General features: G+C 37.2%; 4 protein-coding genes and 1 long non-coding RNA gene across 8 annotated transcripts in view; 4 read left to right on the top strand and 1 right to left on the bottom strand.

Moving 5' to 3' along the window:
• Window positions 1–16882: 16882 nt before the first annotated feature.
• tsr1 (TSR1 ribosome maturation factor) lies at window positions 16883–45838 on the bottom strand. Of its 2 annotated transcripts, NM_001037370.3 has the most exon segments (15): window positions 16883–17177; window positions 18211–18285; window positions 18389–18529; window positions 18626–18742; window positions 19852–19984; window positions 20134–20244; window positions 20365–20524; window positions 23377–23600; window positions 27885–28078; window positions 37825–37975; window positions 39976–40409; window positions 40524–40658; window positions 42453–42681; window positions 42763–42866; window positions 45690–45838. In NM_001037370.3, coding segments are annotated over 15 exon segments (2508 nt in total). In that variant the 5' UTR covers window positions 45811–45838; the 3' UTR covers window positions 16883–16998.
• On the top strand, window positions 25570–37857 carry LOC147840652 (uncharacterized). Its single transcript, XR_015509522.1, has 3 exons — window positions 25570–28585; window positions 30044–30426; window positions 36678–37857. It is a non-coding gene; the product is annotated as an uncharacterized LOC147840652 (long non-coding RNA).
• A 6859-nt stretch (window positions 45839–52697) lies between the features above and the next one.
• Window positions 52698–93626, top strand: taok1a (TAO kinase 1a). The gene is made up of 20 exons (XM_087284226.1): window positions 52698–53141; window positions 72641–72879; window positions 73009–73080; window positions 74738–74839; window positions 75025–75070; window positions 77104–77200; window positions 78752–78865; window positions 79431–79522; window positions 79607–79700; window positions 79780–79861; window positions 82015–82182; window positions 82360–82575; window positions 84193–84324; window positions 84468–84704; window positions 84788–84916; window positions 85004–85207; window positions 85294–85533; window positions 88481–88693; window positions 88781–88963; window positions 91393–93626. The coding sequence occupies exons 2-20, from the start codon at window positions 72748–72750 to the stop codon at window positions 91909–91911; spliced, it is 3072 nt and encodes a 1023-aa protein (XP_087140352.1). The 5' UTR covers window positions 52698–53141; window positions 72641–72747; the 3' UTR covers window positions 91912–93626.
• Window positions 93627–104134: 10508 nt separating this feature from the next.
• tp53i13 (tumor protein p53 inducible protein 13) lies at window positions 104135–112192 on the top strand. Of its 2 annotated transcripts, XR_015509514.1 has the most exons (10): window positions 104135–104630; window positions 104962–105033; window positions 105126–105161; window positions 105304–105362; window positions 106984–107062; window positions 107456–107584; window positions 109455–109601; window positions 110446–110649; window positions 110753–111359; window positions 111438–112192. XR_015509514.1 is itself a non-coding variant. In XM_087284229.1 (9 exons), exons 1-9 carry the CDS (start codon window positions 104544–104546, stop codon window positions 111551–111553), a joined length of 1389 nt encoding a protein of 462 aa, XP_087140355.1. In that variant the 5' UTR covers window positions 104135–104543; the 3' UTR covers window positions 111554–112192. The 2 variants fall into 2 exon arrangements, 1 of the variants encoding a protein (XP_087140355.1); XM_087284229.1 differs by lacking the exon at window positions 109455–109601.
• Window positions 112193–115310: 3118 nt separating this feature from the next.
• mmp20b (matrix metallopeptidase 20b (enamelysin)) overlaps window positions 115311–120396 on the top strand; it is a 16389-nt gene continuing 11303 nt past the window's right edge. For both annotated transcript variants that reach the window (XR_015509512.1, XM_087284227.1), the window contains exons 1-3: window positions 115311–117299; window positions 119338–119576; window positions 119653–119801. Coding sequence is in view for 1 of the 2 variants with exons in the window: in XM_087284227.1 (XP_087140353.1) it covers window positions 117168–117299; window positions 119338–119576; window positions 119653–119801 (520 nt within the window). In the remaining variant the exon portion in view is untranslated. The remainder of the gene's footprint in view (window positions 117300–119337; window positions 119577–119652; window positions 119802–120396) is intronic.

Here is a 120396-nt window from a genome sequence, read left to right as displayed (position 1 = left end):
TTTTGTCAATTGGGGAAGTTTGTTTGTTGCTAGGTCTGGGCCATATGGAAAACAAATTATTACGTCGATATAGATAATTATTACGATGAATGTCAAATCTTGATATCTCTCAATTCTAAAGGCTTTTCAGCATGCCAGTCTCTTTGTGCAGCTGATATGGCACATTTTGTCAAATGTTTTAGCTGTCTGACAATATAAATAAAAAAATAATAAACAAGAGAACAATCTTGATTGATTCTATATTATTGTTCAACATCAGAACAAAGTAAAACAGGTTTGGAACAAGAAAAGGTGAGTTAATTGTGACAGAAATTTCCGTTTTGGTTGAATGTCCTTTTAATGGTGAGTATGGGGAATTTAGGGTGAAATATCCTTTAATATATTTTATTTAAAGATGATAACGAATACTTGATGATCAATTGTCATAAACCCTTTAATTGATAGACCTTATCAATGACTAATTAAGCATGGGCATTTAAAGGTTTGGTTATGCTTTGCGCTGTGAGACGCGTTCATGCATTACATAATCAAGTGTGTGCAGTTTACTTTATCTTGTGGAGTCACCCTCTTGACATTGCGGGATGCATAAAAAAACAGTTATGCACAGATCTCGGTTATTTCTGCAAGTGTTTTAAACAATTTTATCTGACAGACTGGCACAAATAGTCCTATGCAGACTCCCGTTTTAAAAATCGCACATGCGGGGAGCATCTCCATTCACACAATGAGTTTCTGAGTTCTCTCATCCTACAGGCTGAGTTGGTTCATCTGAGGTAATCTAAGAATACTTTCAGTGCTGCGAACAGTTTGTAAAGATTATCTTGCTCATTCAAACCACTTGATTAAATCAATAAACTGAAACTGTATAAACAGTTTAATGGATTGTTTTGATGCTGAAGCATGTATCTCTATCTCTACTAGCCGGGCTTCCAGCTAACTCTATCAAACCTCTTCAGATGCTTCAGAATGCAGCAGCACGAGTGGTCTTTTACGAACCTAAAAGAGCACATGTCACTCCGCTACTCGTTCGTTTGCACTGGCTGCCAGTTGCTGCTCTCATCAAATTCAAAGCTTTGATGTTTGCTTACAAAGCGATTTCTGGCTGCGCCCCTTCTTATCTGCTCTCACTTCTGCAGATATATGTGCCCTCCAGAAACTTGCGTTCTGTGAATTAACGTCGCCTCGTGGTTCCATCCCAAAGAGGGAAGAAAACGCTTTCCCGAACGCTCGCGCTCAATCTGCCCAGTTGGTGGAATGAACTCCCTAACTGCATCTGAACGACAGTCACTCGCTGTCTTCAAAAAGCAACTAAAAACTCAACTATTTAGTCTCCACTTTCCTTACTAACATGCAACTACCTCTCTGACTCCACAACTAACTACAAAAAAATAAAAAATTTACTAATGCTTTCCTTCTTAGACTTTACATACCTGAAACTTGCCTACAGCACTTATTCATTGTTGCTCTAATAGTTGTGTAAATTGCTTCTTTGTCCTCATTTGTAAGTGGCTTCGGATAAAAGCGTCTGCTAAATTACTAAATGTAAATGTATATTATAGCGGACTTGTTTTGAAGCGCTTCACCTTAGATGTTATTGCTCGGTTTGGAACATGTTGAGCTGTGCAACGATGGATTTGTCTTTCAGTGTTTGGACTTTTAGCAGTGAAAATTAAACCACACTGAACTGAACCAAACTAAACTGAACTTCAACTCTGAAAATTGGACTGACACAGTTTTAATTTACTAAAACTTCTATGTTGAATGTAAAAGCGCTACATAAAATAAACATGAATTCAATATAAACAATTAAAATACTACATTGCATTTATACTGCATTTATGAATACATAAATAATATATAATACTGATAACCAGTTATGTATTGGACAGGCACGCACTGTGGTCGTGTTAATTAGTAAGCCATGTTTTGAAAAAAAAAATTGGTTTGGTATAGTTATTTGGTTTCGTATCTTAATTTTAGTGTATTTTGTTGGACATTTATTTAAGGAATTAACAAGAAGGAATACCATTTGAGTTGAAATGAAGTGCGATCAAGATGAAACCTGCTACCAGGCTTCCACAGACAAAAAAGGCCAAAACACAAACTGTTTTGCTAAATAATTTTTATTTATATTTAGTTTCGAATATTGCTTTATTTTTTTCTGTATTACCAACAATACAACAATGGTCTATTTCAAACTATTTTAGCTGTTAATTAGGAAATCAATCATTGTGGCAGTATGATTCAATTTTACTTCATTTGACCACAATGAGCCAGGACAGGCTTCCAAACTTGCTATTCTCAGTACTAAAAGCCAGCATTTTAGACATTGTGAACTTTGTCCAAAAAAATTCTTGAAAAAGAGACATGAGGGACAATTTTAAAGGTGAAACATATGGATTCTTTTACAAGAACTTTATGAAAAGTTTAAATATAAAAAGAAAAAATTATGATTTCATTTTTCATATTTGTAAAAACCAGTCCCTTAAATAAAAAAATAATCTATAGTAGGCTATATGACATGGCACTCATTCCATGCTGTTTTGATTATGCAGTGAAAGGCCCTTCGCTTTGATGGGGTTCTATGCTGTTTGCACTACGCCATTGATGATAACTCGCTTTCCTGAGTAATTCCCTCCTTTATCAGGCGTCACCAATTTCTCTGGGGATTGTTTTACTCAGCCGACGCCCTTTCTGACGCAACTCTCGGTGCTGGGAAACACCCACACACACACACACTCTCATTCACACACTACAGCCAATTTAGTTGATCCAAATATCTCTTTGGACTGGGGGAAACTGGAGCACCCAAAAGAAACCCACGCAATCACGTGGAGAACATGCAAACTCCATACAAAAAGACCTCCTGGTCCAGCCAAGACTCAACGTGCCATCCATTAAATATATATCAATAAAAATGAAATCAAACAAGCCATAATATAGAAATACTGAAATTTTAAAACATAAATCCATATACTATAATGTAAATAAATCAATCAATTAAAAAACTGAAAATAAAAGTTGTAATAACTATAATAATGTTTGTTGCAATCGTGAAAAAATAAGAGCAAATTTATTACACTTTGTAAAACAATATATTGTGAGCAATGTAATGCAATATCAAAGCTGAAATAATGTGATACGTATAAATTAATTAAGTAATACTATTTGAAACAATCGAAACGTTGATAAAGTAAATATAATCCAAAAAAACATTTTACGAGTATTTTCTTGCAATTCTTCTATGTTAAACTTCGTGTTACCACTAGTATACAATATTAGAGGTAATTAATTTTGTTCGTCTGTACATCTGTATTAACTTCTCTCTGCTTGAGACTCCGTGGCACTTGTCCCTTGCCCTGTTTCATAACACACTTCATATTGAGTGAAAATAATGCACCATGGGAACAGCTATTTAGCGGTTGAGCTGTTTGTTGCCTTGCACCCTTGGCCAGACACCCAACCAGAGCGCGCTCTCTCTATGGCAGCGTGATGAGCACTGTTTCTGTCTTTGTGGGTACAACCACTCAATTCACCACATGCAAGATCACCGGGCCCCCATGCCAGACACACCCCTGAGAACCAACATCTCACCAGAAATTGAGCGGTAGGCCCAACATTTACGCACACCCTGTCCTAATTCACTCTAATGAGATGCTGCGAGACAGTTTTAGTGGATAGGCACGCAGAGACAGGTCATTTGCATCCTCTGCCTTTTGTGTGAGTCCAGGCCGACACGCGGATGCAGCCTCCACTGGCAGTGTTGCCGTTTTTGGGAGATGAAAGCTAAATGAGAAGCTGTCGTGATTGATTGAGAATAATGCGAGATGTGGGTTTGAACTGGGCATGTTGTGATTCAAACGCTTGCGTTGGAGGGAAAGGCATGCACAAACCAACCGCTCCTTTTAGAGTCTGTGAGAGTCCATGGTGTGACTTCCTCAAAATACCTTCTGCGAGCGTGTCTCTATTGTTGCCAGATGTCATTTCAACTTCCCAGCAGACACTTGTGTGAAGCACTGAAGGAGTGATATTGTGTCTACACCAAGTGTGGTCATTGTTGTTACATTGGGACTTGTTTGTAAGAGCTCTGCAGGTAAAGCTCACTCCACCAATCCCACAAGACAAGAAGTGGGATAATAACTTTTGTTAGAGACTGGAAATTACATTTTTGGCCGATATGATAACCAATAATTGCTTATATTTGGAAACAATTACCGATATGAAGACTATTACATAAGATAAATACAAATCTTGATATCGTTTTTTTTCTCCTGATTACAAAAAGTGCAGAACAACAGGAAACGTCCAAATCTTTTGTTTTCCTAAAATGATTTTCAAACTGCAATTCTAATGCTGTGCACACATCAGACATGTCAGGCGCAGATAAATCGCGATATTCACACGTAAATAGACGCGTGATCATTTTAAGTTTAATCGCGTCAAATCCGCCTCATTTGTGTGTCAAATTCACTTCATAACAGACATGGATTCGCATCATGGGCAGGGCTTCTGTCTGCCCAGTGACTCTAGCTTCGTTGCCAAATGGCTAACATGGATTTTATTGAGACAATAGCTGTGTTTGTGCATTTTAAGAAAACTGAAAAACAGTGTCGATTTATTTAGAGCCATGCCTAAGTCCACTAGATCCATTCTGAGGTGCACCCAGCTCTGTGAGCTCATAAACTCCTCCAAAAACTATACCTGGATGATGGAAGCTTTCGGCGGTGCTTCCGACTAAGCTGAGCCCAGTTTGACTGTTGTCTGGTGTCGGCAGGAGGATTTCCCCCCGGGACACCAACAACAGGCGCTACATCATAATCACTCCCCTACAAGAGAAAGCTCTTGATTGGTTAATCTGTCCTTTGGCCCTTGGGACCTCGGTTTAATGTCTCATCCAAAAGACAGTACTCACTGAGCAGTATAGAGTCCCCATCAATATACTGGGGAGTTATGACCCACACAGACCACAGGTTGGCCACTTTCACTAATGCTGTGTTCACACCAGATGCAGAACGCGTGGATAAATCGCGCTATTCGTTTATTGAGAAAATAACAGTGTTTATGTGCTTTATGAAGGCTGAAAAACAGCGTTGATTTGTTTGGAGCAGTGTCTGAGTCCATTAGATCCTTTCAGAGGTGCAGCCAGCTCTGTGAGCTCATTAACTCCTCCAGAAACTTAACCTGGATGATGGAGGCTTTCAACTGTGCCAAGCCCAGTTTGATAAACTGTTGTCTGGTGTCTGCAGGAGGATTTTCCCTTAGGACACCAACAACAGGCGCTACATCATAATCACACCCAAACAAGAGCAAGCTCCTGATTGGTAAACGCAGCGTGAATGTCCACTGAATTTCAGATTTTTGAACTTGAGCGATTTGTGCTTTAAGGGCGCAAAACATTCAATTTACGCCGCAGGATGTCTATTCACATCTTTGTATTGACTTAACATGTAAATTACTCATGCTTTACACTTCTTCCATGTCTGGTGTGAACGCAGCATTACACCACTTCCGGCAGCAACCTAGCTTTTCCATGTGGTCTCCTATCCAGGTACATACCGGGCGCAGCTCTGCTTGGCTTCCGTGGGCGACCATGTGAGAGTTGCAGAGAGCCAGCTGCCAGCTATTGAACAATGGTCAATTTTTCTCAAGTCAATAATAATAAACATAAGCATTCATGGGCCAATACCAATGGTTTCTGATATTTGACTATTGGAAATAAACCTTCAAATCCTGCCTGAAGCAAAGCCAGTACAACTTGAGGGGTTAAAGTCACTGTTGGTGCCGTGACCTAGAAATGCTTGAGATTTAGGTGGGTGAGCATAACAGGGGCCAGTTTTTGGCCAACATAAATCTTATTCAAAATAGTCAACAAGCACTGTTTTCTTTTTGGTTTGTATAGCTGAAAATGTAATTCCTCTAATTGAATATAATATGGAGTATTGATACCTGCTGATATAGACAGTTCCTATCATACAGGTACGGACTGTATCTGCTAATTATTCATTGTCTGTAGTCTTTGCAAGGTATTCTTAACTTCATTCGTTCCTTCCTGAGGCTTAGTCCCTGATTGTGAGGTTGCCACAGCGGAATGAACCAACAATTACTCTGGTATATTTCTTTTATGCAGCAGATGCCTTTCCAGCCACAACTCGGTGTTAGGTAAGCTCTCTCATTCGCATACACTAATGCCAATTTTTTGTTCATCCAGTTCACATATACCGCTTGTCTTTAGACTGTGGGGGAAGCTAAAGCACCCGGAGGTAACCCACACAAACATAAGGAGAACATGCAAACCCCACACACAAATGCCAACTGGCTGTAAGGCGACAGTGCTAACCACTGAGCCACCAAATTCACAACTTTTCAGTCCCAATGCAGTTGCAGCTATCAGTGACTGTTCATGTTGCATCATATGCAGTATGTAATGGGCTCTGTCTGTTGATGTGTGTCGCGCCACTCATGGTCTGGTGTAGACACAGTGAAACCAACTCGGTGGTCTGTGAGTCAGCAATAGCCTAGTCACAGTGCCACCCTATCCTGAGGCTTACAAGCAACATGTTGGCACCAGTGGTCACTGGTTGTCTCAGTGTTCGAGCAAATGACCCATCTGTAGAGCACATGGCTGTCCGCTCAGTGGTCTCTGCTCTTTAAACTTTCCTAATTAGCCCCTCAGAACTACACATACACACAAGGGGAAGAGCAGCCTTTTGTTTTCTGTGGCCTACGCTCGCCCTACGCCGAACCTCCTCCTTTTCTCTCCTCTCTTCCAGCTAAATCTCTTTTCCGGCTTGATTCTCGCTGAAAACCATATGGCGTGTGACATCATGGGGGCAGGAAGCCGAACTGAAGGGAAGGATAGAGCCGAGGAGAGCGATCAGAGTGGTGATGTCAGCAGACAGGCATGCAGGGAGGCCCGGTGAGGGTCGGGGGGGTTTGGGGGGGGGGGTGCAGGTTGGAAGTGCCTTTAGTTTTTTCTTTTTGTAATTTTCACTCCCACCTGGATAATCAGGGAAGAATTGTCACTGGGTGGAAAGGGGGGGTCTTGTGGACTTTCTGTGAACTGTTTTTCTTTAGGGACTCGTCCCCATGCTGTAATCGAGAACGTCTGCCCTCATTTACCAGGCACATTTTCACATTGTCCAATCTAATATCCACAAAATGCTCTCTGAGGTAAAATCAGTCTTGCACAAGCACTAGGGCACCTATCATGTCTAATCAAAAAGGCATTATGTATAAATCCATTCTCACGGGGGCGAATCTGCCTCCAGATATTTTTTTTGTTTTGTTTTGTTTCCATGCAACTTCCTGAAGTTGGTCCTGAACAGAGCTATAGGATTCAAATTAACACGTAAAGAGCTAATCAAATGTATGGGCACACCTGTAGATTCATTATTATGATCACAGGTTCTGCATCTTATAGCGGATTTATGAAGTAATCATTATTAAACAAAGCAAAACTTAAAAACTTACATTATAGCTTCTTTGAAGTAATTACTCTTCCTAAAATATAAGTTCAGCAACATATTGTTTGTATAAAGACCCCTTCATACAATGAAAAACAAGTTATTTTAAGAGACCCTAATATTGATTTTTGAAAATTAGCTTCCATGCAGTGTGTAACAGCATTAAGTGAATGAAAACATCCAGCTGAGGTTTAAATCTGAAAGTGCACCATGTTGAAAATTATTGATTCTTTAATGAAATAGTTGACTCAGAGTTGAATAAATGAATCGAGTTAAGTTTGGATCTTTTGTTAGAACGTATCGACGTCGAAACGGTACCACCAAATATGTAGTTCCAGATCTGGTCAATTGTGAGCGCGCCTTACCTTCAGGCACTAGCAGAGCGTGAGGGATCAAGAGACTGATCATGACGCGAAGAACGGAACTTTGTCAGTAACTGTTACAGTTCAAATAGGCCAGTTTCTTTTTCCTCCGGATCATTACATGTAAGTGTGGTTAAAATTGTTGCCTCGTTTTTGTGTAGTTTGCAAAATATGTATTTAATTGTGTGTTATAAGTTGTAGTCACCCAGAACAGCTTATTATCACTTATCTATTATAGATCAGTGCTTGTACTGTATCTCTCAGGTTAAATCTTTATGGGGCTGTTCACATATTGTGTCCTAAACATGACGCGTGCTTCTGCATTTACTGATTTAAATCAGTAAGCTATGTGTAAGCTGTTCCTACACACATGTGGTGCGGTCAATTTTCAAAATAGCTTTTGAAACTGTGTGAATTACTTGGGGTTAGGGTTAAGAATAGAGTAAAATGCTGGTGTTTAACTGCATTGCTTTATTGCATTCCTGCATTGGGCTCTCACATACTTTCTGTTACTTCATAATCGTGGTGGGCATATCCTCTGTCTCACGGTGAACACAGTCGACCAATCACAACAGACTGGGTCATCAGACCAATCACAGCAGATTAGCCTCACACAAAGGAGGGATTTGGGAACAAATGAATCGCTGGGATAATTAGATAAAAATAAATGTATATTATAAGACAGTAAAAGTGTTTGTTGACCTTACATGCATGTCAGCCTGTTGTTGGAGACCACACAAACCAAAATATGACCTTTTGTAATGCATAATAGGGACACATATAATCTTTAAATAGACACATATTACAAATAATACATATATAAAGAGAATACTTACAGTATTTAAATAAATAAAGTCTTTATTATTACTATTATGAATCTGAATCTTCTAACTCTAACAAGCTTTTATCTTATTACACTAAAAACTATTTCATATGTATTATATTTATTTCACTATCTGTTGATTCATTCTTTGATTGTTTTTCATTTTATTGTTTCAAGATTCTTTATTGCTTTATTGTTATAAGATCTTTTATCTAACACCAATTTAATTCAGTGATATTTATTACTACTATATTTATATTTCATTTTATTATCGTATTTAATACTCTAATACCATTTATATTAATTTAATAACCTTTACTATTTTGATTTTCCATGGTCCCGGGACTCCAGTTTGCTAGACTCCCTGAACTCCAAACATTCCGCTCATTCTCTCAACCAGCTTCATGAGGTGCATCCTGGGATGCATTTTAAACAGTAGTTTCCATGTACGCTGAGCACTTGTTGGCTGCTTTTCCTACACAATCCAATCCAACCCATATATTTAACAACATAATAATTACAATTTCAGTTTAGCATAGAAATTAAGAGCGTAGGCATAATTTACAATTTATTTATGAAAATATTAAGCGTGAAAAGCTTCCCGAAACATAAATCCGGTCAGGTGTGTCCGAACGTTTGACAAGAACTGTATTTAATTTCATTCAGTACACGGCAGCTTTGATTTGTGTGGTACAGTAATGCAGCGAGACCTTGGGCAGCGGTTCAGGCCTGGTATCTGGGATATGCATTAAGCGTGAGTGTAATGCACTGTGGCCAACTCTTTTTCACCGACTTGCCTTAATGAGACAAAAGTGCACATTCTACAGCTGTTTGCATTGAACCATGAGATTTTCCATGTTTATATGCAATGATAGACAGAATCTTGGATCTCTGTGTTTCCTCCTCAATGGACCCCAGGTCCATTTCCGCAAGCCTATTCCCTCGCACTCCCTCAAGCCTCACCTAAACGCATCCAACTGCTCCATCTCTCTCTCTCTCTCTCACCGAAGAGTCACGATCTGCGCACCAGGCTTTTTGTCTGTCAGACTCCCTCCTCTGCTCGCTCGCTGGGTGAACTCCACAGCTTTGTTGGGAGGTCCTGGTCTCCATACCACCCCGCTTCCAGCCAGCTCTCTATCAGCACAAACACACACACACACACACACACACTACCCCTCTCTGATTAATGGCAGAGCTGGGGCGAGTGCCAGGCCAGATCCTCACAGAAAGAGAGAGAGGACAGGAGAGAGGCAGGGCTGCCGCAGCTGTGGTTTTGGAGCCCGTCTCTCAGCCCCTGCTCTGCCCCCTCTCTCCATCTCCTCACTGGCTCCTTCGGGGACACACGCCTTGGCCGGGCCCCAGGAACCAGGGAGTCAGGACCAGGGGAAGGGGAGAGGAAGGGGGGAACAAGACAGCGAGAGAAGACAGAAGGAGATAAAGGGAGAGCGAGTGTACAGAAAATGACAGGATGTTTGATTTTACAGAGGAATTTTGAGAGGTTACGGTCGAGACGACTGGATGTGGCAAGAGAAGGGCGCCTACTGAGAAATGACGAAAAGAGGGAATCTTAAAAACTACACTCCAACAATGACTTCCGCTGCTTGTTCAAATGACTTATTTTTAAATGACTTATTCAATTCTTATGTTTGTTTGGGGACAACCTAATTGTTTTATGTTCAATCCACTTAAATTTGTAAAAATGCTTAAGTTAACAATCAGTTTGTGTTGGCATGACAATATTACAATATTTACTAGAACTTCTATGTTAAGCTGCTTTGACACAATCTACATTGTAAGAGCGCTAAAGACATAAACATGTATCGAATTGAATTGAATAACATGAAGGAATTGTGTGGAACGCAGTGTTTTTTATAGTGTAGCATTTTCTCGCATTTACGCTGTGATTCTCTGGCCTTAGATTTCTGTTCAATTGAAAGTTTTATTGTTTTACCTTCTCCTGACACAGATAAGTAGGTTTACAGTAGTAAAAGTTTTTCAAAATTGTCCTAAGACAAGAAGGGTTGTTAAATATTTTTAGCACAACTTTTAATGAAAGGTTTTGATCAACTTTAATTATAACTACTGTATTATTGGTAAAACATTCACACACTTGTTCCAAAGTACACACTTGTTCTTTGAAAACTAAATTCATTCATTCATTTTTTTTCGGCTTAGTCCCTGATTATCAGGGCTCGCCACAGTCGAATTAACCACCAACTATTCAAGCATGTTTTACACAGCGGATAACCTTCCGGCTGCAACCCAGTACTAGGTAAAACCCATCCACATGCACACTCATACACTACGGCCAATTTAGTTATTCAATTCACCTACAGCACATCTTTAAATTGTGGGGAAACCAGAGCACCCAGAGGAAACCCACATGAACACAGGGAGAACATGCATGGACTCAAACTAGTGACATTCTTACTGTGAGGAGACAGGGCTAACCACTGAGCCACCGTGCCATCTCTAAAAGTAAATAAAAGTTGCAAATATATTCTGTTTTACTAAACCTCACTGCTAACAGACAAATATGTAAAAATGTGAAAAAACTCACAATACTACAGTGGAGAAAACAGGTGTAAAGAAAGCATCTCATCGTATCAATATTAAGATGCAAGCTCTGCAATTCAATTTAAATGAAACAGTGACATATTAATACAGATTTTCTGTTTTTTTTTTTTTTTTTTTTTTTGCTTCAAATAATTTAAACATGCTGTCATAATTCATGTAAAGTTTGGACCAGTTTTCTGTCCATACAAAATGCTGCTCAGCAGAACTTATTCCAGCCTCTTGATTCTTTCCTCTGATGAAGGTTTGGTCTTTACAAACTCAAGAGCGAAGAGAAAGTTATGAAAACAGAAATATCTTGCCTTTTCAGTGTTGAACAATGAAAGGGTCAGTCTCTGCACAGTTTTGACTTTTAAGAGATGAAAACTCTGTAAAGAGACAGATCTCTACACTTTTCAACACTAAATAGGAAAGACATTTCTGTTTTCATAACTCTTGAACCTGAATGAAGAAATCATAGATTTGGACCGACCAGCTTCTTTGGCGATGTTTGAACAGGTTTTCATCCCTTTGGCCTTCATCTGGACAACTTGCTGTCAGAGGGTTTCAGTCAGTTCACCTTCCTACAAAACCATTGAAAGTTAAGCCATCACCAATTCTGTCGGATGGTGCTATGAAATGGGCCAGGATAAAACAAGATGAGATTGATAAAACAAATGATCGCTCCATATTTTTAAATTCTGTACAGATGTGTCACATTTAGATTTTCCAGTTTCCAGTTTAATGCATTCACACAGATATAAATGGAAAAGTGCAGTGTGACCATAGCTTTAGTCTGTCAGATTATTAGTGTTTGTCAGATTTTACTATCTGGTGTCACATTAACACAAATAACTGGAAGATATATGAAAGCATTCTCTAATATTGATTTAATCAGTGTTTTTATCAAAGTTTTTATATGGCGTTTCATGACACCTCACTCCTGAAATATGCTTTAAAAATGACGTTTTTCTACTTTTAGGACAGCAGTATCTATATTTCTGTAGAGTTTAGTTCCAACTTACCTCAGCCCGCTGGTTAGAAGTTTCTCGTATGGCTAATAAGACCATGATTAGCTGGTTCAGTTGTTTGATTAGAGTAAGAGCTAAACTATGAGGACAGTGGCAATTCAAAAGCAGAACTGAACAACCCTGTGTTAGAATCAATTCAAATAGGTGTAAAGCCTGGCTCACATGGTGCGATTTTTAATAATATTTTATGATTGCAGCTTGTCAGACTCTGAGCATGATCCCCATGTCATGCTGCAAGATCTGTGTTGTCATTAGGTCAGACTGAACCGCTAACTAGACATGCAACTAATCTAGTCTATGACATCATCAATTAATGATACGTTCAGTAACCCGCATTCTGAAATGATACCTCACAGCAAAAAAATCTGTAGCGTTAATTTTACGTATGACCTTGTAAATAAAACCAGGGGAAAAACAGTTTCTACATTTGCCCATGGTGGTCTGAAGTTGTCAGGCTGATTGTGTCATCAGGTTCAGAGCTCTTATTGTTCTTGCTCTTAAGCTCGTTGTAAGAAGTCACACTGCAGGAAAGTGTGTGAAATCTTCAGACACCGTCTCAATTTCAAAATCAAACAAAAAGTGCTCAGGGGTAGCTTAAATAATGTCAGTGCTCTTTGGGTTAGGGATTCATCAGAATAAACAGCAAAAATCAGTCTTTACTGATGAAGGCTATTGTTTGCCGTAATGCTGAGGCACAGGTTTAAGGAATAGCCATGTCAATAAAAGCTTTTTAATGTTTTTTTCCAAATTTTTGTAGTGCCTTGGACTGATTTTTATTGTCTCAATTTCATTGGAGGTAAAATCTGATTGCATCAGGCATTAATGAGCTGTTGGTGAACATCTTAACCAATGATCAAAGCTCAGATTTTAGCCTAGGATTAAAGGAATCTTTTAGGATTTCCAAAATTTTTCTCAGATGGCCAAACTGTGGCTGAAATCACAGGTCAGACCCCTGTCCTGCAGGCCCTCAACCCCACACAGTTCAGCTACAATTGTAATTAAACACACCTGATCAAACTAGTTAAGTTCTTCAGGCCTGTTCGAAAACTAAAGATCCAGTAAGTGTGTATGTGTATGAGTTAGGCTGGAACTAAACGTTTAACAGACGTGGCTATTTACAAAATATTTCTAAACATATGCACCAAAAGGCTATGAAATGCATATAAGGCATATAAAATGTTTGTTTCTGCCTTCACGACACCTGCATATTTACAGGTCGGAAAGCAAGCACTTCAAATACTAAGTGCATTCTGGACGCAGCTATATTGTGTGTTTGCACAGAAATTGCATGTAAATATGATTGGATTGACTTCAACTTTAGTTGATTGATTGTGATTTCTTTATTTTTTTTATTGCTGTTATCTGAAGCTGTTGCTTTAGTAGTTTTGAAGGGCTCTGAGTGTGCTTTGTAAGTGCCGTATCGTCGTCCCAGGCTGGCGGCCGTGTGTGTGTGTGTGTATGTGTCTCTCTCTTGCGGTGTTTTATGGGCTGTGTGCTGCGGTGTATTGACCTCGCTCTCACCCCGGTGCCACCCAGCCAGTGCAGGCACCATTGGCCCCTGCCAAAATCCCACAGCGCCACATCTGCTATCCATAAACGCCAGCCACTCTTGCTCTCCATCTCCTTCTCACACCCCTCCATCCCCCTCTCAAACATATTTGCTTATTCTTGTTTTCCCAACTGAGCGGCACTTAAATTATACTCCTGCACAATCTCTGTTTTACATTCAATTTAAACACTCAGTGGTTCTGCCCTTATCTCTTCCTCCCTGCAATCCATCTCACTCTTATGTTTTTCTATTCTCTCTCCTCTTCCAATGGAAAAAAAAAAATAAAATCTTTCGCCCATTATGTCTTCAGTGGGATCCAGCTGTGTGTGGTGGCAGTGAACTGGGAACCACAGGACATTCCTGGTCCAAGCGGCCTCAAGCCACCAGCGTTAACTCCTTCTGACTGTGGTCGAAACCAATCACATGCTCATCTGAGCGCTGTCCAATATACCTCCATGTAGTTTGTCCCTAACTGTCACAAACATTTCGCTTTCCATCAGCAGAGACGCAATTCAACATTTCCACGTTAATCTCGAGCGGATGTTTCTGGTAAGCGGAGGAGTTCGAGTAGCAGGAAAAGTTGACAGTTGCATTCCATGCATGATTTTAAGGCAAAATTCAAGGGTCACTGCACATGAATACTACCACTAATAACTGCTTAGGTCTTGTTTTCTTAAAAAAATAATAAAATATTTTATATAATAAAGTTTATGGCATTTGACTATTACCAATTCATATGTTAATCAATTCATGATTTCAAAAATAAGATAAAACATATTAAGTGGAAAACAAAGTCCTTAAAAAACTAAAAAGATTAACTTTGTGCTTATAAAATCATTAGGGTTAAAACCTTACGAGTTTTAATCAATGTTATGCCAATGCTTTTACACCAGAAGTAATTAGCAAGGATTTTTGGTAGATTGAAATGCAGGAATTGCCATAAGAGCAATTTTTCATCTCGAGATTTAAAATATTACAAAATTGCTCTTATAACAGTAGAAGTTTCATAATTATGTGATTAAATCTTTTAACTGAAGGTAATTGTAACCCATTTTTCTATGATATCAGCACAAAAATTGCTTAGAGAATATAACGAAGCCCCTGAAAAAACTTATAAGAACTAATATGTGCTATTTTAAAACTGTAAGCCAAGGTGGAAGGAAATATTGCCAGTTTTTGGAAGACATAAATGCAGAAATAGCAATTACAATGCAACACAATCCATACTACAGCCTTAAAAATGAGGCACTTGCATTAAGTAGGGCCAAATTTTGGTAGATTTAAAGACAGAAACTGCCATGACGATGGAACTAAATCCTTAAAAATGATGAGAACAATTAATATACATGCTTTTATAAAATTATAAGCTTCACATTTCTGTGTATAAATCAATATTACGATGAGGCACTTACAGTGGAAGCAAATGGGGCCGTTTTTTACATTTTTAAGGTCGTTTTAGGGTTTACATTACATTGCTATGGCATAGGAGGTATAAAAGAGCATATAACTTTACACTGAAAACATTTGTACCAGATTCACACTTAAATCACCCTAATGCACATTGTGTAAGCTTTGTGACTAAACTATTAAATATTTTAACAATTACCGATTGGCCGCATTTGCTTACGTTAACCCAGATTTTTTTGTTCCCCTAAACAGCAAGCGACGAGTCAAAATTAGTTTCTGTGGTAATCAACCTTATTCCACAAATGCTGTCAATGGAGCTTAACTCGTATTGAACCCTTGATATTCCTTTAAGGACAATCTCCAGCGTGGGAGGATTAGATTTCCTCTCTCGATCATGAACATTTGGCCAGGCACACCACACCCCATTCAGCTTTAAACAAGATGTGTTTAACACATCCCCGCTCAATGCCCCCGGTGCACCACGGCTTAAAAAATGAAGCAGAAAATAAATGGAGTGCCTCGACTTAACCGTCCAGAGCTTCGAGTGCACCCCTAGGCAATAAAGAAGTATTACCCTAGCGCGATTGTTTTATCATTATTTGACTTTTTCCACCGTAATCAAATTCACTGCGCGGGATAAAAATGTACGTATTGAACTTTTGATACCCCGATTCTTGGATGCAGTCGTGTTTTCTGAGCCCAAAGCTTCACCTTCTCTTTTCCCAGACATATTGGCATGCGTCTGTGGTGCAGTCCCAACAGAACCTGGGGATGAATCATGTAGCTGCAAGCATGCAAGAGCTCTGTTTTATGATAAATATTACAATTCATAAATCATTGTTTCTCAGAAGAGCGCGGGGAGGGAGCAGAGAGAGAGAAAGGGAACTGGAAAACATTTGGGGATCCGGCAAGAAAACAACGGAGGGTCACGCTCTCTGTGTGAGAGAGAGTGTAGATGGTGGTGAAAAGGGGGCTTCAGGTCAGGGATCCACCGGGGAGAGGGAGTGGTGGAAGAGTCTGCAGGAATGAAGGAGAATAACACACACACACACACACACACACACACACACACATCTGCGCCATCATCTGCATACGGCAGAATGGCAGCATAAATCATGGTCGCAGTGCATTCACACTAATGGCTGCTCACTGCTCTTCTTCACGATGGCAGCCAGAGGACAGTCAGGCCTGCAGTTGTTGTTGAGGACATACTTGAGGGCGATAATATTCCAGCGTGAGGTTTGGTTTGAGCTAAATGATAAGAAATAAAAGATTGCAATGACAGTATTTACAATGAGAGTTTAGATGCGGCTTTTCTCATAAAAACACGAGACGTGCTCACTTTGGGTTTAGGCTGGAATTTAGTTCAGTTCACACTACTTTTTTTGCTACTCTGAATCAGTCCAAAAGATGCATTTAGTGGCTGGCAAGCATTTTGTGTGTCTGAGAAATTATTTTATGGGTTAATTTGTCAATCCGAGGCTGTAAATAACAATCAGCAGCATTATGTTTGCAGTGACATCGGTTGAAAACATCCCAAACTTGTTTGATGGTCTCAGAACGGCGTTTCAGTTAACATTTGATGTGATGCTCTATCCAGTTTTACTTCAATACATGTTTGCCATCTAGTGGTCATTGAGGGATTAAATTAAATAAAACTTTGCCACTCAATGAGACAAATTTAAACAAGCAGAGGAATTAAACGTAGACATTTAATGGTATAGAGATTGAGAATGTGTGTATATCCTGTGACACAAGCAGTTGGTGTCATGTTGTGTTTCTATTGCATTCAGTTCATGACTTCCTGCCTTTACTCCATGTCTATGTCAGCCAGCGCTGGCGGCTCCTCTCTCTTGACCCAGGGCAGAGGGACAGGAACGTAGGGGTCGTACGTCCAGTGAGGATAAACCCTCTTATAGAGGTTCATCAGCACAGTGTCCTGAGAGCGCAGCTGGCTGTCGAACACACACTTCATGTGGCCATGAGTGCCTGCAAAGAGCATGGATAAAAGCGAGTCAACAAACGCAAGTCAGAGTATACTCAACTTCAAGAAATTTTCCCTGTTCTATCCTGAAAATAAACTACACCAGCTAGTGCTTGTGTTGCAACTGCTTTTATTCATTCAATCAATATTATTTACAAACAGGACTGATTATCATGTACATAGTGCAGAATTGCTTATGAATAGGTATGACATAAAATAGTTGACCGTATTATTAATATTGGGTTGAATTGAAATATAAAAATTATTTAAATTATAAGTTATTGCTAGTGTTTTTACTGCTAATTTATTTGCTATGTTGCTACCAATAATATTACTACAAATAATAGTTTATTTTATTTACAAATAAAAACTAAATACTTTATATACTTTTATTATCACTTTTATAATTCTAATTAATTAATATTAACATTCATTAACTATATTTACTTTAATTTTATGTATTTAATTGTTTAATTGGTAACACTTTACAATAAGGTTCATTAGTTAATGCATTTACTAACATGAACTAATCATGAACAACACATGTACAGCATTTATTAATCATAATTAAACATTTACTAATGCATTATTAACATTCAAGTCCATGCTTGTTAACATTAGTTAATGCACCATGAGTTAACATGAACTAACAATGAACTACTGTATTTTCATTAACTAATGTTAACTAACATGAACAAATACAGTAGTAAATGTACTGTTCATTGTTTGTTCATCTTAGTAAATGCATTAATTAACATTAACTAATGAACCTTATTGTAAAGTGTGTCCGTTTAATTCATATGTACATATTCATAATTATAATACAATCCAAATTACAAACATTAAAACATTTAATATTCATTTATAATAATTTTCATTTTATAATACTACTTTCACTAAATTATGTTTATAATTATTACAATGAATACCATTTCATACTCCAGTTTTTTATTAATTATACCAATTTAATCATCATCATCATCAGGCAAAAAGTATTTTCACTAAAAGATCAAATTATTAAAAATATGTTTTTATTACCCAAAGCTTCCTTGATGTGTCCTCGTCGGCCCCACTTTGTACGTAGTTCTACTGGCTTAAACCACAGAATATCATCTGCAAAAGAGATTGGACTCAATCAATGTGAAATTTCCTCATTCACTCAACACTTATTTTTCCATCTGAATGTGAACAATCTGTCTAGTGCCTTCTTTCTCACCTCTGTTGAAGAACATGTAGCGAACCACAGCTGAGCGCCGATTGATTTTGAAAGGGTGTCCACTCAACACAATCCTCTTCAACACCACACGCCGAGGATCACAGCTCAGAAGACTACCGGTGGCCACCAGATCCTGCATACCTGTGGCACAGGTAAAAATAATAATTAAATAACTTTAAAAATATATACTTTTTTTTATAATATATGTATCAGAATGTTTTGTCTGATTCTCTTCACCATTGTCTCTTTGTTTGAAGACCAAGACTCCGGCGGTGGGGAAGGTAATAGGGGCATAGAAAGACATGATTGTAGGGGCATCAGGGCGAAGAAACCGCTCCAGCTTGTGTTTATCACCTGAGAACACACATTTAATATCAATGATAGGTTGATTAAATTACATAAAAATATTAATTAAAAGACTTAAAAAACTTAAAAGTTAAAAAATATATATTAATTATTTTATTTTATGCAACAGTTCTGTCTGGTTCTTGAATCTGATTGGCTGGTAGCCATGCGATACTCTGCTAGTAACAGCACTCGTCCAGCCTCTTCACTCTTCACCCTTGTGTAATACTACACCCACATACAGCAACAAGTAAAGGACACTACAGTTTGATAAATATTACTGCTGTTGGACAACATAATGTACTTTTGAGGCTTTTTTGTTGAGAATGTAGTTGTTCAGATTCTAACTATGCAGTTTCAAGGTTTTGAGACTCTCAGTGTTTGATTTTCTTTTTTATATACACGATTATGCCATCGAACTGTTGTAGAAACGCAATATCACACTCGTAGAAGTGCGATGTGGGTGTATATCGTCAATAATGGGACACTAAGGCACTGCAATCCAACGCCAATCAGTGCCGATATAAAGCCACATTGCACTGCTCATCGTGTGATATTGCTCATATATAAAATGTTTTGATTGTGCCATTATTTACCACCCTGTGTTATAAAGGGAACTGTCCTTTTAATAATCTAATGATTTTTGGCATAAAAGAAATAATTTGAATTGATAATTTTGACCCATACAATGTTTTTCTGGCTATTGCCAAAAATGTACCCATGCAACTTAAAGGGATAATTGACGCAGAAATGAAAATTCTGTTATCATTCACTCACCCTATCCTTGTTTCAAACATTTATGAGTTTCTTTCTTCTGTTCTATGCAAAAGAGGGTATTTTGAAAAATCTGTTGTAAACCTGTAACTTTCCATAGGAGGAAAGTCAATGGTTACAGGTTTTAGCTTTCTTCAAAATATCATCTTTTGTGTTCAACAAAAGACTCAAAGCTTTGGAATCACTTAAGAATGAAAAAAAAATCCTTTTTTGGGTGAACTAACCCTGTAAATGTTTTGGTCCAGAGATAAATACCAGTACCAGTGTTGTAAATGTGGGCAGGTAATAATGCACTTTATAAAGGACGTCTCAATAACATGTTTGCCTTCATAGTCTCTTATTACCAGTAGTGTGCTGAGAGAAGATGGCTGAAGCTCTGAAGCGTCTGAATCCACACTGAAACACCAGCTCTTCTTTAGACTTGATGGGTTCGGTGTTACTGGGATGCTGCCGCACCAACACATTCATAACTGACATCTGAAAAGAGACAATTATTCCTCATTATATTATTTCTAAATGAATGCATTTAAACAGAGCAGCACTAATATATAAATACTCAAACATCACTTCAATACGTGTCCTTTTTAGACATTAAGGTGATTGAGAATCCTCCAAGTGGCAATTACCTTCTGTTCATGTGGCAGCAGGGACACCAGAATTAATGGTTTACCAGTCTGAAAACTCTCCATAACTGAGGGGGGAACGTCAACTATATGAAGTGTCACATACCAGCCCACCTGAGAAAATAATTTTAAAAAATCAATTACTTGAGAAACAGTAAAACACCAAAGACTCAGGGCTATTAACCAAGACAATTTTAAGAACTATTTTTCACTCCCTCTCCCTCTAATACAAACCATTGCTCCGTCTTCCTCATTAGCAGCATCTGCTAGTATTCGGCGCCGCATGCGTTCAAAGTTTTGGAACTGGAAAATGCGCGAGTAGTTTGAAGGCAGATTCTCTAGCGGGTCCCATGGAGATGAGCGAAAACTCTTCAGACCTCTGTACCTCTGAAACCTGAATACGCATAACAGACCAGTCAGCTGAGAAGGAACTACTGTGAAAAGATCTACTTTATTCATTAAAGAAAGAAAAAAAATAATTTTTATTTAACAAGATTGCATTCAATTAATCAGAAGTGAGAGTCCAGGCATTTATAAAAGTTAGGAAAACATTTCAAATATTTGCAAGTTTTGGATTTATTTTACTTAAAAAAAAAATTTAAAAAAACACTGAAAAATGTTTCTCGAGAAAAACTAAGGTGGACAACATAAACTTTGGTGAATGCTGTGAAATGTTTCAAAATGTAATATTATAGTGCTAAAGATGTTTTACATTGTCATAATATTTTACATAATTGGCATTTTACAGTGTTTTTAATTAAATAAATGCAACTTTGGTGAGCAAAACAAAGATAACGTAAAGTTTTGTTTTTTTTTTAATTTGTTTAAGTTTAAATTTTTTGGTGTTTCTTGATAAAAAGTTAATACATCAGTCAATATAAAATTGTTCCATTTCAGCATTAGTGTTATTATATTATTAATTACCTCCAGAACTTTTAATAGTAATTGTGCTCTGCGTCCTACGCCTTTAAACACCACAGCACGATCACTGCATGTTTGCATTTTTCTTTTGAGATGCAAGTCATTTTTTAATAAAAAATAAAAAAAAATAAATAAATAAAAATCGCATACCTTCTCCTAACGCATGTCTCAAAATCAATTCCGTTTTTACTGTTGATATTTAGAGCCAGTTAATCAGGAAGGGATGATTTTGACCTCTTTGACTTGTTGAATGGAGACGCTGCTTCATTCGCACGTTTTTTATGTGATAATCCAGTTTTGCGCATAAAGTTAATTCACATTTTAGGATGAAAACATAGATAATGTGGTAACACTTTACAATAAGGTTCATTAGATAATGCATTTACTAACATGAACTAATCATGAACAACACATGTACAGCATTTATTAATCATAATTGAACATTTACTAATGCATTATTAACATCCAAGTCCATGCTTGTTAACATTAGTTAATCCACCAAGAGTTAACATGAGCTAACAATGAACAACTGTATTTTTATTAACTAACGTTAACTAAGATGAACAAATACAGTAGTAAATGTATGGTTTATTGTTTGTTCATGTTAGTAAATGCATTAATTAACATTAACTAATAAACCTTATTGTAAAGTGTGACCGATAATGTTAACATCTACTGATCTCTAATGGCCATTACAAAATTTTATTAAAAGGAAAGCCCCTGTTTACTCAAAGTATTAAGATCACAAGTAGACCAAGGAGATGGCTTATGTTTTAATCCCTCCCCTTTGTCCACTCCTATAAATACGTGGTGTAAGAATTGACACTTTATTCTAGAATTGTGAAATAAACTGCATAAATCAGCAGCTTTCATTTTTGGTGTGAAGGCCAAAAAACTGCATAAAACTGTTGGTTTGTATAAGAATCACAACTGGTATGAGGCTTTAAACCAAACTTAATTCAGAGAGTAAAGTTTAAATCCAATTCAGCTAGCAGACTGTATTCAAAAATATCATGTTTTGCTTAAGAATTAGGCCAGTAGGCAGAGAGGAGATTGCTTATACTGTAAGTGCAATAAAGTATGTATATTGAAGTGGTAAAAAGCAAACAAACTCAAAACTGTTCTGAACTTAAACTTATTTTTAGCATTGTTCACTAGTCATCAGATCACCAAAAATGCATCTTCAGGGGGTCTGCGGGGTCTTAAAAAGTATTAAAAGTTGATAAATTAATTATAAGAAAATTAAGGCCCTAAAAGGTATTACACAGTCTCAACCACATTTTTTATGAAGTCTTAAATTTTGTTCAAACATTGTCCAAAATGTTTGACTCCAAAAAAAGCATAAATATATTTATTTTCCTCCTATTATTAACAACAGCGTGCTCAATACACGCGACTGGTTAAGGCCGGAGCACATCCGGCCAAGCTCCTCCATCCAGGTGATGTCACATAATTTGCGGCAAACGCAATGTAACGCTTTCCACATGTATTGAAACCATAGAACGAAACAGACGGCTAAATGGGAAAATGCAATATTGCGTTCTCCTGATTGGAGAAAGACGAGTTTAAACAGTGGATGAAGCCTGTCACTGAAACTAAACGTGTATTTATTTTCTAAAGCTGGTCCCACTTTATATTAAGTGTCCTTAACTACTATGTACTTACATCAAAAAATAAATACAATGTACTTACTGTGTTTATAATGTATTTGAGAACACTTGGGGTGCATTTGAGTTGGGATAGAGGTTGGGTTATGGACAGGTTTGGTAGCATGGGTAGGTTTAGGGGTAGGTTAAGGTGTAAGGGATGGTCAACAGTTTATTCACAAATGTAATTACAAAAAAATTACAAAAATACATACATGTATTTAATCAAGCATAAGTACACAGTAAATACGTGTATTTACACAATAAGTACATTGTAACAAACTATTAATTCATGTGTAAGTACATATTAGTTAAGGCTACTTAATATAAAGTGGGACCCTAAAGCTTTGTTTCTTCTAAGCTTATCTGAGTTCTGTTGCATGGTTGTACTCCATTGATTTAACTACAACGGTTTATTAAGTTACAGGTTTGTTACTGATTAGAACTTGAAGCGGCGATAAGGTCTTAAATATTCTGAGAAGGTCTTTAAAAAGTCTTTAAAAGGTATTGAAATTACCTTTAGGATTCCTGCATCTACACTGGTGTTATTGTGAGGGCCAAAGAGATGTTTTGAGATATTTTTTGTGATTTATGAACCAAACAAAACGACTCAGAATGTAACTTAAAATTTGAAAAATCCTTGAAAATTTAACATTGCTGGTCCCGTTCCGTATCTTACCGTGTCCTGGATGGGACATCCAGGGGAGTGTCAACTTCATCAGGGAACATCTCATTGGCACGTGCCTCTCTGTATCTCCTCAACCCTTCTCCCTCCTCGCTTTCGTTCATGCCTTCGTCATACTTCTGATCGGCTCCAGTGCGTCCGGTGGAACTGATCTCCTCCTCCTCTTCTTCTTCTTCATCGTCATCATCTCCTTCAGAAGCACATTCAGAGCCGGCATCCTTAGAGGAAGAGAAGCATGTAAAAAATTCTCTCTAGACATACATCCACATAAGGTCTAGCAAACCCAAACAAAGCCCTCCACTTCTTTGAAGTCCACTAAACAGACAGCAAGAGTGGCTGAAATGGGGAAAAAGACAAGACATAGCGCTGGGGTGCCGTAACCCCCCTGTGGGGTCAACCTGCAGAACAATGGCAGGTGCAGTAATAAAAATAATCTCCGTAATCATCTGTAGTACCACTTCCCCATTGTTAACATGTTGCATTGAAAAGTCTCCTTTGGTGCGCCCCAAGACATCAAACGCATGCTAATTATGATTAAAGAAAATAAATGGACCAGAGCTTCCATACATGTCAAGCTTCCCCTTGTTCTTTCAAGCCCAGCTGGTATAAATAAATGACCGCCCCCTCCGCTAGTCTCGACAGGAAGTTGTGTCCAAAGAGCAGGAAGACTGAAGGCTTCTCTCGGGACTCCCTCTCCAAACACTATTGTTGCGTTGGGATGCCTGGCACTAAGGCCAAGCAGCAGACATTGAGAAAACAAACAGTGCCTCTCCACCATGCAGCGCGCAGTCACGTATGCACTGGTCCTCCCACACCGTGCCCACCCTCCATCTCATCCCTCCGACTTTATTTAGACCTTCAATCACTCGGGCAGCTGGATAGACTTGGGCTTTACTCGCTTCTGCCAAGATCACTCCTGATTGAATGGGTCTGCTGCCACCTCTCGGGTTGCCATAGCAAGGGATAAACAAAAGCTCTGTTTGCTTATCAGGATGTAAAGTGTAACTGTATACAGAATCAAAACAAACATACACAATCATGCATGTGATCAGATAAGAACAAAAAAAACACACCCCCCTCATTAAAAGTGGCTATATAGATTATTAATAATTTATCATTGTTAATTTTTGCTGTTTATTTTTCAAATATATTTCTGCTGTACGGAGACCCAGAAGAGACGTGATGAAGGGAAAAACTGGATGAGAGAAAAAAAAAAGAGTGATAGGAAAAATAAATATTTTTACGTTTTTGCGTCCCCTCGAAAAGATGCTGTTCCATAAACAATTCCTGTTCATACACTTCCGTTTCGCTGGGATTATCTCATAATTTAACATTCTATCCTGTTCTCATCCTATCATTAAGTATTTCCCCATGTTTTTAATCTTGAAACCATGTTGAAATTAATATAAAAATGTCTTCATTCTGCATCACGGGGTGCAGTGGGTAGCACGATCACCTCACAGGAGGAAGCAAGCAAGTGCTCCGGTGTACCCCACAGTCCGAGGACATGTGGTATAGGTGAATTGATTAAGCTAAATTGGCCCTAGAATATGTGTGTGAATGTGAGTGTATGTGTGTTTCCCAGTGTTGGATTGCGGCTGGAAGGGTATCCACTGGGTAAAACATGTGCTGAATAAGTTGGCGGTTCATTCTGCTGTGGCAACCCCTGACTAATAAATGGACTAAGCCGAAAAGAAAATTAATGGACGAATGTCTTAATTCACTTTCTATTCATCAAAGCTATTTGTCGATCATCGCCTTTTATATACATGTATTCGCTGATTCAGAGGTTGCATAAGCACTAACAGAGGCGCTCCGTGTGATAAACTGATCCCAAATCAGCTTCTGTACATGCCCTTTAAAGTGACATCTCTGTTATCAAACAAGTGAAGAGCAGCAAATGCATCTCTCGTTTTGTTCTTGATAACAGAGGTGTCTCTTAATGAAAGCACAGATCTAAAACCATTCGATTCGAATTAGTTGCAGGGTTCATAAACATTTTAACTACTTAAATTCCATGACTTTTACATGATTTTTAAGACTTTTAAGTTCCTGACCTAATGTTTCATACAATGTCTACATATGCGTGGTAAAAAACAATACATGTTAAAATTTATTACAGCATATGGTAAAACAGCCAACACTCTATTTAGTTACAATTTATAATTATTCATTAATTTTCTTTTCGGCTTAGTCCCTTTATTAATGTGGGGCCACTACAGCAGAATAAACCGCCAATTTATAAAGCATATGTTTTATGCAGCGGATGCCCTTCCAGCTGCAACCCATCACTGGGAAACACCCATACACACTCAATCACACACATACACTACAGACAACTTTAGCTTATCCAATTTCCCTACAGCGTGTCTTTGGACTGTGAGGGAAAACGAAGCACCTTAAGGAAACCCACACGAACACGGGAAGAACATGCAAACTCCACACAAAATGCCAACCGACCTAGCTAAAACTCGAACCAGCGTCCTTCTTGCTTTGCAGCGATACCCACTGCGCCACCATGATGCCCAATTTATATCTATGTAAAATGAATTTCAATAATGCCTACACTGCACTAATGTGAAAGCATGTAATTGGTCAAGGACAGAAAAGCAGTCAAGACAACTAATCGATATTCAAGTACAGATATCCGTTTTCCATAACTTTTCCAAAACTTTGTGAGTTTTTCTGATTTTCCAAAACTTTACCAGGCCTGGAAAATGCCATGTCAAAATTCCAAGATATTCCCAGGTTTTCCATGACCGTATGAACCCTGTAGTTGTGTTTAAAATAAAACATGCAGGACAGACAAGTTTACATATTATACACAATCGAATCCCAAAGAGTTCTGCACTTTAGCGCCTCTTTAAATGGTGTGTACAAAATCAGTTTATCATATGGAGCGCATCCATCAGTCAGCGCTTGTACATGCATTCGCTGATTCAGAGGTTGCATATGAAGGGCGATGATCGACGAACAGCAAGATAACGCAAAACATCTTTGCGAGGGAACGAAAACATTTTTTAAATATATTGTCCTATAACTCCCAGCCAGTTTTTTTTTCTTCCACACATTTTTTTCCCCACCATCACATCCCTTCCAGGTCTCCGTAGTGCTGTACAGCAAAATGTAAAAAAAAATGTATTAAAAATAACACAATGTAAATTTTATTCATATCGAAATAAAATTGCAAGAAATATTTAGTGTCTAAATTTCTTTTAAACATTAAGGCCACCATTTTTAGGTAAAGATGCTAAAAACCCGAACTAAATATGCTTTTTTATTGCGTTTTAGTGTGTTTTTATTAAAGGTCACGTGAAATTTAAATAAAGTTAATTTAAATGTTAGTATCAGTATTGTTAGTTTTATTTAGTGCTTCAAAACAGTGACAAAATTTGCGTTTAGAAGATATAAAACTGATATAAACATGTAAAGCTTGTAGTTTGTCACTTCTGCCCAAACGAAAAAACAGTTTTATTCACGTCACCTCATACTTCAGTTTCCCATCAAATCTTGACCAATCAAATGCTCTCTAGTGTTTCTAGTATCTAGTATCCGCCCCCTTAAAGACTCTTCTCATTTGATTTTCATTTGATGTGCTTGACCTCAAACATTCTCACTTGCAGCGCAATGATAAAACAAAACCCAATTGGCTTTTTTTTTTTTAAAGGAGAGGAGCTACACTACGTCCCGCTCTTCGTGTTTTGAGATTGTCAAACATGGAATAAAAAAAGCATATTCCAAAGCACTTAATTGTTAAAGCACTTTTAATATTAAAGACTACAATAAACCCTAGATTGCAACCTATAATAATTAACTGCTAAATATTTTTACATAGAATAATCAACTACTCAATTACAAATGTTTTGGGAAAACATAAATCATATGTAAAGCAATTTTCACACTACCATCTAAATCAAAAGAAACAGATTCTACTCTTGTTTGTTGTTGAAATATAATTCATTAAATTTCCTTTTCCGAACAAACACATCACTAACAGAATAAGTAAATTAATAAATACTAATTGACCTTATTCTGAAATGTGTAAGTGCGCTCATTTCGATTTAGTTTCCTTTAGGAGAAATGACTAGGAACAATAAACAGCAGAAAACAGTCAAACTACTTGCCCTATAAACAAGTGTCCATGACTATACAGACAAAGCAGAATAATATAATAAGATGATATCAGTTTGCAACATCACGCAGGGTAACAAGTTGTTTTCAACATTAAAAATGAATGGAAGTGAATGAGACCTGAAGTCTTGGGCCAAAGAAATTCAAATGGCTGTGCCCGCTCGTACGCAATAAATAAGGTCAATGGACTAATATTGTGCAATTATTGCTCTTCTCCACAGAAAACCAACAAGACGATGTTTACAATATGCTTTATGTAAAATGTCTTTCTGTTGAGGGAAAAGGGAAGGAAATGCTTTATCAAGAACCCATGACTACCTGTGTCAAAATAATAGAATAATAGAAATAATAATAAAGTAATAAAATCTCACCTGAGATTCATTATCTCCATCCATTTCATCGTCCATCATCTCATCATCATCATCATCATCACAGCTGTCATCATCATCATCCCCATCATCACCACCATCCCCTTCCTCCTCAGCATTTTCATCAATAATCCATGTGGCCTGATAGTCGGATGTCCCCTTCGGTACCTTCATCACTCTCCTCTTCTTACTGGCCTCTGAATAGAAATTAAAAAGCACATTAATTACAGCTTGTACATTATCAGGCCCTGTTTCCACCTAGTATTACCATCCATTTTCTGCAAATGCATCCAAGTGTAAACAGGGTTTGAGTGTTATTCACTATTAATTACTCATTTTTCTAGCTCCATTTAGGTCACTGGCAGAGTTTCTTGCGCAGCTTCTTGAAATAAAATACTTAAGCAAACCTCAAGATTAGTATTGCTGTAAGAAGATCTCTCTCTGTTTTGAGCTTTCTTGAGATAAAAATCAAATACTGTGAAGGATAAAGTGTTCATATACGTTTACTGGAGTGATTAATAGGTTATATTAAGAACATTTGTCAATGTATGAATCAAACAAGCTTGATGATATCAAGTGTATGCATGTATGTGGGCAGACAGAAATCAGAACGATGAAGCCACTCTTTGACTAACATTAACTTCTCACTAATGCCAGCGGTTGATTACAGTATCTCAGATCCCATATATTCACATCTGTTGGCAGTAGGGTTGGGCATCTAAGCTATAATGCCGATCCGATACGCATCTCGATACAAAGAATACGATCCGATATATTAGCGATACATTTATGACATATTGCGATGCAACACAATACGATTCACACCCATATCACGATACGATGCGATATTTCAGCACTAACTAATTAGATCAAGTTTATGAGATGATGTGAAAGAGGATGCTGTGCCATTGAATGAGTTTGATTATTTATTAACCAAGCAAAACCAAGACTTTTTTTACAAACTGGCTTTTCTCTCAGAGCCAGAGTGTCAGTTTACAGTAGAGGGCCATTTTAGAACATATAGCACATATTATTTAAGTATTTTCAAGATAAACAGAATGTATAAGTGCAATATATATTAAAAAAAATATGTATATATTTGCACTCTTTCAACATAAATAAATTTAGCATTGCACAACAAGAATTGTGATTAAACTTTTCAACTATGAAAACAAGTTTTACAAAGATATATTTTGCCACTGATTATTCAAAACTTACGGTCGTGAACTAGCAGTTATGCTGCGTTGAAACATCACTGTCACTGTAAACAACAGGCTAATAAAAATATAACAAACCAGCAATCTTCTTGCTGTGAGGTGGTCAAACTACCCACTGTGCCACCGTGACACCCAATTATTTTTATCATTATTATTATTAATATTATTATTATTATTATAATTAAATAAAAATTAACAGGAGGAGGTGTTTAAAACCTTCGTTCTCCGTGACACTAGGCTGAATATCTTTGCAGATGAACAATGCAATAGCATTCGTTATTGGCGTAGAGCGAGCAGAACTGTTGCGCATGGAAAAAAAAACTTGCAATGCTTTTCTCACCACTTTTGGAACTGGTTGAAGCAGTGCGAAAGCCGGGGATGCAGAAACACTGGAAGATGCTTCCACAACAACACCGTGGCGCCGCTTCAAGTGAGATATCAGATTAGTCGTACTGCCCGCGTATTTTACAGATGCGCGGCACATTTTGCAAATTGCATCTGTCCTGTCATGTCGTCCATCCTTAAATCCATAATGTTGCTTGCCATACTTTAGATTTAAAACTCAGTGGGGAATAAAATGTTTGTTTTGCTTCTCGCGCTTTCTGAGGGCGCACCACTAGCTTCACCCGCACACCTGATACACTGAGTTGTAGTGAAAGTGTACACATCCGCAAATCCGTTGCTAAGGCTTACTTTATGTAGGTCGATTAAATTATGCGCCAAAAACAGGTTGACAACACTTGTTAATAAATAAAAAATACATTCTATATTAAAAATATAAGCTGTATCTCGGAAAAATCGATGCATCTCGCAAAAACCGATGCATCTCGATTTGCTTCCAAAATTTCATTCATCCTCTGCTGCTCTACCGATGCACTCGCATCGTGCACGCACATGACCGCGTATCGATACATATCGGTTAATCTTCCCATCCCTAGTTGGCAGCCCCCACAGAGCACTGCGTGTTTGATTAAAGGTATTGTTCACCCAAAAATGAAAATCCTCCAATCATTTACTCACTCTTCACTTGTTCAAGATATATTTGAGCTTTTTTCTTTTGTTGAACACAGAAGAAAAAATTGTGAAAAACGCTGCTTCCTGGCACCTATTGACTTCCATAATTATCTTCTTTAGTGTTCAACAGAAGCAAGAAACTGATGAAAAGTTTAAAACCAAATAAGGCAGAGTTTATAATAGGGTAATTTTTATTTTTGGGGAAATATCACTTTAACTTGACGGTCAGTGTAAAGCATTGTTGTAATTGCACTTTTATGCTTTTGTTTTTTAAAATGCTTTTATATGTTTTCACTTGATTTTAGTTCACTTTAGTTAGGCTGGCTTGTGTAGCAAGCCAGACTACTGTTATCCTATTAAACTTATTATTAGGCTGGCTTGTCAAAGCCAGACTACTGAAATGCTATTTAAACTTATTATTATTTTTTTTTTTTTTTTTATTAATCTTCTGAGACTAAATTTCTAACTCTATCTCCTCCTAGAGCTTTCAAGCTATTACCACCAAACTCGCTCCAGACCTCCAAACTATTCTGACTCGTGTTGCTATATCTCCTCAGACTGATCCGACTTTCGGTTTTCCGAAAAACGTCCCGGGACTGTCGAAAAAATCCCATAGGCTTAACATTGGATCAAACTTTGTGAGCTCATAACTCTGCGTCAGACTGTCGCACAGACTTCTAACTGGGCTCATTTAACTCAGACTATCAAACTGCCAATGACTGATCACCTTTAAACTTTCTAGCCACGCCCTAGCAACCACTTTTTGACCCTAGTAACTGTCCCATAGACTTCTATTCAAAAGACTCTCATTGACTTAACATGGGATCAAACTTTGTGAGCTCATAACTCTGCATCAGACTGTCATACAGACTAATGGCTGAGCTCATTTAACTCAGACTACCAAACTGCCAATAACTGATGAGCTTTTAACTTTCTAGCCACACCCCTAACTACCACATACTGCACCCTAGCAACTGTCCCGTAGATTTCCATTACAAAAGACTCTCATTGAGTTAACATGGGATCAAACTTTGTGAGCTCATAACTCAGCATCAGACTGTCATAGAGACTAATGGCTGAGCTCATTTAACTCAGTCTAGCCAGCAGCCAATCACTGATGGCCTTTTAACTTTCTAGCCACACCCCTAACTACCACATACTGCACCCTAGCAACTGTCCTATAGACTGTAATTAGCTGTGCTATTAAATGCTTATAATTCTAACATGCTAATGACATGCCAATCATGCTAGCAACATGCTACTCATATGCTAATCATGCTAATGACATGCTAACTCATACTGGAAACATGCTAATGACATGCTAATTTGTACTAGAATCATGCTAGTAACATGCTAATTCATACTAGACTCATGTTAATAACTGGCCTACATGCATATCTTTGCTTAGCAGTGTCCTATTGACTCAGACAACCAATGAGCATCTCAATATGATAATGAAGCTCACAAGCCACGCCCCCAAATTGATTCCATAGACTTCCATTAAAATAGGCCAAGATGCATATTTTTGCATAGCAGTGTCATACAGACATGGGGGTTGGTTCATTTTACTTAGACAGCCAACCACATTCAAGTGCACTCTGTAACCTCGCCCATAGCAACAAAACAGAGTACCCTAGCAACCATTCATCAACAGCTATATCTCAGCATCAGAACATCGTAGAGACTTGGAGATTGGCTCGTTTGACTCATGCTAGCAAACGGAACTTCCTAAATGCTACACATGCTAGCAGTGATTAGCTACATGCTAATATTGACTAGCCAAGTACTGTAACTTGCTAGAAATGCTTACTAAGTATAAATGTTTTATCAAGCATGTATGTAAGGCTTGCCTAGTAACCAACCAGGGTACCCTAGCAACTGCCTAGCAACCACCCAAATTACCCTAGCAACCGCCTAGCAACCACCTAGCAACGGCCTAGTAATGCCTTAGTAAGGGCCTAGCGACCACTCAGGACACCCTAGCAACCGCCTAGCAACGCCTTAGCAACCACTCAGAATACCCTAGCAACCACCTAGCAACACCTTGGCAACCACCTAGCAACCACTTGGGACATCTTAGCAACCGCCTAGCAACACCTTAGCAACCACCTAGCAACCACTCAGAACACCCTAGCAACTACCTAGCAATGCCTTAGCAACCACCTAGCAACCGCTCAGGACACCCTAGCAACCACCTAGCAACACCTTAGCAACCACCTAGCAACCACTCAGGACACCCCAGCAACCGCCTAGCAACGCCTTAGCAACCACCTAGCAACCACTTAGGACACCTTAGCAACCACCTAGCAACACCTTAGCAACCACTTGGGCCACCATAGCAACCGTCTAGCAACACCTTAGCAATAACTCAGAACCCCCTAGCAACCACCTAGCAACACCTTAGCAACAACCTAGCAACCACTTAGAACACCCTAGCAACCGCCTAGCAACACCTTAGCAACCACCTAGCAACCACTCAGGACACCATAGTAACCACCTAGCAACACCTTAGCAACCACCTAACAACCTCTCAGAACACCCTAGCAGCCGCCTAGCAACACCTTAGCAACCACCTAGCATCCATTCAGAACACCCTAGCAACCACCTAGCAACCACCTAGCAACCACACAGAACACCCTAGCAACCGCCTAGCAAGACCTTAGCAACCACCTAGCAACCAATCAGAGCACCCTAGCAACTGCCTAGCAACAACCTAGCAACCACTCAGAACACCCTAGCAACCGCCTAGCAATGCCTTAGCAACCACCTAGCAACCACTCAGAACACAATAGCAACCACCTAGCAACACCCTAGCAACCGCCTAGCAACATCTTAGCAACCACCTAGTAACCACTCAGGACACCCTAGCAACTGCCTAGCAATGACTTAGCAACCACTCAGAATACCCTAGCAACTACTTAAGCATGCTATGTGACATGCTAATTCATACTAGAATCATGCTAGTAACATGCTAATTCATACTACAATCATGCTAATAACATGCTAATTCATACTAGAATCATGCTAATAACATGCTAATTCATACTACAATTATGCTAGTAACATGCTAATGCATGCTAGAATCATGCTAATAACATGCTTATTCACGCTAGAATCATGCTAGTATCATGCTAATTCATACAATAATCATGCTAATAACATGCTAATTCATGCTAGAATCATGCGAGTAACATGCTAATTCATGCTAGAATCATTCTAGTAACATGCTAATTCATACTAGAATCATGCTAATTCATGCTAGAATCATGCTAATAACCTGCTATATCTTACTAGAATCATGCTAGTAACAGGCTAATTCATACTAGAATCATGCTAGTAAAATGCTAATGCATGCTAGAATCATGCTAGTAACATGCTAATTCATGCTAGAATCATACTAGTAACATGCTAATTTATGCTAGAATAATGCTAGTAACATGCTAATTCATACTAGAATCATGCTAGTAGCATGCTAAATCATACTAGAATCATGCTAGTGACATGCTAATTTATTCTGGAATCATGCTAGTAACATGCTAATTCATGCTAAAAGCATGCTAATAACATGCTAATTTATATTAGAATCATGCTAATAAAATGCAAATTTGTACTACACTCATGCTAATAACATGCTAATCGATGCTAGAATCATGCTAATTCATACTAGAATCATGCTAGTGACATGCTAATTTATTCTAGAATTATGCTAGTAACATGCTAATTCATGCTAGAAGCATGCTAATAACATGCTAATTTATACTAGAATCATGCTAATAAAATGCTAATTTATACTACACTCATGCTAATAACATGCTAATCCATGCTAGAATCATGCTAATGCATGCTAGAATCATGCTAATAACATGCTACTTATACTTTTTCAAACTTTGAAAAAACTTTTTCAAACATGCTAATTTATACTAGAATCATGCTAATAAAATGCTAATTTGTACTACACTCATGCTAATAACATGCTAATCCATGCTAGAAACATGCTAATGCATGCTAGAATCATGCTAATAACATGCTACTTATACTTTTTCAAACTGTTTTTAAACTAAACAAACTATTACCAACAGGCTTTGTCAAGCCAGCCTCAAAGTTTGTCTCGACGAACTTTACTGTCTAGTTATATTTATTATTCTTCTTCTGAGACTAAAAATTAAACTCTATCTCGTCCTAGGCCTTTCAAGCTATGACCATCAAACTCGGGTCAGACCTCCGAACTATTCTGACTCGAGTTGCTATATCCTTTCCGACTGATCCGACTTTCGGTTTCCCGAAAAACGTCCCGGGACCGTCGGAAAAATCCCATAGACGTAACATTGGATCAAACTTTGTGACCTAATAACTCCGCATCAGAATGTCACACAGACTTCTAACTGGGCTCATTTAACTCAGACTATCAAACTGCCAATGACTGATCACCTTTAAACTTTCTGGCCACGCCCTAGCAACCACTTTTGGACCCTAGAAACCGTCCCATAGACTTCCATTGCAAAAGACTCTCATTGACTTTACATGGGATCAAACTTTGTGAGCTCATAACTCTGCATCAGACTGTCCTACAGACTAATGATTGAGCTCATTTAACTCAGTCTAGCCAGCAGCCAATCACCGATGGCCTTTTAACTTTTTAGCCACACCCTAACAACCAGATACTGCACCCTAGCAACTGTCCCATAGACTGCCATTAAAGAGGTTCAGACTGATATTGTCATGCTGCAGTGTGATAGAGACATGGGGGTTGTTTTTAACTGTTCATACTGGCAAGAAGCTTTGATACATCATCAGTCTAAGCTGTCAATCAACTCCATAGCAACAAAACAGACTAACCTAGCAACGATATAACAGCAGCTATATCTCAGCATCAGAACATCGTAGAGAGGCAGGGGTTGGCTTGTTTGACTCATGCTCGCACTCTATCTATCTATCTATCTATCTATCTATCTATCTATCTATCTATCTATCTATCTTTATCTATCTACCTCTACCTATCTATCTATCTATCTATCTATCTATCTATCTATCTATCTATCTATCTATCTATCTGTCTGTCTGTCTGTCTGTCTGTCTGTCTGTCTGTCTGTCTCTATCTATCTATCTATCTATCTATCTATCTATCTATCTATCTATCTACCCTATCTACCCTATCTATCTACCTCTATCTATCTATCTATCTATCTATCTATCTATCTATCTATCTATCTATCTATCTATCTATCCATCATGCTAACAACATGCTAATTCATGCTAGAATCATGCTAACAACATGCTAATTCATGCTAGAATCATGCTAGTCACATGCTAATTCATGCTAGAATCATGCTAGTCACATGCTAATTCATGCTAGAATCATGCTAACAACATGCTAATTCATGCTAGAATCATGCTAATTTATGCTAAAATCATGCTAGTAATATGCTAATCCATGCTAGAATCATGCTAACAACATGCTAATTCATGCTAGATTCATGCAAGTAACATGCTAATTCATGCTAGAATCATGCTAGTATCATGCTAATTCATGCTAGCATCGTGCTAACAACATGCTAATTCATGCTAGAATCATGCTAGTAACATGCTAATTCATGCTAGAATCATGCTAACAACATGCTAATTCATGCTAGAATCATGCTAGTAACATGCTAATTCATGCTAGAATCATGCTAACAACATGCTAATTCATGCTAGAATCATGCTAACAACATGCTAATTCATGCTAGAATCATGCTAACAACATGCTAATTCATGCTAGAATCATGCTAGTGAAATGCTAATTCATGCTAGAATCATGCTAACAACATGCTAATTCATGCTAGAATCATGCTAGTAACGTGCTAATTCATGCTGGAATCATGCTAGTACCATGCTAATTCATGTTAGAATCATGCTAACAACATGCTAATTCATGCTAGAATCATGCTAGTAACATGCTAATTCATGCTAGAAGCATGCTAACAACATGCTAATTTATGCTAGAATCATGCTAGTAGCATGCTAATTCATGCTAGAATCTTGCTAGTAACATGCTAAATCATGCTAGAATCATGCTAACAACATGCTAATTCATGCTAGAATCATGCTAACAACATGCTAATTCATGCTAGAATTGTGCTAATTCATGCTAAAATCATGCTAGTAACATGCTAATTCATGCTAGAATCATGCTAGTAACATGCTAATTCATGCTAGAATCGTGCTAACAACATGCTAATTCATGTTAAAATCATGCTAACAACATGCTAATTAATGCTTAAATCATGCTAGTAACATGCTAATTCATGCTAAAATCATGCTAACAACATGCTAATTCATGCTAAAATCATGCTAGTAACATGCTAATTCATGCTAGAATCATGCTAACAACATGCTATTTCACGTTAAAATCATGGTAATAACATGCTAATCTATCTATCTATCTATCTATCTATCTATCTATCTATCTATCTATCTATCTATCTATCTTTTCATACTTTTTAAAACTGTTTAAACTAAATAAACTATTACCGTCAGGCTTTCACAAGCCAGCCTCAAAGTTTGTTCTCAAACTTTAAGAATCTAGTTACACTTTGTTTACATTTTTAAGTGAATATTATATTCTTTATCGCTTTATTTATTTACATCCAATTTCTGAGTTACAACTTTAAATATTTTTCTTTTTTATACTTGGGTTACTGTTTAAACAAATTTTTAAACTTACATTTGAACTTTTTTTTAGATTTTTGTTTTTCATTTTAATATTTCTATTTGAGTTAGGGCTGTGCAATTAATCGAAAACCCGGTTTCGATTTTGACTTCTAACGATTATGAAAAACCATTAATATAGATTATTAAACGATTATTCCATCATATACTGCCCCTTTTTCAGTGTTGCTCTGCAAAGCTCAGTTTAAGACAAAGTATGTACTGTAATGTAACGTTTGCAGCATGGGATGCGCATCATTCATTGATGTACGTTCGAATTTCATATTTTTTAAAAAGCATGAAAAAAGCACATGTTGGTGTGTGTTCGCACCATGCTTAGCCTCAGACAGGCTCGGAGACGAGCAGAGCAAACACATCTAACGCCATCTAAATGCGAGCGCTTTAATGGTCAAATAAATGCACATGTGTCAGAGCGTGATGTTTAGTGATTATTCATATTCACCCTGATTTGTGTAATAAACAAAAAAGTTGAGAATTAAAAGACATGTGAAAGAGAAAACATATCAGACGCACTATTCTTAAAGTGACAGCGCACAATCTTCCTGCTGCTGCCTGTTTTTATTATTAATCAACCAACAAAAGGAGAAATTCCCTCATTGCTCTTGACTGAAGGACTTTTGTAGCCAGTTTTTTTTACAGTGAAGATGCTTAAAGCACACTTTAAACATAACAGATTTAATAACTCATTTCTAATAACTGATTTCTTTTATCTTTGCTAGGATGACAGTACATCATATTTTACTAGATATTTTTCAAGATACTAGTATTCAGCTTAAAGTGACATTCAAAGGCTTAATTAGTGTAATTAGGCAAGTCATTATATAACAGTAGTTTCTTCTGCAGACAATCAAAAATATATATTGCTTAAGGAGGCTAATAATATTAAAATTGGTTTTAAAATATTCTAACCTGCTTTCATTCTAGCCAAAATAAAACAAATAAGCCTTTCTCCAAAATTAATTAACAGAAGCATGTTTAAAATATTATGTCCCGTTAATACGCACCTTCAGCCTCCTCCAGCTCTGCTTCTGTGGGCCACGTCTGCTCTCCCTCCATGGGGTCGACTTCTGCCTCTGCCTGTAGGCTCTCTCTCTGAGCAGGGTCTGCTTTCATCAACACCCGAACATCCCCATTCACCTCTCCATCTCCACCGTCCTTCAGGAAAAACTTAATCTTAATAAATAGACTAATTAATGCTATAAAAAATTACTGCTAAAACAATCAATTGTGACACAGGAACAATTCCACTAACCTCAAATAATCTGCTCAAATAGAAAGCAAAAATCCCACATGAAAGGATATAATCACAGCCAACTAATACAAATTACTTTTAATTCAGTTAAACTGAGTTTTTGTAACAGTTGTTATTATTAAGTGGTTCTCAACCAGGGGACTGGAGTCCACTAGGGGGCCTCAGCAAACTTCTGGCCTTACGATGCCTTAAGGCAGGGGTGTCCAAACTCAGTCCTTGAGGGCTGGTTTCCTGGAGAGTTTACCTCCAACCCTAATTAAACACACCTGAAGCAGCTAATCAAGCTCTTACTACAGATACTAGAAACATTCTGGCAGGTGCGTTGAAGCAAGTTGGATGTAACTCAGCAGGACACCAGCCCTCCAGGTCCGAGTTTTGATACCCCTGACTTAAGGTATAAATAAATCACCCTAAAAACACAAAAGCAGATATTCTGAAGAATATTGGAAATGGATAATCACTGCATTGTGTAATATTTGTATTCTTGCAGGACATTAATGGTTACCAAAGTTTCCAACATTCTTCAAAATATCTTTTTTTGTTAGAAACTCAACAGGTTTAGAACAAGTTGAGGAAGAGTAACTAGTGAATACATTTTCATTTCTGGTCTCTTTTAAATTAAGCTAAAATGTACATTTTACTTTTAAATGATAAAAAGTATGATTTTCCAACAGAAAGTTTTTGTAGTGACAGTAAATAAAATTTTTATCTTGATCATTAAACTTTTAAAATCAGCAATAACCAAGCACTTGAATTAAGACAGTATAGGGTTTCAAATATTGATATGAATAATAATACACTTTAAAAGACATCACATCTTTACAGAAGCACCCACTTGTATGGCAAAAAAACAAGGCTTTTCTCAACTGACCATCCTTTATTTATCTATCCATTTATTTATTTTTACCAGAATTCCAGAGTTTACTACTATAGTAAGATGTAGGCAAATAATCAGTGTGACATTTAATGCTTCAAATATACTTTCATATCTTGAATATAGGGCTGGGCAATAATTCGACATCGATAATTATCACGATATAAAAATTTTCGATAAAACGATAATGACAGTTCGATAACTGCTCGATAATATTTACGCACTATGCGTAACGTTGCGCAAGCATTTTGCAGCCTGCCCTTCCGACTGCTGCACGCCAAGTTCCGACAAGTTCACAGCCATACAGTGTTAGTTGCACTTAAATGAGTAAGAAAGAAATAAGGTAAAAAAGGTCAGAATCACAGACACTGTTGACAAGAAACGTCACTAGACTTCATAAGCTACTTACTTTTTTTGCTATCTGAAACAAAACAGAGCAACGTTCACCGCAAACTGAGCAAACGAATTGTGTCATCAAAAGCAGGTAACACCACAACCTGTTTCACCATGTAAAGCAAGAACACCCTTATGAAGATGCTAAGAAATTACAGACCTAAACAAGGGTTAGTAAACCAGCGCTGCTACCCAGCAGAGTCTCATGTCATCCTTTTCGAAAGCCTTGCCTTACGAGAAAAAAACACCCGAAAAGACATGACAGAGGACACAATCTCAAACACATCTCAATGAACTCTTGATGCTTGCTGTAAACTACAGGCTGCATCATTTATTTGTTACGACAATAATAGGATATTTTGATGTCAAGCTTATGTTTTTTTTAAATATTAAAATATTTGTTTTGAAATCTGTAATACTACTATTGTCCCTCATCGACAGTAAAAGAACCAGCCTTTAAATATTTAAAGGACATAATCACAGAGGAGATATCAGATGCTCAAGACATAATCTTTCAATAATCAAATGCAAACATGCACAATCCTTCACTGGCGAAAAAACACATGAAGGTAAACCTCCACAAAATCTGTATAATAAACAAAATGCAGTCTTCAAAGGTTAAAGTAGTCCGCTCACCATCATCTCCACATCTCGTCCTGGTTTTGCTGGTCGAGATGTTGACAGAACTATTGGCAGAGGGTCTGCTGGAGCATCGATCTGGCTGAGCTGAAAGTCTCCATGACCTGTGATGTGCACCAGCCGGTTGACTTGCAGAGGACAGCCTCGAATATATCCTGACACACAGAGAGTCCCCAACCCTGTCCCGCTCTGGCTGTTATTGGGCACATATGTGGCTCTCTGCGCCAGCAGGTGTGAGCGGCGAGAGCGGAACCCCAGACGCCTCTGTTTTTGCGCTGACAAGTGCCGTAGAAGCAAAACGGCATCCTGATCACCATCCACAGGGAAGAGACGTGCTTCTGGGAAACGAGACTCTACCAAACGAGAGAGAGCTCGTCGGGACTCAGTGCGCTTCTTCACTGCTAGATCAGCCACTCCCTGACATACCAGTGCTGCAGGGTGAAGAGGAAGATGAATTGATTATGATTGGTCAGTCGTGTCTTTCTAAATGTACATTTGTAGATAATGACTGTTCAAGGATATAACAAACTGTTTCTAAATCTCACCATGACTTGGTAATCCCTGGGCAAAGAGACAGGACAGGCAGTATTCTCCATAGCTATCCCAACCTTCATTTGAATCCAGCACAAACACCAAACTGTCTGCAATCTTTGCCACATCCAGGAGCGAATGCAAGTCATCTAAAATGAAAAGAAATAAAAATCATACTTTCATTGTCTTTTTTGCAATACTATAAGCCACTCTTAAAATATCCATCGACTAAGGCTCATGTTAAATATGCATAGCATTTGATTGCAAAATTAAATTTATGGAATTGTATACTACTTTGCCCTAAATGTTTTTAAAAAATACACGGTATTGTACAGGAATATTCATTCATCTTTTTTCTGACAGCAGCATTAAAAAATTAGATGTTCTCTGACTCTTGATAATTCTAATTATAGTCTTGTAAAACAAGATACATGTAGTCTTTTGAAGGATTTGGATTTCTGCTTTCCAGTCCATCTCATCATGGACCAACGTTTATCCTTTTCATCATCCTGTTTCTCAGTATTTAACTGTAAATTGATTTTAATTAATTAATAAGTTAACACATTGCTTAATATAAGAATGTTCAGTGCATTTCTTTATACCTTTATATCTCTTTATACCTATTTTCAGGAGCCAGCAAACTAGGTCAGAGGTCATGGAGACCTTGAGTGGAACTGAGGGCTGAGGACTGGAATCAACTGTTTCTATTGTTATTTCTGTGAGTTAATACTGTCTAAAATGTCTAAAGTGATTTTGCTATTTTTACGGTTAAATCTTTTAAAGTGATTCTACTTTTTATTCAAGATAGACTTTGTGTAGTAAGAATATAACTGCCTGAATGTAGATTGTACCAGTTTTTAACCAGTTTCGATAAAGACGGCTGAGAGTACACTCAGCCTTGGATAAGAAACAGATTATACTTTAAGTGTGTGTGTTCTATTTGATTGTTGATCCATTTTACAGGTCTGGAGCCTGCTCTAATCAGTCTAAGGGATGTCTAATGCTTATGCTTAAGATAATGTTCAGAATTGTATGCACAAACCCCACGTGGAAATGTTCCTAGTCTATCTGTTTTAACCAAACAGGTTAGAACACCTGTATGTGTGACGCAGTTAATGACAATATGTGAGAGTATAATTGTTATTGATTGGTGATTGTAAGCCGAGCAGCCTAGGAACTCATTGCGAGTGTTGAACCTGGCTTCTGCGAATGAAACTGCAAACTATCTTCAGTAAACTTGATTTATTTATTTAAATCTCTGACTCCGGCTCTTCTTCATCTACCAGACTGGTCATACTTTGGGTTAAACTGTAAACCAATCCCTACAGTTTGATGTCAAATGTACTTTAAACAAACCTGTCATCGTCATAACCCTTCGTCAATTCAATTATCTTCTACAAATGCTTTATTAAGTGTTGTTTTTTTATTTTGATTACAGGAAAGAGCTATGCTCATATATATTAACATTCTCAATACATTCTAACTGCAGGAGTTACTGGCAACCAGCAACCAGTTTCTGAATCCTAAGCATAGCTCGTTTGCGTGTTTCACAGTTATTGATAGAATTTTGCATTTCCACATTTTCTGTTATATGGCTGGGGCCACTATTGCATATCTTCTAAAATAGCCAAGAACTACCTCGTCAAAAAGAAGCAGAAATGAGCATTGAAACACCAAAATCATAATATGAAACATGACAATTTGAATATTTTTTTAAAAAAAGATCCCACTTTATAATAAGGTTTCATAGGTTAATGTTATAAAGTCTAATTTGTATATGGTTCATGGTTTTATCAAATATGATTACATTCATACATTTGTGAGCTCCGTTTGAATACTATCATTCACAATTTGGAGCAACGGAAGAAGTGCTTTCTTCAGAATGTCTACAAAAATACTGAACGGCACTACTGTTTTATTCAGCTTTGTTATCATAGTATTACCCGTGTCTGGCCTGTAGAAAGTGAATCTCTGCTTAAAGCGAGGAAGAACAAGACCAAAGCTGTCCTTGGCCCCAGTGACTCCTTGATCTTCACGCACCACTCCACCAACTCCTTCCCCTCTCAATATCTTTGTGACAGCTCCAGCATCCACTCTTGAATGAAGTGCTATGACTGCCACCAGATGAGGAGGTCCATCTCGGCTGCCCAGTTTACGCTTCTCCGTCAGCACCTGTCAACAACAACGCATAGACGGTTAGTCAGATCACATCCAGTCGGTTAGCCATGTAGAATATGAATAGCTTTACTCTACCAAGTCTTTTTTGTTGCGACGCAGCTGGTTAGCCGTGTTCCTGCGGTCCTTTTTCCTCATCTCTCTCCGCTGTTTCTTGGTGAGGGCCACAATAGCAACTCTACCTAATTAGATAAACAAAATAGTCAATTGTCATGTGTGCATTAGTTGTATATAAATACATCTTTAAGCCTAGTTTACACTACATGACATTAAACATCAGCAGATCGCTGTGCCGTTTACCCTACATGACTTGATTTTGTGTACTTTAATTGCTGTGGTGTTCACACTACAGGACATAACGTAAATAATCCACAAGAGGATTGTCACACTACATGATCTGACAACAACTAGTTCACCAACAGCTCAGTCAAGCAACCAAACCACAGCCAATCAAACTTTGAGGGAGGAGTCGTCAGAAAAAGCTGAACACTATTGGCTGGTTGTGTGCTGATTACATCACTGACAGCATTTCAAGTATAAGGGAGCATTTAAAAACATTGTCAGTCAGCTAATGCATCAGCGGATCAATCTTTCATCTGCAAGGTTCAAGTGAAGAGATGTGGCTTTAACACTAGAACTACCAAGGCAGTCAAAGAGTTTTAATTTTTTGTAACTGAATAACTCTTTGAAATAAAACTAACATATCTATAACACCCTGACGTTTCCTAAATATCGGTGTAATTCTAACATTATTTTTTATTATTATTACAAACAGTACAGAACTGAGCATTTCTACTTTGGTCAAAATGACTTGCATGCATGTCTGCTACTTTTAGCTGTGACTTTAAACGTTCATGCAATTTTTGTCTAGCAACTTCCTGCTAACATAAACATAACTTTCTGATAGCAAAAACATAATATTACTTCAGATAGAAATTTCAAAACAACTTATTCTATGCCACAAAATAGCTCCTGTTAGAATGTGAAAATGAAAGCGAGGCCCAGATCTTTGAGTGTTCTAGTATCTCAACTACATATATAGGCTGCATTACCAAAAAAGATCATATTTTTAGGGTAATGGTGTCATAAAATATGATGACAGACATTCAAAGCTTAATTTTAAAATCTCAATAGAAGCTTTAAATATAAATATGACATCTTATATGAGAATGACCTGTATGGTAATTTTAAGTTCAACGAACAAAATTCTATTTGTTAACGAAGAAGGAAGCGAGTGCATCGAGCCCATTCTGGCCAATCACAGACGTTTCTGTTGAGCTCCTGTGCACACGCACATGGGGTCGATTCGGCAACTGCTCTGAAATATTCAGCATGCTAGATATTGGAATTCCGTCTGTGAGGCATCGGCGGCGCTTTAGCAAACCTCTTTGATGTGTTGTTCAGTAGTTCAAACAAAGACTGCCGAACACAGAGCACAAGTTTATAATTTATAGTTATGTATCTTGAGTAGAACTCTGTTTATCATGTATTCATTACAGATTACATTTCTTTCAAATGTAGTAAAATATGTTGTCACTTAACTATTTTTTACTTTTGCATGAAATATCAATTCCATGTTTACAGAAATGTTTGTATTCATTTTAGACAACACAATACTAGTATTTAAACAACGATGTTGGTAAAGTCAGAAATTTAGGGTAGGAATTTGACAATCAGATTAGAGTGGTAGTTAAATCTAGCTTTTTTCAATTAAGATAACTAACAAAAATGAAGCAATATATACCAGAACAACAATTTGAGACAGAAATTCATGCCTTTGTGACCACTCTGTTAGATTACTGTAATGCACTGTATGTGTGGAGTAGTGGGTCAGCTATTGCCTGTTTGCAAATGCTGCAGCACGCCTGCTAACTGGTACACGCAAACATGACCACATTTCCCCCATGTTAGCTTCACTTCATTAGTTGCCAGTTCATATTAGAATACAGTTTAAGATTCTTTATTTTGATTGTAAATCTCTAAATAGACTTGCCCCACCTTATATCACCGAGCTGATACACCCCTATAAGTCCACTAATTCTCGCAGGTCAGCTGATCAGTTTCGCCTGATTGTGCCAAAAACAAAGTGTAAGCTTAGAGGGGATAGTGCTTTTACTGTGGTAGTTCCTAGACTTTGGAATGATTTGCCACCGCCCATTAGACAGGCCACTTCCATGTTCTCATTTCAATCAGCTTTAAAATCAGGTTATTTTAATTTATATAGGTTTTATATTATATAGGTAGTTTCGCTATATTTTATCTTGTACATGTATTTTTTATATACGTTTATGTTATATTTATAGATAGATAGATAGATAGATAGATAGATAGATAGATAGATAGATAGATAGATAGATAGATAGATAGATGTGTTGTATACCTTCTGTGCTGCACTTTGGCTCACTTCTATGTTTTTAAAGTGCTCTCTTAAGAAAGTTAGCCCTGACATGACTATTAAGGTAAAATTGGTTTTAAATTTGAACCTTCAGAGTTACTACTTGATAATAGAATTTTAGAGAAACATTGTTATCAAATTGCTTATTATCTTATAACTATTAACAGACTATCAAAGTACAACATTGTTTACAACATTGTTTGTGTCGAAGTCACACTTGTACGCGATTTCAAACTGAGTATTCAAAGCAAGTTAACTTGGTTAACAATATAGGGACCGTGCCACAAGCTGTCATTGTTCACAAATGAATCAATGTGCCATATAAAGCCAACTTAACCTTAATTGTTGGTGAAAATTAAGATTAGAAAAAATACATAATTACTACAAATAAAAACTACACAATTTCAAAAGTATGTCCAAACGGAAAGTGGTTACACACTTTTATAAACTCAATTCGTTTCTGACTCAAATACACAATTATATTAACAGTCTTTCATAAGTCTTATTTCACTGCACGGGTCTTTAAACACGTGTTCAGTCAGAGAGTCGCTGCACACATGGCGGTGCGCGCGCGTGTAACATTACTTATGAATAATCCCATTAAACATACCCTTGTTCTCCCGGCCGATCTCGCCTTTAGTTCGATGTTTTCCATGCTTGTGCTGCTTGTTTTTCTGTTTATAAACTCCCGGTCTGTGTGTCTGCTGCTGTTGCTCTCCTCCTGCAGCCATTTTCTGTCATGCCGCACATGTAAACTTTAATGACGTCATATTCGCGCGCGTGAGTTTCCTTCTGCAGACTCTTCTCTGATGAATAAATGGCGCCGCCTACGGTTGTTCAGCTGCATTGACCTCCCATAATTACAGACATAATACTGTCCCCTGGTCAGTTTATATTCATTAATTCATTTTTTGGCTTACTCCCTTCATTAATCTGGGGTCGCCACAGCGGAATGAACCGGCAACTTATCCAGCACATGTTTTACACAGCGGATGTCCTTCCAGCTGCACCCCACTGGGAAACACTCACACACCCTCATGCACATGCATACACTACTGATAATTTTAGCTTACACAATTTACCTGTACCACATGATGTCTTTGGATTTGTGGGGGAAACTGGAGCACCCAGAGGAAACCCATGCGAACGTGGGGATAATATGCAAACTCCACACAGAAATGCCAACTGACCCAGCCAAGGTTCAAACTAGCGAACTTCTTGCTGTGAGACAACAGCACTACCTAATGTGCCACCACGTCGCCAGAGTTTATTTCATTTTACTATTTTAGTAATAAATATAATACACTTTTAGTTAACAACTGAACTAAAAATTAACTATCCAACCATAAATAGTACAGTGTAGCTAATTTATGTATACTTTGGTTGATCATTATAAAGATGACACTCAGCAGAACTTACAGAAGTGAAAGCATTTCAAAAGTCTTTTTTACTGTTGAGCACAAAGGAAAATTGTTTGTTTGCTGGTAACTATACTACTGACCTCCATATTTTTTACCCCTATTTACTCGAGGGTCAGTACCCCAGAGCATTAGCATTTGCTTCGACCAGATGCCTTAGTGAATTTTGGAGCATGACTGGACCAAGTTTGGCTTCCAACAAGGGCCAATCATGGACCATATCTGGGCCAAGACTCAAGTTAATAAACCAGAACTAGGTCTGAACTGGGCCAGATATGTTGGTGTCTCACAACTGCAAGAAAACTGATAAACCCATGTAGCATTGCAGTTTAGGTGCGCTATGGGTGTGCTTTTTCTTGAAGCATCCTTGGTCAATTTTTAAACTTTACTCAAAAATAATGGGCTCTATGAAAGCTAGAGTTTTAAAGCCAATGATAAACTTACAATGAAAGCTTAATGTGACTATTTTCAATTTTACAGCATCAATGTTGCAATGTAATTACAATACATTCTGTTAAATAGACTTAAGCATTCATTTAGTTGTTTAAGTGTAAAAAGAGATGAAAGACCGTTGTACGGTCATAGTTTAAAGACATGGTGGGGGAAATGAATATTAATGCAGCGCTTCTTGTCCGATCTGTGACCCACTTCATATTGTATATCGAACAGGCAGTAAAGATCACTGATTTTTAAAGAAATAACATGACAATTTTATTGGAAAGACATTTCTCCGGAAGCTCTTGGGCTGCCTGGCTGATAATTTAAAGTCTGCATGTATTTTAAATGTGGGTCAAGATAGGGCAAATGTATCTGTCCCACATATCAGTTTTTAACATCTGGGCCAAGTACTACCTTTGACATCTTGTGTGCCGCCTTAAAGACGGTGCCACCTCTGCCAAAACCAGGCCATATTTGGCCCACATGCTATATGCCAGGGCTGGCAGCTAGCTCTCTGCAACTCTCACATGGTCGCCCACTGAAGCTAAGCAGGGCTGCGCCCGGTCAGTACCTGGATGGGAGACCACATGGGAAAGCTAGGTTGCTGCCGGAAGTGGTGTTAGTGAGGCCAGCAGGAGGCGCCCAACCTGCGGTCTGTGTGGGTCCTAATGCCCCAGTATAGTGACGGGGACGCTATACTGCTCAGTGAGCGCTGTCTTTCGGATGAGACGTTAAACCGAGGTCCCGACTCTCTCTGGTTGTTAAAAATCCCAGGATGTATTTCGAAAAGAGTAGGGGTTTAACCCCGGCATCCAGGCCAAATCTGCCCACTGGCCTTTGTCCATCATGGCCTCCTAACCATCCCCATAGCCAATTGGCTTCATCGCTGTCTCCTCTCCACCAATCAGCTGATGTGTGGTGTGCGGTCTGGTGCAAAATGGCTGCCGTCGCGTCATCCAGGTGGATGCTGCACACTTGTGGTGGATGAGGAGATTTCCCCCATTGTGTGTAAAGCGCTTTGAGTGCCCAGAAAAGCGCTATATAAATGTAAGGAATTATTATTATTATTATTATTAATGCCTGCCGTGCCTGCTTTATGTCAAATCTGGACCAGAATTCTTTGTTACCAGGGAAAAATTATGACATATATGTAATTTGGCTGTACTATCCTTTTAAATTGGTTAAATTGTAACGTTTTAAGCTGCCAAGTTACATTTTAATGTTCAATTATTTTTCATTAATAATACATTTTAAATACTTTCAAGAGGATGTATAGATTTTCTTTTTGAATAAAATGCACAAAACTTTGTAAATTTATTTTACTGCAGAGCTAGATTTTACATGGGATTGTTCTCTCTTTTCCCCAGAGGTAAATAAACCATATTCACTTCACATTTAAGCTGAACACAGAGCTTTAATTTATGATTTTTGCCCATATCTTTCCATAAAGGGCGACGCCGCAGCACAGTGGGTAGCAAATTCGCCTCACAGCAAGAAGGTCACTGGTTCGTGGCTCGGCTGGGTCAATTGGCATTTCTGTGTGGAGTTTGCATGTTCTCTCCGCGTTCACATGGGTTTCCTCTGGGTACTCCGGTTTCACCCATAATTCCAAAGACATGTGGTAGGTGAATTGGGTAAGCTAAATTGTCCATAGTGTATATGTGTGACTGAGTGTGAATAGATGTTTCCCAGTGATGGGTTGCAGCTGGAAGGGCATCTGCTGCATAAAACATGTGCTGGATAAGTTGGTGGTTTATTCCGCTATGGCGACCCCATTGCTAAAAGGACTAAGCCGAAAAAGAAAATGAATGAATGAATCTTCCCATAAATTTAATTTCATCATGCTGATTTATGATTGCAAGTTTATTATATGAAACACATGTCTTGCATTCAAAAAAAGCTTTGAACTTTTAAACTTTTTAAAATTCCCCAAATTGTAGAAAACAAGGGGCAACACAGTGGCTCAGTGGTTAGCACTATCGCCTCACAGCATGAAGGTCACTGGTTTGAGCCCCGACTGTGTCAGTTAGCATTTCTGTGGAGTTTGCATGTTCTCCGTATTCGCGTGGGTTTTCTCCGGGTGCTCTGGTTTCCCCACAGTCCAAAGACATGCAGCATAGGTGAATTAAATAAACTAAATTGGCTGTAATGTATATGTGTTAGCGCGAGACTGTATGGGTGATTCCCAGTGCTGGGTTGTGGCTGAAAGGGCATTCACTGTGTAAAACATATGCTGGATAAGTTGGCGGTTGATTCCGCTGTGGCGACCCCTGCTGTATAAAGGGACTAAGCCGAAAAGAAAACGAATGAATTAATGAATAAATAAATGAATGTAGAAAACAAACAAATCTGTCCTCCGTTCATTGTCATGGTCTGTTTGAAAATTAAATTATACATAGAGGAAATCATAAATTATTCCCAGCAGAGCTTCTTTGGGCTCTCTAAACATTCAAAACAACCAAGGGCTCATACAAACCATATTTAGCAGGATGTCAAAACAGGTCATTCAGGCCTTAGAGAATTCTTGGTTGTTTTACGCTCATATTAATAACACACCAGTGTCTCTATAATGACATGGACAGGATGAAGCATGGCTCTTTAAATCCCATTCATAAAACAACCTCAAATCCTCTGTTCGCCTGGATACAGTGACAGCATCCTGCACTCTGATTGGCTGGGAGAGACTGCTGCTTCAGAACCAACCCAGAGCTCCAGTTCTCTGCTCTGTTTACCAATTGGCCGCTTGCAGGCTTGTTGACATCACGGTAATAATTTTGCCCAGGGATCAGCTTTAACCTCTTAGTGATCCATAAATGTGATGATTACCAATATTGTACAATACCAAGAAAACCCACAGCTCTGTGCATTTTTAGGCTTCAATGTGGTGAAATGTGGTGCCTTTATAGAGGGTGAGACTGAGATTATGCTTATAGCATAGACGAGCTGTAATCCTTTTCATTTGATTGTTATGAGTTCTGCTCTACTTGTCCTAGTTATCTTTAAGTGCATCTGAATGTGGAAGGTTTGGTTTTCAAACTTCAGACTTGAGATGCATGGGGGAAAATTATTATAATCATTTACATTTCTCTGAGAAAGCATCATCATCATCATTGTGCAATGGAAATATTCCTTTAGAGGTTATCAGTTTAGTATATAGGAGTATCATAATCAGCATTTTAAAAATATCCTTAAAATATTTCTGAAATACTTTTGCCTTACTGATAACCTGATAAAATTCCAGCAAACATAAACATAATCATAATGCTGAAATTGCACTGTGGCACATAGTTTTCCAGGAATCACGTTCCATTACATTTCCCTCAGATTTCATCTGTGTTTACCTCTCCATGCTGCAATTAACATTATAATGAATCAGTGTGTGATGACTTGATACTTCTCTAAGAAACTAAGAATCTAAGTCTATGACAGAACTCATGGTTTTTCATAATTTCGGCAGCCCCAGAAACAGAGTTTTGAATATTAATTAAAGACAAATCTATATCTAAGCTGTAGCTGTTTATTAAAGAGGTTTAATGCTCCATCTCTTGGGGACGGTGGGAGTTTCCCACATCGGGAGGGCGGAACAGGCGTTCCAGGAACCAGAACGAGAGGAGGAGGGGAGCACTTGTCGATTCTTTATAGTGAGTCGACTCACTTTGTGAACCGGTTCAAAAAATCTGAATCACAGAATCATAGGAGTCGCCACACCAGAAGCACTTGCACAGCACAAAATATTTTCTTGAAAAAAAAAAAAACACACACTTCTTTATCAGATTATGCTAACTACACAAGTTTTGTTTAATTATCTTTTTTAGAATTATTTTTCAGGGGGGTTTTAGAACAGGGTCGTAGACTGACAGGAATGGTGGAGAGCAGAGAGATGGGAAGGATCAGCAAAGAACCTTGAGCTGGGAATCAAACTCGGGTCACTAGCACCTTGGGGCTACATGTCAGCGCACTTAACCACTAGGCTATTGTCGCCAACTGTTTTGCTCAATTATCTGAGGCATCCAGTGATGTTTTGTTGGTTACTTTCTTAAAATTTTAAAATTAAAGTACAAAATATTAATTAATTTCCCAATACTGGGTTATGGCTGGAAGCATCTGTGGCATAAAACATATGCTGGAATGGTCGGTGGTTCATTACGCTGTGGCGACCCCTGAATAAATACGTGACACGTGACTAAGCCAAAAGAAAATGAATGAATGAATGAATGAAAAATTAATTCACTCACCCTGAAGTGTTTTTTAACCTGTCAAACTCTGGAAGTTTATTACTATAAGTAATAAACCTGATCAAACTATATTGAGTCCTTCAGGCTTGTTTATACAGGGTTGAAACTAAACTCTACGTGGCTTTTATGATTGTTTTCTTCATTTATTCTTCTGTCAAATACAACAGAACCTATTTTAAATAATGTATAAATCAGTAGCCATTCTCCCATAGCAAAATTTCTCTGGCCCAGCTCTGGCCCAAACAATTAGGTCTGGCTTCCAGACAAAGGCCAAACATGGACCATATCTGGATCAAGTCTGAGCCAAGTTAATAACTCATAACCGGACCTGAACTGGGCCAGATAGGTTGGTGTGTCATGATTCCTATGAAATTATAAACCCATGAAGCATTGCACTCGGCAGGCACACTATAGGCGTGCATTTTCTCAAAGCGACCTGATTGGTAGATTTTTTTTTTTTTTACTCAAAAATAATATTAATGTATTTAAAATGTGGGTCTAGACAAGCCAAACCTACATGGCCCACATATCATTTTTTAACATCTGGGCCAAATACTATATTTTGAATCTGGCCCACATCCTTAAAGACAGTGCCACCTCTGTCAAACCCAGGCCATGTTTGGCCCACATGCTGTATGCCAGCTTTATGCCAAATCTGGGCATGAATTATTTGCTACTTGGGTTGACATTCATTCATTCATTTTCTTGTCGGCTTAGTCCCTTTATTAATCTGGGGTCGCCACAGTGGAATGAACCGCCAACTTATCCAGCAAGTTTTTACGAAGCGGATGCCCTTCCAGCCGCAACCCATCTCTGGGAAACATCCACACATACACACACTCATACACTACGAACAATTTAGCCTAGCATGTCTTTGGACTGTAGGGGGAATCCGGAGTACATGGAGGAAACCCACGCGAACGCAGGGAGAACATGCAAACTCCACACAGAAACGCCAACTGAGCCCAGGATCGAACCAGCGACCCAGCGACCTTCTTGCTGTGAGGCGAACGTGCTACCTACTAGACCATATTTAACAAGACCATACATTGTAGTATACAACACAACATAGGAAAAATTACAGACTGTCTTAGTTTTCTTATTTTCCCACTTTCCCTTTAATATAAAATTAATAAAATGTATGATATATATATATATATATTCTTTTTTGTTTGTGTTTGGGGGGGTGTTTTTAATTACGTGTTGCAAACTATAATTTTGGGTCCCTTTAAAAATTATGATAAAGTAGGTATAAAAATAAAAAGTGCATATACTGTATAAGAACTTCTAATATTATTGCATTGATCTAGTATGAAATTAGCCTACTTTTTAAATACATAAATTGTAATACGTTTGTCAATTTAAAAATACACACTGCAGGTGATTGCTGAAGTGAACGCATTTCAAAGACTTAAAATGAAAGTTTAAAAATGTTAGTGAAGTTTGAGTAAACTTGACAGGACAAACCTTGAAGGGATTCTCAAGCGAATCAACTCGAGGGAGTCGTTGAAAATGATTCAGTTCAATGCAACGATTCGAACTTCAGTAGAGGAGGGCAGAGAGAGAAAAATCACAGCCACCACCACAACATGATCATCACCCCACAGCCCGAACGGGTGCAAAAACAGCAGTCTTAAGCGTTTCGGAGCGATTCTGAGTTGTGGTCTGGCCTTCGGTGCGTAAAAGGGCCGTGTTTCTCTCTGTTTTTAAGCCGTCAGGGAGTGGATCGTTCTCGGACGCCATCTTTAGCAGCAGCAGTAGCCCGGGAGAGTGGAGCGCTGCTGGGCCACCGATATCCAGCACCGGGCTGCAGGAGTTTCTCCAGCGGACACTCATGCTTGACAGCGATCGATAAGTTTTTTGTGTGACTCGTTTTAGGTCGGTAGGCGTGTTTCTATCCTCCGGGTTTGTTGTTATTGTGGTCGGAGGAGTTTTCTCGGGGCTGGCTGCTCATCCTGGCCTGTTGGGAGGGTAAGTGAGCTGTTAGCTGCTCTGCTAACTTGAGTTCTTGTCAAAATAAACACTTCCTGATTTTTAACACAACATTAGACGTCCGTTAAATGTTTGCCTGTTTGTTGAAACCCATATCAGGGATTTACAGAAAAAAATGAACAAAGTTTGTTTGTTTCCACCAAAGTCATTGAAGTTTGGCTGCAGGTAATGAAGCTGTTAATAGATCATCACGTAGAAAGGCACATGTTTGTGTTGGGCTTTTTGCTCTGTGGTGTGAGGTATTCGTATAAAATGAATGTCACCCACACACATAACTTGTCTAAGCTGTCAATTATGATTACATACATTAACGTGTGGATTTACTGTGGTCTGAAATACTTAAAAACTTGCTGTTCCTGTAAAGTGAGCGTGCTCTGTAGACAATGTGTCTGTGCAAACAGCAGTTTAATGAGATGTATTTGTGTAGTTGAGATGTATAGACTGAATGATAATGATGGATGGACCTGCTGTTTACATTTATGTTTCCATGATGGCTATCTGTCAATGTGATGCTGGCGTTGTTGTTATAGATGAGATGATTAATAAATATCCTATCATTGCTTATTGCATCTTGTATGGCATTTCCTGCCTCTATATTGATGCTCTGGCACAGTGGAAATGATTGCTGTGATTGTAATGAAATGAAGCTCTGCTGCATTTGTTTATGGCTTTGCATTGCTCATAAACATGCAAACTGGTGGTATGTGAACAAGAGGCTGAACAGTGGCTCTGTTGTTGGGACATACTGCCTGCTTTCTCCACCGTGATTGTCTTTCTGTGACCTCATTGCTGCCTCTTAAATCAGGGCCTCTGTGCTCTCCGTGCAGCATCCGTTACACTGAGCCCTCGGGGTCTCCACTCCCACATCCATCTGATATCAGACCTCTGATTATCATTGATGTCATCAAGTGACTAACACAAGTTTACTCGATCCGGTTTTATGCTTTCCACGTATCTGTCTGTCCTGCAATCCTGTGACAGGCTCAAGTAATGTAAAGAAATCTAAATCTATAGCTGTCCAGCTTTGATTTAAGCCCTCTAGTAATTCAATATGATCATTAAAGAGCTTTACAGTAGTTATTTTGCACTTTGTGTTATTATTATTATTATTATTATTATTATTATTATTATTCATTCATTCATTCATTTCATTTCTTTCGGCTTAGTCCATCTATTCATCAGGGGTGAATCATGCTGCATTGTATGTGTGTGAAACCAGCAACATTCTTGCTGTGAGGTGACCGTGCTAACCACTGAGCCACAGTGTCGCACCCATTATTATTAGGGGCCAAGCACCGTAGGTGCGTAGGCACCTATTGCTTTCGTTAGTGTTCTTATTAGGGGCCAAGCACCGTAGGTGCGTAGGCACCTATTGCTTTCGTTAGTGTTCTTATTATTATTATTATTATTATTATTATTCTTCTTCTTCTTCTTCTTCTTCTTCTTCCGTTTCTTCCGCCGGATTTGAATGGCAGCCCATATAGGCGTATGCGGGAAAGTTGTATAATTTGGCACAATGATAGAGGCCAGTATTAACATTAATCAGGCCAATTATGAAGTCTCAAAATCAAACTCTCTAGCGCCACCACTTGTCCAAACTTTTACGTATGTTTATCATCATAACTTTTGAACCAAATGGGCTACAATCAAAATTCTTTTTTCCTCTGATTCCTTGGCTCAGTCCGATTCAAACCCACCCTATGACGTCATTTTCCGTCATGACTTTTTTCGCGCTATTTTAAATTTTTCGAAAAACCTATTTGATCGAACTCGTCCTAGGCCGTGTCTCCGATTTTCACCAAAATTGAATCAAATGATCTACAGCCCACGCCAACCAAAAGTTATGGAATTCAAGTTGATTTGACCAACCGTTTTCGTTTAACTTACGAACTAATTTAACAAAGAACTTGCGATAATGGACTTGAGGCGATATCTCTGTAATGCATTCACCGATTCACACCAAACTTGGTGTGTGTTATGACAACTAGGGTCTAAGGTTAATTGCGGAGTTTCGGCGCACTGCCCCCTAGTGGTCCGGAGATACTAAAAACTTGCTTTTTGGCTTATAACGTCTGAACCTTTCGTCCGAAACTCATGAAACTGGTCTCATTACATCTGGCAGAGCATGCCGAGTCGAATGATGTCTGATTTTCACAGGTCAGCCATTTTGGGCGTCGCCCATTTCGATTTTTGCCCAAAAATGCTATATTTTACCAACACATTCACATATCATTACAAAACATGGTATGCATCTTCAACCCCATGCCCTGAAAGTACTCAAAAACGTCTGGAGCAGCGCCACCTTATGGCCAATAGTGCTTGGCCCCTTAATTGCTGCTTGCAGCTATATTTATTATTATTATTATTATTATTCTTCCGTTTCTTCCGCCGGATTTGAATGGCAGCCCATATAGGCGTATGCGGGAAAGTTGTATAATTTGGCACAATGATAGAGGCCAGTATTAACATTAATCAGGCCAATTATGAAGTCTCAAAATCAAACTCTCTAGCGCCACCACTTGTCCAAACTTTCACGTATGTTTATCATCATAACTTTTGAACCGAATGGGCTACAATCAAAATTCTTTTTTCCTCTGATTCCTTGGCTCAGTCCGATTCAAACCCACCCTATGACGTCATTTTCCGTCATGAATTTTTTCGCGCTATTTTAAATTTTTCGAAAAACCTATTTGATCGAACTCGTCCTAGGCCGTGTCTCAGATTTTCACCAAAATTGAATCACATGATCTACAGACCATGCCAACCAAAAGTTATGGAATTCAAGTTGATTAGACCAACCGTTTTCGTTTAACTTGCAAACTAATTTAACGTAGAACTTGCGAAAATGGACTTGAGGCGATATCTCTGTAACGCATTCACCGATTCACACCAAACTTGGTGTGTTTTATGACAACTAGGGTCTGAGGTTAATTGCGGAGTTTCGGCGCACTGCCCCCTAGTGGTCCGGAGATACAAAAAACTTGCTTTTTGGCTTATAACGTCTCAACCATTCGTCCGAAACTCATGAAACTGGTCTCATTACATCCGGCAGAGCATGCCGAGTCGAATAATGTCTGATTTTCACAGGTCAGCCATTTTGGGCGTCGCCCATTTCGATTTTTGGCCAAAAATGCTATATTTTACCAACACATTCACATATCATTACAAAACATGGTATGCATCTTCAACCCCATGCCCTGAAAGTACTCAAAAACGTCTGGAGCAGCGCCACCTTATGGCCAATAGTGCTTGGCCCCTTAATTGCTGCTTACAGCTATATTTAGGGGCCAAGCACCGTAGGTGCGTAGGCACCTATTGCTTTCGTTAGTGTTCTTATTAGGGGCCAAGCACCGTAGGTGCGTAGGCACCTATTGCTTTCGTTAGTGTTCTTATTATTAGGGGTCAAGCACCGTAGGTGCGTAGGCACCTATTGCTTTCGTTAGTGTTCTTATTATTATTATTATTATTATTATTATTATTATTATTATTATTCTTCTTCTTCTTCTTCTTCCGTTTCTTCCGCCGGATTTGAATGGCAGCCGATATAGGCGTATGCGGGAAAGTTGTATAATTTGGCACAATGATAGAGGCCAGTATTAACATTAATCAGGCCAATTATGAAGTCTCAAAATCAAACTCTCTAGCGCCACCACTTGTCCAAACTTTCACGTATGTTTATCATCATAACTTTTGAACCGAATGGGCTACAATCAAAATTCTTTTTTCCTCTGATTCCTTGGCTCAGTCCGATTCAAACCCACCCTATGACGTCATTTTCCGTCATGACTTTTTTCGCGCTATTTTAAATTTTTCGAAAAACCTATTTGATCGAACTCGTCCTAGGCCGTGTCTCCGATTTTCACCAAAATTGAATCACATGATCTACAGACCACGCCAACCAAAAGTTATGGAATTCATGTTGATTTGACCAACCGTTTTCGCTTAACTTACGAACTAATTTAACGTAGAACTTGCGATAATGGACTTGAGGCGATATCTCTGTAATGCATTCACCGATTCACACCAAACTTGGTGTGTGTTATGACAACTAGGGTCTAAGGTTAATTGCGGAGTTTCGGTGCACTGCCCCCTAGTGGTCCGGAGATACTAAAAACTTGCTTTTTGGCTTATAACGTCTCAACCTTTCGTCCGAAACTCATGAAACTGGTCTCATTACATTCGGCAGAGCATGCCGAGTCGAATGATGTCTGATTTTCACAGGTCAGCCATTTTGGGCGTCGCCCATTTCGATTTTTGGCCAAAAATGCTATATTTTACCAACACATTCACATATCATTACAAAACATGGTATGCATCTTCAACCCCATGCCCTGAAAGTACTCAAAAACGTCTGGAGCAGCGCCACCTTATGGCCAATAGTGCTTGGCCCCTTAATTGCTGCTTGCAGCTATATTTAGGGGCCAAGCACCGTAGGTGCGTAGGCACCTATTGCTTTCGTTAGTGTTCTTATTATTATTATTAGGGGCCAAGCACCGTAGGTGCGTAGGCACCTATTGCTTTCGTTAGTGTTCTTATTATTATTATTATTATTATTATTATTATTATTATTCTTCTTCTTCTTCTTCTTCTTCCGTTTCTTCCGCCGGATTTGAATGGCAGCCGATATAGGCGTATGCGGGAAAGTTGTATAATTTGGCACAATGATAGAGGCCAGTATTAACATTAATCAGGCCAATTATGAAGTCTCAAAATCAAACTCTCTAGCGCCACCACTTGTCCAAACTTTCACGTATGTTTATCATCATAACTTTTGAACCGAATGGGCTACAATCAAAATTCTTTTTTCCTCTGATTCCTTGGCTCAGTCCGATTCAAACCCACCCTATGACGTCATTTTCCGTCATGACTTTTTTCGCGCTATTTTAAATTTTTCGAAAAACCTATTTGATCGAACTCGTCCTAGGCCGTGTCTCCGATTTTCACCAAAATTGAATCACATGATCTACAGACCACGCCAACCAAAAGTTATGGAATTCATGTTGATTTGACCAACCGTTTTCGCTTAACTTACGAACTAATTTAACGTAGAACTTGCGATAATGGACTTGAGGCGATATCTCTGTAATGCATTCACCGATTCACACCAAACTTGGTGTGTGTTATGACAACTAGGGTCTAAGGTTAATTGCGGAGTTTCGGTGCACTGCCCCCTAGTGGTCCGGAGATACTAAAAACTTGCTTTTTGGCTTATAACGTCTCAACCTTTCGTCCGAAACTCATGAAACTGGTCTCATTACATTCGGCAGAGCATGCCGAGTCGAATGATGTCTGATTTTCACAGGTCAGCCATTTTGGGCGTCGCCCATTTCGATTTTTGGCCAAAAATGCTATATTTTACCAACACATTCACATATCATTACAAAACATGGTATGCATCTTCAACCCCATGCCCTGAAAGTACTCAAAAACGTCTGGAGCAGCGCCACCTTATGGCCAATAGTGCTTGGCCCCTTAATTGCTGCTTGCAGCTATATTTATTATTATTATTATTATTATTATTATTATTATTCTTCTTCTTCCGTTTCTTCCGCCGGATTTGAATGGCAGCCCATATAGGCGTATGCGGGAAAGTTGTATAATTTGGCACAATGATAGAGGCCAGTATTAACATTAATCAGGCCAATTATGAAGTCTCAAAATCAAACTCTCTAGCGCCACCACTTGTCCAAACTTTCACGTATGTTTATCATCATAACTTTTGAACCGAATGGGCTACAATCAAAATTCTTTTTTCCTCTGATTCCTTGGCTCAGTCCGATTCAAACCCACCCTATGACGTCATTTTCCGTCATGAATTTTTTCGCGCTATTTTAAATTTTTCGAAAAACCTATTTGATCGAACTCGTCCTAGGCCGTGTCTCCGATTTTCACCAAAATTGAGTCACATGATCTACAGACCATGCCAACCAAAAGTTATGGAATTCAAGTTGATTAGACCAACCGTTTTCGTTTAACTTGCGAACTAATTTAACGAAGAACTTGCGAAAATGGACTTGAGGCGATATCTCTGTAACGCATTCACCGATTCACACCAAACTTGGTGTGTGTTATGACAACTAGGGTCTAAGGTTAATTGCGGAGTTTCGGCGCACTGCCCCCTAGTGGTCCGGAGATACTAAAAACTTGCTTTTTGGCTTATAACGTCTCAACCTTTCGTCCGAAACTCATGAAACTGGTCTCATTACATCCGGCAGAGCATGCCGAGTCGAATGATGTCTGATTTTCACAGGTCAGCCATTTTGGGCGTCGCCCATTTCGATTTTTGGCCAAAAATGCTATATTTTACCAACACATTCACATATCATTACAAAACATGGTATGCATGTTCAACCCCATGCCCTGAAAGTACTCAAAAACGCCTGGAGCAGCGCCACCTTATGGCCAATAGTGCTTGGCCCCTTAATTGCTGCTTGCAGCTATATTTATTATTATTATTATTATCATATGATGCTACTATTATTATTTATTTGTTATTATTTTATATTTGTAAATTTTTTTGCTGCCCCAGTAGTTCAAATTTGTATTTGCACTGCATTTAAAAATAAAAGTAAAATTATGCATTTCTCTAAATATATTTATTTAATTATGATGAAATATAATACAAAATTTAGTATAATATTGCATTAATTGCATTTAGTTAGTTGCATCGTATTTTTATTACTATATATATATATATATATATATATATAATAGATAATTCTAATAGCTATTCAATATGTGCAGCATTAAAAAAATAATAAACAGGATGAAATACAACCTGAAATCTCATAGTTTTAAGACATTTTTGATCAAGTGATTTATACCAGATATCGTATTGGACATACAAGAATAACCCATGTTTTTTGTTTAAAGGTGAAAGGTGAATAAAATGAAAGATGCATTTTACTGAACTGCTTTTAATGATTTCAGAAGACTCTCTTAAGGACATTTTAGCACTAAGAAAAATTTGTAGAATATTTATCACCTATTAGCGCTATAATCTTATTTAATTTATGTATTTGTTTGTTGATTTTTTTTTTAATTGTATTTTTATTATTGAAATGTTTTTGTCATATAAATAACCTTGGTTGTTGACATGGCTTTACATAAAAAATACATTACATTAATTTCAATATGTGCATTTATGTAATGATTTATTTATTATCATTATTATTGTCGTTATAAATACTATTATTGCTGGCCCAGTGACCCTTATATTACACAATATATATGTATTTAAAAATGTGTAATGTATTTAGATTTGTAATATTTTATTGTATTTGTCAAAATAAATGTGTATATTCCATTAAGAATTTGTATTTTCATTTTATGGCCTAGTAGATCAGCTTTGCACTGGAGATATTTTCATTAGAACTGTCAGGAATGTTGTTTCAATACAATAATGATAAGCATTAATTAGAATGAATAGCTCAAACTGGTAGTCCTAATATATTCTTATGTAGAGGTGAAACGGAGGCTCAGTGGTTAGCACTGTTGCCTCACAGCAAGAAGGTCACTGGTCACAAAATCCATTCCAAAAACTAGAATTTATTGTGTAAAAGAGACTATCCATAATCTAATGTAGAAATGTGATATTGCTTATTATTTAAAACAATAATATAAACAACTAGAAGCTAAATGACTGCTTCTAATGCCCGTGGTACCTGTGGTGATCTTCACAGGTGTAGCCAGAAAGCAGGGCCTAATCACTCACAAGGTCATTGTGAGTGTTTATAAATACACAGCGGTGCAGCATCTTTAAAGCTCTGCTGGGTCAGAGCTCTGCTGCCGTTTCTGGCAAATCAGGGGAAATCCCTGCCTGGACAGAGGAATTTCCTAGACATTCCTCTTAATCTGAATGTAAAGGATGTTGTGACATTTGATTAAGCAGAGCAATAAGTTGTTTAATATCTTGGTGAAAACTTCCAACTGGATGTTATTTGTGCGTAGTGATGTTCGGTGTTATCAAAAAAATCTATTTTTGATAAAATACATTCATATTTTTTAGAGCTTATTTCCTTGTACTTGCATCACTGCGGCAGTTCTGTTTTTCAGCTTTTCGCACATTCCTGAAAAACAACTCAGCATTTCTCAATTTTTGAGGTTTTGCTTTGACTGTAGCAACGTTTTTTTTTGTTTAAACATGTCAGTTCGCTGGATACTAAGATAACGTCCAATGGAAAGGAGTGTAGAATGTTGATGCTGAGTTAAAAAGCTGATTAGCACAGAACTGATTGACGGGAGATTTGACGTGCTATTATCACTAGTGCTGAATGAAGAGGAAATGGAGAAACAGCGAGTGAAAGAAAGCGACATCATGTTGGCAGTTCCTGCCCTCCTGTTGTGTCCGTCCTGTCCTGCCACATTCCTCCTGAGTGTGTGTGTCTGCGTCTGTTGAATGGCATGATGGGATGTCATCTCATTCTGCCTTTCAAAGAGTTAACTGTCACATGCTAAGCTACGAATCCCTGCTATTTTTTTTTTTTTTCGGTTCTACGTCAGTGAATTTGAATTCAGCTTGCTAATTGATAATTTGATGCAGATCAGTCATTTAAATGGGAACTTGAGATATAAAAATGTAATCATTCTTCACAGACAGACAGACAGACAGACAGACAGACAGACAGACAGACAGACAGACAGACAGACAGACAGACAGACAGACAGATAGATAGATAGATAGATTATTTAGGAGTATATTTAGGAGTTTATATTATATATTTATATTATAATAAGCACTCAGACAAACGCGCATTTGCCTGTAGGAATGACATCCCGACCTCATAATTCTCTTTTCATACAGCCTTATATATGTCTATTACACAGCCATAATACACTTTGATATAGCCTGGTTCGTTCTATCGTTTTGCTTTCTCGTTACAATCCATCTGCTTTGTTTCAATCAAGCCGAGACCACCTCATTCAGGCGATCTTGGATTCGAGCACGATTGCGGGAATCACATATACCAAACAAACCGCACTAACTGGGCTAACGAGACCGGTTCCGAAACAAACGTCTAGGTGTGAAAAGCACCCTATTTGCACACAATTGTCTCAGCCAAACTTAACTTTAGTGACTGTTTATCCGATCGGGCCAGTAACGATCTTCTCTACTGTCCCGAGCGTCTTGCATGCTGGCCCTGGGCAATCAGGCAGTCCTGATTGATGACCTGTAATAGTTTTAAATATACTAAAAATATGTTTTATGTTATGAATGATTTTTTGCAATAATATTAAAGTGATATAGTAAAGATAAAAGATGTTGGAATTATTTAAATCTGTATATATGCTGTTGTATATGGTATTGTACTTAATATGTTTTGGCCTGATCAACTTGTTATTCAGCCATGCTTGCACCAACAAGTTTATAAGATGAATAAACAAAAATGCAGTCAATAACGAGTGCAGTGCTAATCGAAAATTTGAATACCGCTTCACTCGTTATTGACTCCATTTTTAACTGTTCGTCTTATTGTTCTAAATATGCACAACAAATATACATTTTTTTGCTTTGAAAACTATCTATACAACAGGGCTTCAGGAAATATAGAAAAATGTTGTTATCACAATAATAGTAGATGGGATAGAGAATTGCAGTATACAGAGAAATGTGATCATTTAAATATATTTTATGTGCCAAGTGTTTGTGTTGCCTGCAGGCGTTGTCCCATTTTGACCAATCAGATGGGTCCTTAATATCCTTATATCTGCCTCACATGTGGGTAAACCTGGTGCCTCAGAGCACAGAGTGAAAAAATGTCAGGAGTAGTGGAAAATGACAGCAGCAAACTTGTGCCTGAAAAGAACTGTACATCTAAAATATGGCAATATTATAACTTTAAGCTAGAAGATATGTCACAAACCTCGGTACATATTATAGGGATGCAGCGATTGATTGATTTCACTATTACCTGCATTTTAATTCAAGGTTAATAAATTGTAAAGCTCCCACAACACTGTTTCTGTTGCAAGGATTCTATTGCAATTTGTAGTAAATGAAAATGAAGTTATGCCACCAGTGTGACAGCTTAATGTCATGAGTTTACAAGAAACACAAAGGATATTACCATCAGTGCCCATAACTCTTTGTGTTCCGGTTCTCATTGGAGTGTACATATATTTTAATATCTATGAAATCAAACACAAACTTGTATATTAAACTCGTGATTTGTCTGTTGCTGTATATCGGATTTCTAGATGCGGTAGCACGCGGTCAGCTGCATATTGATATTGGTGCATCCTTTCATGTTAATAATGTTTACAAGTTAATACGTAAATATCTAATTCATGTGGATGTTGAACAGAAATGAAAATTTCCACTATAAACCAATTATTTATGGCCTGCATACTTTATTTAGTTTTTACAGTTCTTTTAATATTATATTAATAAAGACAGGTTAGGAAAGGAAATATATTTTGCTTAAAAGATTCTCTAGTTTTAAGACGCTATGTGGTTAGATGCGAAATATTATTGCATATTAATGCATTTTGTGTTTACATGTCTATGGGAAAACCAAACCCATAGACAAACAAATCAGAATATATGCAAAGGTTTCTAGTCATTCATAGTTTTTTTTTTTAGGTCAAAATGTTTACACCTTCATTGACCTTTTTTGTTGGCTGAATTACATTTGAAAAAAATGTAAACATAAATAACAGATTTGATGTAACAAAAAAAAGTATTTCTTTAGGGAAATTTTATATTGCAAGAAATATCGTTGTCACTATATTCAATATCAATATCAGTTATTTTTTCAATATCGTGCAACCATTCCATAAAAGACTGCTTTTCTTATTAAACAGCCTGTAAGACAATGTCAAACTGAACTGGCATGTATATTCTGGCTAAGTTGGTTTAGGATGATGACATTGGCATACAAACTCTCCATTATAATCACTGAAGCAGTGAAATTAATTTCATCATTTCAGCACTTTGTGTTTGATAATGAGAAAATATGCAAGCACACTAAATTCAGTGAGTGAATTTGTCTGTGCACACTCTAACAGAGCTGAATATTGTAACATCACCATTATTCCTAAACTTGAGGACAGAAATGTGTTATAATGCTTTAAAAAATCTGTAAGAACATATAGAATCTGAATGCCACAGATTGTCGCATTTTTACATTTGACTTCAACTATAGGAGCATTTTTGCTAACTTGAAGCTGTGGGGCATTTTTTCATCTTTGCTTCGAGCCAATTTCTGAGTCTTGCCCTCAAAATTTGTTTGAGAGATTGGGCAAATTTAGTGGCTACCGATCAAATAATACAATGATTTATCAGCCACTACCAGCTTCTATATCCTACTCAAGAATGTGCCACCCAGGGTCTCATGATCATAACAGTAATAATTACCTCATTAAAGTAACCATTGCATTTACTTCAAGGTGTTTTTAGTCTGATTAAATGATTGATTTATCATTTGTTCAAATTGTTCAATTGTTTTATCTATCGTTCGTTCGATCTGTGGGTCATTTGTTCGGTCTCTTTCTATCTATCTGTCTGTCTGTCTGTCTATCAATCTATCGTTCGTTTGTTCTATATCTTTTGATCGTTCGTTCCTTTGTTCGTTCAGTCGTTATGTCTGTCTGTTTGTCTTTCGATCGTTCATTCTTTCTATCTATTGTTCTATCTACAATATCGATCGTTTTATCTATTGTTCGTTTGTTCTATCTATCGTTCGTTTGGTCAGTGGGACATTCGTTTGGTCGTTATGTCTGTCTGTCTGTCTGCCTATTGTTCGTTCTATCTATTTATTTACTTTATTCTATCTTGCGTTTGTTCCTTTGTTTGATCAATTTCGTTCAATCTTTATGTCTGTCTATCTATCGATTGTTTGTTCTATCTCTCGTTCTATCTACAGTATCTATCATTTTATCTATTGTTCGTTTGTTTCATCTATCATTCTATCTAACGTTCGTTCGTTAGGTCAGTCGGTGGGTCATTCGATCGGTCGTTATGTCTGTTTGTCTATTGTTCGCTCGTTCGTTCTATCTATATATCGATTTATTGTTATTTTGTTCTATCTGTCTTTCGTTTGTTCGGTCGATGTCTGTCTATCAATCGATTGTTCGTTCTATCTATCGTTATTTCTATCTATCATTCTTGTCTAACTTTACCTGTCTGTCTAACCATCTATCTATCTGTCTGTCTGTCTATTTATGAGCAAGATACACAAGTAGCAGTGCGATATCAGCTGTCGTCACAGCTGTTCTGAGAACCATAAATGCATATGAAAAGTTATATAAGTTCAAAATGAAATAACCTTTCAAATTGCCTGTCATCCTAAATAGTGCAAAATGTGGCCCACCGTGAGCCTTTTCAAGTTAGTGTCTGGCAGCTCCTGCATTTTGTAAAGGTGAACAGGTTGGTGTGATTGGAGTGTGTGTGTGTGTGTGTGTGTGTGTGTGTGTGTGTGTGTGTGTGTGTGTGTGTGTGTGTGTGTGTGTGTGTGTGTGAGTGTGTGAGTGTGTGTGTGTGTGTGGGTGTGTTTGAGTGTGTTTGAGTGTGTGTTTGTGGGCAGAGAGAGTGTGAGGCAGCTGGTGTGGTGGGAGGCCGACGCTCGGACTGGTCTTGTGACTGAGACATCATCAGCCCTGAGCTCTCAGCATTGTGTCTGTGCAGCCGATCATCTGAGCAGCTCTGAGGGGGGAGCACTGGCCAGAACACAACCAGCTCCAGCAACAAACAAAGCGCTATTTTAGAATGAGGTCATTCCTATCTGCCTATAGTTTGATGCTGTTTACTAATAAAACAAACAGTTGGAATGCAGGCCATTTGTGTAACTATGACAACATAGTTATTAAAGTAATAGTTCACCCAAAAAAATAAGATTTGCAGACAATGAATTCACCCACAAGTCATTCGAGATCTAGGTGACTTTTTTTGTTAATCAGTGCAATGTTTAATGAAGGTTTTTAGCTGAAACTAGGCATGGGACGAACTTTCTGCTCTACTGTTCCCACTGTCTATATATTTTTTTACGTTTTGTTTTTTAGGAGAACAGAGTCTCCAGCAGAAAAGATATACAAAGATGCAGTTTTAAATTGTATAGAAATCTGTGTTTTTGAAACTAATAAAGACAGCAAAAGTCAATAATTAGTTTAAATAATTCAGGCTGACATGTTTAGGGCTGCACGACTAATTGAAAAAAGATTGCAATCTTGATTTGACCCTATATGCGATCTTATTTCAGCTTTTCTACAATTCAGCCAATTATTTTCAAGGTCAGGAGAGAAGCTTAAAGTTGGACGCACAAGTCTGCATTGTTTTCTTTACTTTGCTTAGTAACATTGACACCTTTGAATGGCATTAAAAGTGTCACATACTGTATTTATAAGGTATAATTTACCCCAAAATATAATTTCTGTCTTAATGTAATGATGTATTCACGGCTGCAAAATCACACAATTTATTTACCTCAGAAAGGACATGTGTGCCTGACAGGTCTACTTTAGTGAACAGAAACTGCATAAGTTGTGAATGACGATCAGTTTGTTGCATACAGTGATCGTTATGGAGCCGTGCGGGAAGTAGGGCTGCACGATTTTGGCAAAAATGTGAATCACGACAAGAAGATCAACATTTTCCTCACGATTCTGTAAATGTAAAATAAAGGTTAAGATGATTTGTCTATAAATATTGTTAATTCTCAAAGATATGGTAAAAGAGCAATAACAACAACAACAATAATAATAACATTATACGTATGTGTATACTGTTGGGTCACAAAACATCAAAACACATTTTTTGAGCTGTTGACAGTTGTATATGTGTCTCACACTGCTAAAAACACTATGGACACATATATTTCACTAAAAAGTGAAAATTGGTTGTTTTTGCGTTATTTCAAGCAAATTCGTACTTCTGGTTTAAAGCCAATTTTTGAAACTGCGTCACGGCCATGAGATCTTAACGTGTATTCCAGCGTGTAGACTGGACGTCTGTACCTGGGAGTTCTTTATTACGTCTCTGAGTGTGTTGCATTCATTCATGAGTATGACTTGGTTCAAACCAATCAGCGTGCTCTATTACGTATGTGCTGCAACTTCATTAATATGCATGATAGCTTCCAAGACTGTTTTTACCAGTTTCAGTGTTAAGACGCCAGAGAGACGCTGTGTTGTGTTGCCAAGCGGGAGAACATAAATTGTTTTGAGATACGAGTCGTCAGTGTTGCTTTTATAATGTGCTGCAGTGAAGGTTTTGTTTTCATTTTCCATCTATGAGAGCGCAGCTGGACTCACGTGTGGATTACAGTGCCCGCGACGCGCCTTAGAAATACGTGTTTAAGGAACATTGTTTACCTGAGAGCTTTTTTTATCTGGAAATGGTGAAATCCAGATTTGCCGCTCGTCTCTTTTTAATAAAGACGCAGATCCAGTTTGTGTTGATTGTCCTGTCTCTACAGATTTGGTAAGTGAGCGACTAGTGGTCTTTGTTTATTCAGAGGCAAAAAACTCACACATGCAAATCAAATCTCCCGCATGGCCCTCAAACGATTACTCTGTGCAACAAACTGAACGTTATTTACAAGTTCATTACCTGTTATTCACAGCTTATGCAGGTTCTGTTCACTAAAGTAGGTGTCATGCGTGCATGCCCGCGTTCTCGGTAGTAAACACAGAGTCAACAAACAGCTGGCGTGTGATTTTGCGGCTGCAAATACATCATTACGTGAAGATAGAAATGAAATTTTTGGGTGAATTATACCTTATGAATTTAGTATGTGACACTTTTAACACTATTCGATGGTGTCAATGTTGCTGTGAAGACTTTTGCAACTGCCTTGCTTTTCTCCTGACCTTGAAAATATAACTGGCTGAATTGTAAAAAAGCTGAATTAAGATTGTGTGGATGGTCGAATCAAGATCGTGATCTTTTTTCAATTAATCCTGCAGCTCTAACTTGAAGTATGATTTACATGTATGTTTTTTTTCTCAGAGTGGCACACAGCAGTGAAAGTGAGACCAAAAGCGATCATATCGCATTTTACAGTTTCGACAACAACAGGCATTTAAATGCTTTTTTTTTCTTTCAAAGGCAACACAAAGTGCTGTGCATGAAAGTAAATGTTAACTGGGTCAGTATAACTTCTCTAGTCTATATGACCTTAATATCATGCAAGAAGCATTCTGATACAAATGTTTCATTTTACAAGTGAAAAAAATTATCTAATATTGTTGTCAAGGATAAATAACAAGCATATGTCAAAGACATAATAATACAACTTCAGAATTATGAAAAGTTGTATTCTGATGTTGTAACTTTACTGCGAGTTAACAAACAGGACAAATTTAAAGTCTTTTCAATCCATTCCAAGTCTATACAAAATTTAGCATTTTATCCAACCGTAGTCCTTCACATAGGCCTAATATTATTATTATTGTTGTTGTTTTACCATATGTTTGAGAATAACAATAATAATAATAGGCTACTCATATTAATATTAATTTTACATCTACAAAATCGTGATATTGATTTTAAGCAACAACAAATAAATTGTGATTGTCATTTTAGCCAGAATTATACGGCCCTATGTTTACTGTTACAAAATATTTCAAATCTTTCCCAAAATAAAATATATTGTATTGATAGGTGGAAAAGTTTTAGTTTTTTACTCATACATTTAAAAAGAATATATTTTAGAGCAGTAACCACAATAGCGTTAAACTGTGATGTTTTTTTCTAAGGTTATCGTAACATCATAACCTTACACCAGCTCATGCCTATAGCTGAAACTATGGTCCTTGGTAATAAAATGTCAATGCTACCAGCACTTTAAAAGTAAAAAAAAAAAAAAGCATAAATGATGGCACATTTACATCATCTGTAAAAAAATAATCAGCCTCAATATCAGAAATAATTCTGCATCTGACTGTAATTGCAATACGCTGCCAAAGAGAAGTGAATACAAGAAAGATAGAGATAGAAGCATTTTTGTGCTCGCTTTTCAAGTGTTTGTGTCAATAGTGATTATTATTAAGATCTTTTTTGAGAACAATTTTTATGTTCTCATTCATGTTCTTTTCATATTAAATTGACACTAAAGCATGATGTAAGCAATTTTCTTCTGAAGGACATATTAACATTATTTATTAATAACATAAATAATTCAAACTTAATCTAGAATGAATGGTGGAAGATTATGAAGGTAATCATAAACTTTTAGTAAATTGCTTTTCAAATGTACAAATTGTGAATAGATCAATAAATATATTCATAAATTAATAATTGCAATTACGATTAATGAACAATTATTTTATTTATTTATTTAATGTTTTTGCCCTCATAGTTCACTAACAGGTTTTGTACAATAAATATGCTCACAAATTACAAGTGAAAGATTTTTAAATGAAGGGTGTATTACTTGAAAAATAATTGAAGGAAACACACACGCTCATCTATTATCTATTATCATCTATTATTGAACATCATTGCTGAACAATGGAATTTAAAACAATGGAATGTACCTAACTGAACAATCACAAAGCTTACGATACGTGTTGTTGTGACGTGTAGATACATTTTTTTTGAGAGGTGTGCGGTTATGCGAAGGCTGTGCCGGACCGTATGATGGCAGAAGTATAATATTGGAATAATATAATAAGTTTAAATAGTAATATAATAAATATGAATTAGCCTTAAAGCGGGGTCACGTGACTCCACACACGGTAGGGTAAGTTATTGAAAAAATTGACCTGGAAGCATTAAATCGATTAGAAGTTCTGAATGTTGATTTCGATTATTTTTCGATTAATTGCTCGGGCCTATTTCCAACTCAGTCTTCTGTATGAGCCAGTAATTTCACCCAAAACCAGTTGATATAATAACTGTTTAATGTTCGTAGCATATTCTTTTTTACATGTACATTTTTAGTACTTTGTGTCAGTCCATAAGTCTGGCTAATGATGGAAATAGCTCTACTAACTCAGAGGGCTAGCATTTGGAATAGTGATGGACAGTAGTAACTGTGACGCAGCGGAGCTGAATATATTCTCAACAGAAAAATTACAAGGTGTGCCAATCTAGAATGATTCACTACAGCTGTGAACCAGGTGTCCTTATGTCTCTCATTAAATCGCTCTGTCGGTTAGTCAGTCATGCACGTAAGCAGATAAACATCGTTCGAGACGGTAGTTTGCAGCCTCTTGGCCATTGGCTCAAAGATGCTGTTGCCATGGAAACTGACGTGCTAGTTGTTGCTGGGCTTTAGAGGGGAGCCGGTGCTGGAAGCGATTCCTCTCATGAGTTTTGGCTGGAGTGTGCTTGACTGCTCTGACACTGCGCTTATTAAAACACCCTGCTTGCATCAGATGGAGTGGGATATTTCTGTCTTTTATATACATCATATTCATAACTATCAGACATGCTATTTCAAGCTCCTGGAAACATTCCTTCATATTAACATGATAGCATCAGGATTTGCTGCAGGTTGTTGACTGTACATCCATGTGAATCTCTCATTCTAGTACATATCAAAAGTGCTACATTGGATTGAGATCTGGTCACTGTGGAGGACAAAAACCCATGTGAAAGTTATCCTGAGTTTCCTTTTCTTATCTGACAGGAGTAGCATTGGTGTGTTTTGCTGGTGCGGTTGCTGTAACATGTCTGCTTCAAGGTTTGCCATTTCATGTGTTCAGAGAGGCTCTTTTGAACATAGTGATTATTTGTGTTACTTTCAATTTTTTCTGTTAGCATGAACCAGTCCAGCCATTCTCCTCTTTCATCAACAAGCCATTTCTTTCCCACAAAACTGGCTATCAAGGCATATTTTCTCTTTTCGGCTCATTGTCTGTGAACTCTAATAATGTCATTTATGTCCAGTAAATCAAATTGTGCATACATATATTTTTTTAAATTTATATTAAAATTGTGGTTTAACTGGTGTAATAATACAAACAAACCTTTGAAAGTGTTACATCACTTTTGTTACTTTTTAATGGTCGAGGGGGAATAAAAAGGAAAACATTAAGCCAGTTGTAATTATTGTCGCCATTTATAATAAATGAGGAACAACAACACAAGAACGTGCTATTTAAGTGAACTTGTTTATTATAAACAAGCTGTGGATATTTAAATACTTGAAAAAATAAAGTTTCACACAAAAGAAGGTTTAAGAAATAAGAACGATTTCACACAAAACAAAACATTAACCAAGTTTACCAGACATGAGGACAAAGGGAACGGGACTGTGCCAAAGAAAAGAATAAAACATAAATCAACCAACTAACCCATTAAACTCTTCCCCTAGTACTACAAAATAAAACAAAAAGTAATTATTTAATGTCCCAGATGTCATATTTTACTCTCTCCTTCCAAAGCAAAACTTATAAGTGTAACTTATTGTATTATTAAAAGAATGCTGGTGTGCGCCATGTACATTACATGACAGCTTACCTATTCGCTCTTCTCCGTCTAATAATTAGGCGTGGGCCGGTATAAGATTCTAACGGCATGAAAACCTTGGATAAAAATATGTATGTAATATACATGGCAAACAAAGCACACCAACAAAAGTTAAACAAACAATGTTGGATCAAAGCAAAAGGGAAAAAAACAAAGAAAACAAATGTCAAACACAGCTTAAGTTCGCACAAAATGCCGGCTATCCCAAACTGATGTGGCGTTTTCCTAATATAGTGTCCCACCGTTTTGCAGCACAACGATTGGGGCTTTTCTCAATTGCATCATCACACATCAGTCTGTGTTCCAAATGATTGAAATGCAACACAGCCAACCTGCGTATCCTATAAACGTAAGACGAAACCAGCAAAAGTGAAACAACAGTCCCCACACTGTATAACGTCATATACACGTAACAGAAAGCATTGAGTTTTAATTTGTTAACTGAAAGAAAGTTTTATACTGCAAGTGAATAACTTGGTCAGCTCTTTCGAGACTGACTTGAAATATGCGGTGGTCAGAATGATTTTAAATAAGCTGAATGAGGAGGCCGTTGAGTCATTCTGGACTCTGATTTTCTATCTGTGTTCTATCATAATAATGGTAGGGCCGTTAGTGTTTTGACTGCAGCTCCTGGTCGTCTCCTGTACACTTCCTCTCTCTCCTCTCTCTCTTTCTCTTTCTTTCTCTGAGACACACAAGAGGAACTGTTCTGACCACATCTGCTGTAATGCACAAACCCAGATGCAAACAGCAGTTTAAACACATACTTTTTCTTACAGTTGTCTTATCAACCTTCTTTACAATTTAAAACATCTTTGGAGATCTTTACTGCTGAGGTAATATCTGCAGGACACCGGCCCTCCAGGAACAAGTTTGGTGATCCCTGGTATAGCAGAACGTTTTGGCAGTTTTAAAACCTTGACTTTTCCAAATCGCGGTATACCTAGAAAACGGTTATTGTCCCATGCCTAAACACAGGGCTGTTTATACATTCAGGTTCTGGGTCCTAAAAGGTGCGTATTATTTTTATCTATACATTGCTAATGGTCTTTTCTTTTTCTGTCAGGTTTTGGTCCGTATGAGGCCACTGTCTTGCAGATGAGCCATCAGTGGGGGCTGTCGTGTCGCAGACCCAGATAGTGACTGGCGGCTGCGGCCCAGGCCCCTCACAGCATGCCCAACGCTGTTCGCGCAGGGAGTCTGAAAGACCCCGACATCGCAGACCTCTTTTTTAAAGAAGACCCTGAAAGACTTTTCTCAGACCTGAGGGAGATTGGCCATGGCAGCTTTGGTGCTGTTTACTTTGTGAGTATTTATACATCTTCCAAAAAAAAAAAGACCTTTTAAAACTATAACGTAATTTAGTTTGCGAGTTAACACCAAAATTATAGTCATTCTAGTACTGAATTAAAGCATGCATGTATGTTTTTACAGGCACGAGATGTGCGGACCTCAGAGGTGGTGGCCATTAAGAAAATGTCCTATAGTGGAAAACAGTCCAATGAGGTGAAAATCATGTTCTCGATTCAAATCAAATGCTGAAATGAATACAGAAAGTAATCAAAAAAAAAAACTAGGGCTGCTCGGTTATGGGGAAAATCATTATCACAATTATTTTGGTCATAATTGTAATCATGATTATTCAAAACGATATACAGCTGAAGTCAAAATTGTTTGCCCTCCTGTGAATCTTTTTTTATACATTTCCCAAATGATGTCTTACAGAGCAAGGAATTTTTTGCAGCATTTCCTATAATCTTCTGGAGATAGTCTTATTTTTTTAAAATTCCGGCTAGAATAAAAGCAGGTTAAATATTTGTAAAAGTATTTTAAGGTAAATATTATTAGTCCCCCTTAAGCAATGTATTTTTTTGATTGTCTGCAGAAGAAACTACTGTTATACAATAACTTGCCTAATTACCCTAACTTGCTTTTATTAACCTAGTTATGCCTTTAAATTGCACTTTAAGCTAAATACTAGTATCTTGAAAAATATCCAGTAAAAGATTATGTACTGTCATCATGGCAAAGATAAGATAAATCAGAAATAAAAAATGAGTTATTAAAACTATTATGTTTAGAAATGTGTTGAAAATTTTTTTCTCTCCATTAAAAACAGAAATTTGGGGAATAAGGGCCACTAATAATTCAAAGAGGCTAATAATTCTGACTTCAACTGTATATATACAGTTATTTTCCTCCAAGTAAAATATGGAAAGGGAAACAAATACAATAGAATAAAAATATGAAACCAACTGTGCTTTAAGCATCTTTACTGTAAGAAAAAAACGTTAATTATAGCTACATAAGTCCTTCACTCAAGAGCAGTTAGTGATTTTGTCCTTTTGTTGTTTCATTAATAATGGTAAAAACAGTCAGCAGCAGGAATCTTGAACACTGTCCCTTTAAGAGCAGCACCGTTCTGATTTATGGGTTCACTTTCACATGTCTTTTCTCTACTCGTTTATTTATTACATAAATGGTTAATATGAATAATCACTAAACACCGCATTTAGACACACATTTGCATGTATTTGACCATTAAAGTGCTTACATTAAGATGATTTAAGATGGGTGTGCTCTGCTCGTCTCTGATGTTAAGCTCACACACAACAGCATGCGATCTCTTTCGTGCTTTTTCTTTCGCGCTTAAATGAATGATGCGGATCCCATGCTGCAAATGGTACATACTTTTTGTCATTTTCACATGAAACATGAGCTTTGCAAAGCAACAAATGTTTACAACTGGAAAGGGGGCGTTATATGATGTAATATTCGTTTTATCTCGATTGTTTTTTTTAATAATCGTTTGAATACCAAAAATTTAAATTGCAACTGAATTTCGATTAATTGCACAGCCCTAAATGGAACCAAATTACTCTATTTTAAACTGATGAAATGAAACAGAAATAATCAATTAAAAAATCAGTTCAGTAAATGATACTAAAAAGTACTGCGTCTTATAGTTGACCGTTTTTTTTACAGTGAGGGAAAGTAAAGGCTCTGCTCTTTATCTGAACACTATTATCTGAACACTATATCATGTCTTAGAATCAATTGTTCCAAATGAAGGTAAAACATTCAGATTCCTCATGCTGCCCTGAAGGGATTTGCCTAACCATTTTCTTTTTAAATTTAATCCATTCTCTCTTGGTTTTTCCAGAAATGGCAGGATATAATAAAAGAGGTGAAATTCCTTCAGAGGATAAAGCACCCAAACAGCATAGAGTATAAAGGATGCTACCTGCGAGAGCACACAGCATGGGTAAGAAACTCAGCCCTGATTATGTATTAGTTCTTATGCCAACAGTCTATATCCATGGATTTTTGGAATATGAACAGTATTTTGCACTGTCTGGAGCCAGCACCTAAGCTTTTGACTCATCATAGCACACGTGCTGCTGACGATGTGACAATAAAAGTGATTTGAACCTGTCTCTGATTCTCTAGCTGGTTATGGAGTACTGTCTGGGGTCCACCTCAGATCTCCTCGAGGGTAAGCTTGGATATTTTGATGCTTGTGTTGATATGCTACAAAGATATGGACTGTGTTTATACTGTCTCTTGCTACAAAAAAGAAGGATGTATTTCTGGAAGTGTTTGTTTATTAGAGATGCGCGGTTGGCGGTTATAGCCGCGGACTCCGCGGATAAACCGCGGATCGGGCGGATGACGTTACGAAAAAATTATATTTTAATTAAATTCGGGCGGGTGGCGGGCGGTTGTACTGTTTTTATATTCATAGCTGGCGCACCAACGAAAAAGCCTGGGACTGACTTCACAGAATGGGAGGAGGAATCGGATACATTAATTCTGGATGAAGTGTACAGAAGTATTCCTCTACAAACTTCCGTATAGACGGATCAGCAGAGGAAAATCTACTTTCCTTTTGGGAGAAATAAGGCCAGGCATTCCCATGACTACAGCACCTTTACAAGAGAATTCTATGCATTTCAGCAACAAGTGCTGCGAGCGAGCGCTCCTTCAGTGCAGCAGGGCGCATTATAGTGGCTATGCAGGCGCTCCCGTCTGAATCCTGACACAGATGCTATTTTATTCCTGCATTGTGCCAAGAAAAAATCAAACTAGACCTAAGGTCAGGCATATTAAACCAATTAGCCTATGTTATTTAGGTTACACATATGTTTAATATAAACTTTTGAGTTCGGTCAGCTGATAATTTTACGTTCATATTGGTTTAGCCTATTCTATTCTAGACATGTTGGCCTCGCTTTTACGTTCCGAGGCTTAGGTTATTTTGCCAGAATTTCTTTGTCGCAAATTTAATGGCGTAGTATTTCGTTATGCTTCAAGTTTGAGGGGAATGGGGATGATCCTAAGTCCATGGGTTATTGGGGCTCTTGTCATACATGCACTTTAGCCTGGTCAGGTTCGCTCAAAGAGGGATGGCATATCTATTTTTCTAATTTAATTTCTAATTGTGGGGGTGACTGAACCTACAAGGCTAAGGCACGATATGACGTTTTAATTAAAGAATTTTCAACTGTTTGCCAAAGCATGCGACAATAGCCTATGCCTACATTAAGATAGCTATTTATGTTAATATTTTTTTTTTTTACTGCCTGTTGTTTCTTTTGGCATATAAAATAGGTATTGTCTGATAGAGATATCAATAAAGGTTAATCTGTGTCGCAGAACTGTGTTGTTTCCGATTTCTACAAGCTCAATAACATCCACAGCAAAAAAAAAAATAGTCGAAAAACTGTGCCCATTAATTAGATGTGCAAGGCAAGCAGGTACGTTTTTGGGGTTGCTATGGACAACTACAAATGCAAACATTATTAGGCTATAATGTAAATGACTTAATTTATCTATTTACTAAAAAATTAAGTGAAATAGGCATTTAGTAGTAGGCTAAATAGCAGCATGTTGAAATGATGTGTCAATGCGTTTTCTATTAGGCTACAATAAAAAAAAGTTGTATAGTACAGTGCGTTTAATTTAGGCTATTTATTTATTTTTGTCCCTGTGCGCCGATTGGAGACTGAGTTCACTGCTGATATTCTGAGAGCTCGGGTGCTTCTCATTTCTTATTTGTGCATCCTCGTTTCCTTTCCTTGCTTTCTTTCCTCGTGTTTCCAACCCACCGGGATAACGTTACGAGGGAAGGACGCAAGGAAAAGACTGAAGGACCGAGGAATCGAATCAAGTGAAAAGACACGTCTTCGTATCTTTAGCGTCACTTCAAAGCGTCGTCAATTAATGACTTGCACGTTTGGATTAACTGCATGTCTACATTAAAGTCATTCTCTATTATATAATGATCAATAAAGAAACATTAATTTAATAAAAAAAAAGGAATAAGCCATTCAAATAAAGAGCCCAATCAGCAGATGGCGGGCGGGTGCGGTTTTAAAAATTGGTCAAAAATGTTAGTGCGGATGGATGGCGGACGGATGATGAATTTTGTCATGCGGTTGCGGATGAAATAATAGCCCATCCGCGCATCTCTATTGTTTATCTCCAGTGAGACTCTCCTCTTTAAAACAGATTTTGTTTTACTTGCAGTACACAAAAAACCTTTACAGGAGATTGAGATTGCAGCGATTACTCATGGTGCTTTGCAGGGTTTGGCGTACCTCCACTCCCACAACATGATTCACAGGTGAGTGAATCAGAAGAGAAGTGCCTTAGAATCTGGCCATGTATTGCTGAACTGAATCAGTATAGACCTGACTCACTCTGATAAATAACCTTGCTGTGTTTTCGTGGAACTGCTTTGTGTTGTATTGAACTTGATGACACTGTTACATATTTCGGGTTTGACTATTTTGTTTTTTTACCTCTAAACAATGGTGGAAAGATTTTCATTGGTGAAAAAAACTGTCAATTTTGACTCACTCAGTATTAACCTCTTTATTGTTGAACTGTTGTATAAAGTCAATATTGCATTTGCAACCTTATGTTGGTTTTCAGAAGAAATTAAACTCTATTTAGCATGATTTCACTTGTATTACTGGTTATATGTGTCATATAAATAAGAAAAACCCATAAAGTGAACGTTTTTTTTTTGTTGTTACAATAAAGTTAATGGTCCCTATCATACACCTGGTGCAAGACGTGTTTGCCGCGATCTGTTGCTATTTTCAGACCAGCACAACCCTAATTTTCCCGTTTTGCGTCACGTTGTTTAAATAGCAAATTCATGGCCATGGGTGGACTCATGGGTGTTCCAGCCTAGAAAAGAGGTGTGTTAAGGTGCATTGTCAGCGCTTTGCTATTTTAAGGGACTAAAATAGACTGAGCAATAGACCAGCTGAAAGTCTAAAGTCCGCATTAGTTGTGCGCCTCACTTACACATTACTTAATACACACAGGATATACAGCAATACGCAAATATCTTTACAAATGAAAAATACTTTACTTCATAAATATAAAAGCCACTGCCTCCATGCCTTCTTCATCTGAGGAGCTTTTTCAATTTATTCACGACAACTTGCTTTTGTATAATGTTGTGGTTATTAATATTATTATTATTATTATTATTATTATTATTGTTTTTTATATGCATATTTATATTAATTATATTAAAAACAAGCTTAGATTTGTCCATCTGTCAGGTTTTGGACCACATAGGGCATAGGACATGTAATTGAATAAAAGTCAGTTTTTTGACCACACTTTGTTATTATTGCTCATATATTCGTTTGCTGGAAATCAGAACTGAATTTAGAAATCGCTATGAAAGAAATCTTTGCGCTTAACAAGCGAAATTAAATATGTAGGCTAATGGATGTCTTTAGTGGAGTGTGTACAACAGTGTTACCTTATGCACGAAAGAGAGAAAGAGAGTTAAGAGGCAGAATGGAAAAAAGCCCATACTCTATCCTTGCGCTGCAGATGGTCTGTTTAACTGTTTTATCACTATTGAAGCATTCAGATTTACACTTACAAAATCCACCATGTAAATAGCAAATGCGCCAAGGCGTAACACAACTGACTCTTAAGGGGAATGGGAGATGAGATTGGGTTATTCTCAGAACACATCCATGACTAATTAAGAGAATAAGCTTAACCCTGTTAGACCATGCAGAGCGTATTTTTTAATCCTTAAAATAGCAAAAGTGGATTTGAACACTTTAGAGCTTTAGATAAGGGCAGTGTGTATTTCAGTTTTGTAAGTTTACTCACCCCCAACTTGTTTTTGTTTTCACAGGGATATCAAGGCTGGAAACATCCTGCTCACAGAGCCTGGACAGGTGAAGCTGGCAGATTTCGGTTCTGCTTCCATCGCCTCTCCTGCCAATTCATTCGTGGGGACTCCTTATTGGTGAGTTAAACTTTGTTTTTCAGTCATCTCTTGAGACTTTTAACGGATACAAATTTCATAGCATTTATCAGACTATATTAATATAAAGTCAGTGGGAAATCCAAATTTACAAAGATTATTTTGTGCACATTGTCATTCTTTAGGTGAACAAGTAATCTATGGTAATGAATCTATTTTGCTAATCTTCAATTAAGTAGTTAGTCTGACTATTTTCTTTTTTGTGGAGTGGCGATCCTTCCCTGTTAAGATCAGTTTGACAGGTTCATAATGTTGTTAACCACGCCCCTCTTACCGTTAGTTTGCTATGAGGGGATGATGCACAAAAAGAAAGCCTCGGCCTCTACTCAAAATTTCGTTTCAGTTTGAAGTACATCAACATACTGAAATAAAAGTCTCAGCAACTTCTTTTTCACACAGACTTTAATCAATTATTCATAGACAAAAAAATTGTGCCAGGAAAGCCTAAATATTGGTGGAATTAATCATGTTTGAAAAGCCTATTAGACCTGCCAAATGCTGAAATGAATTGTTAGTTTACTGATGATTGCTGTTTCGTCTATCACAGGATGGCCCCAGAGGTGATCCTAGCCATGGATGAGGGCCAATATGATGGAAAGGTTGACATCTGGTCTCTAGGAATAACCTCTATTGAATTAGGTGAGATTAAAAGATTTGATTAACATACACTTATATATTTTTAGTTTTTTTCCAGTCTGTTTCTGACCATGTTTTCTCCTCCAGCTGAACGAAAACCTCCGCTCTTCAACATGAATGCTATGAGTGCCTTATACCACATTGCGCAGAATGAGAGTCCATCCCTGCAGTCCAGTGAATGGTGAGTGATGGCTTTTTCTCATTCCTCCACTCAGAGCTGTAGTGTTTGAAATTCTCCTGCCCTCTTTATTTTCACTCAGGACGGACTACTTCAGAAACTTTGTGGACTCCTGCTTGCAGAAGTTGCCCCAGGACAGACCACACTCTGAAGAACTGCTAAAAGTAAGTGAAAGAAAGTTCACTGTTTAGACAGGAGTTTGTGGGTTCAGCGAGTTCTTCTTGAAGATGATGCTTGGGGACGCTCTAAGAATTCATTTCTTTTTAAAGGAATTTTTCCAGTGGTCTCTGCACTCTGATGCCTTTAGCTGTTTGGTTTTAATCTTAATGTTTTCTTGCATCTGTGGCACAAGGAGGTGCATAATGCTAAGCCTAACAATAAAACACTTTATTAGCTGGCTTGGTGGTAGTTCAGATTATTACTGTACTTTATCCACTTTCACTCATTTAGAAAATCCTAAGGTTGATGCTATACAGAGAGTTTTAAACACAATGGTGTCAATTTCATTTAAATTTCAAGTGTGAATCTGTGAGGGAAAACATGTTGTAAATAGAAGCCTCTGACCAATAAAACAATTAGTTCTTCAAAACAATAAAAAAAAACATTTTAATATTTTATCTTTTTAGATTTTATTATTAGTATTACTCTTTAATTATTCAAAATCTATACCGCTACAATGTCACAAACACATTTGTTGGAAACAATGCAAAACAAAACGGGTTATTCCTAATTCCTCAAAAATATTACATTCTTAAAAATTAAGTATTTTTTTCTAAATGATAAATATACATATATATTTTAAGGGTTTGGTTTATAGTGCATTTTTAAGGCTTTGTTGTGTTTATAAGATGCAAAGCAATGTGAGCTCATGCTTCCCTTTTAGAAAATCACTTTATTTTTTCATATATCTTACTGTGATTAAATACAGCTACACAGCTAATGTGAAAACAAATGTCATATTACACAATTCCTCTTAAAGGCTCGCCCTCAAAAGACTCTGATTGGTCAGCTAACATAATGTGCTGTGATTTGCGTATTTGCTCTGCTTCACTAGAATGTAGAATGCAGGGAAAGCGTCCACATAGAGAGACACTGAAAGCAGCCACATAGAGAGACACTGCACACGCTGCTGAAGAATGCGGCTGTTTGCAGGGGTTTGACTGATAAATATAAATTTGTAGCTACATTGTTTGCAATGCCAAACAGCATTTTCGGTTGTTTACATCCTTGTTTATGCCCTTGCTAAAACATACCGTTAAAGCTAGAAACTGTGCCTGTAGTTGATCAGTTTTAACAATTAAAAATACTTACAGGTTGTGGCTCACAATCCACAGCTTCGTCGGTTGGAGGAGTTTTTAGCTGAATCCAGCACTGACCTGGGAGAGATTCTGCAAGTTCTCCTTTGTCAAATGCTAGCGCTATAACTTTTTTTTATATAATTCTCTGGAACAAAAATAAAAATAAACTGTAAGCACTTCTCTCTTTGTGTCAAGTCTTGTGGTAGCCCAAATACAGAAACAGAAGAAGCTCTGTGGAAATAGAAGTGTTTGGACAGCATTTTACCTTTCTCTGCTATAACATTTCAGCGCCTCTGGGTGTGTGCGCATGGGGAAAATGCGTAACCGAAAGCCTTTATGATCTCACTAGACTGGGTGTATTTTTTTTGTAGTCCCCAAATTCGTTTGCTCTAGGCTTTGCTAAGCTAACTCTGTAAAGGCTAATGTCTCTCTTTGCATTTACCTTTGATCGTATTACATTCAGAGATGTTGTTTAAGTTCCCACATCTACATTACACATCAACTAAAGTTTAGAATATGATATCGTAGTGGATCAACTCTTTAAAGTATTATTTATTAATATTACTTTAATCATATTTATAAAGTATTAATTACACCGCTATTACTCCAGTCTTCACTATCACATGATCCTTTAGAAATGATTCCATGCTGATTTGGTGCTAAACAAATATTTCTTGTTTAAATGCAAGAAACCGTGATGTCTTTTAAGATTATTTGAGTTCAGAAGTTAAAAAAGAACAGCATTTAATTGAGATATAAAATTGTTAAGATACAATGTAAGACCCTGTAAATATAAAGATGTAAAGGTATTTATTGACACTTCCTGTCACATTTAATTTAATGCAATCTAACTAAATAAAATGATTATGTTCTTAAGTAAAACAGAAATTAACATATAAATGATTACTGTTTGGTGCATGCATTCATATTACTTGCTTATTCGAAACCATTTAATATTCTCTTTTAGTTTCTTTAAAGCATCTGATCCTTGTTTGTTGATCTCTTTTTGCCATGTGCAGCATGCATTTGTCCAGCGTGAGAGGCCAGAGTCTGTGCTTATTGACCTGATCCAGCGCACCAAAGATGCTGTGAGAGAGCTGGACAACCTGCAGTCCCGCAAGATGAAAAAGATCCTCTTCCAGGAGGCTCACAACGGCCCTGCGGTAGAGGTCCCAGACGATGAAGAGGTCAGTTATTGTAGTTGTACTGTATGTCTCCGTTTCCTTTGACCCTTGGTGCTCTGCCAAATTTCTTCCTGCAGCAGCAGGAAGTTGTGTTTCGTCCTGTCTATAGAAACACATTGCCTCAACTAATTCAGGATATTTTTACTGAAAAAAATGTTTCATTCATTCAATCTGTTGCAGGAAGTAGAGCACAGTGTTGGGCGTACGGGCACAGTGAACAGTGTAGGCAGTAACCAGTCCATCCCTAGCATGTCGATCAGCGCAAGCTCACAGAGCAGCTCGGTCAACAGCCTGCCTGACGCTACAGATGCCACTGACGACAACAAGAGTGAGGTGGACCTGATGGAGAAAGACCAGACCATCATACCCAACAGCTCCATAATTCACGTTAAACCGGTTTGTATTAACATTTAACTGCAGGTATTATATCGCTCGCCATTTCTTTAGCGCATGAGATAAAAGTTGACAAGTCTCAGACAACATTGTCAAATAGACTTCAAAAATGTCATTCACTGACGTACTGGTGGTTATTAGGGAGAGAACTGAAAAAAACTTATTCAATCCATTTCTAATCTGATTGGCTATTGTCTTATCCCATTCATAGCAAAAGAATCAGCTAAGCACATGTATACTTTTTTATTTCCTATTCTGAACTCCTGTACCTAAATCTTTACAGATTTGCTACCTATTTAGCATGCTTGTACAACCTTTCACGTTATTTTTTAAAGGTGTAGTATGTAAGTTTGACACCCAATGGTTGAACTCGGTATTGCATTCCTGGATCATAACAAATGCAAGTGCAAGTTGCCAGATTGATGACCAAAATGAGCAAGTCTGACGATCAAGCCTATAAAAGCTGATTTAAATCATGTTTTATATCAAAGCAACAGCACGCGATAGAAGGAATATTCTCCATATTAAAAGGAGTTTTGTTTCAACCAACACCTCGAAGTGATTATATTAGAAACGGCATTTATTTCTTGCAGGAGCACAACAGAAAACTGACATTGAGCACCTTAGGTACACCTCATGTGCTTTATTTAGCATTAAATGCTAATGTGAGTTTGAATGCCATTTTACATTACATTTATTGCCATACTAGTGTAAGCAGTAGCAGATAAAAATGAAATAAACCATTTGAAATTGAACTTCATAACTGTGATTTTAAACCAACACATAGTGATACAGCATGTACATTTAATAATGTTAAATAGGATTAATATGTATTAATTAGATTATAAACCTTACCATTTCATGAGTGAGTGCATTTTCTGTGCATCTGAATAGCTGTATTTACATTTCTGTCGTGTTTCGTCTGGTGCAAACAGCCAAATTGTTTATAACTGCAAATCTCATCACATAGTGTGTTGTTGGGAGTTGGGACACAGGGTTACAACCTAACTTGCTTACCTAATGTTTACTTTTGTAATATTTAAATTATTTGATAATTAATAACCTTATGTGGAACTCTAAAACTGTCTCATTTCGGAGTCTGCTACTGTCCACCGGAGGTTGCATTTTGGTCACAGACACATGCCTTGAGAGCCTTCCTGACTGAATGAAATATGCTGTTTTCCACCAAGGCAACCCAAGGTGCTGAAATATAATTGGCTAAACTGGCATTGGGCAGGTTAAATGACCCAAACAAAAACAAACGTTTCGGCACGTAACTCACATTTTCAAAATATCTAACTTTAGCATAGTTTTTCACTTGGCATGTTTCTTAAATATCTGTAAACTAGAGCTGCACAATTAATTGTAAAAAGATTGCGACCTCAATTCGACCCCCTAGACCAGTGGTTCTCAAAACTGTGGTAGTGGTACGCGGGCTTCCTCCTAGTGCTACTTTGCAAAACTGCTAATAGTTCAATAAAAATGGGACTAAAATGCCTGAAGTAAAAATACAGGGCTTCAAGACTTTTCAGGGACCAATTTTTCTATTGTATTTGAAATAAAAAGCACATGCATGGCCTGTTTGTTCTGTTTTTTATGACATTCATATGCTGTCTGTAGGAGGAAGAGAGCTATCAAGAAGAAACCGAAGTTCAGAAACAGCCCACAGAGCCCCAGTCTCCCCCAGCACACACTCCACGGCGTCAGTACCGCAATCGAGAGCACTTTGCCACCATCCGCACAGCTTCCCTGGTGAGAGCCATATTACCAGCCAAAAACAGTCTCGGAGTCTCTTTGATCAATTTAAGTTTAATAGTTTAGTGCTTCTTTAACGTTTGAAGGTCAAAAGCTGGTTTCTGTTCTGTTGGTCAATCACTTGTCTTTGCGTGTTGTAGGTAACGCGTCAGATTCAAGAACACGAGCAGGACTCCGAGGTGCGCGAGCAGATGTCTGGCTACAAACGTATGCGCAGGCAGCACCAGAAACACCTTCTGGCCCTGGAGAATAAGCTGAAGGGCGAGATGGACGAGCACAGACTTAAGCTGGATAAAGAACTGGAGAACCAGAGGAACAGCTTTGCTGCTGAGATGGACAAACTCATCAAGAAGCACCAGGGCACCATGGAGAAAGATGTACTGTGACTTAAACAAACAAAAAAAAATAAATCAATAAAAAATATAGCAAAACATTTTATCTAAATATTTTTTCTGTCTAGGCCAAGACTTTTGCGAACGACGAGAAAAAATTCTTGCAGCACATTCAGAGCCAGCAGAAGAAGGAGCTCAACAGCTTCCTGGAGTCTCAGAAACGAGAGTACAAACTGCGCAAGGAACAGCTTAAAGAGGTCAGGGAGCCACTTAAGACAGCCTCATTCTTTCATCCTTCATAAATTCCATTGGTCATTCCCATTTATTATAAATTTTCATTGCAGGAACTGAATGAGAACCAGTCCACACCAAAGAAGGAGAAGCAGGAGTGGCTGTCCAAGCAGAAGGAGAACATCCAGCACTTTCAGGCAGAGGAGGAAGCCAATCTCCTGCGCCGACAGCGTCAGTATCTGGAGCTCGAGTGCCGCAGGTTCAAGCGCCGCATTCTTATTGCACGTCACAATGTGGAGCAAGATCTCATGAGAGAGGTTAGCTGACGGCATGTATAGAAAAGTAAAAATGTGACTGATAGCTGTCCAGTTTTTTTTAGCTTTCTGTTTTTTATCGTTTTTAGGAGCTGAACAAACGCCAGACACAGAAAGATCTGGAACATGCCATGCTACTCCGACACCACGAATCCATGCAGGAGCTGGAGTTCAGGCACCTGGGCACCATCCAGAAAATGCGTGCGGAGCAGATTCGCCTGCAGCATCAGACTGAGCTCACCAACCAGCTGGAGTACAACAAGCGCAGAGAGAGGGAGCTCAGGCGCAAACATGTCATGGAGGTCCGACAGCAGCCCAAGAGCCTCAAGGTAACCTCACTCCAGTTTTAAGGTCAAGGTTAGGAAAATTCTAAAACAGATGTATGTGAGATTGGTGGTTAAAGACATTGTTACTAATTTTCTAACTAGTGCTGTGGGATTTGGGGAAAATATAAATTTTTTATTTTTTTTTGGGACCGATATTGTGATTTTGATTCAATTTGTGATTTCATTTTGTAGTTAAGCTTCAGCTCAATAATCTGTATCATAATTTCTTACTGCTAAAATGTTAAAAAAGGAACTGAAAAGAAATTAATTTACTGCAACGTTGATTTAAATTATTTTTTAAATATTCAGAAATTAAACAGATTTTTTTCTCTAGAGCAAACAATAAGCACAAATAAAGTGATCTTAAGTTCAATTCAAATTAGGGAGATGGTAACAATAATAATAATAATAAAAATACAGAATAGTCAGCAAACAAACATGGCTAATAAGAGCCTTTCTGTAGCTTATATTGTCTAAAGCAAAATAAATATCACAGATACTACACTAAATATCGTGACATTCAACGTTCAGCTGTGATACTGCAAAATGGCAAAAATATGTGTGAGATGGAAGTGTATATTATCCAGCATTTTGATGGTGTTTTTAACTCTCTCTTTGGTCACTGCATTTAGAGGCACCGTGTCTTTAGTGAGGTTGCGAGTTATGTTAGTTATCTCCTGGTGCTTTTGTGATGTTTTTTCATATGGTGTAACAGCTGCAAACAACTGAAATTGTACTTTGCTGTTGCTTGGTACTAGATTGAGTGTCACTGGTAATACTTTACTTGACTTTTTAGCAAGACACTCCTCATATAGCTGCCTGTGGTGCTTTTTTAGGTGCTGGTTGGTGTATTGCCTCGTACTGACAATAATTCTGCGACAGCTCTTACAAATTATCTGGTTTTGTTTGGTGTCTGTGACTTTGAAACCAAGATATTCCCATATTACTAACATGCTGTTTTTTATTTATTAATTGTCAATTAATGCTTCTGAAGCGGCAGATGCCATCGTCCCACTCGTCTGTGCTTTCCTGTTTGTTTGTTTTGTTGTGGGCATTTCGCATAGTTTGGTTGCACAATTCTGATTGGGCAGAACGAAAGTGTGCTCACTCAAATGGCTAGTAAGACTGTCAGACAGAGACAGCAGTCAGCAACTGCTATGGGTGGGGGAAATTAAATAATATATTGCATATCACAGCCTCTTGCGATTAATTAATTGCAACGTGATTCGATCGATTAATTGCTCAGTCCTAGTTGTTTAAAAATCAATTAATTCTTGAAATATTTCCTCCATTTTGTATCTTGTCCCCACTTGCTAGTTGTCCAAGAGCCAACTATAGTAGTCAACATTTGAACCGGATCAAAAAAGGTTTATGAAAAATGATTAAAGCTATTGAACAACACCCATGCTCCTCTTTTTTTGATCCACTTCAAGTATTGACTACTGTAGTTGATTAGTCAGCCTGACGGGTTTTATTTTTTTCACCCTGTTTTTGACTAGTCCACTATTTATAAACCAACAATTTGATTAGTGAGGTCAAAAAGATTTGATTCTCCTGGTTTATTTTACAAATGTGCCACTTTTTTAGTAGCTAGCTGTTCAGCAGCAGACTAGTTACGTTCGCTTGAGAAAGCCAATATATTGTTATCCTACTTAAACATAATCCATGTCCTGAAACACACCCCCTCTCCTGTTTTTATTTCTCATTCTAACAGAGGGAGCGATTCGTTTGTGAATGAATCTCCGTTATAAATGACTCGTTCTCCTAGCCGACATTAATACAAGTTTCTAGTAACGCAGCATCTTGTTATCATATTTCATTTACATTGTTTGCTGATTTTATTCAACCAAACTAGCATAAGCCTAGTATTAGTATGAGTAGGTGCTACACTGCGTTATAATCAATGCAGTAAGAGACTGTATTATCATCAATAACGTTTCTTGTTTGTCACAAAAGTTCATAACATACAAAAACGTAAGGAACGAAATCTTACCAATGAAATGTTCTGCCTTTATGCTTTGTTTTCTTTGTTTGCTCGTTAATACACCCGTACACAGCGCTAAAGTTCAGCATCTTCACATTGGCTTTGGTCTTGACTAGTGCGGTTGAATGAAATTTGTCCTGGGAGCCCTGTACAAATGTGGCGGCACTATTTACCCATGCTCAGGGTTCGAATGTGATATTTAGTGTATATATCTATAATCAGAACATCGTAGGGACCTGGGTATTTGCTCGTTTGACTCATGCTAGCTAGAGAAATAGGACTTCCTATATACTATGCATGTTAACAATGATTAGCTAAATGCTAATAACGACTAGCTACATACTATTCATGATTATCTTTGTGCGTTAACATATGCTAGAAATGCCTACTAAGTATTAGGATCAAATATGCACATGAGGGTTGCCATTTAGTAACCCAGTTTTAGTTAGCAACTACTTAGCAACCTCCTAGCAATACCATAAACATTTTAGCAACTACCTAGCAACCACTGAGCACCTGCTGTGCTTTCTGCCAACTGCCATTCCCAGTCCTAGCGCAGTCATATTGGCTTTCTCAAGCCAACATCAAAGTTTATCCATGAACTTTAAATTCTAGTTATGTATAGATTATTTTTAGATTCCCTTTATTTATTGTGGGTAGTCCAATAACTAATCGGCAAGTTAATTATTGAGGTAAACTACTATTAGATATATTTTACATGCTTATTTTATTGTATTTATAGCTTGTTTGCTTGTTTGGTTTCATTCATAAGTGTATCCTATGTTAACATTCAGAAGAATCTTATATTGGGATTAGTTGACTCTAAAACCAACTATAAAAGGCTTTCATTTGATTTATTATTTGTTCCGACAACCCACTGACTAATTGTTTTAATTAAATCTTGTCATGCACTACCCTAACATTTTATTAATTTCCTCAAAACTTGACCTTTTGCCTCTCTGACAGTCCAAAGAGCTCCAGATCAAGAAACAGTTCCAGGATGCATGTAAAATCCAGACCCGGCAGTACAAAGCCCTGCGGAACCACCTGCTGGAGAGCACGCCGAAACCCGAACACAAGACCATGCTGAAGAGACTGAAGGAGGAGCAGACCCGGAAACTAGCCATCTTAGCCGAGCAGTATGACCACACCATCAACAACATGCTCTCCACACAGGCTGTGAGTATGAGACACAAGACAATACGCTAAACTGGTTTCTCCGTCAGTGCCCAATAAAATGATATGGATTTTCTTTCTGTTTCTCAGCTGCGTCTGGACGAGGCTCAGGAGGCGGAGTGTCAGGTGCTGAGGATGCAGCTGCAGCAGGAGTTGGAGCTGTTGAATGCCTACCAGAGTAAGATCAAGATGCAGACGGACGCACAGCAGGAGCGAGAGAGGAAAGAGCTGGAGCAGAGAGTGTCCCTGAGGAGGGCCCTGCTGGAGACCAAGGTCCTTCAGAGTCACTTAAACACACCACCACTTTCATGTTTTTTTTTTTCTACGAATGTTTAATAGGGCTATTCTTGTCTAATATCACCAACATAGTGCATGAAAAAAGACAAAAATGCTTAAGCTAAAGCATTTTATATATATATAAATTATATATTCTTGTGTGTTATTTTTATTTAATTTTTTCACTTCTGCAAAGTATAGCAAAAACTGTTAGGGTAAACATTTTATCAGGGAAATTGTTTTAGTTTTATATATAAAGGCTCGTACACACCGGGACACTTTTCGTTTGCTTTTATCGCCAGCGTTTTTCAAGATGTTTTTCCGGATTCAAACCCAATCGATTTTTACTGGTGTTGAGCAGAAGAGTACGCAAAATCACTCCTTGACCTTAGATGGCACTACACAACTTTTGACTCCAGCTTTTATCACAGAAGAATAAGACAAAGTTGACATGTTTGTTGTTATAAATGGTTCAAGTTGCAGCTCCAGCTCTAGCGATGAAGAAATTTTTATTGTTGACCATAGCAATAAGCAGCTCCACGTTCATATCGCCTCTGGGCACCTCTTCGATGTGCACTTGCATTGACAGCTTTGTGCTTGAGCGCCTTCAAGTGCCATTTACTGTAACTTCAGCAGCTCCGTGCATGTGAACAAAAGTGCCAACCTGATTGGTGGAGAAGGTTTTGATGTGGCCCTCAAAACAAAAAAACAAGCATGAGGCGTTATATTAAAAATGACACTTTTACGCGTTGGTGTGCACTATCACATTGATGCCCTTTATTTAGTCACGAGGCGTTAAACGTCGATGGAAAACGCAAGTAAAAATTGTCTCAGTGTGCACGGGCCTTAAGAGTATTTGAAGAATTCAGATGCAAAAGCCCCTAAACGCCACTTCCACCAAAAATGAGCTAATGAGATTGAGCGAATGCTCTGATACGCCTGCTTTTATGAGGAGGTTTTATTTCGCTTCTGATTTAGTTTGATATCCGCTTCTAATATAAATTAGATGAGCCTGTCTGACTGTCAGTGAATGGCAAATGAAAACGTGCCTTACCTCAAAACTCTGTGCATTCTAAGTAAAAGAAAACACACTGTACAGTCGGAAGTGTAGCATACATTCATAACGTTTTTTGCGCAGTGATGCTACTTTGAATGAGTCCGATTTACAATACAATAAACTGTACAATAAACGACAACTGTATTTCTTGAAAGACTAGGTTAAGATACTGTTCTTTTATCCCACATAAATGCTATGAGGATAAATAAGAGATGAAAAAATGACCCAAGACCTTGAGTATGGTGAGGATGAATGAATAACAGCTTTTAAATGTGTATGAGAGACGTCCCCTTTTTACCCACTAGACCTTGTGTTTTATATGCTAATGTAAGCTATTTTTTAAAAGATTAATATATAATATATAAAACTATACATTATTTATATGACTTCATGTTACTTATACGTCTGATAAGCTTTTTATGTTGCTGGACAATACACAATGTTTTTACACTACATTATTTGAATCTAGCAAGCTTATTACAATATTTGCAATGTTTTCATTGTTCTACTTACATTAAATCTAAATCCATAATATCAGAAATGACAACAGATTAAGATTTAATTAATGTCCATTATAATGTTATTGATTAATGCACTTACTTGACAGATTTCATTCATTCATTACCTTCTGTTTAGTCCCTGATTTATCATGGGTAACTACAGCAGAACAAACCGCCACATACTTGGGTGATTTATGTATTTTTAACTTTAGGTGGTCTGTGTAACGTGTTTTATGTTTGGTAAACACATTTCTAAAAGCACCTTTAGTGATTTTCAACTAATTACACTGTCTTGCCCCAATAGGTGGATTCAGAGGTTTTTGCAAAAAGTGCATTTACCTGGTTTTGACGCAAAAGAAAATTTACCTTTTTAAAAACTGAAGAATTGTCTAAAGTGAAATTTTGGGGAAAAAAAAGCTATTTTATTTACTAGTTTATAACCTTATCATTACATGTACAATGAAATTTCTGAACCTAATTACAGGAACTTGATAGAAAATGCTCATTTACAAAAAAAGAGTTCTGATAGATTTAGAGGGTTTTGCATCTGAACTCATCATTTGGGAATCTAATTTAATTTTAGACACATATTTAATTATACAGACATTTTTATGAGGACAACTATTTTACTTTACTTTAATGCATTACATATCACATTCCAGTTACACAGAACACTCTTAAGTGTATTTAGATTAACTTATTGTTAGCCAGACATTCTATTGTTTTGTCAATTTTAAAACCTGTTATTTGATATTTATTCAATACCATTCATATTTAATTTGCTCTTAAGTATCTAAATGCTTTTTGGAGCCACTGTACATTTAAGCTTTTTAAAAGCATGTTAATAATTAAACTGGTCTGTCTCCCAGATCGAAGAGGAGATGTTGACCCTGCAGAACGAGCGCACGGAGCGCATCCGCAGCCTGCTGGAGCGACAGGCCAGAGAGATCGAGGCCTTCGACTCTGAGAGCATGCGCTTGGGCTTCAGCAACATGGTCTTGGCCAACATTTCTCCTGAGGGCCTGAGCCACAGCTTCCCTGGGGCCCCGGCCAGTTGGATGCCTCATCAGCATCACTCAGACGGCTCTCAGGGGACACAGTGGGGCAGCAGCACCGGTTCAGGGGGTGGTCACCACTACCACCCCAGTCAGGGAGGAGCACAGGTTCAGCAGGCCTGGGGCCAAGCTATCCCAGGAAGTGGGCTTCCTCCATGGGGCCACTCCTCCTCAGGGCCCCCAGGGGCCATGCCAAAAAGCAGCGTGGGGATGCGAAACAGCCCCCAGGCGCTTAGGAGGACCACCTCAGCGGGGCGCACTGAGCAGGGCATGAGTAGGAGCACCAGCATCACATCTCAGATATCCAACGGTTCACACCTGTCCTATACATAAACACCAGTGCGTTTGTGCCAACCCTGCACACACAAACACACGCATACTCACAGGGTAGGGGAACGCACTGGCACACACTAAAGACTGGCACAGAGAGCAGAGCTAACTGCACTCTTTTATCCTCTTTTCCCTCTCTTTCGTTCCATTAACTTTCCGACATGCAGATTTGCAAGTAAACGTAAATATCACTCAGGTCTAAAGGTTTTCCAACTTTGCATGAAGCATTTTTGATGACCACTCAGAGTTTAAAACACTAACTTCACTTAAAGCTCACTTGATGAGATTGCTATAATGCTTAATAATGATAGTGAAATATATATAAATACATAAATAAATGTAGATATTTATTGCTTTAGCTGTAGTCCACATAAAGTGTGGATTCATAAACCAAAAGGAGATTTAAAGGGGATGATGGCCATAATTCATCATATTTTTGTATATAAATTACAATATACGGATACAATCTCAGCTATCAGCCTGCTGTCATGCTCTTAGGAAAAACATTCGGGCTTTGGGAAAAAAAAAAATGAAATGAGTATATGTGATGGAAAGAAAGCCGGCCAATTTTTTTGAGTTCAGATATTTAAGTTGGATGATTCAGTTGCAGAGATAAACAAGTTGTTTTCTTACATCAAGTACTGTATTTTTGCAGAAAGTAATGTGAAAAAATAGACATTTCCTTTTTTAATTTCATCGAAAATACTTGACCATTTTGTCATCATTAAGTTGTCAGGTGTAGGTCATTGAGGCTGCATTTTGAACCGAACAGTCAAGCACAAATCGGTTCATATCTCTCCAGCATACAGTACTTTCTTTTTTAGTTTGTGCTTGCATTAAGCAGATAACCTGACTTCAGTTGTTTCAGCCTTCGATACACCCTTTATTTCTCTAGGTCAGCCAGCTTTCATCTGGATCAGCTGTCCAGACTTGCTTAGATGTGGTGCTTTTTTGATTATTCATCATATGTGATGTTTTAGAAGTGCAATGCCAGCTTATAAATATCAGATATATATGTTCAGTGCCTTGAATGTGTTATTGACATGCCAAGCGATTGTTTTCATGTAGCTGAAAAAAGAATTACCCAAAATTTATAGTTAAATCATATTTCCCTAAGTTAATGAGTCCAATTAGGAGTCCATTTTGGTACACCTAAAGATGAGCTATATTATCCCGCTATGTGTAATGCTAAACACTTGTGTTCAACTTTTGAGGTGCCTTTTAATAGCTGCCAAGCAGAAGCACTTTATATAGTGTGTTGTGTTTAAAGGAATATTTTTACAAGCATTCTCAACTATAAAAAACGACTAATGTAGGCGTAAAACTGTGCTGTGGCAGATGTTGAGGATGCTTACTGTTACTCTTAAAAAGATTTGTGTGGTCATTTTAAGGAAGTGGTAGATGTGAATTTGTTGACGCTTTTGGTACAGTATCATTGTGAAGGAAATGAGTGCAGAACCTGCCTGAATGTACTCTGTCCTCCGTCAGGTTTGTGTTATGTTGTTGACTCTCTGGGAATGTAATGTAACGGACTGTAGGGTCATGTTGAACAGCTTTCTCTCTTTTTCTCTGAAGGTCATGACAGCAGGCTTTCTTATGTGACACTTGACAGGAATAGGCAAAACACTTTTGATCTGGTCACATGACCGCCACACTAAACAGCAAACAGTGCTTAGTCAAATGTTTGGACACATTCGCATTTTTTTTTTTACTATTAATATTTCTGTATTTTAACTGATAACGTTTACTAGGTATTCAGGTATTCTCAACCATTCAAATGTTTTGAGGCAGATATTTACAATAATTTTTTCAAAGAGATTAGTTTTTTTCGTGTTATTTTAAAATGGGATATATTTATGTATATACATATATATATATATATATATATATATATATATATATATATATATATATATATATATATATATATATATATATATATATATATATATATATATATATATATATATATATATACATATATATATATATATATATATATATATACATATATATATATATATATATATACATATATATATATATATATATATACATATATATATATATATATACATATATATATATATATATATATATATATACATATATATATATATATATATATACATATATATATATATACATATATATATATATATATATATACATATATATATATATGTATATATATACATATATATATATACATATATATATATATATATATATATACATATATATATATATATGTATATATATACATATATATATATATATATACATACATATATATATATATACATATATATATATATATATATATATATATATATATATATATATATATATATATACATATACATATATACATATATATATATATATATATATATATATATATATATATATATATATATATGTATATACATAAATATATCCCATTTTAAAATAACACGAAAAAAACTAATCTCTTTGAAAAAATTATTGTAAATATCTGCCTTAAAACATTTGAATGGTTGAGAATACCTGAATACCTAGTAAACGTTATCAGTTAAAATACAGAAATATTAATAGTAAAAAAAAATATATATATATATATATGTATATAATATAAATGAGAAGTATCACACTCATAGCAGTGCAATGTGGCTGTATATCTGCACTGGTGGGAGGCGTGTTGTCCCACCCGTGGTGATATACAGCCACATTGCACTGCTATGAATGTGATATTGCATTTATACAACATAAATTATGTGTATAGAAAAGAAAATCAAGCACACTCAAAGTCTCAAAACCATTTTGTATGAGAAACTACTTTCTTCTGCCATTCATTCACATCTGCAGCTGACTTCAGAACAGCAGAAACCATTGCTCATTCACTAATGTCACTTTAGAGCTAGTATTTGAATGATTCTCTTGCGTAATATCTAAAGTGATGACAAAACAGGTGATTTTGCTCACGCTTTAAGATTATAAGGCTGAACAGCATGAAATGTCATCAGTCTACAGAGATTTCCCAGTTTTTCTCTGTTGTAATCGGGAGATCACAATATTACTATGATAAAAATAAAACACTACAACAAACAAAAGAGAGAGATCGACTTACCTTGCTGAAAAAATCATCTAAAGCTAAGCTGGTTGGCTCGTTTTAGCTGGTCGACCAGCCTGGTTTTAGAGGTTTTTTGGCCATTTCCAGGCTGGTTTCCAGCCATTTCCAGCCTGGTCTTAGCTGGTCAGGCTGGAAAACAACCGGCTAAAACCAACTTGACCAGCCTGCTTTAGGCTGGACATAGCTGGTTTTGGCTTGGCCAATCTGTCAATCTGGTTTTAGCTAGTCATCTCCCAGCCTGACTAACTGAGACCAGGCTGGAAATGGCCAAAACCCCTATAAAACCAGGCTGATCAACCAGCCAACCATTCTAGGCTGGTTTAAGCTGGATTTTTCTGCAATGTAGAAAGTCAATTACCTGTTTAATGATTTGATCAGCTGTAGTTAGAAATCACGCTGTTTTTTTCTCTTAGGGCTTATTATTCTGTCTCTATCGCCATCTTGTGGATGAGAATCGTCAACCATCTTTGCTCAATAACATGCTAATGGCTGCCGACGCACTGTCTTTCAGAACTTGTAACTAAGCACATAATAAGCACTATCCTTAAAAATAAACTGCATAGTTGCAATCTAAACAACTACGTGCCTCAAAAGTACATTAAATTGTCCAACAGCAGCAATATTTGTCAAGCTGTAGAGTGTCCTCTGCTTGTCGCTGTATGTGGGCGGAGTAATACACAAGGTTGAAGGGTTAAAAGGCCGGATGAGTGCTGTTATTTGCAGAATGGAAGCTGTAATGCCACAAAAGTTTTTTGGATATTTTGATGAATAGAATATAAAAACATCAGTGTTTTTCTGAAGTATAAATCTTCTGTAACGTTATAAATGTCTGTTCTGTTTTGATTAATTTAATGTGTCCTCTTGCTCCTAATCTTCTATTTTAAAAAAAATGACTGACCTCAAACTTTTGAACGGTGGTGTATATCAGAGGAGAGTAGCATTATTTCAACTAAACAGCTTTTGCCAAGTCGTTTCAGATGTATTATTAAAATTTTAATAAACGCCAATGCTAAAAATGCTTTCACACTATATATTTTCACTACATGTGTATGATAAAAAATATTTAGCATTACATATAAATATTTATGTTTACAAAAATATTAGAGACATATGCCATGCAACGACTCTTTTAATTTTTGTTGATTATCTTGATTTCATGAGTTCAATTCAGAGAATCAAACTCACAGACTTGCAGACTCTACTGTTTTTGTGTAAAATCTCTGTGAACTACACGCTTTTTAGAAATGTTAATGGCCAAATACTCCAAGCCAACTTAATGAGGTGCATCTTGCTTTCAATCATGTGTCCAAACATTTGCTCGACAGTGTCAGTTTATGAAGTACTTATATTTTATTAAATCAATAGCTGCCCCAAAGATTTACAGCCAAAAAATATTCATTGGCTGTTTAAAAACAACTGAGAAGACCAAGTCTATAACTAGAATTTTCTTTTAAAACATGCAGGGATCTTTTTCTCTTTCCCCTCCCCCGCTCTGTTTCTGTCTTCTGTGCCACCCGAACACAGGTGTCAGTTCCCAGTATTATGAGGATATGAGCTGTGCTGCCGATGCCCCTGCCTGCCCTCACTCTCCCCCTCTGCCATCACTTCACGCCAAGCTTCACCTGGATCCAGCGTTGCGACGCAAGGATGTTTGAATGCACTTTTTTGGGGGGGATTTTTCAAGCTAACTTCCCCTCCCCAAGCGAGTTTGTCTAGTTGGTTTGCTTTACTTCAACTGCAGGAATTGTGTTGACTGACTCATCCTTGTGAAATTTCTACTCACGTTTTAACACTTCTGATGGAGTACAACGTTACCCCATGCCCCTCTGTTTCCATTGTGCAATCATTGGTGAAGACAAAACTCTATCCCTTTCCTTAATATCCCACATTCCCCAAAAGATCATGTGTGACTTCTGACCCCTACACCCTTATTACCAAATGGATCCAGCTCTAATGTGAAAGAGCAAGTATAAAGTGTACCTAACTCTAGAGTCGTCATCTGGGGAGAGTGTTCATATTGTATATTTGATTTTAAAATATATAGATTTAAAAATATATAGAAATGAACTAAATTGATGGTGGAGTTTGGTTTCCCCATCCAGATTCTCTGCATATAGACAAAAGGTTTTAAAAGAAACCAATTAAGAATTGTAAGCTAAGTACCTTGCGCTTTCAAAGGGGGTTATTGGCCTGTGTACAAGGAGCCTCGGGGCTCTGGGGCCTCAGAGTTGAACTTCAGGGAGTAGTGTGTGTTTACACGTCACCTCTGCACACTTTGTGTTTCCATTTTTATTAGAAAATCTGTCGATCACAGGAGCAGTCCTTGTTTTCTCACCGCCTTTATTCTGAACCCTCGATTCATGTGAATGTCAGAAGGTGCAGCTATATAAGGCGCACAAAAAATAAAAAAAATTAGCAAATATCATGGTTTTAAAGTCCAAAGTATACTTCAGTGTTTATATATATGTTGGCATATACGTGCAGTCAGACGCACAACCTTGAACAGTGTTGGTGCACTCCATGTCTTGTCCTGATGATGTGAAGATCTTAAGTTGTTTATGTACTGATATAACTCATAATTTTAACTTATAAACTGGGAATTTTTGGAGAGTTGTGGCTGCTTTTCTGAATTAATTTAGCCACAATGTTTCTTAAAGTTATGGTAATAAGAAGATGGTGTGAATGCATCATGTACTCCATTATGGCTCTTGGCATGATCAGACTAGAGAGATTCATCCTTGTCCACTGCCTGCCTGACCCCCCCCCCCCCCCTTTTTTTTCGTAACGTTGATTGAGTTACTTGTTTACAGAAGAGTTGCAGATATCTAAAACTCCCTTACACATGCTCTTGCAGCATTTTTATTTTTGCTGTCTTCAGTCAGTTGCTTTTGTTCCTCATTTCTTGTAAATGTTTAGCAGCAGTTTGTTGGCAAACTATGTAGTGCAAAATTGAAAGGTGATTTGAGCAGAAAAATCGGATCCTCATCAAATATACCTCAGTAAGGCAGGAGTCTTAAGAACTGAAACTCTGTAGCTCTCTTGGGTCCCATCCTAACAGGATCAGCCTGGTCTAGTCTGGTGAGGCCAGTTGATTCTTGTTTTTACCCCCAGTGCCATAACTCTGAGGGTGACGATTGCTCTGACTCCCTTGGGGGCAATTGATTCTAGGCTTTTTTGCATTTAAATAGGCCCTGCCAAGTCCTTTTGTCAGGAAAAGATTCTAAAGGTGTTTTGCCACACAATTTGTCAGTCAAAGTTTGGATTTCATGTAGTGAATGCTTAGTAAGATGCATTCAGTTTCAGTTCATTTTCAGATTTATTGGAATGGGGACAGTGGTGTTCAAATGGAGCCAAAGACCCCATCCATTGAGTTTGAAACATCTGGAACCCCCTTTACTGACCAAGCCATGCCAGTGTGTGAAATTTGATTATGTCAGTACAGTTGTATTTTTTAAATGTGTTTCATTGTGCATAGACATGTACAGATAAATGTGGCCATTTTTATGGAAGACCATATAACGTCTTAGGTCGCATGAATGAACACCAGTATACCATCACAACATTATTCACGAATAAACATGAAATGTCTAAAAATTGTGTACATTGCATATGCAAATATAGTCTCAAATACAATTTCATTGGCTGTTCTGCTTGCTGGCAAACGTTTCATTTTAAGATTTTTTTTTTGCCCCCAGTGGCCTTCCAAACTTGTTTACTGTTCTGATGACAAAAATCTGTGTTGCGTATACACTACATGGCCAACGTGCACCTGTAAAAACTGAAGTATACTTTGGAAAGATACCCTCACATAGGTCATTTAGATTATTTTAACCAACAAATGATAATTTTTCAATAGATTTTGGTTGAGGGCTGTTTGCATTTGTTTGGCATTGTGGTTTTTATTTGTCATACCCGCCACCGATTTAATTTACACATTTTATTTTTGACTTTATCCTAGTTTTAAACTTGTCCTACTGACTGAATTTAGGGGATATGTAAGTAATACTGATATATGAGAAATACTAGAATGAAATGCAAACCTATTTTCTAAATAATGGAGGTTCAACCTCTGGTCAAACACTGTGCCATCCCACAGCTGCCAAGCCCGGTCACTACTGCATTGTCTCCTCTCCTGTTGACAGGCTATGAAAGAGTGATGGTTATTTCAGTTGTGATAGACCTGAACACTCCTATCGCCAACACTACAAAGAAATGAAACAGGGAGCGATAGAAAGGGGCTGGTCTACGGGGAAGGGCTACATTTCTTGTAAAGAACATCAGTATTCATTTGCTGTGCTTGAAGTGCCATGCTAACCTACCACATACTGAATTGTTTTGAGAAACGGTAGGTTGGTTTGACGTTTCGCAGGCACACATTGTTGTCTGGCTCAGCATCACCACTATAACTCATATGTAACCTGTATCAAAATGTATAGATCGTGTATCATGTTATTGAATGTCTAAAAAGATTATACAAAAGTTTAAAAATACAGATTAAATGGCTTGAAATTGTATTAAAGTATTCATGAATCAGAGAAAACAAAAGTCTAGGGATAAATGAACTATTTTTTTCTGTTCTGTAATTACTGTTGTGTTGATGGAGGAACACTGGTCAGAGGATCCGCTGTAATAAAAGTAAATTTAGTACAACATTATGTCGGATTTTTTATTTAACGCATTATAATTAGCAGCTGCATGTAAGCTGTTTGTGTTCCAGCTGTGTTGTTGATCTCATTTCAAATGGAAATTTCTTTAACACAAAAACACCTTACAAATCAATATACTATTGTTGTATTTCAGGTCCATTTATAATATCAATGACAGATTTTAATCAGTTATGTAGGAGATACGCCTAAAATAATATAATCTTTAGAAATATCAGTATTCATCTCATTGATATAAATTAGATCATTTCTGTTGTATCATGATTCGTCAAAAATGGCCCTACATATTTATTTCTAACCATAAACACCAAAAAAATTCACAAGGATTTCATGCTGCACCCTTCAATAGTTGCACACTATCAATAACAACCTGTGTGATATGGGGGAACAGTACATGATGAATATTTTACAAATGTTTCTGATGCTAATATAACATAATAGAAAATTATGGAATTATGTATTTTAAAGGGCACATATTTTACCTCTATACAAGATGTAAGATAAGACTTTGGTGTCTCCAGAATGTGTCTGTAAAATTTTAGCCCAAAATACCCATCAGATCATGTATTATAGCCTCCAGAATCAGCCCATTTTCGTGTCTGATGATACTGTAGCTGTTTTTGTAGCCTGTAGCTTTAAATCCGAATGAGCTGCTTCTCCACACCCAACGATCCCATGTGCGTGTCTGCATTTCATAGCCTTCCAGTCTCAACCCATCACTGGAAAAGATCCATACACACTCATTCACACACATACAATACTGACAATTTAGCTTACCCAATACACCTGTGCCGCGTGTCTGGACTGTGGGGGAAACTGGAGCACCTGGAGGAAACCGACGCGATCACAGAGAGAACATGCAAACCCACTGCACCACCATTCAACATTCAGTCATTTTAATCTTATGCTCCTTAAGAATATTACAAATCTTCTTTGCTTTTTTTTATTAACAGTGTTCTACAAACTTGTGCAGTAGTCTTTAGTCTCTTTAAGGAAATTAACAAAATTTGGCATTCAATTTTTTCAAGGTTGTAGTACAAGATTGTACTAGAAAGGTTTTTTTTTTTTTTTTTTTTTTTTACATGTATTGACATAATAAATGCAAATAGCAAAATTGTTTAACTTGAATACAATATTTGTTTTCCTTATAAAAAAAATTTCCACATCCACACAGAAAATCCTTGTGTATATACAATCACAAAACATATGGACAATTCCTTTTCCATGCAGCAAAAATCGCAGGAATGATCAATATCCAAATGTAATCTTTTTTTTTTTTCAAACAAACTTTTATTTAGAAAAGAAGAAATTTACAATATAAATCAGGAAGTAATCTGTAGAAGACTGGAATACAAGAATATACAATTACAAAGTAATAAGAACAATAAGTAAAAAGAAAGGAGTAATTGAAAGAAAATAAAAAAGAGAACAAAAAGGAAAGGGGATGTACAAAATTAAATTAAATAAAAAATACAGAAAGCATTAATTACTAACATACTGGAAGCATGATATTTTCATAAGTTTCTATTAACTTGCAGAATTTCTTGTTGTTAGATAGACGTATAGCTTTAAGCATGGAATCAATTTCGATTAAAAAATGGGCAAACGAGGGAGAGGAATTTAAGAATTGTTTGTTTGTGGATAAAGAATCTTGCATATAATATAAAAAAGTTTTATATATATATATATATATATATATATATATATTTTTTTTTTTTTTTTTTTCATTTTTGTTCTTGGGATTAGAATAATAACAAATAATATCTTTCAGTTTAAAGATTTGTTTTGTTGCTTGGGATTTATTCAAATAATTATATAAATCAGACCAAAACTTCTGTGAGATTTTACATGTAAAAAACATGCAAGTCAAAGTTTCCTCATTTTCCTGACAAAAGGAACAAGTATCTGCAATATCAGTAAATGTATAGATAAATGCATTGACCGGGTATATTTTGTGTAGAATTTTAAAAAAAGATTTCCTTTGCTTTGTTTGGGATTACATATTTATATGGGAGAAGCCATGTTCTTTTCCAATCAATGTCCTCTATTAATGCTGACCAATATGATTTCCCTCTTGGAGCAATTTGATTTTTTTGTTGGAGAATTCGAAGGATAAGTTTGTTGTTGCATTTCCTATCATATACACTAATGCCGTCTAATAATAAGGAGGGTTCTATGTTTTTTTTATATATATATAAAATATGATTTTTTGTTAGATGTATTAATTCTTTTGGGATATCATTTACAATAATGTTAAATTTCTTGAATGGTATTAGAAACTGATGAATTTTCATAAACTGTTCATAAGTTTTATGGATACAAATCATAGTTCCTTGTTGGTGTCAATGACGTCAATGAGTCCTAAAGGTCGAAAACGAGTTGTGATCCATGTGAGCCGCCGTAGTCAAACTTATGTATTCCCTTAAGATTTGCGAACACTGCTTACATTATAGGCCTTTTTCACACTTCCTGGTTCCGGTAAGCGAAGCAGTGTACCACAACATCCGGTTTCAATGCGACGGAGCAAGAAAGAATGGCAGGGTCATCTCATCGCTGTGATTGCCGCGTTCCCAGCTGCTCCAACTCAAAAACGACACTCTTACTTTAATGACCACGATCTCCCGAAAGACGAAGGACAGGGAAAATCATGGATGACAATATTAAAGGGGGTTGAATGCCGTTTCAAGTTATATGCGGGAGTACATTGTTATGCTGTATACACTTCAAAGCGGAGATTAGTATGTTTCATTAAAGACTGGTGGTCTATGGTTTATTTTGATGAGTAATTATAATATAGACAAAACTCCAGTTAAGCTATCTGCCTTCCACAATCAAGTGCTCATCATGGTCATTAATCTATAAGCATGATTTCTCCCTACATTGTTGTTATTTTGGAATAATAGACAGTTCATACAAATGCAAATCTCTTTTTTTAATTGGTTTGACAGCAAAATTATTTGTTTAGTCAGTTATATAATAAAGATGGTAAACTTTTCTTACAATGAAGTCCTTTATTACAAAATCAAAATATTAAGAAACCCAGCAAGTTTTTACTGTTATTGGTTCAATTCCTGCAGAGACATGTTATTCATTCATGTTATTTAGAGGTATTAATAAGACAATCCTTCTGATGCATCGTCTTTTGATATTACTAAATCTTATGTCGGCAAATTTTGTTTTACTAAATACCAAGAGTAATGATAGAGCTATTCATACTCTTTTCCAAAAAGAAATCATTACTGTACCTTATATTCAATTTTATTATATGTCTTTATTAAAGGGTGAATTGAAGAAAAGTGTGGCTGTTACCACAGAAATATCATATTAGAAATAGAATTAAAGAAATGTCCTATACACTCATCCACAGGTTTTATCCAGCAAAACATTGTTTGCAAAAATTTTAAAGTGGTATTGATGTAAATTGTATTTTTGTAACGAATATGAGGAGACAGTTTTACACTTATTTTGGCATTGTACATAGTCAGCTTATGGGGTGAGTTGCAAAATGAACTTTTGTATTCAAAACCTCTTTCATTATGGATAAATGTACATTTGGGCTTTACTTGATTATCCTAATCTAGAGGAAAATAGTTTTATTTATTTAATTTGCTTATGTTGTTAACAAAATTGTACATTCATAAATGTAAATTTACTAATATGAAACCAGATTTTAAGGTATTGTTGACTGAAATATGCTTGTACAATACCAGTATCAACTCTCTAAACAAGAAACTTGACCCACTTTAAAATGTGTGAACTCTACAATGTATTTCGTTATACATATGTTATATTACATTTTGATTATTTGTATTTTATTTATAATTACCCCTTGGTATGTACATTTTTGTATTGTAAAATGTTATTTGCTGTTCTTTAAATAAATAATAAAAATGAATATTATCCACGAGTAAGAGCTAACGTGTTTCCAGACTTGAGAAAACCTCACGAGCATTAAACAACCTGTAATGTATTAACCGATAGCTAACTCGCCTGTACAGCTTACTTACCTCGCCATTCACTATATCTGACTCTTAATAAAAAGGAAGGAGGGGGTAAGCACAGTTTACAGACGGGACTACTGACATTAAACTCATCCTGCTGGATGTTAAATAGCCAGGTTAATCTAGTTTACGAATGGCTTGAATGAGCAGATTTTATGCTGTTGGCTGTGCACTTTACTGGAACCTGATGTTGCTAACGCAAACGGTAAGACACGTTTTCTGCACAAATTCTGCAAATCGGTATCATCTTTTAAAAGCTGTTTTATTAAGGCAGTTTTACACATTCACCGAACAACATCTTCCTGTCCAAATTATGGCAAAGTTGACCGTGAGAAAGTCATCCGCTGTCCCGAGGCTGTCATGTCTCTGCGACTCCTAGCGAACCCGGAAATATTGATACACTGCTTCGAAGGGCGCTTCCGGTGTTCAATTCCGCTGTGAAAAAGGTCTATTGTGTGAGGTTTACGTGCTCCCTGGCTGAACTATTATAAACAGAGGACGTGTGCGTGCATTGAAGCTGTATTTGCGATTTTCCGAATGAAGACTTCCAACTCATCAAAAGATAAACATCAAAAGTTAAAAAAGAAACTCAACACTTAAAGTAGGATATAAAAACATCTCTGACGGATCTGTAATGCTTTACTGCTGATCGCGATGGCATTAGTTGTAAGGCGAACGAGACTAACTTGCGGTTTCGTAAGTTTAAAAGCCTGACTTTCCAACAGGGAAAGATCAGCATGGATTGTCAGACTCGATTAAACACGGATATTTGTATTTTTAAAGTCCTGTCGAGTGCTGTGATTATATGGCAGAGACAGAGATACAGTAAACCTTGCCGTACTGAATGTATTTAACATAATGGGTCGACAAGTGGTTTTCCTGTCAGGATTGATTTGTCTTTGTGTGACACGTTGTTGCCCATCCAGACTCTGCGACAATGGCAAGGTAAACAGTATTTCCTTAGTTACATTCACTCTTTAACACGTTATTACATTATCAAAGTTGTAATTATTGAGGAGTACTCGACAAGTAGTTGCAGCTGCAATCTTGCTATGACATTCTTCATCTAATATACTCTAAAGCCAAAATATGTCTACTTGTTCTGTATGCTTGCCATTTCTCCAGTTTTGAGAAAGTAGCCTACATAAAATTATGATTTACTTATTTATGTATATTCCTATTATTTATATTCTAACTGTATAAACTACGGGGATTGGTATAAATTAAAGTAACCAAGAGAGAGATCTGTGATAGTTTTTTTTTTTTTTTTTTTCAGACAAATCTGGTCATGGACCTACCAGGACCTGAAGAGCTTCTCTGTCAAGAGCTCTGGCCACAGTCCCAGCTGGTAAAATATACTGTATTCATATTGAACAATACCAACATAAACACACTGATAATAAATCCGTGACTGACAGATGTTTATTTTCGTAATTGCAGAATGTTCCTGATACTGACACAAATCACATTGTTGAGGTAAAGATAAAAATATTGACAACACTGTTCACTATTGACCTATTAAATAATGAAGCTTTGATTTAAATAGAATTTAATGAGATAATTAAAGTATCTGAGTTTTAGTAAGTGTCGTGTAACTCTTGACTTTTGTCCTGTGCAGGCATCTGATTACATTTGTATGGACACACCTATTAAATACAATGAGAGCTTACCCACCCAGTAAGTTAAGACACACTCCACTCAGATCCTTCATCTGTGATTCCTTATCTCTTCATTTAATTTAGGGCAGGGAATTGTAAATAATTAGATCCGCTTCCAGTTCTGATTCCTCTTTACTCTTGTGCTTTCATAAAAATTTCCGTAAGACATATTGTAGTCTCTCAAACAGGTCATAAGAATAATTTTTTTAAAAATCAGACTACACTAAGCATGCTGCATGTTTGTATTCACAAAAAATCCCAGCTGTAATGAATAATTTGTTTGATAATTGGTCTGTAATGATTTTAATATATGTTTTTGCTACATTTAAAAAGTATTTGCTCATAGGAGTTCAAAGTCAGATTACATTGATCATTCTATTTATTTTCGATCTCTGAAAATCTGACTGTTCTGATCATGGTGTTCATGGATTATGGATTAAATTAAGCAGCATATTGCTGAAAAAGGGCAGCACAGTGGCGCAGAGGGAAGCACAATTGCCTCACTGCAAGAAGATTTGGTTCGAACCCCGTCTGGGTTAGTTGGCATTTCTGCGTGGAGTTTGCATGTTCTCCCCATGTTGGTGTGGGTTTCCTCCGGGCTCACAAGTCCAAAAACATGCGATAAAGGGGAATTGAGTAAATTAAATTGTCCGTATTGAATGAGTGTAAAAGAGTGTGTATGGATGTTTCCCAGTAATGGGTTGCAGCTGGAAGGGCATCATATGCTGGATAAGTTTTCGGTTCATTCTGTTGTGGCGACCACAGATTAATAAAGGGACTAAGCCGAAAAGAAAATTAATTGCTGAAAAATGCATGCTAGCAAAATTATGCACTCATGAGTAAATCTGCTACCTGATTGCCCCCACAACACCTCCTAATCCTTACCCTACCCCACACCTAATTATAACCTTACCCATATTCTGACAGGTGAGTGGAGGCATAATCTGGCAGAGGTGCATTTTGCTGCAATACATTGCTTATAAAAGTCATTAATAATTGTTCATTTTTTATATTTCACAAAAAAGGTTTATATGAGTTATTTGTTTTAAAATTGCACTGTTGCCTCACAGCAAGATCTCTAGTTCGAGCCCCCGCTTGGTCAGTTGGCGTTTCTGTGTGGAGTTTGCTTGTTCTCCCCGTGTTTCCCTCACAGTTCAAAGACATGCGCTATAGGTGAATTGAACAAACTAAATTGTCCGTAGTATATGTGTGTGAATGCAGGAGTGTGTGGGTGTTTCCCAGTACTAGGTTGCAGCTGGAAGGGCATCCTCTGCGTAAAATTTATGCTGGATAAGTTGGTGGTTTATTCCGCTGTGAAATTGATGTTTGAATTGAAATGTTTGAATTTTAATGAGGCAAGTAAAAATAATTTCCTCTGGCCACTAGAAAAAAAACCTTTAGCATTTTAGCGTTAAACCTTTAGCGACTTAAGGTGAGTAAGATTTAATTCATAATGTTTTTAAAAAGGTTTTCAAAAGTCTTAAATTTGTCTTGGTGAAACCTACAGAAACCCTGCTACACTGATGGCACTGTTCATGTTTGATTTACTAACAGAATCAGATGTCATTCCCCCCCAAAAATCCATCTGTTTGCATATGTGTTTAGTTGTGTATTAACAATTTATGTAATTTTTTTTCCAGTGGTGATTATCGGCCTGTAGAGGCAGAGAGTGGAGAGTACATCTACTGCCCTCCTCAACGCTGGCTAAACAACCTCAAAGTAATCCACAATCAAAGTATTTATATCTGTAAACCTGTTAAAGGGATAGTTCACAGTTACTCACACTCACATGGTTTTAAACTTTTATTTAAGTTTTAATAAAGTTGTTTCTTCTGTTGTACATGAAGGAAAATATTATGGAGAACGTTGGAAAAAGCAGCTATTGACATCCACATTAGGAATGAAAAACACTGTGGAGGTCAATGGCTGTTTTTTTCCAACATTCAGAATATCTTCCCTTGTGTTCAACAAAAGATAAACTGGTTTGGAACTGGTGGTGAATGATAAAAGGATTTTTGGATGATTAAATAAACGTAAATTTTTGTGTGAGCTATCCCTTTAATGAAGCTAATTTTGAACATTAGTACCGAGCGTGATGTGTTTTTTTGACAGAATGGAGGCCTGGTGTTTCTGTATCACCCGTGTGTCTCAGCGGAAGCTCGCAGGAGTCTGGCAGTGTTGGCGCACTCATGTCTGTCTCATTACATCCTCACACCTCACCCATGGCTCAGCCAACACAGAGTGAGTCACACGCATCACCATTCACAACACGTAACGCAGGTGTTCCGACCACTGCTCGACACTGCAGGATTGTGGAGTCATCGTGTGGATTAGGGAAAGTTTAATTTTACCGCAAATGCTAACTTATTTCTATATCAGAATGTACATATTTTTATGCAAATAGCAATATATGACCTCTATTTATAACACACATAGTTACGAGTATATTTTGTCTGATTGTATCACTATATTTCACTCAATATGTCTATTATTTATCTGAGTTGTTGTTTTTTTTACAATGTTTATTTGTTTTTAACTATACACTCGTTCATCATTAGTATATGTTCATTTATTATGCATAGAGTTAAAATGCACCTTAAGCCCTGGTCAGATCACATTATTTTGGCACAATTTCGGCACGTTTTCCTTGACATAGGGTGTCGTGGGGATTTGTAAACGTTGTGACAAGATTCAATCGTTTCTTTACGTGAAATGTGGCATAGTTCACGATATCCGATACCATGCCTGCGACGCTTTACGGTACCATGACTGCGATGCCTAGCAAAACTCTTGCAGAATATCTACATGTTTAATTTTTTTTCTCGTGCTTCACAACGAGTTCCGTCACGTGGGTGACTGTGTAATAGGAACACATCATTTCTAGGTTATATCAGCAGGTGCTGCTGGTAATGCGCTGGTCATATAATCAAAAAATAGGCTGAATATTTACTAATGGGTGGGACACGGGTTGAAATGATCAATCATTGGTTATGCAAACTATAACTGTTTTTCTAAAATATTAGGGTGTTTTGAGAAATTTTATTTGACAGACTGGCACAAATATGCAGACATCTCCATTCTCACAATCATGTTCTGAGTTCTCTCATCCTTCTGACTGAGTTTGTTCTTTCGTGATAATCTGGGAACATGTTCAGTGCCGTGAATACATTGTAAAAGCATTTCCTGCTTATTCAAATTTGTCATTAACTATTTCACTTAAATTTTATTAAGGCTAGATTAACATTTTATTTAAACAAACCAACACAATTTGAAGCTTATAGCGGACTTGTTTTGAAGCACTTCATTTCAAAGGTTATTCGTTATTCTTTTTTATCTAGTACTTAACTGACCAACAAAAAATACATTAGAATTAAGACACAAATTATAGCAAATGAAATTTGTTGCAAAACAATATATTTTCCAAGAAAAATATACGAATTATGTTTTTGTTTGTGCCCATTCTCTGCTCAACTGTGCGCTGATAATTTGTTCCACTCTGTGGAAAATAAGGATTTAATTGTCTGTCTCACTCGCAGCAAGTTTTGGCAAGGGAGAGTTTAATAACATTGGCAGGAAAATATACAATTAGATTTCAAAGAAAATATCCTAATATCAAAAAGCAATCATAATTTTGATCCTATCAATGTCATAATGAATGCCTTTAAATAATGTAGCCTAGTTGTCAGCAAGCATCAGTGTATACTGAGATTGAAATAAGATTTTTTTTTGTTATTTAATTGAGAGAAGTAATATTGTTATAGCAACTCTTGTGACTGCTTCGGGAAATAACACTCGTCATAGACGTCACAGGATGACGGATTGTGAAGGAATGTGTAGTCTGGCATATTTGTTAATCATGACAAGTAAAGATTTTAATCAAGAAAAACAAAATCGCATAATCTGACATGGTGACCTTCATATCTGACAATAAAAATCTTGTGATCTGACCGGGGCTTTAAAGTGTATTAAAGGGCACCTAGGTTACCCCTTTTTTCAGATTTAATATAAGTCTTTTGCGTCTCTAGAATGTGTATATAAAGTTTCAGATCAAAATACCCATCAGATTTTTCATTATACCTTTTACAAGATGCTGTTTTATACTGATTTCCAGCAGGGGGTGGTTTTGTCGTACTGCGCCTTTAAGACGATTCTTTCCCGCCCACTTTCTCGCCCACTACATGCCTCCTCCCTCAGCTGCGTCAGACAACAGACAGACTTAAAGGAAGAAGGTCTCACGTAGCGTTTGTGAGATACTACAGTAAGAACTTACCTTTACTAATCAGTATTGTGAAGTTGCATTGATGAGTCACACACAATATCGTTACAAAGTTAACGCGTGCACACACACACACACACACACACACACAGGCAGGCAGGCAGGCAGACAGACAGAGCGCACTTAGCTTAGTCAAGGCTAACCTCAAGTACTGTGTGGATATCTGTTATGCTAATGTACAAAATAAACCTGATTTAACTTCCACAAACCGGGATTGAAGCGTCTTCTTTTATAATTGTTCTGACACGCGGCTGTGCTGATGAAGTAAAGCTGAAGTAAAACGCTGTAATTAATTACACACAAACTCTGTTTTAAAACACTTTAAACATGTAAAACTCACTCTTAATCACATTTGATGGTGATTGCTGATCCTACAGAACAGAACAGACCTTTTATTCCCGGTTGCTTTGCGTATGTCTGTCTGGTTTTGTTGACATATACACGCGACTACCGGAACATGTTAATGCGCGCAGCTGTCAATCAATTCGGTGGGCGGGGGGATCGCACATCTACGTAATGGTGCTATCGATTTGAAAACAGCTCCAATTGGCCGACCCTTTTTTTTGTAGTTAAATTGAAAAAAAAGGACTGGGTGTGTTCATATCACCCCAGTATGACGGTCTATACACTATACCAACACACAGATCTGTCCAAACAGCTTGAAAAGTAGATTTTTTACCATAGGTGCCCTTTAATATCCACTACTCAAATCTATTCCTGTGATAATGAAGTTGAATTACAAAATGCCTAACGCATCACCTAATGTGCTTCTACATTGAAAAAGCCTGATTTCTTACAAACATCATGTCTTTTATCTTTCTGACAGCCTTTAGCTGTGGTCTCCTGGGGTCGCTCACTAGAGATGTCTCAAATCACACTTAGAGTTTGCGATTGGCTGCTTTCTATTTTCCCCAATATAACTCTATTCAGTACAAGCCATGGAGTGAAATACAATATGTATTTGACAAAACCAGCTCTGCACAAACCAGTGAACACCAGCCAAGAGATGTCCAGAGTGGAGAGATTAAAGGTAAAAATGGACAAAAATAAATGAATCAGGACAATTTAGTCATATTATGTAAATAAAAATACTAATGTTAACCTTCTATGCATACTGTTTCTTTCAATGCCAGTCTCTTAAACACTGCTGCATGAGGATTCTCAGTCTGGAACATAGAACCAGAAAGACCAGAATGGCCCTCAAGCAATCCCAGGAGGATGCGGAACTGAAAGAAAACGTCAAACTTTCCAGCACAGACAGTGCAAAACTGAACCATACAGACACACTACCACAAAATAATACAATACAAACTGCTATACAATCTCATGGTTCAGCCAAGGAGCCTGAAAGAACTGCTACCAACCACACAAAAACAACTGAACAGCAGTTAAATATAGTCACTGAAAGACAAAAATACCAAACGAACAGAAAATCGCACAAGAAAACAGATAGTAGGAAGCATCGCATTAAGACTGACACAAAGGCGCAGACGTCTGAATCTGAATGCCGTGAGTTTGCACAGTGTGGCGTCCCGGACTCTAATCATATAGAGGGGTCGATAAGGGGAGAAAGAATTTCCATTCCTCGTACGGATGAGGCCGTGTGGGCAGCAGGAGCGGTGGGCTTTATCTTAGTGCTTCTCACCCTGTCTGTGCTCCACACGCGCCTCTATCGCCACTGTCGGCCCTCCACCAGCCTCTACTGGCATGACAACCAGCAAGACTATGACAGTGTGGGTGGTAAGTACACAAGTTCCTCATGTTTTCACATTTATTCCCGTCACTGATGAAAGGCTTATCAAAAAGTGTCATTTGTAGACATCATCCGGCGCAGGCTGAGGAAATTTGGACGGAGGAGGAAACGGAGCAGTTTGAGCAGGAGGCCAGAATGTCCATTGCTGTCCAACTCCAGCAATGACGAGAACTCTGACTGACTCTGACAGGACTGTTGAAGTTCATAAATCAATGATGAAGAACTTTTGTCTCTGTACGCACATGACATTACTTCGAAAGACATTTGCTCTTTGGTATCTCATAGAGTGATAGTAACGGTTCAAATTTCTACTATCTTTCTGCTATTCAGTATCAAAACCCTTTTAAAACATTGCCTATATTGGGTGTGTTGTTGTCTGGTAGCATATTAGTAAAGTAGAAATGGATGTAACAGTCTTTTCTTAAGTATGGTGGTGTATCTGAATGTAACAATTATTATTGAAGGAGAACAAAGAGCAGGGACATTTTAAGATGTAGAGTAAATCCAACACACATCCAGCATCATGGTGTGTATTTCTTATTCTATAGCTCCACCTGTTGGTAAGCCCGACTGTAGTTTATGTGTCACATGACTTGACACAAGGAGATGGCAGCAGAGAGCTCTTTAGTTCCACTGGCATGTTTTCAACAGTTTGATTATGTAACTGTGTTGCACTAAAGTTTACCACATGCTTTTCTTCTAACGTGTATCAACCAGATCCATAGCAAACAAAATGAAGTAAATGAATATTTTAAAGGAATAGTTCACCCCCCCACCACCAACCCCAAAATAAATAAAAAAATACGCTCTTTTTTTTCTATCTTATTTGAGTTTCTTCAGTTAAACACAAAAGAAGATATTTTGAAGAATGTTGCCATTGCATGTATGTAGCCACTGATTTCCATGGTGTTTTTTACTATGTATGTCAGTTGCTTCCAGTTTCCCACATTTTTCAAATAACTTTTTTTTTCTTCTGCAGAAGCAAAACAATAGTGAGTAAATCATGTTTGGGTGAAATATCTCTTTAATTCAGATCCTGTTCTTAATCCACTTATTTTGTATTTAACCTAATTTATAGGGTGTTTACATGAATTAAATAGGGTGGTTAAATGAAAGACAAATCCAAGCGATCTACTGAGGCAATGTTGTGGTAAATGTGAGTAATGTATTTATTATACTTCAGGATTTCCAAATCTAGGGCCTTTTTAGGTATGCCTGAAGTACACATGGCTGAAATCACATACTGTCTTCCTTTAAATTTTAACCATGAATCAGAATCAAAAACCCTGAATTCATTCGTTCGTTCACAGTTTTACACTTTTAACTGAATGACATTTCTAAGAAACTTCTGATTGCTCATCTAATGTCAAAATCCCATATTTATTAAGTAAATATCAGAGATACTCTGTACAAAAAATATAATATGAGATGAAAAGGGTTTTCAAGCATCAAAACAATAAAAGTGTAATACTGCTTTTAATAGTAGTGCAATTTTAATTGATCATACACTAAAATGTATCCTTTTGGGTTCATTTTTTCCTCTTTTTTTTATTTATTTATTTATTTTTTAGTGAGACCCTTTCGTCTTTGGACCATATGCAATTTTCAGTAATATTTTGGTGGAATCTAAAGCATACTTGATTCATTTTAGATTTATTTGTATACTAAAGTCACATGATGCTAGACTGCAATGGTTTCTCAATGAAGTATTGTCTGGGCTATTATGTGGATAAAGTCTTGCAAAATCTTGCTTATCCATCCAAAGGGGCCAATCTATTATAACAGCAAAACAAGCTTCAAAATAGCAAATTGCCAATTCTCTATCCCTTGATGACAATATGTTGTTACCTAATATTCTACCTATGTAAAAAAAAAAAAAAAAAAACATTATGTAATTAGGGATATTCATCACAATAATTTGAAAACACTTTTTTGTAAACGTTTTTGTATACACACCTATCATATGTACCTCTGAACCTTTTGCATATTGGATCAGATTGTTTTTACGAGGCCCAAAACAAAGCAATTACTTACTTCTCAAAATAATTAACCATATAATTGCCTCAATGATAACCAGGGTCGTCTTTTGCAAGCGTGAGTGGTTGCGAGTTGTGCAATGGAAGTGTTTGGAAGCAAAATAAAGAATGCAATGCAGTCTGTGGATCATTGGCTCACGGCTATGTTGTGAAACCAAAGCATAAAAAAAGAGAGATGCCACGCACAGAGAAACACTGAGCTGATATTGCTGTGTAGAGTGGGGGAAATAAGTATTGTACACCTAATGTTTTTTTCATGGGAATAATATTTTTAAAGGAGCTGTTATTGAACAAGATTTTGGTAAAAAACCAAACAATACAAACAAAAAAAAAATTGGGCAAATTAGTTATGCGTAATAATAATGGAATGACACAAAGAGAAATTGCTATATTTTTCAGAGAATATTATTATTATTATGTGTTTGTTTTTTGCTGATGGCAGCTTAAATATCCTTATATGTAGAATGAAGTTGCATCCGTTGCTTATGTTTGATTTACAGACTCCAACAGAGAGTAGTTTATGAATTAATTAGGTTAGTTTTCTTTGCATATATTGATTTCTTTGGTTGTTACCAACATCTGGTGAAAATTTCAAGTCATCAGCACCTTTACAAATATGTTTCTTAAGAAAAATTGTCACTTATTCTTATTTCCCCCACTGTATTTGCATTATTTAAATTTCAAATCCAGCATAAATACATTCTAAACACGATGCTTATGATATCTGCAAATGTGGAAATTTCTGCTATTCAATTAGCTATTTCCTTCTTCCTTGAAGGCACACTGGCAGGACTCTTGGCATGCTTGTAAAGTTCGTTTTATCTAAGAAGGGAAATGCTGTTGTATGTTTCAGGACATTTTGTGCATTTTTTTCCTTTTTTCTTGCCAGTATGTTTGATGAACGTGAGAAAGAAAAATGTTTCTCACCCTTTTAGACAGTCCCCGATTTAGAGTCCGCCTGCATTATATTTTAACCACTGCAAAATGAGCTCAGTTGTTCGAGAAATGTTACTTTATTTTATATATTCTCCTCAATCCTCACCACAGACAATTTTACAATTAGCCACTTTAGCATTGTATGGCAGAAAGGCAGTGAGTCCACAATTACACCGGCTTTAAACATTTCTCTCCTGGCATTCTGTTGAACTGTAACCTAAAATTACACATTTCTTTAAATACTATCCTCCTACTTGTTTAAATGACCTATTCCAGCACTATACACAAATCTTTTATAGCTGGTCTTATATAATGTCAGCTTTACTGCAATCCAGTGCTGAAGATGTTCATTTTTCAGAAACAGAGAAACTAATTATGAGTTAAAAGTAAATACTGTGGGGTGACACAGTGGCTCAGTGGTTAGCACTGTCGCCGAACAAGAAGAAAGTCCCTGGTTCGTGCCCCTGCTGTGTCAGTTGGCATTTTTGTGTGGAGTTTGCAAGTTTTCCCCGTGTTGGCATGGGTTTCCTCCAGGTGCTCCAGTTTCCCCTATAGTCCAAAAACATGCGCTATAGGTGAATAGAATTAGCTACATTGGTTGTAGTGTGTGTGAATGCAAGAGTGTTGGGTGTTTCCCAGTGCTGAATTGCAACTCGAATGATATTCGCTGCGTAAAACATTTGCTGGATAAGTTGGCGGATAATTAAAGGGACTAGTCGAATAATAATTAATTACCTGATAATTAAAGGGACTAGCTTAAGGAAATTGAATGAAGTAAACACTGAACACTTGTAAAATGGATATTTATTGGTTTAAAGTTTTCATTGAGTTCAGATTAGGAATAAACAATAATTAAATTCCTGTGATCATTGTTGGCTAAGGTTGGACAGCTGATTTCTGATTGCTGTAACTGTTTATAAAGCTCTGAGATGGCTGAAAGATTTTTGTTTGTTTAATTATGGAAGTGTTATTATTTTCTTGCACTCATACTGATTTGGAACAATTAATGGTGAAAGAAATGGGTAGATTATTATTTTTGAGTAAACCATCCTTGTAACATTACCTTTGCCTTTTCTAACACTGTAAAACTCTTCTCATTGATTAGATTTCTGTGTACGCTAAATTTGGCCCACAGTCTGACATTCCCCTCTCTCTGTCATGAGAAAGTGTATATAGAGGAAAAAATGAACACTTACATAGCTATATTTCCAACTAAGTAATAGATTGACTTTCTCAGTGTAAAAACATGCTGGATAAGTTGGCGGTTCATTCTGCTGTGGCAACCCCAGATTAATAAAGGGACTAAGTAAGGGAAAATAAAAAGGAATGAATGAATAATAGATTGAATTCTTGCAGCTTGTTGAACACGTTGATGGTTGATGACGAAGGATCAGCAGTGAGCGTCCAGCACATGACCATGCATTTAGACTATTAAACAGTTTCTGCAACACAAGAATAAAAACATCAAATTATCGCACTGTAAAACCCAATAAGGTAAGGCAAATCAACCTGTTTAAGGAAACCAATTGCAACAAACCATTTGAGTTCAAAAACAAATCTAAATGAGTACTGTAAACTTAATCCATTTAAGTTAAATGAGGTATTTGATTAACTTCTTACCTTCAACTCTCTTTTCAAATGAATAGATTTAACTTTCAGTAAATTTTGAGTTAACTACACTCATTACATTTGATAAAATTGACTGTTGGGTTTACAGTGAAATGTAAATGGTTTGTGGGAATCGGTTTTCTCAATCAGTTTGAGTTGCCTTAACTTATTGGGTTTTACAGTACTCAATTGGTTTCAGTTCTCTTCACTTATTGGGTTTTTCTGTGCTCAAATTGATTCGTTTACTCAAATGGATTAAGTTCACAGTACTCATTGGGATTAGTTTTCGAACTTAAATGGTTTGTTGCTATCGGTTTTCTCAGATGGTTTGAGTTACCTTTACTATTTGGGTTTTATAGTATAATAAAATAGCATGTAGTGGAATTAATATAAGCAGTGTAATTAACTTCAGTATTAGTGGCAGAGAGCGATTCTCGACAGCGATTCTCCAGCACAGAAGTGTCTAAACCAGGTACTGCATATATCCTTATCTACATTCTCTTCAACACACCTATATGGAAGTTTCTATACCTAGAAAGAGCTTGATTAGCTGGTTCACGTGTGTTTAATTAGGATTGGAACTAAGATATAGGGTTTAGACACCCCTGGCCTAGCTTTAAATGAACTCAATAGCTGCTGTGGATTTTAATAATGAAGCAATACTTTAAACGCATATGTTGGGGAACAAAAACTATGGCATCAAAGTAAAAAGAAAAACAAAAGTTTTTACACTGTTTGACTTTGATAATATTCGGCCAAATTCTCAAGGAAAAGCAAGGAAAGAAAATAACTGTGCGCTAATGTAGAAATGGTGCAGATTACTACATATAAGTAACACTCTGCTGGCATTAGAGCTATATATGGGGAAAAACGCTTTCCAGATGCTTTTTTTCCAAAAACAGGGACAGATAATGGAAGGGGCATTTCATTGGCCGTGAAATACTGCTAAAAATATGGTAGATACCACTCTGACAATCCCATGTGAAATCTAGGAATTGCTTTTTGCAGTAAATGCCTTTGATGCATATAATTTGACACATTGTACACGGGATCCCTCTTTTCTTGTGACCAGAGCAAACCACTCCCAAAGCTTGAGGTTTTCTTGGCACTGTCTGAGTCATAATAATACGTTAAAAAGCATTCCCATCAGCTAAGACTTTCAATGTCTCCTTGGACTGGCCATTTCCAGAAGCGTCTGTGGTCTGCAGAGAGGAGATGCAGGTTTTGCTCTGTCTGGTTTGTGCTTTTGACCTTTTTGGTCAGCATTATTCACTACCTTTACCGCTCGGAGATGATGGAATGGTGCATCCGACGAAACCTGCTCAGAATGACCTGTCCTTGGCAACAGTAAGTCCAAGTTATTATTATAAATATGGAAATATTGCTAAATAAATTTTTCATTTTTTTAATAATATTTACAGCATGTTTTTTTAAATATCAAAAGGATATTTATCATTATCTTTCAATTCATTTCTAGACAACACAAGTTTTAATTGTAAAAAGAGCTTTGAAATCTGGTTTGGGTAAAAAAAAACCTGATTTTCAATTACAACAAATAAAAACATTCCTTGACCAACACTCAGTTAACTTGACAGTTTTTTGAAATTTAACTGCATTAAACATAAAACAATTACGTTGTCCCAAAAAACTCAAGAATTGTAATGATTCAGCTAGTTTTAAATAGTTTAAAGCAGCTAGGTAGTTTAAAAAAGAAGCAAAATCTTTGAAGTGTCCAGTGGAGAAAGCTCTAAAATGTTGATATATTTTTTTTAAATAAATTACCCTTTAACAAAACAAATCACAGTTTCTTAACAAATTTTATCAAGCTCTAAAGTATATAGATCTATGAATTTAGTTTCTATATAGATCTATGATTTTAGTAAAAGTTATTTTAAAAGATAATTTAGGGCGATGCAGTGGTGCAATAGGTAGTGCTGTCGCCTCACAGCAAGAAGGTCGCTGGTTCGAACCTCGGCTCAGTTGGCGTTTCTGTGTGGAGTTTGCATGTTCTCCTTGTGTTCGCGTGGGTTTCTTCCGGGTGCTCCGGTTTCCCCCACAGTCCAGGCATGTGGTACAGGTGAATTGGGTAGGCTAAAGTGTCCGTAGTTTATGTGTGTGTGTGTGTGTGGATGTTTCCCAGAGATGGGTTGCGGCTGGAAGGGCATCCGTTGCGTCAAAATGCTGGATAAGTTGGTGGTTCATTCCGCTGTGACAACCCTGGATTAATAAAGGGACTAAGCCGACAAGAAAATGAATGAATTTTTTATTTTACAATAAAAAAAAATACATTTATATATATGAATATGTATTATAATATTATATATATTATATATATATATATATATACATATACATATACAAACAAGTCCAATTACACTGATTCACATAAAGTTTAAAAACTGTTGAGGATGAAATACACAAAAATGCCAGTCTTATTTTCATTGGGGTCCTTGAAAATCCTAAAAACGAGCAAATCGAACAAGCAAATCATAAAAGGAGTGCAAACATCGTCAGCTCAGCAACTCGTCAACAAGATCTTCAATTTCAACCATAAAACAACCATTTTTTAATTTCCCTTCTAAAACACACAAATTGAATCTCTTTAAAACGCTTATAGGCAATATATACAAAGCAACAAAGCTAGTGTACCTTAAAGTATTTCTACCCATTTCACTTTTAAATCTTCAAGAATAATACCTGCTACTTGCTCTTGAAGAATGCAGTGTACCTCAATAACTTAAACATGATCATCAAGAAAATATTTTGCTACCATTTTCTGTAAAATCTTTAACATCATCACTAATTTCAAAAACGTTTTTTCGACTTGAATAAAAATACTTTTACTAGAATGTTTTTCATGTAAATGTGTCAGTGGAGGTACTTTCATGACAATTCTACACAACTTATTTTGGACTCTGCAATTTATTTTTCACTTTTTAGAACTACCTTTTGTACCAAAAGGCTGTATCAATAGTAGAAATATGCTGCACTAATGCACTAGGCAATATTTTTTAAATATATTTAAGTTTGGGTATCTAAGAGCTCTCCCTGTCTTGCAAAAAAATGTCGTTTTAGAACAAATTTTTGAATGGACTATACCAGCTATCTTCTTACCTGTCAGATTGCTATTTAAGATGCAACCAAAATATTTAACTTCATGTTTAGGTGTAATCATTTGTTCTTCTATTTTTCCCTCTGACCCGACACATTTTCTCAGTTTCACAATAATTATATCATAATTATTGTTTAATTACATATATCAAAAACATACATTCTACTGACATAATATAATAAAAATACACAAATGCAACTTTTTTTTACTTTAGATCATACACATGCAAAGTCAGGCTTTACATTTTAATTGCTATTTACTGTGTTTCTACAGAAATACTTGCAGCAATTCTATAGTTTTCAAGCAGATTCTGCAGGCCGCAAAAGAAGAAGTCGTCCCTCTTTCTCTTCCAAACTGAAGGATATGCAGAGTTTTTTTGGTTTGAACGGGACAGGAACCCTGAACGCAGACACTCTCGCTGTCATGAGGACTCCTCGATGTGGCGTCTCAGATGTGGAGGATTATAGTCACCGGCGTGGAAACAGGTGGAAGAAAAACATCATCACTTATGGGTAAACTCCATTTTTATGTTGTGTATGTTACTGCTCTGTATCTTGATGTATGGTAATTTAAGTGGTATAATCTTAGTGTTGGCCGGTACACCAATGACTTACCAGTGAATACAGTGGATGATCTGATCTCTTCGGCTCTGGATGTCTGGGCCAAAGCCAGTCCTCTCACATTCTTGAGGTCGTATTCCCATCAGGCGGACATCATGGTGGAGTTTGTTGGAAAAGGTAAGGTCGCATTCGCTTATTGAGGTACTTCTGAAGTATGGTATTAGTTCATTGTGCTATGTCATTAATTCTGTCTGTTATTTTAAAGTTGCAATTACAAAAACACTTACATATCTGTTTGTTTCTGCCAAAAGATTAAAAAGAAATAAATACTGTGGAAATAAAAATGTATATAATCTAGTTCTTTGGTCAAAAAAATCTAATTTCATTCAAAAACTACAGAAGGCCAAGTGTTAGGAGACTTTCAACCTATTGTCTCTGTGCCCTTCCTGACTATCTGGGAGGCTCCAAAATGGCTAATTGTATTAACACCTATGCGTTTGAATGGGTACTATTATGTTGATGAGATTAGGGCTGGGGAAATGTCATTTACCTGGCTGACTCCGGTACTTCATTTGCATGTTTTGTTTAGATTTGACTCCACCTCTATGTATCACTGCCTTGCTAAGATGTATTTAAATTAAGTGCAAAGATGCACTCATTTAGATTCTTTGATGCTGAACAGAAATGACGAGTTCTCATTAAATACCTGAATAGTCTTCTGGTCTATCTCTTCTTTTATTCACAACAATACGTAGCATGCAGTTACTATCTA

This window comes from Danio rerio, chromosome 15 (assembly GCF_052040795.2).
Source record: "Danio rerio strain M-AB ecotype USA chromosome 15, GRCz13ab, whole genome shotgun sequence".
Taxonomy (NCBI): domain Eukaryota; kingdom Metazoa; phylum Chordata; class Actinopteri; order Cypriniformes; family Danionidae; genus Danio; species Danio rerio.
Note: the sequence above shows the minus strand (reverse complement) of the source record. Positions and strands in the feature narration are given on the sequence as shown.

What these genes read in the sequence shown, in the direction of transcription:
- taok1a (XM_087284226.1), top strand. Translation starts at nt 72,748, where the DNA reads ATGCCCAACGCTGTTCGCGCAGGGAGTCTGAAAGACCCCGACATCGCA. An exon ending in GCTTTGGTGCTGTTTACTTT is followed by an intron (nt 72,880 to 73,008) that starts GTGAGTATTTAT and finishes ATGTTTTTACAG; the next exon opens with GCACGAGATGTGCGGACCTC. An exon ending in GTGGAAAACAGTCCAATGAG is followed by an intron (nt 73,081 to 74,737) that starts GTGAAAATCATG and finishes TGGTTTTTCCAG; the next exon opens with AAATGGCAGGATATAATAAA.
- tp53i13 (XM_087284229.1), top strand. Translation starts at nt 104,544, where the DNA reads ATGGGTCGACAAGTGGTTTTCCTGTCAGGATTGATTTGTCTTTGTGTG. An exon ending in AATGAGAGCTTACCCACCCA is followed by an intron (nt 105,363 to 106,983) that starts GTAAGTTAAGAC and finishes TTTTTTTTCCAG; the next exon opens with TGGTGATTATCGGCCTGTAG. An exon ending in CATGGCTCAGCCAACACAGA is followed by an intron (nt 107,585 to 110,445) that starts GTGAGTCACACG and finishes TCTTTCTGACAG; the next exon opens with CCTTTAGCTGTGGTCTCCTG.